This window comes from Phyllobates terribilis, unplaced genomic scaffold (assembly GCF_046119375.1).
Source record: "Phyllobates terribilis strain yellow unplaced genomic scaffold, ASM4611937v1 Scaffold_13__5_contigs__length_258822181, whole genome shotgun sequence".
NCBI lineage: Eukaryota > Metazoa > Chordata > Amphibia > Anura > Dendrobatidae > Phyllobates > Phyllobates terribilis.
In genome coordinates, this window is record NW_027362773.1 from 130,644,565 (window position 1) to 130,765,341 (window position 120,777).

The window sequence follows — 120,777 nt, forward strand, 5'->3', positions numbered from 1 at the left end:
GGAACACACTGGCCATGTAAAGGTATTGCTGGACTTCTCTTTCAAAGAGCTACATGCACATATAAATAGTTTGTGGTGTGAAATCCTGCTGACACATTCCCTTTTAAGGGAATTTTCCCACAATAGACATTTATGAACCATCCACAGAATAGGCAATCACTGGGACCCCCACAATTATTGGGCCCCCCTTGTTCCTCCTCACTGGAAAATCACAGTGAGGAGGATTTTGAATAGATCGACCGTGAAGCACGTGCGGTGATTTATGCAGTCTGTGTTTTATCCACGTTCAGGAAGTCATAGGGAAATCCACTTTAAGGCCGGGGTCACACGGATGTATATTCTCTCATCCGAGATATTCGGATTGATTATGCAAATCACACTCTGATCAGAGTGTGAGCATAGTGTGATCCGATTCTCTCCAACGAGGAGAAGATGGAGAAAAAAATGTCTCCATCTTCTCCATTGTGTCAGTCCATGGAAATCGGACTGCACTCAGATGTCATCCGAGTGCAGTCCAATGGTTTCCACGCACTCATTGACTTGTATGGCTGAGTGCGATCCAAATATTGGATCATGCAGCGATATTTTTTTTGCCCGGACCGGTTCTGTCCAAGGAAGATAATGTACATGTGCTCGGCCCCATAGCATAGCATTGGTCCGAGTGCAATCCGTTGTTTTGTCGGATTGCACACGGACTGATAATACGGTCATGTGTACTAGCCCTTGTTGTGGAAATGATGTGGACCTTTATGTGAGTGATGATCTGCAGCTTCAAAGTCTGTATGACAATGTTGAACACAGTCAACAGAAGGCTATGTCTTCAAGAACTAGCAAAGAAGTAAGCTGTTGACAGAACTTTCCTTAAATGTACAGTGGTGGCCAAAAGTATTGGCACCCCTGCAATTCTGTCAGATAATACTCAGTTTCTTCCTGAAAATGATTGCAATCACAAATTCTTTGGTATTATTATCTTCATTTAATTTGTCTTCAATGAAAAAACACAAAAAGAATTGTCCTAAAGCCAAATTGGATACAATTCCACACCAAACCTAAAAAAGGGGGTGGACAAAAGTATTGGCACTGTTTGAAAAATCATGTGATGCTTCTCTAATTCGTGTAATTAACAGCACCTGTAACTTACCTGTGGCACCTAACAGGTGTTGGCAATAACTAAATCACACTTGCAGCCAGTTAACATGGATTAAAGTTGACTCAACCTCTGTCCTGTGTCCTTGTGTGTACCACATTGAGCATGGAGAAAAGAAAGAAGACCAAACAACTGTCTGAGGACTTGAGAAATCAAATTGTGAGGAAGCATGAGCAATCTCAAGGCTACAAGTCCATCTCCAAAGACCTGAATGTTCCTGTGTCTTCCGTGCGCAGTGTCATCAAGAAGTTTAATGCCCATGGCACTGTGGCTAACCTCTCTAGATGTGGACGGAAAAGAAAAATTGACGAGAGATTTCAACGCAAGATTGTGCGGATGGTGGATAAAGAACCTCGACTAACATCCAAACAAGTTCAAGCTGCCCTGCAGTCCGAGGGTACAACAGTGTCAACCCGTGCTATCCGTTGGCGTCTGAATGAAAAGGGACTGTATGGTAGGATACCCAGGAAGACCCCACTTCTTACCCCGAGACATAAAAAAGCCAGGCTGGAGTTTGCCAAAACTTACCTGAGAAAGTCTAAAACGTTTTGGAAGAATGTTCTCTGGTCAGATGAGATAAAAGTAGAGCTTTTGGGGAAAAAGCATCAACCTAGAGTGTACAGGAAAAAAAAAGAGGCATTCAAAGAAAAGAACACGGTCCCTACAGTCAAACATGGCGGAGGTTCCCTGATGTTTTGGGGTTGCTTTGCTGCCTCTGGCACTGGACTGCTTGACCGTGTGCATGGCATTATGAAGTCTGAAGACTACCAACAAATTTTGCAGCATAATGTAGGACCCAGTGTGAGAAAGCTGGGTCTCCCTCAGAGGTCATGGGTCTTCCAGCAGGACAATGACCCAAAACACACTTCCAAAAGCACTATAAAATGGTTTGAGAGAAAGCACTGGAGACTTCTAAGGTGGCCAGCAATGAGTCCAGACCTGAATCCCATAGAACACCTGTGGAGAGATCTCAAAATGGCAGTTTGGAGAAGGCACCCTTCAAATATCAGGGACCTGGAGCAGTTTGCCAAAGAAGAATGGTCTATAATTCCAGCAGAGCATTGTAAGAAACTCATTGATGGTTACCGGAAGCGGTTATTCACAGTTATTTTGGCTAAAGGTTGTGCAACCAAGTATTAGGCTGAGGGTGCCAATACTTTTGTCCGGCCCATTTTTGGAGTTTTGTGTGAAATGATCAATGATTTGATTTTTGCTTCATTCCCTTTTGTGTTTTTTCCTTGCAAGCAAATTAAATGAAGATAATAATACCAAAGAATTTGTGATTGCAATCATTTTCAGGAAGAAACTGAGTATTATCTGACAGAATTGCAGGGGTGCCAATACTTTTGGCCACCACTGTATCATATGGCTATTGCCCTTAATTTCACAATGTGATAGTTGATTTTATGCAATTATTTTTATTGTTATATTTTTATAATAATTTCATTGACTGTCTGATGAGGCTCCTCCATGTCTAATTCACCACTCTGTAAATTTATTCTACGATCATTTCAGTTTTCATACAATACATTAAACTGTCCCATCCTGGCACAGATATCCGGATGCTCTTTCAATTAGTGAGATTTATGTGGCACTTTACCACAGTCACATTGCTTCTTCTGTCTCATGGTCCATTCCCAGGGTAGTGCAAGAGCTATCATTAGATGTATTAATATGAGATTGTTCCAAGCCCTACATTAACAAATGTTATCATTTAACACTATAATGCTACTCAAAGAATTTTCCTGTAGAGATATTTCCATTTTCTAGAATATTTGTAAAAAGTCTACAAATACATTATATTGAAAAACTATTCATACCCTGTGAATTTTTCCACATTTTTCACATCACACCCATAAACTTAAATGTATTATATTGGGCTTTTATGTGATACTAACACAAAGTAGCAAGTATTAGTGAAGGAAATGATACTTGGTTTTCTAATTATTTTAAGAATATAAATCTAAAAATTGTGACATGCATTTGTATTCAGCGCCCTGTAGCCTGATACCGCTAAATAAAATCCTGAGTGACCATTTGCCTCCAGAAGTCACATAATTAGTAAATGGAGTCCATCTGTGTGTAATTTAATCTCAGTATAACTGCAGCTGTTCTGTGAAGGCCTCAGAGGTTTGTTTGAGAACATTGGTGATCAAACAGCATCATGAAAACCAAGCAGCACACCAGACAGGTCAGGGATAAGGTTGTGAAAAAAAGTGTAAAGCAGGGTTAGGTTATAAAAAAAATAGCCCAAGCTCTGGATGTCTCATGGGGCACTGTTCAATATGTCATCCAAAAATAGAAGGAGTATGGCACACCTGTGAACCTACGAAGACATGGGTGTCCACCTAAACTGACATTCCAAGCAAGGAGAGCATTAATTATAAAAGCAGCCATGAGGCCTATGGTCACTCTGGAGGAGCTGCAGAGATCCACAGCTCAGGTGAGAAAATCTGTCCACAGGACAACTATTAGTCCTATACTCCACAAATCTGGCCTTTTTGGAAGAGTGGCAAGAAAAAAACGATTTTTGAATGCAAGCCATAAGAAGTCCCATTTGCAGTTTGCAAAAAGCCATGTAAGGGACACAGCGACCATGTGGAAGGAAGTGGTCTGGTCTGATGAAACCAAAGTAAAACTTTTTTTGATAAATGCAAAATGCTATGTGTGGCAGAAAACTAACACTGCACATCACCCTGAAAACGCCATCCCCACCGTCAAACATGGTGGTAACAGCATCATGCTGGGGGGATGATTTTCTTCAGCAGGGATAGGGAAGCTGGTCAGAGTTGATGGAAAGGTGGATGGAGCTGAATACAGGACGATCCTGGAAGAAAACCTATTAGAGACTGCAAAAGACTGGAGACTGTGGGGCAGGTTCACCCTCCATCAGGACAACGACCCCAAACATACTGCCAGAGCAACAATGGATGGGTTAGATCAAAGCATATTCATGTGTATGAATGGCCCAGTCACAGTCCAGACCTAAATCCCATTGAGAATCTGTGAGTCCATTGCTGTTCACAGACATCTCCATCCAATCTCACTGAGCGAGAGCGAGTGTGCAAAGAAGAATGGGCAAAAATTTCAGCCTCTAGATGAGGAAAGCTGGTAGAGACAGACCCCAAAGGACTGCAGCAGTAATTGCAGCAAAAGATGGTCCTACAAAGTATTGACTCAGGGGGGCTGAATACAAATGTACGTCACAATTTTCAGATTTATGTTTTTTAAATAATTAGAAAAAAACAGTATCATTTCCTTTACACTTCACAAATACTTGCTAATTTGTGTTGGTATATCACATAAAATCCTAATAAAATACAATTAAGTTTGTGACTGTAACATGAAAAAATGTGGGAAAAGTTCATGGGGTATGAATATTTTTTCAAGGCACTGTAAGTATACAGGTTCTAAGTGGAAATGAAAATGTGATTCAATGTAGAACATGCAAAATATGCTGACACCAGAAAAATGCACAAAAACAAAAATATAAAAGGAGCCACAGACGGAAATCATGCAGCAACTTACCTATTGGTCAAATAATAATAGTAATACTAATAAAATAATAATAATAACCTACAAGTAAATGACTAGAATTGTCCTCTTCTAGTTGTTACAATTCTCTGCAGCCTTTTATTAACTATATATCCCAGGAAAGCTGTGTGGCAGCCATGATCATCATCAGATGGCCTGTTTGAAGGTCCTGGGGCCTGATATGAGGTCATGTAAAAAAATCATGGCGTGCTATAATATGCAATGACTTCTTCTGTATCTAGGATAAACGTATTTTTATATCAGTGTAACTATAGATGAAGTTGCCATAAAATAACATGATGCAAAGGAGAAACCTTTGAACTCCCTTAGGCACCAGGACCCCCACCAACTATGCCCCCTATATCTGACTTCTAAATGATGAGTCTGCCTCATTATACAGGATTCTGAAGCTTTATCTTTGCATATTTATTCAGTCAGGAATCTGGGAAAGCTGGGTGACAGACTGCAGAGGCTTTCATTCCAGTGCTGCAGTCCCCTGGCATTGCATATCGAAAGACAACTCAGATTACCATAGCCGAGAATAAAAGTGATGAAGTCATTGCCAAAAAAAAAAAAAAAAAGAGGCATTGCATCTTCCAGCACATGCAGGGTTAATTTTTCTGTGCGGCCATCTGTAAACCGCATCTACCGCAAAGTCACCTCTGCCGGTGCCCTTCCTAGTCTTGTCGTGTAGGCCTTCACAGGAGACATGGGAAGGAGATGGGAACCTTGAGTTTGCACCAAAAAATGGGAAATCACCGGGGAAAATATACCAGTACGTCCTTGGGCTGTCCTGTCTTTCAAAGAGTTAATATTCTGTTCCAATGCATGTCAAGATGAGTGACAACCAACATGACTGCTGACAACATGCCTTCCTCGACATCAGCTACGATTTAGGAGGTTTGTAATAATGTAGCACATACATTACATTACATTACATAGATTCATAGTAGGACACATGTTCAGTACATGGGACACTTCCGGGACCTTATCAATTATTTTTGAGGCCTACTTTGTAAGTCAAACCAATTCTTTTTTAAAAAAAAACAAAAAAAACAAACAAACAGGAACATACTAATTATATAGGTCACATAGATTTTAATTATTATAAAACATACTGATAATAAATAGTAGTAATAGTAATAATGATAAAATAGTTTCTATGTAGATCTCCACTCGGGGTGAAACTACAAATCCCAATGCATCCACTTTTAGAGCTATTAAAGGGATCTACACATTGAGGCACAGATACATGGTCAAAATTATTCAAAAATAACAATCTATCCATTTATAGATACAAAAAATATGGAGAAAAAAATGTAACAAAGAGACGATTGTATGACAGATGAATAATAGTAAATAGGACATAAATGCATTACCTCCCGTTTCACGCACTCTGCAGCTCAGAGGATGCTCTGCAGGGACCGAGCTGGGAGTTTCCCACAATGCCCTGCTCCCTGCTGCAGGGAAGAGTGGGGGTAGAGAGGAGCTGGGACCAATCAGGATCAGTTACAGAGGGCATTTGGACTGTACCAATGCATTTTAGTGAAGGGGGGGACTCATTGCTTCTTTGTCTAAAATTAAAAAAAGAATATGCAAGTTAAGTGTTTGGTTTTACATATAGCACCCGGTTGATTAAAGCCATATTTCACGGCAGGCGAGGATGTTAACTGAAGGGTTAATTTGTCCTATTTTTGTGCACAGAATGGATGTGACCTTGTCGGATTGAAAGAGAAAGGAAAGCATGACTCAGGATTAGTGACATCGTTCTACGTCACGGTGGCCATGGTAACGGTTGCTAAGCAATGGAACTTTCCAGGCCTATGGTGTCAGCAGCATCTCTGATGTGTGGTTGCGTCAGTGTTAAATGCATGTGACGAGAGAGACGTATGCACCAGTCACAACCCTGAAAACTAAAGGATATGTGTGAGAATTAGGAGAACTAATGGGAAAAGTTCTCTCAGAGATTCAGATTGTGTCCCACCAGCCCCATCATGATGGCCGTCAGATGGACACTCGTCTGCGCTCCCCGTTCCACAAAATTCCTATTTACACACCTCGATATTGAAATTGCAACACCATGAAGTGAAAGTCGTGGAATGATGAAAATCACAGGATGGACAGACATGTTACTGATATGTAAAAATGGGAAAATGGAAACTACATTTTCAAAAGTTCTCGATTTATTCAATATTGAGTATGAGCGACATGTGCAGAAATCGCCGCACCAATAGCCTTGGCTGCTATCAGAATGTTCTGGCTTACTGAAGGTAAATCATCAAGATCCACTCCTGGCAGCTTCTTTTGTAATTGCTGACCAATGACGTCCCAGAAGTATTGGAAGGGAGACAAGTCTGGAGACGCTGTAGGCCATGGTAGCACGTTTAGGCCATGCAGGATGCTCACAGTAGCACCAACAACATACGGTCTGGTGTTGTGTTGAAAAGTGGGACATTTTGGAGAAATGGCCGTATCACTGGTTCCACGACCAAATCAATGTAATACTGAGCTGTTAGTGCACCTGTAATGAAAACTAGAGGGGTCCAGCTACAGAATATTATACAGCCCAATACCATACTCCCGGGAGTAGGACCGGTCTGGTGTTCTTTCATGAAGGCCTTTTCATGGAGTTGCCCACGTAGCCTCCAGATGAAGAGGTGGTGGTTTCATGCGTTACACCATTCCTGCCAATGCTTTGCATTGAGTATGGTGATCTGTGGCTAGTGTGCAGCTGCTTAACCATGGTGCGACGATACAGCGTAAAAACTTAATTAGCCAGACGATTAGATTTGTTAATCCAAGAGAAATACACTATTGTGTTTTATTAGAGATTGGTGGCTGTGTTTTATTAATGTTCTTCTTGCTCCTCACTTTATGTACACTAATTTTACTTGTAAAGTGTCCAGCATTCCACTAATCTCATTAGTATCTCAGGAGCCTCTCACCATTGTTGAAAAATCGTCTAGGCCCATTGTGTAAGTGTTGAAAAAAGATCCAGCTGAGCCTTCACCACAGGGAATCTCACATGTAGACCCAGGTGATGAGGTAACCTAGGAAAGATACCTCCACTATTGCACACTTAGCTTTGGGGGGGGGGGTGAGAGCAGTTCTGCCATTCAGGTGGCTGAGCCCAGAGAAGCAGACGGGATATGTGTTTTTGTAGCAGTCAGTCTTGGGACAGAGAGTCAAAGAGCATTAGAAAGACTTTACAAGGAGAATGAGAGACATCATTCAGGACAGCAGATGGATTGTATGGCATTACCCAAAGAGACACAGATTTGTATTCTAAATAATTCTAGCCTAAGGGTACCATCCCTGACTGGAAAGATACAGATCTGCTCCATTTAACCATCAGAGAGACCATGGATACATTTTGGGGAGACCAGGAGAGGATGAAGAAGTCACCTGGCCCCATGGATATGTTGTTTGGGGTTGCCAGGAGGGAACCACCGGTCACCTGCAACCCACGGAAACTCTAGGAGAGGCCAGGTTAGAACCCTCGGGTCTCCTCGCCTTGTACCTCGATGGACTGCTAGCTTCAGCTTCCCGCTACCTTCTCTCTGTGGGGGCCCGCCAGAAGTGGGGGGCCATTGGTTGAGGTAGTCGGCCCTGGAAGGCTCCAAAGTCGCAGCTGTTCTATCCCAGGTGGGCAGAGAAGGAAGGGAGAGACTGTGTAATGTTGTACCATATTGGGTATTTGCTGGGACTGTTCTGTGTGTTTATTGTCCACTTTGTGGTTCAATAAAGTATTGCCACACTGTTTTACCCTCACCCTGTGTGGTCTGAGTAGTGTTATGCCCACTTAAGACCCCGAGTCTTCACGCATGGAAAACCATTTACTAAAGCTCCTGAGAAAACATCGTTCTTGTGTTAATGTCACTTCTAACCGAGGATAGGCGATTTCTAAATTATAGTAGTCAGTGTCCCAGTCAGATGGCAACTTGCTCACCTTATGTCACGCTGTCTCTGTGTACTGGAGGTAGGGGGCCTAAGCTGACCCTAAGCTGGGGCCCTGACTAATCCCTCTACCTGGAGGTACTGTTAAAGGTACAGAGGTTCAGGCCGCCAGCGTAACCCCTACCTCCTGAGGATCCCCGCACCTAAGTAATCTAGTCCTGAGAAGGACCCCTGATCACAACAAAAGGGGACAGGTAATAATATGCCCACACTCAGTACTTAGACGAACGAGACAGTACAAGGTTAAAACCAAAACCACCTTGCATACAAAAACTACACAACTACAACAGAGGGAACACCAACGGGAAAGGAGATAAATGATAAAGCGAGGAAGGGAAAAAACACTCCAAATACACTTAGCTCTGAAACTCCAAATACCACGATCCGCTCTGTTAGTCTGCATGAAATGCTTTCACCGACACTTCCCTAATAGACCGGCAGGCATTTGAAGGAGTCCCACTACAGCAACATTGATTGCAGCTGGGCGAGGCTGGACCTTGTCTAGCACAGAGAGAGAGAGAGTTAACTCCCTCACTGCCGAAAAACACAAAGCACCAAAAACTCAGCTGCGAGAAGTCAGGCTGTGTAATCGTGACGATCTTCATGGCGACACACCCGTGACAGTACCCCCCCTTCTACGAGGGGCCTCCGGACCCTCAGGGCCAGGTTTATCCGGGTGAGTCGTGTGGAAGGCCCGAACTAATCGGTCTGCGTTAATATCCGACGCAGGAACCCACATTCTCTCCTCAGGACCATACCCCTTCCAATGAACCAGGTACTGAAGGGACCGGCGATTAAAGCGTGAATCGATGACCCTCGATACCTGGAACTCCAAGTTACCATTGACCACCACTGGAGGGGGAGGTAAAGGTGACGGTACCACCGGCGCCACATACCTCTTAAGCAATGATCTGTGGAACACGTTGTGAATTTTAAACGTAGGGGGGAGGTCAAGACGGAATGCCACCGGATTAATTATAGAACTGATCCTGTACGGCCCGATGAACCTGGGACCCAGTTTCCAGGAGGGAACCTTAAGTTTTATATTCCTGGTAGACAACCATACCCGATCGTTCACACTTAGGTCCGGACCAGACACTCTCCTCCTATCAGCCATACGTTTGTATCGGTTCCCCATAGTATTCAGATTCTTCAGCACCCCTCTCCATACTGAAGCGAGTGATGAGGAAAATCGTTCCTCCTCAGGAACCCCCGAAGAGCCCCCCCTACTGAAAGTACAAAACTGGGGGTGAAAACCATATGCCCCAAAAAACGGCGACTTACCAGTGGACTCGCTCCGCCTATTATTAAGAGCAAACTCTGCCAGAGGTAAGAAAGAAGCCCAGTCCTCCTGGTTCTCTGACACAAAACACCAGAGATATGTCTCCAAGCTCTGGTTCATACGTTCTGTCTGACCATTGGTCTGAGGATGAAAAGCCGATGAGAACGATAAATGCATCCCCCGCCGTGTACAAAACGCCTTCCAGAATTTGGACACAAACTGAGACCCCCGATCTGACACCACCTCGGAGGGTACCCCGTGAAGCCTCACAATCTCCCCAATGAACACCTGCGCAAGAGTTTTAGCATTAGGAAGAGCAGGAAGAGCGATAAAATGTGCCATCTTGCTGAACCTGTCCTCTACAACGAGTATGACCGTTTTACCCGAAGACGGAGGGAGATCCGTAATAAAGTCCATAGACAGATGAGTCCAAGGACGCTCCGGGATCTTCAAAGGTAAGAGGGCCCCAGACGGACGGGTATGTGAGGTCTTAGAGCGCGCACAAACCCCACAGAACGCGACAAAAGTTACCACCTCCTTATGTAAGTTAGGCCACCAAAACCGACACGAGAGGAGATCCACAGTTGCTTTACTCCCCGGGTGTCCTGCAAAAACTGAGTTATGGTGTGCCTCGATCACCTTTTGTCGCAACTGATCTGGAACAAACAGTCTCCCCGGAGGTCCAACAGGGGCGTCCCCCTGAGCCTCCAATACCTCCTCCTCAAGCTCAGAGCATACTGCCGAAACCACCACCCCCTCCTGAAGGATAGGAATCGGGTTGTCCGTATTCCCGGCCCCAGGGAAACTACGAGATAAGGCATCCGCCTTTACATTTTTTGACCTAGGACGATATGTAACGACAAAATTAAACCTGGTAAAAAACAATGACCACCTAGCTTGTCTGGGATTCAGACGTTTCGCGGACTCCAGATATAACAGGTTCTTGTGATCGGTGATGACGGTGACCGGATGGACTGCCCCCTCTAAAAAATGGCGCCACTCCTCAAAAGCTAACTTAATGGCCAAGAGTTCCCTATTGCCGACATCGTAATTCCTCTCAGCGGACGAAAATTTTTTAGAGAAAAAGGCGCACGGATGCCACTTACCAGGGGACGAACCTTGTGACAATACTGCTCCCACCCCTACCTCGGAAGCGTCTACCTCTACAATGAATGGCTGTGACGCATCAGGTTGAATGAGTATGGGTGCCGAGGCAAAACATTTTTTCAAGGAGGAGAATGCTTGACAAGCCTTGTCAGACCACCTAGAAAAATCCTTCCCCTTTTTAGTCATGTCTGTGAGAGGCTTAACCATGGACGAGAAATTACGAATGAACTTCCGGTAATAATTAGCAAACCCCAGGAAACGTTGTAGTGCCTTAAGATTCTCTGGCCGATCCCACTCAAGAACTGCCCGCACTTTCCCAGGGTCCATACGAAAACCGGACGCTGAAACCAGGAAGCCTAAAAACTGGAGTTCCTGTACGGCGTACACACACTTTTCCCATTTGGCATACAGTTTATTATCCCGCAAGATCTGTAACACCTGCCTAACGTGCTACTGATGAGACACCAGATCCGGCGAGTAAATTAAGATATCATCCAGATATATGACAACAAACTGTCCCACCAGGCAGCGAAAAATGTCATTAACAAAGTGTTGGAACACCGCCGGGGCATTAGTCAGACCGAATGGCATGACAAGGTTCTCATAATGCCCCTCCGGAGTGTTAAACGCCATCTTCCACTCATCCCCCTCCTTCATCCTAATCAGATTGTACGCCCCCCTGAGATCCAACTTAGAGAACCATTTGGCGCCCACGATCTGATTAAAGAGATCGGGAATAAGTGGGAGCGGATACGGATCTCGGACCGTAATCCGATTAAGTTCATGGAAATCCAGGCAAGGGCGTAGGCCTCCATCTTTCTTCTTAACAAAGAAGAACCCCGCGGCCACCGGTGAAGATGAAGGTCTAATATGCCCCTTAGCCAGACTTTCTGAAATATAATCCTTCATGGCCTGCCTCTCAGGACCAGAAAGGTTATACAACCTAGCTTTAGGTAACTTGGCCTCAGGGAGCAGTTTTACAGAACAGTCATACTCGTGATGAGGAGGTAGTTCCTGACACCCTTTCTCCGAGAATACATCCTCAAAGTCCGCCAGAAATGGAGGTAAGACCCTAGGAGTAACCGCACCGATGACCGTATTCATGCAGTTTTTATTACAGAATTTACTCCATTGGCTTATCTCTCTGGATTGCCAATTAATAACCGGGTTATGCTTAGTTAACCAAGGAAGGCCCAACACTATAGGAGTGGGAAGACCCTCCAACACGTAGCAAGACAACAGTTCTTTATGTATCGCCCCCACTTGAAGTTTTACGTTATGCACAGCTTGCAAAAAACTTCCCTGACCGAGAGGCCTGGCATCGATCGAGAATATGGGGATGGGTTTAGCCAACTCACTCAATCGCATACCTTGAACCCGGGCAAACCGAGCGTCCACCAGATTAGCCCCGGCCCCACTATCCAGAAGAACAGATATCCTCTCAGTTCTCGTACCCACCACCACCTCCGCCGGAACGAGAAACTGAGACGAACCTAGGGACGAAATACCTACTCCCAGATTGCCGTCCACCACACAACCTGGGATCAACAGTTTTCCGACGACTCTTCACACTGCAAGGAACAGGATGGACACCCCCCAATAAAATGTCCCTTTCTCCCGCAGAAGAAACACCTTCCTGTCTTATGGCGCACCACCGGTCCCCTCCCCCGAAATGATGTCCCTCCTAATTGCATAGGCTCCTCTGGACTGACCATGGGAACCACCATATGAGGGGACCTTGTAGGAGGTGGAGTCATCACAGGGGGTGGAGTTATCCCGCACCTCTCCCGAAGCCGTCTGTCAATGCGAATAGCAAGGGCCATAGCGGCTTCCAGTGACGCGGGAGAGTCATACTGTGCCAACACATCCTGTAATTTGTCGGATAAACCTTGACAAAACTGGCTCCTAAGAGCCGGGTCATTCCACTGGGTGTCAGTGGCCCACCTACGGAACTCTGAACAGAATTCCTCCGCCGGACGATCTCCCTGCTGGATCCTACGTAACTTAGATTCAGCAAGGGAGATCCGATCCGGGTCATCATATACAAGACCCAGAGCAGCAAAAAACCTATCCACTGACTGGAGAGCCGGGGAGCCCGGGGGAAGAGAGAACGCCCAAGATTGTGGGTCCCCTTGTAGGAGCGAGATGACAATTCCCACCCTTTGTTCTTCACTCCCCGATGACCGAGGCCGCAGCCGAAAGTACAACTTGCATGCCTCCCGGAAAACAAAAAACTTGTCCCGCCCCCCAGTGAACCTGTCAGGGAGAGCTACTTTAGGTTCTGGTCCGGCTTGCTCCTGAGGATACAAAACCTTGGACCTAACGTCCGCCAGCTCCATGGACAAACTCTGCAACTGCCGAGCTAGACCGGCTACTGGATCCATGGTAGCTGGAGAAAATCTAAGTGGTCGGTGAAAATGTCACGCTGTCTCTGTGTACTGGAGGTAGGGGGCCTAAGCTGACCCTAAGCTGGGGCCCTGACTAATCCCTCTACCTGGAGGTACTGTTAAAGGTACAGAGGTCCAGGCCGCCAGCGTAACCCCTACCTCCTGAGGATCCCTGCACCTAAGTAATCTAGTCCTGAGAAGGACCCCTGATCACAACAAAAGGGGACAGGTAATAATATGCCCACACTCAGTACTTAGACGAACGAGACAGTACAAGGGTAAAACCAAAACCACCTTGCATACAAAAACTACACAACTACAACAGAGGGAACACCAACAGGAAAGGAGATAAATGATAAAGCAAGGAAGGGAAAAAACACTCCAAATACACTTAGCTCTGAAACTCCAAATACCACGATCCGCTCTGTTAGTCTGCATGAAATGCTTTCACCGACACTTCCCCAACAGACCGGCAGGCATTTGAAGGAGTCCCACTACAGCAACATTGATTGCAGCTGGGCGAGGCTGGACCTTGTCTAGCACAGAGAGAGAGAGAGTTAACTCCCTCACTGCCGAAAAACACAAAGCACCAAAAACTCAGCTGCGAGAAGTCAGGCTGTGTAATCGTGACGATCTTCGTGGCGACACACCCGTGACACCTTATTAGGTTTTGCGATAACCCCAACAACCAATATGTGTTTGTAGAATAGTTAGTAGGTTGTGGTTCAGCCACCCACAGTTGGGTCTAAGGTACTATCAAACAAGGCCCTCAATACTATCAGATCATGGCAGAAAAATGCCTGCGACGCACAAGCCCTCATTAGCATTACAAATGGACAATATCATAGGAGTCAGCAGCTCATCAAATAAGGCTATGTTCACATGTCCAGTAGTGATCAGTTAAAACAGATCCAGCAGCAATCTGTTTGCAAAAAAAGTTGTGCTGACATAACTTTTTAGTCCGTTTTTAAATAACTGATCTCTGCTGGATCCGCTTTTAACATTGAAGTCTATAGAAAATTGATCCGTTAATTAGCCATCCATTTTTCTTTAATTTGTAACTGATCCGTTTTTTGCTTACTGGATCCAGGACTTGTTTCCATTGCTTCACAGTCCAGTGGCTTCATATGCTTTACATCAGAGGTCCCCAACCGCCGGTCCGCGGACCAGGACCGGGCCGTTGGGGTTTTTCAGACGGTCCGCGGGGAGAGGGGGCCCCTCCAGCCTCCAGCAGGGCCGCCATCAGGGCATGACTGCCCTGACTCCAGTATGGGGCCCGGCCGGTAGGAGCCCCCTCGGAGCCCCCCTCTTGTGCGTCTCTCTCCTCATGGGGCCCCCGGCCGCATGCTAAGCGCCGGGTCCGGGACATCTTAGCGCTGCGCTGCTGCGGCAGCACCTTCATGATTCCCCTGACTTCCGGTCATGTGACGGCGCCATCACATGGCCGGAAGTCAGGAGAACCTGGTGTCAGCGATTTGGACGAGCGCCAGGATTCTGCAGGGATCGCATGGGGGTAAGTATAACAAGTTTTATTTTTTTTTAAATACAATTAACTAGGAGTGGGGGGAATGGGAGATGCACATGGGGGGAGGGGAGAGATGAGAGATGCACATGGGGGAGGGGAGAGATGAGAGATCCACATGGGGGGGAGGGGAGAGATGAGAGATGCACATGGGGGAGGGGAGAGATGAGAGATCCACATGGGGGGGAGGGGAGAGATGAGAGATGCACATGGGGGAGGGGAGAGATGAGAGATCCACATGGGGGGGAGGGGAGAGATGAGAGATGCACATGGGGGGAGGGGAGAGATGAGAGATGCACATGGGGGGAGGGGAGAGATGCACATGGGGGAGGGGAGAGATGAGAGATGCACATGGGAGGGAGGGGAGAGATGAGAGATGCACGGCGGGGTGAGAGATGCACGGGGGGGGATGAGAGATGCACGGAGGGGGATGAGAGATGCACGGAGGGGGATGAGAGATGCACGGAGGGGGATGAGAGATGCACGGAGGGGGATGAGAGATGCACGGGGGTGAGCTGCACATGGGGGGGTGAGAGATGCACATGGGGGGGTTATGTTTACATAACTTTGTTGCCTTATGAAGGGCGGGGGGGGGCCCCAAAAATTTCTTGCACAGGGGCCCACTACAGTCTGTGTCCGCCCCTGGGATGAAGTAAATGCAGCTGAACAGCAGCTGTCAGGACAGCTGCCCTGTCCTGCTGCAGGGCGTGATGGGGCCTCAGTGATGCGGCTCCTGGCACAGCACATTATGTGGGGCTCCTGGCATAGCTCCTGGCGGGGACCTGGTCTACACTATATGATAAGTATGCACTAAACTCCAAATCCCTCCATTACCCCGCCCCCATATGACCAAAGCCCCACCCACCCCACCCCCTCCTTGCTGGGCCATGGAAAAATGATCTTGCTTCAAGCCGGTCCCTGGTGCAAAAAAGGTTGGGGACCACTGCTTTACATCATTCCTGACATTGAGCATGGTGATCGGTGGCTTGTGTGTAGTTGCTCAACCATGGAAAACCATTTAAAGGGGTATTCTCAAGTTAGTAGATTGCATTGATCAGTTAGCATGAAAATAAGTAAGTTTGTATGTAGAATCCCTACGATGTAGCGGGCTGCCTGTTCCTAGCGAAGAGACCCGCCTTAGTGCTCGGCTAGTCTGAATGAAGACCTATAACATAAAGGGAGGGGTCCCTAAAAGAACTAAGGACTGGGACAAAAATGGGACACCTCCTAAATAGTGTTGAGCGAACATGCTCGACACTGCTCGGTACTCGCCCGAGCATCACGCTACTCGGGATGTTCGGCGAGCACTGAGCATTTTCGGGTTACTCGGGCGGGAGCTCGGGTCTCCGCCCTGCATGTTTGGCGCTCTTTACAGAGCCAATGAACATGCAGGGATTGCCAGCCAGTCACTGTAATGCTGCAGCCATGTTGGTTGTGGGCATTACAATGATTGGCTGGCCGCACAGCGTCACCTCGAGTATTTAAAACCGGGCGCCGCCATCTTGGACAGTCGCTCCGGATTAGACAGTGTAGGGACAGTGCTGCTGATTTAGGGAGAGATATAAACTGCGAAATAGTTAGTGTAGGGTCTGTAAAGGCTGCCAGAACAAACAAACAGTCCTTTTCAGGACTAATATCCATCCCAGATACCAGGCAGGCAGGCTGTATAGGAGACACAGTGGTTATACCAGCAAACGCTGCATTACAGTCCTGTGTGCTCCTGTTGCTGAAATTGCTGGACTTAGCACCAGGTGTCGGGGGCCAGGAAAAATCCTTTTTTTTCATCTAAATCCTCCTTTTTTTTCCTCCTTCACACTGTACAAATACCCGTCTTATTAACCTTTTGGTGTGTCCCCCCCCCCCCCAAAAAAAAAAGCGTGTCTCTGATTTTTCAGACACAAATATAACTGTTGAAAATAGTCTGGAGTAGGCTAGAGAAACAGAAGTGTTGTTTTGCACTTCCACGGTTCAAACCTCTGTATTATCCATTTTGGGCCATTTGTATCTAAAAAAAACCAACAGTTTGAGTGTGTCGCTCACTGTTCAGCCGCAAATATCTCTATTTAAAAAAGTGTAGTATACCCCAGTAAACAATAACTGTGGTTTTGCCATCCCACGGTAAAAAATCTCTATTATTCAGCTTTTGGTATATTTTCCGTAAAGAAAAACAGTAGTGTCTCCTGACTGTTGTGACACAAAAATATATCTGTTGAAAATAGTCTTGTGTAGGCCCGACATCCCAGTGTGGTTTCGCAGTTCCACGGGTCAAATCGCTGTACTATCCAGTTTTGGGCCTTTGGTATCTAAAAAAAAAAGCAGTTTGAGTGTGTCGCTCACTGTTCAGCTGCAAATATCTCTATTTAAAAAAGTGTGGTATACCCCAGTAAACAATAACTGTGGTTTTGCCATCCCACGGTAAAAAATCTCTATTATTCAGCTTTTGGTAGTTTTTTCCTTAAAGAAAAACAGTAGTGTCTCCTGACTGTTGTGACACAAAAATATATCTGTTGAAAATAGTCTTGTGTAGGCCCAACATCCCAGTGTGGTTTCACAGTTCCACGGGTCAAATCGCTGTACTATCCAGTTTTGGTCCTTTGGTATCTAAAAAAACAGCAGTTTGAGTGTGTCGCTCACTGTTCAGCCGCAAATATCTCTATTTAAAAAAGTGTGGTATACCCCAGTAAACAATAACTGTGGTTTTGCCATCCCACGGTAAAAAATCTCTATTATTCAGCTTTTGGTAGTTTTTTCCGTAAAGAAAAACAGTAGTGTCTCCTGACTATTGTGACACAAAAATATATCTGTTGAAAATAGTCTTGTGTAGGCCCGACATCCCAGTGTGGTTTCGCAGTTCCACGGGTCAAATCGCTGTACTATCCAGTTTTGGGCCTTTGGTATCTAAAAAAAAAAGCAGTTTGAGTGTGTCGCTCACTGTTCAGCCGCAAATATCTCTATTTAAAAAAGTGTGGTATACCCCAGTAAACAATAACTGTGGTTTTGCCATCCCACGGTAAAAAATCTCTATTATTCAGCTTTTGGTAGTTTTTTCCGTAAAGAAAAACAGTAGTGTCTCCTGACTGTTGTGACACAAAAATATATCTGTTGAAAATAGTCTTGTGTAGGCCCGACATCCCAGTGTGGTTTCGCAGTTCCACGGGTCAAATCGCTGTACTATCCAGTTTTGGGCCTTTGGTATCTAAAAAAAAAGCAGTTTGAGTGTGTCGCTCACTGTTCAGCCGCAAATATCTCTATTTAAAAAAGTGTGGTATACCCCAGTAAACAATAACTGTGGTTTTGCCATCCCACGGTAAAAAATCTCTATTATTCAGCTTTTGGTAGTTTTTTCCGTAAAGAAAAACAGTAGTGTCTCCTGACTGTTGTGACACAAAAATATATCTGTTGAAAATAGTCTTGTGTAGGCCCGACATCCCAGTGTGGTTTCGCTGTTCCACGGGTCAAATCGCTGTACTATCCAGTTTTGGGCCTTTGGTATCTAAAAAAAAAAGCAGTTTGAGTGTGTCGCTTCCTGTTCAGCCGCACATATCTCTATTTAAAAAAGTGTGGTATACCCCAGTAAACAATAACTGTGGTTTTGCCATCCCACGGTAAAAAATCTCTATTATTCAGCTTTTGGTAGTTTTTTCCGTAAAGAAAAACAGTAGTGTCTCCTGACTGTTGTGACACAAAAATATATCTGTTGAAAATAGTCTTGTGTAGGCCCGACATCCCAGTGTGGTTTCGCAGTTCCACGGGTCAAATCGCTGTACTATCCAGTTTTGGGCCTTTGGTATCTAAAAAAAAGCAGTTTGAGTGTGTCGCTCACTGTTCAGCCGCAAATATCTCTATTTAAAAAAGTGTGGTATACCCCAGTAAACAATAACTGTGGTTTTGCCATCCCACGGTAAACAATCTCTATTATTCAGCTTTTGGTATTTTTTTCCGTAAAGAAAAACAGTAGTGTCTCCTGACTGTTGTGACACAAAAATATATCTGTTGAAAATAGTCTTGTGTAGGCCCGACATCCCAGTGTGGTTTCGCAGATCCACGGGTCAAATCGCTGTACTATCCAGTTTTGGGCCTTTGGTATCTAAAAAAAAAGCAGTTTGAGTGTGTCGCTCACTATTCAGCCGCAAATATCTCTAAAAAAGTGTGGTATACCCCAGTAAACAATAACTGTGGTTTTCCTCTTCCACGGTTCTAATCTACTCTATATTACCCTTTTTCCATTGATAGTGCAAGTGTAAGCTATTTTACTTCATTTACAATGGGCAAGGCGTGTGGCAAGGGACGTGGAAGTGGACATTCTGGTGATGGTTCGTGCAGAGGATGAGGCCGTGGCCAAGGTGAAAATGTGCCACAACCAACAGCCACATCTTCTCGCTCCCACTTCTTGACCGAATTACTAGGGAAGCACAGGACAACACCAGTATTGAGAACTGATGAGTGTGAACAGGTTATTAATTGGATAGCAGATAATACTTCCAGTTACCTGGGCACCACCACCTCCGGTCTGTCTTCCACACGGTCAACTCTTAGTAGCCGTGAGTCTCGACCGCATACTCCTCCTCACCCTGATGCTCCTTCCTCCCACCATGCCTAGTGTCGTCAGACAGCAAGTGATCCCACACTTGGACACTCTGAAGAGCTGTTCACTGGTCCATTTCCATATTTGGGCCCCTCGCCTGATACGCTTGAAGTGGTGGAAGAGGAGATCCCATGTTGCGATGCCCAAATATTTGAACAGCCACGGCCACAGGAAGTCGACGTTGGCAATCTGTCACAAGAGGTGGACGATGACGAGACACAATTGCCAGGAAGTGAGGAGGAGGATCGTGGTGCGCAAGTGGAAGAGGAGGAGGTGGTGGATGATCTAGTAACTGACCTAACGTGGAAGGAGGACATGCAGAGTGAGGCCAGCAGCACACAGGGGGAGGGAGGCAGAGTACCCCAACAGGCAGGAAGAAGCAGTGTGGTGGCCGCAGACAGAAGGCAGGCAACCGTTCCCCGTAACACCAACACGAGGGACGTTGCCAGTACAAGCGGTAGGTCTTCCAGAGTCTGGAATTTTTTTAAAGACTCTGCTGATAACCCCAAAAAGGCCATATGTTCCACCTGCCATGCCAGCATCATCAGGGGTGACAAAACTACCAGCCTGACCACCACCAGCATGATCAGGCACATGGCAGCAAAGCACCAGACTTTGTGGGGCGAAACCCAGGGTCCACGACCAGTGTCACCGGGTGTCACCACTGCTTCTTCCACTGTTGTGCGTGCAATAGAACCCCCTGTTGTGTGTGCAAGGCAATCCCCTGTCCATACTGCATGTAAAGATGCCCCCTCCTCTCAGTCTTCACTTGTTATGGCAGTTTCTCAAGAAACAGCATCAACGTCCACGTCCACGTCCCACCGCAGCGTTCAATTGTCCATATCCCAGACCATTGAACGAAAGCGGAAATTCGCAGCTAACGCCCCACAGGCCACAGTCCTAAATTCGCACATTTCACGACTGCTTGCGTTGGAAATGCTGCCTTTTAGGCTGGTGGAGACGGAATCCTTCCGCAATCTTATGGCGGTGGCCGTCCCTCGGTACTCGGTCCCCAGCCGACACTATTTTGCCCGGTGTGCCATCCCCGCACTACACAAGCACGTGTCCCAAAGCATCTGCCGTGCCCTCAACAACGCAGTTACTGGGAGAGTCCACCTGACAACGGACACGTGGACAAGTGCTTGTGGCCAGGGACGGTACATCTCTCTGACGGCACACTGGGTAAACATAGTGGAAGCCGGGACCCAGTCGGACCTTGGGACGGAACACATCCTCCCCACACCGAGGATTGCGGGCCCTATGTCAGTCAGAGTTGCCCCCACAGTGTACAGCTCCTGCGCATCCTCCTCCTCCTCCTCCTCATGTTCAGCCTCCATCTCAGATATCACCACATCAGTTACAAGCTGGAAGCATTGCAGTACTGCCTCCGCCAAGTGGCAACAGGCTGTGCTGAAACTCATAAGCTTAGGTGATAAACCTCACACTGCTTGTGAGTTGTGGACAGCTGTGAAAGAGCAGGCAGATCTGTGGCTGAGACCGCTGAACCTACATCCCGGCATGGTCGTGTGTGACAATGGCCGTAACCTGGTGGCGGCTCTGAGGCGAGGTGAGATCACACACGTACCATGCCTGGCTCATGTGCTTAACCTCGTGGTTCAGCGGTTTCTTAAATCGTACCCCGAGTTGCCAGATCTGCTCGTGAAAGTACGCCGCCTGTCAGCTCATTTTCGCAAGTCGGCTACAGCTTCCGCCGCCCTTGCTGTGTTGCAGCAGCGTTTGCAGCTTCCGGCATACCGACTGGTGTGTGATGTCCTCACACGTTGGAACTCTACCCTCCACATGTTGCAAAGGATTTGTGAGCAGAAGAGAGCAGTTGTGGAGTACCAGCTGCAACAAGGCCGTCGATATTCAGGTCAGACTCCACACATAAGACCTCAGGAGTGGACCTGGATGTCTGACATATGTACCATCCTGACAAACTTTGAGGAGGCCACCAAGATGGTGAGTGGCGATGACGCCATCATTAGTGTCAGCATCCCACTTGTCTGTCTTTTGCAACGCTCTCTGCAGAGAATTAAAGAGGAAGCATTGCAGCCAGAGTATGATGAGATGGATCAAGAAGCCGTAGCGGGCGATTACACACAGCCCAGCCTCATCTCATCCCAACGTGTATTGGGGGACAATGAGGGAGAGGAGGAGGAGGAGGAAGAACAGGAGCTGCTATCATGCGATGTAGACGGTAGTACCTGTACAAGTGTCATACCGTCGGTTCAGCGTGGGTGGCCTGAGGACAGGGGGGAGGAGGAAGAGGAGGAGGAGGAGGAGAGCATGGTCAGTCGTCATCTTGGTGAGGACACGGAAATCTTGCTCGTTACCAGTCTGGCACGCATGGCTGACTTTATGTTACGCTGCCTTAACCGTGACCCTCGCGTTGTCAAAATGTTGGGTGACAGTCATTACTGGTTGGTGACACTTGTAGACCCCCGCTACAAGGAGAACTTTCACTCTCTTATTCCTGAGGTGGAGAGGTCTACAAAAATGGGACAGTACCAGAAGGCCCTTGCTGCAGAACTCTTAAAAAAATTCCCATCTGAACACGCTAGCGGCAGAGGTCACAGTTCGTTGCCCAACCAAGGCGTACAGGCGAGAGAGATGCAACTCCAATCCAGCAGAGGCAGGGGAACACTGTCTACACTCTGGGACAGTTTTCTGACACCCGCCCAGCTTACAGGCCCTGAGGCACGGGGTACTCTCACAAGGAGTGGAAAGTTTCAAAAGATGGTGAGGGAGTACCTTGCCGACCGTACCAGCGTCCTCCGTGATTCCTGTGTGCCTTTTAATTATTGGGTATCCAAGCTGGACACTTGGAATGAACTCGCTCTGTACGCCTTGGAGGTCCTGGCCTACCCTGCCGCTAGCGTGTTACCGGAGCGTGTTTTTAGTGCCGCTGGGGGAATTATAACTGATAAGCGCACTCGCCTGTCAACTGACAATGCTGACAAGCTGACCCTTATCAAAATGAACAAGGGCTGGATTGGGCCAGACTTCTCATCACCACCAAATGACAGCAGAGTAACATAAAGTCAAATCCACTGTGTTATTTCGGGAGGTGTATTCACATGCACCGCTTCACACCCACACATGGGTATACGCTTCCTCGTTTCGGCTGTTTTATCTTCTTCTCCTTATCCTCAGCCTCCACCACCACTATACCACCAGGGTGCCAGCATTGCAAGTTCCTCCGTCCTTATTTTTGGCAGCTTTTGCTTGCAAGGCATAAGCAAATACTATGGGACACCCACTCCCCAATAATGGGACTTATGTTTGTAATATGCTGTACTGCATGGCTCTTGTAAGGGGCATTGCAAGTTGCTCCGTCCTAATTTTTGGCAGCTTTTGCTTGGAAAGCATAAGCAAATACCATGATACACCCATTCCCCAATAATGGGACTTATGTTTGTAATATGCTGTACTGCATGGCTCTTGTAAGGGGCATTGCAAGTTGCTCCGTCCTAATTTTTGGCAGCTTTTGCTTGGAAAGCATAAGCAAATACTATAGGGCACCCACTCCCCAATAATGGGACTTATGTTTGTAATATGCTGTACTGCATGGCTCTTGTAAGGGGCATTGCAAGTTGCTCCGTCCTAATTTTTGGCAGCTTTTGCTTGCAAGGCATAAACAAATACTATGGGACACCCACTCCCCAATAATGGGACTTATGTTTGTAATATGCTGTACTGCATGGCTCTTGTAAGGGGCATTGCAAGTTGCTCCGTCCTAAATTTTGGCAGCTTTTGCTTGGAAAGCATAAGCAAATACTATGGGAGACCCACTCCCCAATAATGGGACTTATGTTTGTAATATGCTGTACTGCATGGCTCTTGTAAGGGGCATTGCAAGTTGCTCCGTCCTAATTTTTGGCAGCTTTTGCTTGCAAGGCATAAGCAAATACTATGGGTCACCCACTCCCCAATAATGGGACTTATGTTTGTAATATGCTGTACTGCATGGCTCTTGTAAGGGGCATTGCAAGTTGCTCCGTCCTATGTTTTGGCAGCTTTTGCTTGCAAGGCATAAACAAATACTATGGGACACCCACTCCCCAATAATGGGACTTATGTTTGTAATATGCTGTACTGCATGGCTCTTGTAAGGGGCATTGCAAGTTGCTCCGTCCTAATTTTTGGCAGCTTTTGCTTGGAAAGCATAAGCAAATACTATGGGACACCCACTCCCCAATAATGGGACTTATGTTTGTAATATGCTGTACTGCATGGCTCTTGTAAGGGGCATTGCAAGTTGCTCCGTCCTAATTTTTGGCAGCTTTTGCTTGGAAAGCATAAGCAAATACTATGGGACACCCACTCCCCAATAATGGGACTTATGTTTGTAATATGCTGTACTGCATGGCTCTTGTAAGGGACATTGCAAGTTGCTCCGTCCTAATTTTTGGCAGCTTTTGCTTGCAAGGCATAAGCAAATACTATGGGACACCCACTCCCCAATAATGGGACTTATGTTTGTAATATGCTGTACTGCATGTGACGTGCCCCCTGGGCCGTGTGTACACGTGTGTGGGATACCCGGTGCCGGGTCTCTGGGGTCTGTAGTCTCCGTGGCGGTGACCCGGTCCCGTGGCTCAGGCTAGTCAAACCAGTGGCAGTCTTTCTTAGGTTTTGAGGTTAATTGTCCGACTGCGCCACCCGTGGATTGCGGTCAGGGAGTACCACCGCTGCGAGGCAGACCGCTGAGGCTGGTGTTGTGTGCGCAGCAGAGAATGGGATAACTCCCCACGGGAGGAGTATAGCCTCAGGGCAGTGAGTGTGGATGATGGGGGTGATGGTGCACGAGCGCAGCAAGAACGACTCAGAGTCTTTGCAGTGCAGTTCAGGGTCTTTACTGATGATTATAAGGTAGACCCTCCCGGGAGTACTGGCTAGCATAAGAGGCTTGGTCAGTCTGTGAGCAAGCAGGAGTTCCCCAGGCCAGGTGGAGTTGTAGGCCTCCCCATCTGTCTGCACTCTCCCTGGCTACCTTGCTGTAAGCGGGTAGAAGTAGCCCACGTCCCTGAGTGTACCGTGTAGTGCTCACCCGTATGGCTGGTGACTTGGGGCCTTCTGTTAGCCTCCGCTCCACGACGGCGGTGCTGGTCCCTTGCTTGTGACTGAGCCTCCGGGCTTCTATGGCCAGAGGACCTGAAATCCCCTGCCGGCTGGTTTCTGCTGCTGGATATATAAGTCCTCACAGCCTCGGACTCCTGTGTCCGGTTCCTATTGTCTTCTGCCAGGGCAAGCTCTGCTCAGCTTCCAGCCCCTGGTCTTTAGCTCCTAGCTCCTGCAGAGCTCCTTGCTGTTACTTTCCCTTGCTCTCACTCTGACTCTGACTGTTCTCTGTTCTCTGACTCACTCAACCCTGCCCCAGATCCAGTTTATAAGGGCAGAATTCTCCCCTCCCAGGACTGGGGCAGGAGGATGTTGCATGTTTAAGGGATCCTGACCAGGAAACCTCCCATTTGCTCTCCGACGTAATATCTCTATTACTGTGGTGACCAGACCCCTGCGGTGCCACACATGGCTCTTGTAAGGGGCATTGCAGTTCCTCATAATTTTTGGAAAGCCTTCCATTCACTGCTTAGGCCAACAGTGCACAGGAGACCCAGTTGCTATAAATGAAAAAAAAGGTTTAGTTAACGCCCTCTGACCTCCATGTCATTTCCAAGGGGCATTGGAGTGCCTCGAAATTTTTGGTAGGCATTGCACTCACTGTATGCCCTATAACTGTGTAGCCGAACCGCTCCTTTTGTTACAGAAACATATCCTACAAGACATATCTGGTTGACTGGCCTGATATTGATGTGAATGGTCCCTGTTTCTCCTGCTCTTTCTCCTTTGCCACTACCTCATCCATCATTTATCTCCTGAAGCTTTGTTTTAATGGGAGTCATAGAACTTGGATAGTAGCAGGAAAACATCCAGCAATCCTCGGAGGAGGTAGGATATGCGCCAAAACGCTGACCACCTCAGGCCTAGCCGCTACTACATACATGCGCTTGCATTACAACAAAACAAAGCAGATGCTAACTTCTATCATCCTCATCATGCTCCTCACCTTGGCACTCTCAACTCCCCTGATGGAGAAGCCAGGGCCCACCGGAGTAGTCTAATAGTTCGGTGGGCTCGGCCAATGCTGCACTAAAGCAGGCCAGGCTAAGAAAAGTGTGGGAAAGGTTACCGGGACAAATAGGGGTGGCTGGGGACCGAGTATGGACACCCGGCCACCCCCTGGAGGCTGGGGAGCAAGCGGGGACACCCGGCCACCAGGCAGCTGGGGACTGAGTATGGATACCAGGCTGCCGACACAGCCATGGCGTGGTGGCCAGATTCCGCCTCCACATGCCTAAAAGGCCCAATTTAAAGTGCAAGCAAGCAAGCAGTATGGTATTGCAGCCTGGGGGTGGGTGGGTGGCAGGCTGCATACTTGCGCTTGCATTGCAAGGAATGGGAGAGGTACAATTGAACACTGCCCTGGGACAAGGACTTGAATGGGGATAGTTGCAATTCTGCAACGACAGGTGCAAGGTGGGAGGCATCTTTGCATGTACCATGAACAGGGGTTTGGCATGCACACACTACAGCGGAATAGGCTCTCCTTCCCACTAAATGCACTGGGGAGGGCACAGGTAATGTTTTGGTATACGCGCTTAATCTTATGTATAAGGCACACCAGGACAAATAGGGGCGGCTGGGGACTGAGTATGGATACCTCGCTGCCGAAGCAGCCATGAGGTAATGGCCAGCTTCGGCCTCCTCCAAACTAAAAGGCCCCATTTCAAGTGCAAGCTAGCAGTATGGAATTGCAGTCTGGGGGTGGGTGGGTGGCAGGCTGCACACTTACACTTGCATTAAAAGAAAACATAGCAGATGCTAACTTCTGTCATCATCATCATGCTCCTCACCTTGGCACTCTCAACTCCACCGATGGAGAAGTCAGGGCCCACCGGAGGAGTCTGGTTCTCTGGTGGGCTCGTCCAATGCTGCCTAAAGCAGGCCGGGCTAAGAAAAGTGTGTGGGGGGATGTTCCAAGGAGAAATAGGGGCGGCTGGGGACCGTTTATGGACACCCGGCTGCCCCCAGGCGGCTGGGGACCGTGTGTGGACACCCGGCCGCCGGGCAGCTGGGGACTGAGTATGGATTCCAGGCCGCCAACACAGCCATGACGTGGTGGCCAGATTCCGCCTCCACATGCCTAAAGGGCCCAATTTCAAGTTCAAGCAAGCAAGCAGTATGGTATTGCAGCCTGGGGGTGGGTGGGTGGCAGGCTGCATACTTGCGCTTGTATTGCAAGGAATGGGGGAGGTACAATTGAACACTGCCCTGGGACTAGAACTTGCATGGGGATAGTTGCAAGTCTGCATCTTCTGATGCGGCAAGGATCACTTATGATGGGCACACTTTTAGACAGTGACCTGGGAGTCAGAGATGCTTCCAGGGGTCTTCCCCATGCTGTTCCCATGTCTTTTCAGCACTTTATGCATGTGTCACACAGCACATGGACAGATAAGGTTGTAAAATGTTAAAATGACATTTCCCAGTGAATGCATTTGTCATAGTTGAAAGCAATACAAAAGTGCAAAAACGCATAAAAAATGCTACTTGTGAACATAGCCGAAGGTGTGGAGGAGTATTTTTGTTTTTGGTCATTTATTTTAACATATACACAAGTCTTTTCCCTGGAAAGGATGTTCCTTAACATATTTCACAGGAAAAAAGTTTCACTTTCGTTTTTGAACGTTTTATTGTGAGCCCGTAAAAGTGGCTTAATACCTCTGACCACGTTGTTGACAGCAGTGACCTGGGGGTCAGAAATGCTTCCTGGGGCGATCCCCATGCTGTCCCCATGTCATTTGAGCACTGTCACTATCGTTTTGGGCACTTGTTAGGCTTTTAAAAGACTGCCGGGGGTGCCACCGCAAAAATGCTCGAGTCTCCCATAGACTAACATTGGGCTCGTTGCTCGGGTTGAGCACCCGAGTATCACGGCGAGCTCGGCCCGAGCTTCGAGCACCCGAGCATTTTAGTGCTCGCTCAACACTACTCCTAAACAGAAAAGTTGTTGCAGAACACAAAAAGACAAACTGACAAAAAAAGTACTAGAGGTCCCAGAAGGACCAAACGAACTGACAGAGAAAGGCACAGAAGCACCTGGCTAGAGAAACAGTCAAACACTGAAGTCCAGCACAGCCAAAAGGCAGATGGTCACGTGACCGCAAAACAAAAGATGGAAAAAACAAACAGGAGGGTTCTAACAGTACCCCCTCTTTTATGAAGATCCTCCGGATCCTCCAGGCCCAGGCCTATCTAGAAACCTCTTGTGGAAAGCTTTAACAAGCCTAGGAGCAGAGACATCATCCGTCCTTACCCAGGAGTTGTCTTCGGGACCGAAACCCTTGCAGGAGACGAGATACTGTAATCTCCCTCTATGCCATCTAGAATTCAAGATACAAGAAATTTCATATTCGCCGTCTTCCACCACAGGAGGAACTGTGACAGTGGCGTCCCTATCTGATACATCAGCCTTTTTCAACAAGGAAACATGAAACACAAGATTAATCTTCCAGGAAGTAGGGACATCCAACCTAACAGCAGACGGGTTAACAACCTGAAGCACTTTAAATGGACCCCCAAACTTAGGACCCAGTTTTTTAGAGGGAATCCTCAACCTCAGGTTCTTCAAGAACAACCAAACCATGTCACCCACAGTAAACAAAACCTCCTCCTTACGTTTCCTGTCAAAATACTTCTTGGACTTCTTGTTAGCTTCTTGAAGGTTGCAACGTACATTAGTCCAAACTCTCTCCAAATCACCAGAAAAATTCTCCTCCTCCGGCACCGCCGACCCCAATTTGGAGAACGAACCAAAAGACGGATGTCTCCCAGTGCAACAAAAAAAGGAGAACACCCAGCAGAGGAGGATGTATGATTGTTAAGAGCAAATTCTGCCAGAGTCAAAACTCAGACCACACCTCTTGATTGTCCGCCACAAAACAATGCAAAAACTGTTCAACATCCTGGTTCTTTCTTTCTGTCTGTCCATTAGACTCAGGATGATACCCAGACGAAAATGACAAATGGACTCCCAACCTGTCACAAAAAGCACGCCAAAAGCGAGCCACAAACTGAGGTCCTCTATCAGAAACAATATCCGTGGGAACGCCATGGAGCTTGACAATCTCCTTAATAAACGCCTTAGCGAGTGTCTTGGCGCAGGGCAACATAATGAATGGAACCAAATGACACATCTTACTAAAATGGTCCACGACCACCCAGATGACAGTAAAACCCTCGGACACAGGAAGATCAGTAATAAAATCCATTGTAAGATGCGTCCAAGGCGCACTAGGAACCTCCAGAGGGCAAAACAACCCCGCAGCAGGAGTATGTGAAGCCTTAGACCTAGCACATACAGTACATTGACGCACCCACTTGATGACTTCCTTCTGCCATCCAGGCCACCAAAAACTGCGACTGATAAGTCTCTTAGTCTCCGAAATTCCTGGATGACCTACCAACTGAGACTCATGACACTCCACAAACAAATCTCTCCTAAAAGCTCTAGGCACGAACAACCTCCCATGGGGATTGTTAGATGGAGCATCATCTTGAGCTTTCAGAATCCCATTCTCCAAAATGGAGTTCAATGCCATCACCACAACTCCTTTCTGTAAAATGCTCTCCTCCTCCTCGGCACCCACCGTAGGAGAGAAGCTGCGAGATAAAGCATCTGCTTTAACATTCCTAGTACCAGGGATATAGGTAACAGAAAAATGAAACCGAGAAAAAAAAAGTGCCCACCTAGCTTGACGGGCATTGAAGCGCTTGGCAGCATCCAGATAGATCAAATTCTTATGATCTGTGAAAACCTGAATAGGAAATGTAGCGCCTTCCAAAAAATGACGCCAATGTTCAAACGCGAGTTTAATAGCCAGCAACTCCCGATTTCCAACATCATAATTCAGGTCGGTTTCCGAATTTTTTTTCGAAAAGAAGGCACAAGGATGTACTCCACCCTTGTTCTCCTGAGACAAAACTGCTCCGACCCCCACCGATGAAGCATCGACCTCGACCAAAAAAGGCTTGGTCTCATCAGGCTGCATAAGGATAGGGGCAGAACTGAACCTCTCTTTGAGATACTCAAACGCTTCAATGGCCTCAGTAGTCCACTGGACCGTATTCGCACCTTTCCTGGTGAGATCAGTCAGAGGCTTAACAATTACAGAAAAATTCTTAATGAATTTCCTGTAATAATTGGCAAAACCCAAAAATCTCTGTATAGATTTCAAACCAATAGGCCTAGGCCATTCCTGCACAGCCTGAACCTTCACAGGGTCCATCTCAAAGCCCTTGCTGGAGACAATGTAGCCCAAAAACCTAATTTTCTGCACAGCGAACTCACATTTCTCCAGCTTACAAAAGAGTGAATTATCACTCAATAACTGCAAAACTTCACGTACACTCTGCCAATGGGACTCCAGATCTGGTGAATAAATAAAAATGTCATCCAAATACACAACCACATTCTTACCAATCAAAGGTCTCAGGATGTCATTAATAAGGTTCTGAAAAAATGCAGGTGCATTGGTAAGACCAAAAGGCATCACCAGATTCTCAAAATGACCCACAGGAGTGTTAAAAGCAGTTTTCCATTCATCACCCTCCTTCACTCGTAACAAATTGTATGCCCCCCGGAGATAAATTTTAGAGAACCACTTGGCCCCCACCAACTGGTTAAACAAGTCAGGAATTAACGGCAATGGGTAAGAATTGCGTACAGTAATCTTATTAATTTCACGAAAATCCAGACATGGACGTAAACCCCCGTCCTTTTTTTTTAACAAAGAAAAATCCAACTGCCACAGGCGACTTAGAAGGTCTAATGTGACCAGCAGCCAGGCTAGTCTGTATGTATTCTTCCAAGGCCTTTCTTTCAGGGATAGTCAGAATAAACAAGAGACTCTTGGGACGAGTAGCTCCCGGAACAAACTCAATGGCGCAATCATAATCCCTATAAGGAGGTAAAACTTGCGACTCCTCCTCTAAAAAAACCCTCCAAAAATCTTGAATAGGTACAGGTAATTCCCTTTTTTCCACAGAAGCAATGCGACCATTACAACATTTATCATAGCACTTCGGACTCCAAGACTTAATCACATTAGTAGACCAGTCCAGCAAAGGATTGTGCAGTTTTAACCAGGGCAATCCTAGAACGACCGGAGAAGGTAAATTATCTAATACAACCAAGTCCAAAATTTATTGGTGAACTCCATTGATAGTGAGGGGAAATGCAGCAACCTTGTCAGCAATACATTTCAAGGGAGTGTTATCAATTGCAATCACAGAAATAGGTGATGACAAAGGTTTGGATTTCAATTTAAGGTTTTCCAAAAACCCTTTATCAATCACATTAAGTGTTGAACCACAATCCACAAATACCTGAAATTCAATCAAATTTTCCTGCAGAGTAGTACTCCCAGAAAGAAATACTCCTGCAGAGCATAAACAAGCAATACGGGCGTACCTGACCTTTTTTTTTTCTTTACTTAAACAAAGCTCACAATACTTAATCAAATGGTCAGCTTTACCACAATAAAGACACAATCCCTCGGAGAACCTCCGGTCTCTTTCCTGAGATGGGAGCGGCTTCGCCCCAACCTCCATCGGTTCTCCACCGTCAGAGCAGATTTTCTGGGGACTAGGACCTGGCATTACAGGAGTCTTTAATCTCAGTCTGCTATCTACACAAACAGCTAATTGCATGGCATCCTACAGAGTCTCAGGTGCAGGGAATGCAATTAGCTAATCCTTAACCCTTTCACTCAGACCAGCAAGAAATAGACATTTCAGAGCTGGATCATTCCATTTAACTTCTGAGGCCCATCTTCTGAAGTGTGTGCAATAATTTTGAACATCACCTGACCCCTGATTCGAACGCCTGAGTTCTGCCTCAGCAGATTCGTTCAGGATCGTCATATAATAGCCCCATAGCAGAAAAAAATTCTTCTACAGACCTTAAACATGGATCATTAGGTTGGAGAGAAAAGGCCCACCCCTGTGGTTCTTTGCGCAAAAGTGACATAATAAAACCAATGCGCTGTGATTCATTCCCAGAGGACCTTGGTCTCAAATGAAAATATAACAAACAAGCATTTTTAAAGGAAAAAAAATCTTGCTCTTTACCATAAAAAACATCAGGCAGTCCTACCTTGGGTTCCACAAAATGCGCTTCAGAACAGCTACTCACGTGTTGCTGGAGATCTGCCACCTCCAGAGACAATCCCTGCAGGCGATGAGCCAAATCCTGGATGGAAACAATACTGATCCCCGAATTTCTTTCCTTTTTAGTTTTTTTTTTGGGCTGAACTTACTGTTACGATCTGCAACATGTACTAAGGAAAGATAAGGGAAAACTGTCCCTACAGTAAAACTAAGCTGAATCCCTATGATGTAGCAGGCTGCCTGTTCCTAGCGAACAGACCCGCCTTAGTCCTCGGCTAGTCTGAATGAAGACCTATAGCATAAAGGGAGGGGTCCCTAAAAGAACTAAGGACTGGGACAAAAATGGGACACCTCCTAAACAGACAAGTTGTTGCAGAACACAAAAAGACAAACTGACAAAAAAAAGTACTAGAGGTCCCAGAAGGACCAAACCAACTGACAGAGAAAGGCACAGAAGCACCTGACTAGAGAAACAGTCAAACACTGAAGTCCAGCACAGCCAAAAGGGCGAAGCTGGAATATAAAGGTAGATGGTCACGTGAACGCAAAACACAAGATGGAAAAAACAAACAGGAGGGTTCTAACATTGCAACTGACGTGCTTTTTCTACCTGCTGTCATTTTCCTACACTGAGAGCTTTTATCTTTCATAGTGTACAGCTGGTTTGTATGGTCTTCCCAGACCCTGGCCGAGTGTGCGCAGTAGCTACATTCCAGAAAAGGGTTTAGTTCCTAATATCTGAGGCACCTCTCTCCAGCTGATTCTTTCTATGCAGTAAATAGCTGCTCACCTCTCTCCACCTCACTCTCAGCTCCTGACAAGCTGTTGTTATAAATTTTGTAAAGTCACCAACGCCCAGCACTGACTTCTCCCAGAGCAGTTCTACTAATCAAGGCTCTTCCTGTCCAGAGCTGTGTGTTTGTTTGAATTCCCTGTTATCTCTATATGTAAATATAGTGGTGAAGGTGTAGACCCAGAACAAACCACTGACAGCTAAATGTGTTAAAACAGATCTTGTGCTGAGGTTTATAGTTCTATTAAAACTACAGCTGTGCTTCTCATCATAATTATCACTCAAGGAGGAAAGCCCGCCCTGCCAGAAACCAGGAAGTAAGGAGACTGCATAGCTCTAAGCTGCTCAAGTAACAACTTGAGAATACCCCTTTAATAAAGTTCCCGGCCCACAGTTCTTGTGCTAATGTCACTTCCAGGCTCAAACTTGGGGAGTAATGTAACCGAGGATAGGTGATTTGTATACAACATTCATATCAGCATTCGGTAGCCTCCCTGATCTGTGAGTTTGGGTGGTCTACTGTTTCACAGTGAGCAGCAGTTACTTCTACACATCTCAATGCCACAATAATGTTTTACAAACGTTGAATATAAAGAGCATGCAAACATTATGTCTATGCTGAACACTATTCTGCTATTTTCTTGCCCATTGCCCCCATTGATCTAGGATCCCTGCTTAAACATCCTACTATATTACTGATTGTAATCAGCAATCACAGAGAGAGGACTATTAACTACAACATCTGCATCATTTATAAATACTGTAATTTTGGTCCATACTGAGGTCCCTGGGGTACAACTCTTCCAACATGAGTCCATTTTTAGTATGAGCTAGTTGGTGGCTTGGTGATATGGCATTTCAAGGTCACTTTCATACAGTAGCAAATTGTTCTTAACAAATTTTAACTTATACATTAAGAGCATCAGATTCTCAGTACAATTTACTTTACACAAGTCTACAGGGCCAATTGATCCAAGACTGGTGATTTCTACAACAGTCATCATGAAGAGACAAAAATTGACCAGCATCTCCTAGTAGAATGAAGCATGTGTGAACAGGTGCAAGCTGTTGTGAGTTGTGACTGCTTTAAAAACAAATCAAAAAGTACAGCAGAACGCTGTGTGCGGCCAGATATAGACAAACGTTGAATATATGATATATAAACTATATTACTGCCTGTAGCGTCGGCGTCTCTGCCCCTCACCGTCATGGTCTGGGTCCGGCGTCCTCCAGCTGCCCAGCTGCCCGGGCACTGTGCTTGGGGCGCTCGCGTGCACTCCCTCCCTCTTAAAGGGGCCGCGCGTGCCGTCCTAAAGAGTCCCCGGCCAGTGGCTGGAGGACTGCCCTTATATAAAGCACCTACTCCAAAATGGAGGTGCCTGTGCAAGATTGTTGTTTGTGTGCTAACACTCCTCAGTCCTCAGGTTCCAGTGCCCGCCAGCCTGACTATCAGCCGTGTCCGCTAGCCTGTCTATCAGCCATGCCCGCCAGCCTGTCTTTCAACTGTTCCCGCCTGCCTGTATATCAGCCGTACCAGGCAGCCTGTCCATCAGCCATACCTGCCTGCTTGTCTATCTGCAGTGCCCGCCTGCCTATCGGCTGTGACCGCGTGCTTGTCTACCCGCATCACCTGCCTGTCTACCAGCCGGGCTCATCTGCTGTGTCTGTCGGCCTTGGGCCATAAGTCCCATGGGAGTCGCCTGCTCTCACGCAAGGTCGGTCCCAGAGTGGCACCTGGTTTACCTTCCCGGTCCCTCCTTGGTTCACGGAGTCGACTAAGCCGCCATGTGGCCAGGGTCGGTCCGGGTAGGCACTTAGTTACCCCCCTCTGGTCCCTCCTTGTATCACAGTACAGAGGTTCCACCACCCGAATTCGCAACAATTTGCACAGGTCACGGAATACGGTGGCTCCCAGGCTCCTTCGCTCTCAGACCTGTACCAAGAGGTCTCTCGCCAGAGATCCCAACAGGATACTATCCTGTCCTATCTGCGGACAGTCAACTCCCGCCTGGACGTGTTGTCCACCCCTACTGTGTCCGCCTCTAACCGAGCAGCACCCACTCCGGTGGCACCTCAACCCAGTGGCGCTGTGGCATCCGGCTTAGGACCCCGGCTTTCTGCGCCTCCACGTTTTGGTGGTGACCCTACCCTATGTTGGGGCTTCCTAAATCAGTGCACACTGCACTTTGAGCTCCTGGCACACCAGTTCACCTCTGACCGGGCCAAGGTGGCATTCATCATGTCTCACCTCACCGGAGAGGCATTGGCGTGGCTTAACCCTCTGTGGGAGAGAGGGGATCCTCTGGTGTCCAATCTCCAGGCCTTCCGCGCGGCTTTCCGGAAGGTGTTCGATGAGCCTCGTCGAAAATCTTCGACTGCCTCCTCTGTTCTCCGACTCCGCCAAGGGAGTCTCTCTGTGGGACAGTATGCCGTGCATTTCTGCACCCTCACATCTGAACTTGCCTGGATCAATGAGGCTCTGGTATCTACCTTTTGGGAGGCCCTTTCCGGACGGATCAAGGATGAGCTAGCCGGTTGTGACATACCTCCCTGTCTGGACGACCTGGTGTCATTAGCTACACGGATTGACATCCGTTTTCAGGTGCGTTCTAAGGAGGCGACCCGTGAGAGAAGAGCCCTGGACCTCGCACCAACCTTCCAAAGGCCAGTCTTGCAACCAGCACCCCCCTACGGTGTCTTCTCCAGAGTCTATGCTAATAGACCAAGTTAAGATGGTCAAGTCTCGACAGGAGGTCCGCCGCGCTGAGGGGAGTTGCTTCTACTGTGGCAGTACAGAGCATCTTATCCACTGATGTCCGGTGAGACCGGGAAACTCCAGTGTCTGGGACCGCTCGGAGAGGTCGTCCTAGGCAAAAGTTCTTCCACTCCGCCTTTGACTCTGTCCATTTCGATTACCTGTAGTGAGATCTGCTTCTTCGAGACTGCCTATCTGGATTCCGGAGCCACTGGGAACCTCATTCAACAGGCCATTGTGGAGTGATATCAGATTCCTACCATATGTCTGGCTGATCCGTTAGTGGTTTCCTCTGTGGATGGAAAGTTTCTCTCTGAGACCATCTTGTTTGTCACTGAGCCTGTAATTCTACAGGTGGGAATGCTACATTCGGAGAGGATCTCCTTTCACGTACTGTCCGGTCTCTCTCATCCCCTTTTGCTTGGCCTGCCTTGGTTATAGAGACATGAGCCCATCCTGAATTGGAGCTCAGGTGAGGTGATCCGTTGAGGTCAGATTGTCATAAGTCCTGTCTGGTTCTGGTTCGTCCTGCTCGACCTCCGTCTACTCCAGCTAACCTACCTGGCCTACCGGCACCCTACTGGTCATATGTGGACGTCTTTGATAAAAAGGAGGCAGAGACACTACCACCTCATAGGCCGCATGATTGCCCCATTGACCTGATACCTGGTGCTTCAACTCCTCGAGGGCGAATCTACCTCTTGTCGCTGGCTGAGACCCGTGCTATGTCTGAGTACATAGAAGAGAATCTTGCTAGGGGATTTATCCCGAAATCCACCTCTCCGGCTGGAGCAGGATTCTTCTTCGTCAAAAAGAAAGACGGCTCTCTTCGTCCATGTATCGACTATAGGGGCCTAAACCAGATTGCCATAAAAAATAAGTACCCCCTGCCTCTCATCTCGGAACTGTTTGACCGCCTAAAAGGCGCGAAGATCTTCACTAAGCTCGATCTTCGTGGGGCATACAATCTGGTCCGGATTCGCCAGGGAGACGAGTGGAAGACGGCATTCAACACTCGGGATGGTCACTACGAGTACCGCGTGATGCCCTTCGGCCTCTGTAATGCTCCAGCCGTCTTCCAGGAGTTAGTGAACGACATCTTCCAAGATCTCCTGTATTCCTGCATGGTGGTGTACTTGGACGATATCTTGGTGTTCTCCCATCATCTGCCCTCCCACCGGAGGGATGTTCGTCAGGTACTGCTGAGGCTCCGGAAGAATCGCGTGTATGCAAAGTACGAGAAATACCTCTTTGAGCAGACCTCCCTACCATTTTTGGGGTATATCATTTCTGGGATTCGCTAACTATTACCGCCTCTTCATTCCTCATTTCTCCTCCCAGACTGCTCCCATCTCTGCTCTCACCCGTAAAGGAGCAAATCCTAGGGAATTGCTTTCCGAGGCGGAAAATGCCTTTGTCTCTCTTAAACAAGCGTTCTCCTCCGCTCCAGTGCTACATCGTTCAGATTGAAATAAACAGTTCTTTCTGGAGGATGATGCCTCTTCCCCCGGGGCCGGAGCAGTGCTCACCCAGAAATCCTCGTCCGGGCAAATGGTGACATGCGGCTTCTTCTCCAAACACTTTTCTCCGTCCGAGCGCAATTACTCCATAGGAGATCGAGAATTGCTGGCGATCAAATTAGCGCTGGAGGAGTGGCGCTACTTGCTTGAGGGGGCTCTGCACTTGGTGGTCATCTACACTGACCATAAAAACCTTGCTTACTTGCAGACCGCCCAAAGACTAAATCTGTGTCAGGCCAGATGGTCTTTGTTCTTTGCTCGTTTCAGTTTCACTCTCCATTACCGCCCGGCAGACAAGAATATTAAAGCTGACGCTCTGTCCCGCTCGTTCCTGTCTACCGACCAAGAGGAGGAGCCTCTACACATTATTGACCCCCCCAGAATAATGACTGTTGCTTCTTTTGACCTGTCTCATCTACCTCCTGGTAAGACCTTAGTAGCGGCTCAGGATCGGGTCTTACTCTGGGGTCATTCGTCCAAACTGGCTGGTCATGCCGGTCAGAGGAAGACGCTTCTGCTCATTGCCCAACATTATTGGTGGCCCACTCTGCGCAAGGATGTTGCGGATTTTGTCGCGGCTTGTTCCTCCTGTGCCCGTAACACCCTAGGCACCTTCCAGCTGGTCGTCTTCTTCCTCTCCCCGTGCCTTCTGCTCCTTGGCAACACATTGCTATGGACTTCATCACTGATCTTCCGGTATCTGCCGGTTCTACCGTCATATGAGTGGTGGCTGACCGCTTCTCCAAGATGGCTCACTTCATTCCTTTGCCTGGTCTTCCGTCCGCACCTGTGCTGGCTAAGGACTTCATCCATCACATCTTTTGTCTCCACGGCTTACCCCTCCACATTGTCTCGGACAGAGGAGTTCAGTTCACTTCTCGCTTCTGGAGAGCCACGTGCAAGCTGCTGGATGTCACTTTGGACCTTTCTTCGACCTATCATCCTCAGTCCAATGGTCAGGTGGAACGTATTAATCAGATCCTTACCAGTTTTTTTCAGCACTTTGTCAACGCTCACCATAGCGATTGTGTAGAACTTCTGCCTTGGGCCGAGTTTTCTTATAACAACCATGTGAGTGAGTCCTCTGCTAAGTCTCCTTTCTTTGTGGTTTACAGTCGACACCCCCGAATTCCATTTCCCGTCTCTTCTTCAGTGGACAATCCTGCAGCGGAGTCTCTCGTCAGCGACTTTTCGGTGATTTGGGAAGACACTACATCTGCACTACTTCAGTCCTCCAAGTGGATGAAGAAGCATGCTGATAAGAGACGTCTGGATCCGCCTCTGTTTCGTCCGGGAGAAAAGATCAGGCTTTCCTCCAAATATGTCCGTCTCAAGATACCATCATACAAGTTGGGCCCGCGGTTCATCGGTCCTTTCGAGGTTTTGAACCAAATAAATCCAGTGGCGTACAAGCTGAAACTCCCGGCCTCCTTAAGGATCCCCAACTCCTTTCATGTGTCTCTCCTCAAGCATGTTGTCCTTAATCCTTTCTCTGACGATCCAGGTACCACTCCAGCTCCAGTCTCTGCTGAGTACGTCTTTGAGGTAGAGAATATTTTGGCCATCAAGAGGGTAAGAGGAAAGACTTTCTTTCTTGTGGATTGGAAGGGGTTTGGTCCTGAGGAGAGGTCTTGGGAGCCCAGGGAGAACATTCATGCCCCTCGTTTTCTAGAAAAATTTCTTGCGGGCCTAAAGAAGAGGGGGCAGTAAAGGGGGGTACTGTAGCATCGGTGTCTCTGCCTCCTGCCGGGCAGAGATGCCGGTCCCCTCACCGCCGCGGTCCCGGTCCGGCGTCCCCCGACTCCCCACCTGCATCTGCCCGGAGTGCGCGCACCGCATGCAGTTCCCCGGGCACTGTGCTTAGGGCGCACGCACGTGTGCTCCCTCCCTCTTAAAGGGGCCACACGTGCTGTCCTAAAGAGTCCCCGGCCAATGGCCGGAGGACTGCCCTTATATAAGGCACCTCCTCCAAAATGGAGGTGCCTGTGCAAGATTGTTGTTTGTGTGCTAACACTCTCCTCAGTCCTCAGGTTCCAGTGCCCGCCAGCCTGTCTTTCAGTCGTGCCCGCCTGCCTGTCTATCAGCCATTCCCTCCAGCCTGTCTATCAGCCGTACCCGCCTGCTTGTCTACCTGCATCACCTGCCTGTCTACCAGCCGTGCTCATCTGCTGTGCCTGTTGGCCTTGGCCATCAGTCCCGTGGGAGTCGCCTGTTCTCACACAAGGTCGGTCCCAGAGTGGCACCTGGTTCACCTTCCCCGTCCCTCCTTGGTTCACGGAGTCGACTAAGCCGCCGTGTGGCCAAGGTCGGTCCGGGTAGGCACTTAGTTATGCCCCTCTGGTCCCTCCTTGTATCACAGCACAGAGGTTCCACCACCCGGATCCGTAACACTGCCATCTAGAATATACTTAGAAAATGAAGTCCACATGTTGGCCAATTGGTGTATCTCCACCGGCCACAACAAGCTGACCTTTCTATGGTTGGACCCAAACCTTTTCAGCGTGCTGCTGCAATTTTTGATTTGTACTTCAGTCAAAGCAGTATTTATAAGGAGCACAAAAACTAGCACTAAAGAAAAGGCCCATATGTATGGAATTATATAGACGTTACACCCACAAGCTTAAATGTATTTTTTAGGATTTTATGTGATATACCAACACAAAATAGCAAGTGTTTGTGAAGTGTAAAGAAAATGATACAGGGTTTTCTAATTATCTTATCAATATAAATTAAAAAATTGTGACGTGCATTTGCATTCAGCCCCCCTGAGTCAATACTTTTAAGGACCACCTTTCCCTCCAATTATCCGTGTGCTGTCTGCATACAATTCATTTTTTTTACTCAGCAGCTATTAAGCTTTTACTGGACCATTTACAGTTTCCTATGCTACAGATTTGTAATGTATCCGTAAAAATTGGATGCTATAATGATGGTCCATAAGGCATGCGATTTTTTTTTCTTACACCCATCAGATTTCAGAGTGAAATCACAGTATGCTGTAATTTTTTTTCTCATGCCGAATGCAGCTGAGGAAAAATATGCAGATCTGCGCGGCCTCACTGAATAACATTGGTCTGAGTGCAGTATGATTTTTTTCTCGCATTGCGTATTTATACGCTAGTGTGAGTGAACCCTTAGGTTTCCACTACACATAGCATTTTGCATTTATCCCAAAAAGTTCTATTACTGAATTGTAAAGCGCTGCGGAATATGTTGGTGCCATCTAAATAAAGATTATTATTATTAATTTGGTCTCATTGGACCAGAGCACTTTCTTCCACATGCTAACTGTGTCCCGTACATAACTCTTTGCAAACTGCAAACGGGACTTCTTATGGCTTGCTTTGAAACATTGCTTTCAAAAATGTTTTTCTTCTTTCCATCTTCCATAAAAGCCAGACTTGTGGCGTATACGACTTAGGCCACGTTCACACATTCAGTATTTGGTCGGTATTTTACATCAGTATTTGTAAGCCAAAACCAGGAATGGGTGATAAATGCAGAAGTGGTGACGTGTTTCTATTATACTTTTCTTCTGATTGTTCCTCTCCTGGTTTTGGCTTACAAATACTGAGGTAAAATACTGACCAAATACTGAACGTGGCCTAATAGTCTATAGATTCTCCCTCTGAGCTGTGGATCTCTGCAGCTCCTTCAGAGTGATCATGGGCTTCCTGGCAGCTTCTCTAATTAGTGCTCTTCTTGCTTGGTATGTCAACTTAGGTTTACATCCGTGTCTTGGTAGGTTTGTAGTTGTTTCATACTCCTTCCTTTTTTGGATGATGGATTAAACAGTGCTGTGTTAGATGTTCAGAGCTTTGGCTATTTTTTTTATAACCTAACCCGGCTTTACTGTTCTCCACAACTTTATCCCTGACCTGTCTGATGTGTTCCTTGGTTTTCATGATGTTGTTTGATCCCTAATGTTCTCAAACAAACCTCCGAGGCCTTCACAGAACATTTGTAGTTATACTGAGAATAAATTACACACAGGTGGACTCAATTTACTAATTATGTGACTTCTGGAGGCAATTGGTTATTTAGGGGTATCAGACTACAAGGGGCTGAATACAAATGTACATCACAATTTTCTTATTTATATTTTTAAAATAATTAGAAAATTATGTATCATTTCCTTTACACTTGACAAATACTTGTTACTTTGTGTTGCTATATCACATAAAATCCCAACAAAATACATATATGTTTGTGGTTATAACGTGAAAAAATTTGGAAAATTTCACAGGGTATGAATACTTTTTCAAGGCACTGTATATGACAGCATCAGAAGGCCCCATTTACCATTAACCTGATGTGACTGATGTCCAAGGATGGATGTGCCTCTGCTGCCCGGGGGCCTAGAGAGGGAATCTGAGTGATGTAATAGAGCTGTTTTGTTGATCTTTATATTGTATAGTTATATTAAACGGAACCTGTCACCAGATTTTCCCAATATAATATAAAGCCACCATCTTTAACTGCTCTTGTCCATCAACCTGTATATAAGCCAATAACTTCCTCTGCATATCGAAAAAAAATTCCTTTTATAAGTCTCCTGCGTCATATGGGCGTCTGATGGCTGTCGCTGGTCTGGAGTCTACACCTCCATCAGCAGAATCGCCGTCCTCCTGCCATGATTGATAGGTATGACGGGTGCTACATCATCCACAGATCGCTGCAAATCTTGCGACTACTCAGACGCACTTTGCTTTGCCCTACTAAAGGAAGAGCAAAGTCTTGCCTATTAACCTGGAGCAAAGCCGGCGCATGGAGCTGTCAAGCTCAGGTCAGGAGAGCAGACAGCCAGAACGAGGTTTACGATACGATCCTCGCACGAGTTATACGGCAGTCTGTCTCTGCCCTTAATGTGTGTATAGGGTGAGTCCTGTCACTCAAGGGGAATGGTGCAGGAATAAGCTGTCGGTGACCTGCCTCTTAGGCTTGTCCTCTTAGAGTCTTGCTCCCTGGCCGGCTGTTAAATGTACGTTTTATGGTTCGGGAACCATGTATCAGCTGTCAGGTTCCCTTTAATGGAAATTAAATGCCTAATGTTCTTGATTTTGTTAGTTATCCTATTGTAAAACTATTGTCAGCCTCACCCCAGAGTGCAACAGCTCTAGCATAAAGTTGTGAAAATATTGCAGTTGTCTAAGCAAAAAAATAAGACTTTTGTCAAATATGAACTTTTAAAATTTGCATTTATGATTAAAAAAAAAATTCACAATTTATCCTTAGGCAACAGATGATCAATAATGCAGATGTTGTGTCTAGCCTAACATTGTAGGGATTTTTCCCATCCTTCTCCTATTTGAATGTCTCCTTCTGCCTGCTGATTGTGCCAGCTGGTGTGATATCCTAGACATGCTATGTGCTCTCAGCCATTATGATGTCTCCTCCTGATGGACCCTCTTTCCTCTTACACATGGGCAGGTGCACCACTGCTTTACTGCCATTTGTTGTCAGTCTGAAAAGACCAAATAATTGCAATGACATTTTTTTGGACATTGTTGTGCCATAGAGAACATAATCTTTTGTGTTCATTTAAAGTGGTTGTCTTCTTACATGGCTAAAATGGCAAAGTGTTTGTAAAAGCAAAGTACTTTGAAATTTACCGCACTTCTTATTAAAAGTCCTCTGTATTTTTAAGAACTGTTGCATAAGTTAGGAGTAGTGATGAGCGAGCATGTTCTCTTAACGCTTTCGACGAGCATGCTCGGGTGCTCGCCGAGTATCTTCAGCGTGCTCGGGTGTTATGTTTGAGTCACTCCGTGTACATGATTTGCTACTGTTTGACAGCTTTAATATATGTGAGGAATGCCTAAGAAACAAGCATTCCTCACATGTATTAAAGCTGTCAAACAATCCCAAATCATGCACATGGAGTGACTCAAACATAACACCCGAGCACGCCTGAGCACACCGAAGATACTCGGAAAACACCCGCATGCTCGTAAATCTCGAGTGATGAGCATGCTCACTCATCACTAGTTAGGAGTAGAGATGAGCGAATCCGAACTTAAAAGTTGAGAGAGAGAATATATTCCGGTTCAAAAGTTCGGGACCTAATTGTTTTCAAGGTTCAAGTTCAAGTTCAAGTTCAAGTTCTGGTTCAAGTTCAGGTAAAGTTCTGGTACCAGAGCCAAACTTTGGAATAAAGTTAGAGTAGGGTACCAGAACCCCGAACTTCCACAGGTCCGCTCATCCCTAGTTAGGAGCCTGGGCAATGAGCGCAGCACTTACAAGCTCTTTGTAAAAGAGCTTGCAAGGTCTACTAGCATTATTCTTAAGCTGGCCAGATTGCTGGATGGAGCCAGCTTCATTGCCACGTGCTCCTAGAGAGTGCACCAGTATGGCCACTGGTCTGAACTGTCAATCACAAGTAGCACGCCGCCCCCAATATGCAGGAATCTGGGGGGCAGCACGCTTCTGAAGTCAGAATGTGAGACAAACCCTTTAATTTACCTATATGCCCACTAAGCGGACTAGAGAATATTTAGATGCAGGGAACCAGTAATAATAGTCCTAAATGCCTTCTTGGCACACAATTGAAGTACAACATGAACCTCACCAGTCTGAGAATTTTCATGCCTGACCACAATTGTCTGGCTATATATAATCATCCCTTTCACCACGCGAAGCAGAAGTGCAGAGGATCAGATCAGATAAAACACCATTATCTTTAGATTTATTTTACAATACAGTACATCAAACAAAATTTTACTAATTTTCTGTAAAACATTTTTAAAATAACATTTTTGTATTGTCGATAAAGCAGCATTTTCAATGACATTTCATTGTCTGGTTCAGTACAATACTTTTCACAAAATCATAGATGACAAGTAAAGGGAACACGAAAAGTCACAGAAGTAAACAAACAAGGTGGACACAAGAACACCAATAGGATCATGAATGATGGAAGGAGGTCTCGGAAACCCAAGATTCCGAGGATTAAGTGGAATGTATTATACCTGGATTACAGCCAAAGTAATAGCATCGTCTGGACTCCCAGTGTAAAGTAAGTGCGGGCCGGGGTGTATTGGTGGTAGCCAGGTAATAGTCACTAATGATACACTACTGGTTCACAACAAAGACAACAAATATAGCAAAAAATAACACAAATATAGAAAATTCACAAAAGGAAAAAACAATGGGTGACGTTGGGTCCATTTCAGCAATGCTATAGTGCATTAAAAAGCATAAGGCTCAAACAAGTAGTGATCTGCAGAATAAGACTTTTCGGCACATAACTAGTGGTCTCTATCAAGCAGAACTGCACTAATCTATCACTACAACATACAATTCATGGTCAGCATGTGGCTTTGGTCCTTTCTAGGCCGGACTAGCTGGGGTAGGATATTAAACTATACATCTAAAATGATGAAAATGTTGTTTCTACAGCTCCAATACTGATCTATGGGTCTCCATGGTAACAGACTACAGATAAATTGTGTAGTCAGATCTTGCAGTCACACTCACTTTTATTCCCCACTACTTCCTAACTAACCAAATGTGCTCAACAGAGAAGTATCAGACAGATGGAAGGAAGCAAGAATTCAGGCTGAGACTGATCGCAGGGTTTGTAGTCTGCTACTATGTAGATGCATGGACCAGCATAGGAGCTGAAGGGCACAAAATGATAGAATAATTTTACTCCAGAATATTTGCAAAGCTGCTTTAATTATCATTTGATTTTTTTGTAAGCAATAAAAAAATATGTCTGAGATAATAGTGATGAGAGTGAATTTATGAGAAGTGAATCTATATATACTACTAATATTTTTTTTTACTTTAAAAATAGGAATCCTTTTTAACTTGTCTACTTTTAGCAGCATGATCTTATTTATTTTGAACATAATATTGTTGTTTTTTTTTACTTTGGACCCTTTTTTTGCAGGCAGGACACCCAGCATTCTGATGCAATCTTTGGAGGAACCCAGCGACAAGTGGTTGGTTTTCCTGTGGCACCCCCAAAGGGGAAATTAGGTATTACACATTATTCATTAACAGCATTGGGCTGTCCATGTAACGCATAATTATTTGGGGCACACTTTGTATTCACTTTCTTCTGGAGTATGGGTATTTAAGAAGAGAGATTGTGTTAGATGAAGTGTTGGAAGGATAGGCAAGCTTGTGACGTGCCATGATTCCTAGAAAGTTTTGTTACCTGCGAATAGTATGGTGAAACATGCCATGCTTCCTGACAGCACCTCTAGGATTATGTGACATTACATGGCTTTATCTGTATAAAAAAAAGGATACCAGGAGGTGACATCATTGTAAGTAAATAGGCACTGACCAATATATATATGCAATGGCAGGCATCTATATACCTTAGTCTACACTGCCGCCAGCACACTAATATACTGTGCTATATGATCTATTCTAGGGGACAGCACTAGGCATTGCTGACATTACGAGTATACACATGATTAGATTGCAAGCTCTGCATATATAGAACATGATTTGTCCATTCAAGCTTTGGGTTGATGACTTTAACAGCCAGGATACATTTTAAGCCTTATGGTTCTGAGAGTAGATTGTTTTCAACGGCCCATCAAAAAATTAAAGGGGTTGTCCTCTTTGGACTATGCATTTTTGTTAGGTGGGATTAAAGAGGTTGGCCACTACTTTTTTTATTGATGGTCTATCCTTGGGATGCACCATCAATATCTGATCGGTGGGGTCATGACATCCGGCACTCCTGCCAATCAGCTGCTACTGGTGAGGGCCAGAAATTCTCAGAAAACTATAGTGGCCGCAGCTGAGTCCCACAGATCGACCCCCTATTCATTTGAATAGTGGGTGGATCTGTAGTACCCGGCCATGACCACTATTGTTTTGATAGAGTTGCTGTGTTTCGGTAGGATCTGAGAACTTCTGGTCAACGCTGCAGTGTCTGGTCACTATACTAATGACGGAGCTGCTTTGACCAACCCCTTTAACACAGAGTTACTTGACATTGATTTTTCCACATAAAAAAAAAAAATTCATGTGAACCTATCCTCAGAAGGATCCAACCATTTGGACCCACAGTGATCGTCTATGGTGGAAACTGGCTGCAAGTGTTGAATTTCTCCGCAGCATCACAACAGCAAAAACGAAGCATTGCAAAGTTTCTACTGAAATCAATTGGCTGTCCTTGTAATCCATGGATGTATTAGGGCATTCTGAGCAGGAGACGTTCTCTTTTTTAATATTTTAATTTTACACCACTGATATTGAAGCCATTTCCCTTTATTGGTCATTAGTATCACATTTTGCAGGAGTACTGAAGATCAACTACTATTATGGGAGTAGCAGCTGATCTGCAGCACCCAGCAGCGGTCACTACATAGTGGATTGGAGCTCTTTATATCCAGCTGCCCCTGGAGGTGATAACAGTTAATCAGTGGGGGTGCCAGTTATTGGAACCCCACTGATCAATTGTTATCACCTCCAGCAGTAGACGGATGTATAGAGCTCCATTACACTATGTAGTGACCGCTGCCGGGTGCTGCAGATCAGCTACTACTCCAATAATAGGAGTCGATCTTTAGTACTATATAGTAGTAGATAGAGACACATTCCTAGGTAGAATTATTACTCCTAAAAGCAGAATACAATTTACACTACAGTAACTATATCCACTATAACTCCCTCTGGATACATTCAGGCTCAGCCATGCCGGCAACGGAAATTACAGCTGAGTATGATTAATTAATGATCGCTCGAAACTGTGTTGTTTTTCCTGCCTTAAATAATTATGAAAATGATAGCTATTAGCGTAATCACACTGACTGGGAAGTATTTATTTTAAATTTTAAATTGTTCATGTTTTTTCCTAATATGTTGAAAACGCTAACTACTGTATGCAAGTAGGGCTGTTCATATTGCGGAATGGTCACATTTTATGAACTTCACCTTTAATAGATGCACATATATAAGATCTTTCCATATAATGTACAGTTTAAAACAGTTTTAATAATTAATTATGGTCATCGTTAACTTGCATCGTTTACTAACATTACTACTGTAACGTACTGAAGGAAGGAGAAGTAAGGCCACCGCTATTAGGCAAGGAGGGCACAAGTAATGGGAAGGGAATAGTAATAGACTTTGCTGCCACGTTGTAAGACCTGCTGTTTAAATCTGGGTTTTGTGTTAAATGGTTTTGTTTTTGTTTTTTTTTTGTAAAGTTTGATTCCATATCACAATTTGCATAAAAAAATAGAACTCTTGCAATTTTCACACTTTCCACTCGGGCAATTTTAGACTTGTACTTCCTTTTGTTTCAGGAAATAACACATGTACGTAGCCACAATGGTCAGACCCCCAGACCCGATGGCTTCCATTTAGGGTGATCTATAGCATGTAGACCCCTCTTTATGGCCTTCTTATGCCCTAATAGGACATTTGGAAAGTGGTTGCTCATATGAGACAGTTAAGAGTTCATCCTTTTCACACTTTACATTGCCACCTATTGGAATTAATGTTCCTAAAAGTAAATATTGACTATTTAACAAACTTTGCAATATGACTTAGAATAAAAGCCAAACCAGAATCTCAAATTACAGACATGGTGTTTTGGGGTGTTGCCCCTCAATAGGGCTAAGTACGAGAACTGATTTGGCTAGGTAAGAGGCTCTGAACTGGGGTTTAAGGGGTAATGTTTCTCCTTGTGGAGAGTGACAAGCCAATCCTGGCATGTCAGAGTGAGGAGACTTATAAGCCATGCATGCTCCTCTGGGAAATTAAACATGCAAATTATGTCTTCAGAGATGAAGAGAACTAGTCCTCCTTCTCTCTGAAGAGACAATCCCAGAGGAGCATGCATGGCTTATAAGTCTCCCTACTCTGACATGCCAGGCCTGGCTTGTCACTCTACCAAAGGAGAAACGTTATCCCTTAGAATAAACTTTACATTAAAAAACATTGGGTCCTTAAGAGTTGATCTGTTCAAAAAATTCTTAAAGCCTGGTAGACCTGTTTTGGGGGGTGGGGGGCTTAACTGCAGGTGTATTACTTGTATATTTACATTGCTAAAAGATAAAGGACGCCAACCATATAGATGAATCGACAGCATTAACCTTTGATTTTGTCTAAGTAGATAAAATCTTTTAGGCTTTTTTGAGGCCACCATAAAGGACTCGCTCACATCTACAGCATAAAGACACATTTTGTGTAATTTTGTAGGTCCCATGATGTAATATTAGTAAATAATCTACAATCTGGTGCACAATCTAATTAACATACACATGGCTGTCTCTATAAGTTACATTATGTACATTTAAGTGACATCTAAAAACACTACAGCAAATAAATATTACAAATGCCAAATGGGACTACAACATATCACTCATTCCCTGCCTGAAAAGTACTGTGGTCCTGGATCCTGCCATTCCTCAAGTATCTACACACAGGGGAGGCAACTATTTTGAAAATGTAACCTATTAATTATACTGCATCTAATGAGTTCTAAAACTTTCAAATGCACTTTGTATTTGCTCATTCCTGGCTCGGACATTGTAGCCAACCCAAAATATCAAGGAGAAAAAAAAGGCTTAATGTGTCTCACCGCTCCATGAAATCTTGTGTGCGTCCTATATAGGCGAAGTGCGAAGAGCCTGCCAGCCAGTAGGTGACAAGGATCTAAGTCTTCAGATCCACAAGATCAAACAATTCAGCAGGTCTTTAAAAATATTCATTTTTCTTTATTAGAAAACATTAATAGTTACATACAAGTGAAAAACAATTGGCTGCAAAGTAGTGTGGACTTTACCTACGCGTTTCAAACAATCTTGTTCTTAATCATGGCATATACCATGATTTAAAGGGTTGTTATAATATAATTCATCCCTCGCTGCAAAACTCAATTCAACTTCACCAGGTCACCAGCAAGTCTCCACTAGGGATGAGCGGACCCGCGGACCTATGGGGTCTGGTTTGACCGAACTTTAGACCAAAGTTTAGTTTGGGTACCAGAACTGTACCTGAACTTGAACCTGAATCTGAATCCCATAGAAAACAATGGGGACCTGAACTTTGGAGCTGGAAAATCAATCTCTCTCTCTCTCCTCCCCGGAATCTCAAAGTGTAAAACGGACTTCCAGGAGAAGTCCGTGTTAGGAGTTCAGCAGACAGAACTCCTAGCTCTGAATTATTAAGCTTATTGATTGGCTTTTGACAATTGGCTCCATCCTGACACCGGGATCAGCGTTGGAGACTTGCCGGTGGAGCAGCGATGGACACTTGCCGGTGGAGCAGCGATGGACACTTGCCGGTGGAGCAGCAATAGAGACTTGCCGGTAGAGCAGTGATGGAGACTTGCCGGTAGAGCAGCGATAGAGACTTGCCAGTGGAGCTGTGATGGACACTTGCCGGTGGAGCTGGAGAAGGAGAGTACAGCTCGGATGGTTTGTTTTTTTAAAACAAAATGCAGCGAGGGACAAGTTATATTTGAAAGGGAACATTCCCTTTAAGAACAAGTTTGTTTGAAAACGCATAGGTCCAGTCCATGCCACTATGCTACTTTGCAACTGTCTGCTTGGATGTGATTCACTTGGATGTAATTTTTAATTGTTTTTAATAAAGAAGAATTATTTTTTCCAGAAGTGCTGGATTGCGTGATCTTGTGGCTCTGAAAACTAAGAATTGTAACCCACCCCTCAGGACAGGAGACAGGTTTGCGCTGCTGGTTCATTTATCTCACATAACGTCACCAATAATTCTAACATTGCAGCAAACCCTCAGCGGTAAGAAATAATGGATCACTTTTTTTCAGTCTCTAAATGTAAACAAGAATGGCTCTGTTCACAGACAGCAAACGGAGGTTTTGAAAATTGTGAAGCTAAAAACGAATATATTTTAGAGATGGTGAACTTTTAATTTTTAAACAATAATTGATTTTCCATAAGATTGGAAAATGCATTTCTAAAAAAAACAAAAAACAGTGTGCAGCAACTTGCTGGTAAATACCATTTTAAACATATATGGTTATTTAACTGGAAGTTCAGCTACAGGGAGAAAATGAAGTTATATTTTCCCTGCAGCTGCTTGCTTCCAGTCATAGGAGCGATGCAGGGGGTTGTGGGCAATCACTATTCTCTGACGGCACTACAATCACTCCCCCTGCACCTTCGCTGACGTCCTGCACTGCAGCCTGTACATGGAACAGGGAGTCGGGTAAGGAGCAGGGGGAGTGATTGCAGCGTGTCATGGTGTAGAGAATAGTGATTGCTCACAACCTCCTGCACCGCACCGATAATTGGAAGCAAGCGGCTGCAGGGAAAATATAACTTCATTTTCTCCTTTCAGACACCTGGACATATTTAAAATGGTATTTCCTTGCAGGTTAACACTATGGCTGCACATACATACTGTTTTTTTTTAAATAAAAAAACAGGTTCTCTTTTAAGGAAAGATGAAAAAAGTGGGTAAGTCACCAGAGAAGAGGTTACAAGGTGTAGCTGACAGCTGTGCTATGCTTTACAGTGGACCGTTGAATGCTGCTGTGTTCTCAGTGAGCAGCTCTTTATTATATAAGTAGGGAAGCGATAGATGTCATCATATCGTTTTTGAAAAAAATGAAGCATGGGAAATCCATCATATACCTGGAGCTGTGATTCTAGTGCAGGGCATTGCTTCCTCAGCCTATTCTGCATAGCTTCTCATACACCTTAGATACAGTTAAGGGCTCGTGCAGACGACCGTAGTTTTTGTCAGGGTGCAATCTGTCAAAACATTAGATCACACTAGGACCAATGTAGGTCAATGAAGCAGTGCACATGACCGATTTTTTTTCCATGGACCTAGTGGTCCGAGGAAAGAAATTGTTAGGGTATGTGCCCACGATGCAGAAATGAAGCAGAAAATTTCTGCAGCGTTTCTGCATGTAAAAGCGCTTGCGGATTTTACATGCCTTTTTGCAGCGTTTTTACATGCGGATTTGACTTGCGTTTTTCAAGTGCATTTGGACCTCAAATCCGCATGCAGAAACGCACAAATAATGGACATGTTGCGGATTTTTCCGCAAGGAAAATCTGCTGCGGAAAATTCCGCAGCATGAGCACAGAACATGAAGATTTTCATTGGGGATCATGGGGCACGGATTACCAAGCGTTTTGCAAGCGTTTACGCTGTGGAAAATCTGCATCAAAAACGCTTGAAAAATGCATAGTGGGCACGCAGCCTTACTTACACAATTTGAATCCAAACAGATGGCACTCGCCCATTCATGTCTATGGGTCAGTGGAAAACATCGGACCACACTTGGACAGACTGAATGGAGAAGATGGAGAAACTTTTTTTTTCTGTCCATCTCTGAGAAAGTCTGATCTCACTCTGATCTCACCCTGATCCCACCCTGATCCCACCCCGATCAGAGTGTGATTAGCTTAATCGGACCAATATTCTCAAATGGAGAATATACAGTCATCTGCACCTGCCCTCATTATTGGTGGAGCAGCTTGTTTCTCTGCCAGCTATTTCTACCAACTCCTTTATACACATGCATGCTCAGTTCTGCCGAGGGTGCATGTATTTTCAATGGAGAGAGGGGAGTAAGCTGCGGCAAGCCACCTCTGATGTCAGCTTATCTACTAAGAACTAGGGAGCTGAAATGCAACATGCCTGATTTCTGTCTCCCCTGACATCATTGGCCCCAATACAGATTAGACAGATGGCCGATCTTGGTGATAACGTTGTGTTTATCTGATTTTTCTTTCCTCTGTATAATGGCCTGGCGTATGTATGGAGGTTGGAATAAGCTATGCTTCATAGTAGTTCCAAGGTCTCATTCACATATTTTTTACATACAAGAAAAATGGACCAAGTTTCATCAGTGATTTTTATCACTCTTTCCCAGTGTCATCAGTCTCATACATGAAGAAAAAAAAAGTTTTTCCACCTCATCTAACAGTCCCTGAAGATTGGAGAGCTCTCTGATTTTTTTTCACTGACCCATAAACTTGGCATTGCCATTGATCAAAAACAGACATGTCTCCGCAATTTTGCGCAGATCACTTGGTCCGGGAAAAATCACAGCGATGTGAATGACCCCATTCAGTAATAGGGCCTGTGCACACGTTGCAGATTTGTCACTTTTTTTCTGCGCAGATTTGTCACAAAACCAGAAGGGAATCCTGATGCCAGCAAAGTGAATGAGAATCCTGAAGTCTCATGTACACGTTGCTTATTTGTGACTTGCATATTTAAATTTGCAGCATGTCAATTCTTTCAGCGTTTTTGCTGCAGATTTCACCCATACTAATGAATGGAGAAAAATCTGCACCAAAAATGCAAGTAAAAAACGCAGCAAAAAAAGCTCCAATTATAGCAGCGTTTTTCCTGCCAAGAGATGCAGAACTTTCTGCACCAAATCCTTCAGGTGTGCACATACTCTTACAGGCATAGTGCTGTCTGTGAAAAACACTGACAGTCTTGTACGCAAAAAAACGGATGTCTGAATGAGCCCTTACTAAGTGGGTAAAATTGTTAAAAGTCACATTGAAAGTTGTCTGGATTTTACCGCTGCTAAAAGACGCCATGAAGTCCCAGCCTTATACAAGGTGACAAAAAAATTAAGTTCAGCATCCCTTCTTACATGTAAGAGCGAAAAGTTCCAGTTTTATGAACCCACAAGCAAGGACAGATTTGCTACAATATATATAATATATATATATATATATATGTGTACAGAAAAAAAAATCATAATTTTCACAAAGTACTGGCCACCCGGCCAAGTATATCGATTGGAAATCATTATATATTATACACTGTAAATTAGATATATGATCAGTCATTGGACAAAAAAATAAGGGTGTTTTAGTGTGCAGGTGATTAGCTACGCAATCAGATTTTGGTAAAAAAAAAATCTTAGGCTATGTTCACATGTTGCATTTTTGCTGCGTTTTTTTTTATGCAACTTTTAAGCTGCGTTTACAGTACCAGCAAAAGCTATGAGATTTCAGAAATGTCATGCACACACATTGCTTTTTTCATCTTGACTGAATTGGAAAACTACTGCGTTTTTGAAAACTGCAGCATGTCAATTCTTTCAGCGTCTTGCAGCGTTTTTTCACCCATAGAAAGCAATGAGTAAGCGCAAAAAGGCAGCAAAAAACGCAGGTATCTGGTTTTCCTGCGTTTTTGGTGCAGAAAACTCAGGAAGTTGCATCATGTTTTTTTTTGGAGCACTAAACTTTATCTGCATGCACAAGACACAAATGCACCTGAAAAAAAAGCAGCAAAGCCTGTTTTTTGTAACCAGCTTCTTTACTGCCAAGAGAGCAGGTTTTGCCTGCAGAAAAAAAATGCATCAAAAACGCAGCATGTGAACATAGCCTTAGGCCGGTTTTACATGTCAGAGTACAGACTGTCATGTCTGGATTGTCCCAGGGTCTCCTGACCTGAACTACACAGACTCGTTGAAATTGTAAAGTTTGGGTCCAGACATTGTGATCTGATCTGTACTTGGACTGTGAATGTTGGACGAAACCGGTTTTAGGGTGGATATATATATTTTTTTTAAATACTACTGCAGTTTTTGATACAGTGGATCCAGGAGGAAGGAGAAGTAAATATTTCCTTTATATTTTCCATTACCAATACATTTTTGGCGTTGTCTAAAAAAAAATTAAAAAACCACCCTTAGGTTATGTGAACACAGAATTTTTCAAGGAGTTTTTGGAGGAGAAACTCTCCAAATTTCAAAACTCCTCAAAAAGTTTGAGTTTCTGCTCCAACAACTCACCAAAAAGGCTCTGCATGCACATAGAGTTAAAGTGCTGGGGATTATGTATCCTGAATAGACAGATATAAATCTTCCAGATATTCCGGTACTTCTAATAAATTATAATGAATTAAATCGTAATGACCTTGATTGCTCAAATAACGTTCAGACATTCAATATTACCAATAAATACAAATTCTAGAATTTAAAATGTAAAAACGGCCGTGACACCAGTGCGCCGCAGGTGCATGCAGCTGAGCAAACCCTAAAAATGCGATTTTTCTGAAACAAAACCTTCACAATCTGTTGGAGCGTGTCGTGCGTTACATTTGCCTGACGTAGATTCCTTTGAATTGTTACCATGTTGCCCATTTCGTTATGATTGTTTCATGCCTTCAAGTAAGGAAAGCTAGGTAAGTTGCTGAAAGGTTTTTGCAAGTAACCTCAACACTTTTGGACCATAAAACAGCGCTGGTAAAAGATGGTCTTCCAATGTGTAAACCCATGGCCAATAAATAGGCAGGGGCAGGAAGACCCCATGTAAGGAAATGGCAAGAAGAGCCAAACGGAGGGAGCTAGTAAAGGGGGGATTACATGATTGGCGGTCATTAATCACGCTTGGAGGGTAAAAAGCTCAGAAGAAATTCACCGATTCCTATAAAATAAACGACTTGTGCAATTCCAAAGAGTGGAGCAATGACCAAAGCTCTGCAATATGCCCCCTTCAGGAATGCAGCGGGACCCTCGCTCCTCCAGATTTTTCTAGAAATAGAAAATATGAAACACATTAGTAATTAAAGCAATTTAATTCTTTCATATTGCCGTTAACTTTTATTTATCTTTCAAGCTTGTGCCGGGAATCAGGGACTTTTTGTGGCTGTTATTTGAAAACGTTTTGTTGCCTCGTAGTGACATGTTAGGTGATTCAATGCGATGGTCGTACCTGGAGGATTTGATTATGGGGCAGACAAAAGGAGAACTTGCCCAGGGACCTAGACAACCTTTTTGCCCTTGATATACCTGATATATACAAATACTGTACATTTTGTGTTTCTCCAACTATAATAAGGTTCTGCTAGAAGAACTTATTGTGAAGTTTCAGGGCAGGTGCAGACGACCGTATTTTGGTCCCAGTGCGATCTGACAAAACTTAGGATTGCACTTGGTCCAATGTTATTCTATGGGGCCGTGCACACGTCCAATTTTTAACTTCGACAGAGTTTGTCCATGCAAAAAAATTGCAGCATGCTCAATTTGCATCCAATATTCGGATCGCACTTGGCCATGCAAGTCAATAAGTCTGTGGAAAAATTAATTGGACAGCACTCAGGTGATGTCTGAGTGTTATCCAATTTTCATGGACTGACGGGATGGAAAAGATGGAGAAAAATCTTCTCCCCATCCGAGAAAATCAGATCACACTCTGATCCTACTCTGATCCTACTCTGATCCTACTCTGATCCTACTCTGATCCTACTCTGATCCTACTCTGATCCTACTCTGATCACAGTGTGATTAGCATAATCAGACCAATTTTTTCGGATGAGAGAAAATACAGTCGTGTGACCCTAGCCTTACTGATATCTATTGCTTAAATGGGTATTCGCAAATTTGTAAGTCCTCCCTTATTATTACGATAGGGGATAATTTCCCGATCACTCATTATGAGAACCGTAGCTCTGTGTGAATGCAGTGGTGGTCAATCATGCGCGCTGCCTCTCCATTCATTCGTATGGGAGTGCCAAAGACCAGCCAAGCTCAGTGCTCAGCTTTCCTTGGCGGTCCCATTAAAAATGAATGGAGAGGTAGTGCCCAGTTCTCGGGATTGGTGGGGTTCCATAGGTCAGACTCCCAGCAATTGGAAAGTTCTCCCCTATCCCATGGATAGGGAATGGGTGTAAAACTTGAAAATACCCCTTTAAAGGGGTTGTCCGGTCTAAAATGAAAAGACTTTTGAATCCCCCCAGTGCACACACTGTGTGCTGAGAGGATTCGCCGGTGTCTGAGCCGGTAACGGCGATTTTGAATGCGATATGCATACTCTCGGGCAGAAGCCGTCTAGTTGGTACAGCCTCGTTCCATTCAAGGGTATTGAGTGAGGCCGCGCTCACTAAATGACCATGCCTACCGGACAGCCACGCCCACCGGACACTTGCATGGAGCGAGGCCGCGTCCACTAGATGACCATGCCCATGCAGCCCATCGGACACTTGCATGGAGCGAGGACACGTCCACTAGATGGCTTCTGCCTGGGAATATGTATATTGCATACATCACCGCCATTCCCAGCTCAGAAACTGGAGAATCCTCGCTCTGCACAGTGCCTGCGCTGGGGGGATTCAAAAGTCTGCAGTCACACAGAGGGACTGCAGACTTTTCGTTTTAGACCGGACAACCCCTTTAAGCCCTCATACACAGTAGATGAAACTTATCCAAACCAGCCGGTATCAACAGGACCAGCTGCCCATCTAATGTGTATGACGACCTCCCAATTGTCCCGTTATAGATGATGCTGTGGGAGAGAAGGATCGGGCAGATGGAATTTCAATGGCTGATCCTTTTGTTTTAAGGGGAGATCACGTGGGCTGAAACATTGAAAACTTTAATTAATATGGTTGAATTAATATTCTTGATTTCATTTCAAATGGGAGTTCTGCACATTCTTCATAGACAACAGGAAAAAACGATCTTGCACTTGTCAGGAATTCCTGTATTCTAGGAGCATCTCATCTATGGGTAACTTGCTCACACTTATCTGGCCATGCCGTCTTTACTCCCAGCAAGCCTCCTCCATATTTACCTGGTACAGTCTATAATTCCTGAGTATGTGTCCTCATTTACTCCCCTCTGTAATGACTGCAATCTTGTTTTTATCACTGGAAAACAGAAATATAAGAAAATGCAGCTGCAGTTACCAAAGTGACAAAAAAAGTTAAAATCAGTGTTGATATACATAAAAGAACAACAATATTGTATTTCTAGACGGAATACATTCTGATAAAATCTTACTATATGAAATATCCATATTCAGTGATTTGATTGGCAAACACTGCTACAGAACGCTCAGCCCCAATAGTGGCCAGTTCTGTTCTGATTTTATGGTCTCGGGACCAATGTTATTCAATGGGGCAGTGCTGATGACCGATTTTCCTCCGAAATCAGATGGGTGAGAGAAAAAAAATCGGATGCCGTACGGAGCCACAGTAAAACATCTGATTTTTATGGATACATTACAATTCTGTAACATAGGAAACTGTAAATGATTAATAGCTGCTGAGTAAAAACACAGTTGTATACGGATGACAAGTGAGAAAAAAAAGTGTCCAACCTTTCTGGATGAAACTCTGACCGATTTTCTTATACAATCGTGTGACCCCCTCCTTATGAAAATAGTAACGCACCCTAGATCTAGATCATACATGTCAAACTCTAATCTGGCCTGCAATACCAGATCTACTACCCCTATGTAGCGCCATTATACTGTATGGAGGACTATGTGGGGCCATTATTCTGTATGGAGGACTATGTGGGGCCATTATACTGTATGGAGGACTATGTGGGGCCCATTATACTGTATGGAGGACTATGTGGGGCCATTATACTGTATGGAGGACTATGTGGGACCATTATTCTGTATGGAGGACTATGTGGGGCCATTATACTGTATGGAGGACTATGTGGGGCCCATTATACTGTATGGAGGACTATGTGGGGCCCATTATTCTGTATGGAGGACTATGTGAGGCCATTATTCTGTATGGAGGACTATGTGGGGCCCATTATTCTGTATGGAGGACTATGTGAGGCCATTATTCTGTATGGAGGACTATGTGGGGCCCATTATTCTGTATGGAGGACTATGTGGGGCCCATTATTCTGAATGGAGGATTATGTGGGGCCCATTATTCTGTATGGAGGACTATGTGGGGCCATTATACTATATGGAGGACTATGTGGGGCCATTATACTGTATGGAGGACTATGTGGGGCCATTATACTATATGGAGGACTATGTGGGGCCCATTATACTGTATGGAGGACTATGTGGGGCCCATTATTCTGAATGGAGGATTATGTGGGGCCCATTATTCTGTATGGAGGACTATGTGGGGCCCATTATACTGTATGGAGGACTATGTGGGGCTCATTATACTGTATGGAGGACTATGTGGGGCTCTTTATTTTGTATGGAGGACTATGTAGGTCCATTATACTGTATGGAGGACTATGTGGGGCCATTATACTGTATGGAGGACTATGTGGGGCCCATTATACAGTATGGAGGACTATGTGGGGCCCATTATTCTGTATGGAGGACTATGTGGGGCCCATTATTCTGTATGGAGGACTATGTGGGACCATTATTCTGTATGGAGGACTATGTGGGACCATTATTCTGTATGGAGGACTATGTGGGCCCATTATTCTGTATGGAGGACTATGTGGGGCTCATTATACTGTATGGAGGACTATGTGGGGCTCTTTATTTTGTATGGAGGACTATGTGGGGCCATTATACTGTATGGAGGACTATGTGAGGGCCATTAGTCTGTATGGAGGATTATGTGGGGCCCATTATACTGTATGGAGGACTATGTGGGGCCCATTATACTGTATGGAGGACTATGTGGGGCCCATTATACTGTATGGAGGACTATGTGGGGCCCATTATTCTGTATGGAGGACTATGTGGGGCTCATTATTTTGTATGGAGGACTATGTAGGTCCATTATACTGTATGGAGGACTATGTGGGGCCATTATACTGTATGGAGGACTATGTGGGGCCCATTATTCTGTATGGAGGACTATGTGGGGCCCATTATACTGTATGGAGGACTATGTGGGGCCCTTTATTCTATATGGAGGACTATGTCAGGCCCATTATACTGTATACTGGTTGGCCCGCGACTTTGTCCCAGTTTTTCATTTTGGCCCTCTGTATGTTTGAGTTTGACATCCCTGATCTAGTTGTACAGTATTTTACTATAAATGGGTGCTGCAGCCCAAAAAGCTAAAGTGTCCTAAACATAATGATACATTATACATAATGTATTACGCTTTTGATGTTTTTCCTTGTATTTTCATACGCTTCTAGGTGTGAGACCTACCATCACAAGGGTTAACAGCCACCGCAGCAGTGCTCCCTGCTGCACAGCCTGCAAGGAATGACACAAAGAAGGGAGACTTCTCATCCGGCGTCTTCTGACCCAGTTTGTTCAAGTTGGCGAACAGAGGGAAATAAATAATTGAGAAGGGAACGTCCCTGTAACCCAAAGAACAGATAATGTTAGTGAGGATGTAACTGTAGGGGACAACGAGCAGCGTGCAGAAAACTAACAGAGAATGTAAAGACATTGCAGACATTAGTAACACTGCAGACATTAGTAACACTGCAGACATTAGCAACACTGCAGACATTAGCAACACTGCAGACATTAGCAACACTGCAGACATTAGCAACACTGCAGACCTTGGTAACACTGCAGACATTGGTAACACTGCAGACATTAATAACACTGCAGACATTAATAACACTGCAGACATTAATAACACTGCAGACATTAGTTACACTGCAGACATTAGTAACACTGCAGACATTGGTAACACTGCAGACATTGGTAACACTGCAGACATTAGTAACACTGCAGACATTAGCAACACTGCAGACATTAGCAACACTGCAGACATTAGCAACACTGCAGACATTAGCAACACTGCAGACCTTGGTAACACTGCAGACATTGGTAACACTGCAGACATTAATAACACTGCAGACATTAATAACACTGCAGACATTAGTTACACTGCAGACATTAATAACACTGCAGACATTAATAACACTGCAGACATTAGTAACACTGCAGACATTGGTAACACTGCAGACATTGGTAACACTGCAGACATTGGTAACACTGTAGACATTAATAACACTGCAGACATTAATAACACTGCAGACATTAATAACACTGCAGACATTGGTAACACTGCAGACATTGGTAACACTGCAGACATTAATAACACTGCAGACATTAATAACACTGCAGACATTGGTAACACTGCAGACATTAATAACACTGCAGACATTAATAACACTGCAGACATTAGTAACACTGCAGACATTAATAACACTGCAGACATTAATAACACTGCAGACATTGGTAACACTGCAGACATTAATAACACTGCAGACATTGGTAACACTGCAGACATTAATAACACTGCAGACATTAGTAACACTGCAGACATTAGTAACACTGCAGACATTAGTAACACTGCAGACATTAATAACACTGCAGACATTAATAACACTGCAGACATTGGTAACACTGCAGACATTAATAACACTGCAGACATTGGTAACACTGCAGATATTAATAACACTGCAGACATTAATAACACTGCAGACATTAATAACACTGCAGACATTAGTAACACTGCAGACATTAATAACACTGCAGACATTAATAACACTGCAGACATTGGTAACACTACAGACATTAATAACACTGCAGACATTAGTAACACTGCAGACATTAATAACACTGCAGACATTAGTGACACTGCAGACATTAGTAACACTGCAGACATTAGTGACACTGCAGACATTAGTAACACTGCAGACATTAATAACACTGCAGACATTAGTGACACTGCAGACATTAGTAACACTGCAGACATTAATAACACTGCAGACATTAGTGACACTGCAGACATTGGTAACACTGCAGACATTGGTAACACTGCAGACATTAATAACACTGCAGACATTAATAACACTGCAGACATTGGTAACACTGCAGACATTAATAACACTGCAGACATTAATAACACTGCAGACATTAGTAACACTGCAGACATTAATAACACTGCAGACATTAATAACACTGCAGACATTGGTAACACTGCAGACATTAATAACACTGCAGACATTGGTAACACTGCAGACATTAATAACACTGCAGACATTAGTAACACTGCAGACATTAGTAACACTGCAGACATTAGTAACACTGCAGACATTAATAACACTGCAGACATTAATAACACTGCAGACATTGGTAACACTGCAGACATTAATAACACTGCAGACATTGGTAACACTGCAGATATTAATAACACTGCAGACATTAATAACACTGCAGACATTAATAACACTGCAGACATTAGTAACACTGCAGACATTAATAACACTGCAGACATTAATAACACTGCAGACATTGGTAACACTACAGACATTAATAACACTGCAGACATTAGTAACACTGCAGACATTAGTAACACTGCAGACATTAGTGACACTGCAGACATTAGTAACACTGCAGACATTGGTAACACTGCAGACATTAGTAACACTGCAGACATTAATAACACTGCAGACATTAGTAACACTGCAGACATTAATAACACTGCAGACATTAGTGACACTGCAGACATTAGTAACACTGCAGACATTGGTAACACTGCAGACATTAATAACACTGCAGACATTAATAACACTGCAGACATTAGTAACACTGCAGACATTAGTAACACTGCAGACATTGGTGAGTGTTTTCCTCTGTAATATGAAGCTCTGTGGTCACACTGCATATGATACAAAGAAGAGCACCTTACTGTGTGTATAGTCAAATATACAATGTATCTGTATATATACTGAAGCTGGCTGTAGTAACCTTAGTAGAGTGGCTCCTAAGCCTTTGTACAGTCCGGCGATGCCTTTACTTTTCAGAAGTTCCCTGGAAATTGCCATGGCAGTGGGTCGCGCTGAGCTGGTCTCCACCGCTGCACTATTCAGTCCGGCCTGACCGGCCATGAGCTTTTTCTGGGCAGCTATAAAAGTAAAATGTGCAAAGAGTTAATACATATATTTCACACAGAACTTAGAAAACATCACCTATAATGGCTAGCTGTCTAAACACATTCAGCACTTGACAGACATATTGGGAATTGGGAATGATCATAATAAGGAGGCTCCAGATCTAGATATCAGCTAATGGGTGAGAACTGTCTATCTGCAAAGTGTGAAAAGCTTTGCACTCAGGAGGGGCAACACCCTAAAACATGTGTCTGCAAATTGAGACTCTAGTTTGGCTTTTATCTTGGCAAAGCTTGTTAAAGAATCAATATTGACTTTTAGGATTGCTACATCCAATAGGTGGCGCTATAGTTTGAGTCATCCCTGAAGAGAAAATTTGAATAATTAATTTACCATATTGCATGGCCTATAAGTCTCCTTACACTGTCATGTCAGGCACGTCTCTCTCCAAACATTAGTTAGACCCTATGGTTTTATACACACTGATCGTCAGCCCTCTTGTAAAAACATTGATGTGAACTATCCCATTCACTTGTATTGATTTGCGTTGCTGTCCATGTGTGATCCATTTGGCACATGGACATCATACAGATCAAAAATATGATATTACACAACATCGTATTACAGAAGCATTCCCTCCTAAAAGCACCAAGTAAAACATGATACATCAGCACATTGAGGCCCTTCAACCAGGGATGTGGAATCAGAGTAAAGGAGTCAGATTCAGTGTCCATTTTGGTGGAGTTGGAGTCGGTATAAAATGGACCGACTCCAACTCCTAAAATATATAATAAAATGGGTTCAGTAGTACAATGCAGGATCTTCTGTAAATGTTTTCATAAGAATTTATAAGTTATGAAATGTCCTATAAATGTCTGTTCTGTTCCTGATCTAAGGATCTCGGCTTCTAGTTGAGAGGATCTGTGCTGCACTTTATGAACATGCTCAGTAGTGAGGAAGCGCTGTGGAGTCGGAGTCGTGTAGTCGGAGTTGGAGTCAGAGTCGTGGAGTCAGGGAAATTGAGGAGATGGCATTGGTGGTTTGGCTTACCGACTCCACGGCCCTGCCTTCAACTAACCTTCAGGTGCCTATTCCTGGCCTTTCCAATGATAGCACAATTCTTACCCAGTCTTCCAGCATCTTGGAGCTGGATTTTTAGCATCTCCATCGGCGTAGTTACTATTACTTGACATGTTCCTGCGCCACAACCAGCAAGCATCTCCTTTATCAGCGTCAGCTTCTTCCTGCAGTGTCAAAACAGCGTAGACATTACTCATTGTATACCACATAAATAATATTTTCGGATTCTTCTGGTGTTTGATAAAATGCACCATGTTAGGTACTCAAAGAATTTGTATACTGTAACAAAAATACTTGTAGCATCTGAGTGGAAATCAATAGATGTTTCCTTCCATCCCAGAAATAATGAAAATAATGTCTACCCATAATTGTTTTGAACATTCTTACACTCTAAGAAATAATTCTTTAAAAAAATACTTTTCCACATGGTCACCTTGGAACCTATTTCTTTCCTCAAGTTGGAATGCCCCCTTTTAGATAAAATTCTTTATTATATGCCAAGAAGTACAAGGACAATCACATATTTAACTAAGCAAATTGAAAAGTGTTTTGTTATAAATATTGTTTCAATAAGGATGATCTTTTCCCCTGTTCATACTCTCCACGTTTTTCTGATCCCTTTGCCCTTTTCTTTCCAACCCCTTCCCCTCTACCTCTCCTAACTTTTCCTTCCGCATCCTTTTCCTCTTGCACTAACCCTTTTTTCTCTCTTGATTCTTCTTTGGATATAACTTCTTACTTACTTGTTTAATTGAACACGTTTTAGATCACTCTGTAATGTTTTATCACTCACTTTATTGACTATAACTATAATCCCCTCCCCAAAAATTGTTAAAAAATCCCCCAAATAAAAAAGATATTATTGAAAAAGTGGTATACTCTCATAGTAAAGGTCTCACTGGAAGATCTTGGGCTTTAAGAAAAAAATCTAAACATGGCCCCTTAATTGTGTCAGTAATGGTAAAAGTCACCTTCTACAATGCAAAACTACCATTTGGGTTGCAGCCTCTGCACCCCATGTAAATGCCCCTATCTGAAAGACTTTAAGGTAAAGTGATGGTGTCATGACTAACCATCACGACAGCTAAGGAAAGTCTAGATTAGGAAAAGTCTCCGATGTTGGGTGCCAGGTAGTGATGAGCGAGTATGTTCTGTTAACCCTTTCGGCGGGCATGCTCGGGTGCTCGCTGAGTATCTTCAGTGTGCTCGGGTGTTATGTTTTAGTCACACCATGCGCATGATTTGCGACTGTTTGACAGCTTTAATACATGTGAGGAATGCCTAAGAATCAGGCATTCCTCACATATATTAAAGCTGTCAAACAGTCGCAAATCATGTGCACTGCGTGACTCAAACATAACACCCGAGCACCACTGAAGATACTCGGAAAACACCTGAGCATGCTCGTAAATCTTGAGTAACGAGCATGCTCGCTCATCACTAGTGCCAGGGGTTCCAACATGTCAGTCTTCCTTGGCCAAGGTTGGTTAGACACAACTCTGGACGCCATTATAATCAGTGGCGTTTCTGCAGTGTTTCTCTGTTTGAAGGAAATCTCTGACTAGTGCAGAAAAGGTTCAGCCACATCACAGCATATATTGTGGGTATATCTGTTACTACAAACATGACACTAGCTTGGCTGCAGTATAGACAAAAGCTATGTGAACGTTCTTAGTCTGTTCCGCTTGGTGTAAATGCCTCTATTAGCATCCAGGAGGTATCTGTATAGGAATTAGGTCAGCATTAAATGCGGTGTGACTAAACATATTGTCAGTGTAATTTTCCGAAAACGTGCTGCCGCGGTAAGGAGCTTACGGGCTGAGTCATTGTGATACCATGTGAGCTTCTCAGCGAGGATGCGGCCAGAATCTATTCTCAGTTTGTTTAATTGATGGAATAGTTCCCACTTATCAGCTGGTTTGCAGCAGGTGGCTGCCCAATCTGCGCTGCAGTTCTAGGACCCGTACTGTCTGATTGGGCTTGTAAAGTACAAAAATCAATAAAATGTCATTTGTTTGTGAATAGCCATAACTAATTAATAGCCATGTGCCTGGAAGGTCAGATTCATTTCCTTGTACCAACAGCAATGTGTCTACATCATTTTATTTGACAGCTATAATGCCAGTCTCATATGGTTGTCATACAGACACATTATGGCTGCAATGTCTGGACCTCCCTATGTTCTACTGAACTAAACTTACATCCCCATAGGGTTTTATACTGTAATTTTTTGTAATTAAATTAAAGCAGCACTCTGAGACACTATAGTATGTAAACATTGCATATATGAAATTGGAATTGTATTGCTGATGTAGAAAATAAGTTAAAAAATTAAGATACTTAGCGCATACATTGTCCAATTCATGTGAGCCCAAAAGCCAGTGACAAGGTGTACCCCTTTGTTGGGGCCCTGACTTAACATGATACCTCTCCTGGGCTAAAAGCCTACAATTATATGGGCAGGTAGGATCAAGCTCTATTTAAAACCACCATAGGCTGATGGGTATAGTGCTCAGTCAGAAGGCGTGTACTACAAATATCAAAAGACAGGACGTTCCTAGGGTGCAGTAGGACTGTCCCGAATAGGGTCACCGTGCTGTGGTGGAATGGCTTTTATGCTACTTTTGATAAAAAACAGTGTTACTAAAAACCCTATGTTATTTAAATGCATTTTTGCTTTTTACTTATTTAGTTACAGCAGGGTTTATGTTCATTTTGTTTCTTGTAGGTTTTGTCTGATTTATGGCCATTGTGAACATGCGTTTCTGTGCTGCATGTATACCATCTTAAACAAAGCACAATTTTTGTGTTTGTACAGTCTGATATAGCACAGATTGAGTCAGAGAAGGGTTAACTCCCTGCAGAGGACTGCAGTACAGTTTACTAACGTCAGATGGCAAACTTGGTCAGATACATGCAGGTAAATCTATAAACGGGATATGAAGTGCTGCAGAAGCAGAATTTTTGATCCTTTTATATATCAGACCCCAGTGATTTTTTTTAGTCCATCTGTCTCCCCCCTCCTGCTTTGCTTTGTCGCACTCTCTACAATGAACACTTGAAAAAAAAGGCTACAGCTGCATGTAGATGGCATTTTGGCATGGCAACTGTGATGAAGGACCTGACTGTGTGTTCCTCCCTCTGCTCACTGTCCATAGTCCTACACAAAGCACATGACCTCCCCTATCTTTCTATGTGCTGCACTAATCATGCATGCTGTGCTTTTTTCCCATACACAAATATTGCACAATGCATTTCATGTAAGTGCGGGTTACCTGTGATCTCCATGTTATAGTTTTCTATAAATATATACTACACAAAAAAAAGTTAAAATGACTTTCCAGGACTTTATTGCTGATGATCAATCCTTAAGGCCCCGTCACACTTAGCGACGCTGCAAGATCCCGACAACGATACGACCTGTCAGGGATCGTTGCTGCGTCGCTATGTGGTCGCTGGTGAGCTGTCAAACAGGCAGGCTCACCAGCGATCAGGGGAGCAGCGACATCGTGGAAAGAATCTTTCCACGATGTCCAGCTCCTGGTTACCGGCCTGCTGAAGCAGGAGCAGGCTGGTAACTATGGTAAACATCGGGTTACTAGGGGCACACGCGCACCTAGTAACCCGTTGTTTATCATGGATACCACTCTGCTACAGTGAGCGGGAGGTTACCGCTCACTTTAGCAGGCTCGTAACCATGATGAACAGCGGGTTACTAAGTGCGCGTGTGCCCATAGTAACCCAATGTTTATCATGGTTACCAGCCTGATCGCTGCTCCCGCTGGTCACACACAGCGATGTGTGCTGACCAGCGGGAGGGCAATGAACAAAAAATGGTCCAGGACACTTTGCAGCGATCAGCGACCTCAAAGCAGGGGCCTGATCGTTGCAAAGTGTCACACATAGCGACATCGCTGGTGAGGTCGCTGTTGCGTCACCAAAACCGTGACTCAGCAGCAATCTCGCTAGCAATATCGCTTTAAAATAGGTAATCAATTTCTTATTAGTAGTAGTCCGACTCCCAGCACCACCAAGAATCAGCATACTGACAGTGACCGAGCTCTGTACATGGTGTAGTGGACATAAATGTGTCACAGCTGCTGAACCCCGGCACTTACAATCAACAGATCAGTTTGGGGCTATTAGATTGACAACCATGAATTTAAAATTGATGACCTACCCTAAAGATTAATCATCAATATTAAAGGAGTGTTCTCATGTTCCTATATTCAGGAATCCAAGGGGTAACATTTCTCCTTGTGGAGAGTGACATGCCAAGCCTAGCATGCCAATGAGAAGGGACTTTTAAGTCCTCTGGGCAATAAAATATGCAAATTGCCTCTTCAGAGATGAAGAGAACTAGAACTCTAGCACTATTTATTGGAATTAGCAATCATAAAAGTCAATATGGACCCTTGCCACATGACTTAGGATAAAAACCAAACCAGAATTTCAATTTGCAGACACAATGTTTCGGGGTGCCGCCCCTCATCAGTGCAAAGTGTGAGATCTGGTTTGGCTGAGTGAGAGGCGTCTGACCGGGATCCAAGGGGTAACATATCTCCTTGTAGAGATTGACATGGCAAGCATGGCATACCAATGTGAGGAGACTTTTAAGCCTTCAATGGTCTTCTGGGAAATAAAATATGCAAATTGCCTCTTCAGAAAGGAAGAGGACTATATTCAGGAACACACCTCTACTCTGCCTTGCAGGAAACTGCTTTGCACTCCTGAAGATTCATGGCTGAGCCACTGGCGTGCTGCCTATTTCTGTTTAGCAGAGGCAGCTTTGCACTGAACCATGGGAGAAGCACATTGGCTCTGTAGCTGGCCGGATCCAGCGGGTGCTCCTTGCCTAGTAAACCGGCCACTACAGAGGTGACTGGTAACCGAGGTAATTTCCTACATATTAAAAATCTTCTCCATGCTCAACATTCCTGAGAACAGAGAGAATTTGTAATAAGTATTAAATTGAAAAAGTTGCTTGATTTTTGCAATCATTTTGCAATTTTGACCATTTACAACCCCATTAAAATCCTGGAAAACCATATTAACTTTTTGTGCATAATACATCTATTCATTTTCAGAGGTCACAATCCGTACATAGGAAAAGATAAGTGAAAAAGGTTTATTCCATGTGCAAAGTGCGTAACATTTCAGCTCACACTTTGAGCCACAACGTTGTGTACTTTTGCATGGAATCAATTTTTTTCTCTTGTTTTGTTATGTACATAGTGCAACCTCTTTTTCTCCTATATATTGTTATTATCCATCAGCCAGTGGATTTGGAGGCTGCACCCACACTCTAAGGAACGGGGCTGCTTCATTTTATTTTTTTATTAATTTTCAGAACTAAATACATAATTGTACAAACAATGAGCTCAAAGTATCCCTTGCTTGTTTTTTTTGTTTTTATAGAGCCTCATCTGGAGATTAATGGTCCCCCATTTATCCATGGCACGGCACCGATCAGCTGTGATGGGCAGCAGCGCTGGCCTTATGTAGACAGTTTATGGAGCAGGACACCACATCTTCATCACACTGTTTACTGGCCGCTGCTGGGTCCTGAAGATCAGCTACGATACAACTAATCATGTGCTGTTCTGCTCCGCACACTCATTACATCACTGGAGCACTGGAGCTGATACCATCAGATCGGTGGAGGTGCTGGATGTCGCTGTCAAATTGTCACCTGCTTCTAATTGCAATGCTGGACAATTTCACAGCAAGAACTGTTTAACTACATAAATGTGGCGCCCCTGAGGGTTCAATCGCCACAGGAATGCTGCACTTCTCCAATGGAGTGTGGTGTTCCTCCTCTGAGGTAAGTCCGGTCTGATGGTAGTGACCTAGCCTTTTGCATCCAACACCACATTCCACCAGAGGGAGCTATTATGCACTGGGTGCTGCTCCCCTGGTTACAGGGAGACTGGGGAACACAAAGTGGTAGGAACCAGTTAGTGGGTGTGGGTGGAGGAACAACTAGTTAGTGACACTTCAAATTTCATATTTAATAGAATGCCATCTTTGATCTTTGTTCGGTCCGTCTTTTGTCTAGCCTTTGCTAGTCTGTCGGCTGTCTCTGTGCTGTCAAAATACTGTGTGTAATGTGACTTCCCTCCGGGAGCGCAGATCCTGTGTGGGCCTGCACCGGCATGGGACACAGCCCTCGTACCCCGATCTTTGGGACGAGAGGTAGGTTGCAGACAAGGAATGTCTCAACCCGGCCGAGGACCAGGATCAAGAAGGCCGGGAGCTTTAGAGTGTGGCTCCCTAACAAATGGGTCCCGGGGAGGATGCTGACGGAGCGGAGCACGCCATCTGTCCTCGCCTACCTGATCTATTCAGAGGGATTCCGGCTGCAAGAGGGGTACCGGCCCCCGACACCCGACCTCGTACTCTACGTCCAGGACGGGAAAGCCCGGTTAGGCCCTGAGGATCCCGCCGGGGTTGGGATGGAGAGGAATAGCCACCCGTGCCCTACACCTGATAGGAGCTCAGAGGGAGACCCGGCCTATCTACACACGCACAGATGGGAATGGGTGAAGTCTGTAGTGCAGGAACACTCTGGTGTAGGGTCGCTACCGAACACTGGACTTCCTCGGAGGTAGTCGGACCCCCGTCCCTGGTGGCCGCAGGACTCCGCAAGGAGCAGGGAGTCGCCTTCCCACTAACATCTCTGAGTGAGTAAAGCCTTGGAAGTTCACCCCTATGGCCTCCGGACTGTTCATTACGCGCCATACCACGTGAAGCGGTGCCCGCACTCCCCGCGCTACTGCTACCCCCCTTCATCCTGCCTTGCCTGCCCTGAGGCCACGCTCCGCCTGTGGGGAGCAGTGAGAACTCTAGCCGCCATGACACCGGGCCTCAGCGGACTGCTAGCGGCGCTGGTGGTCCTTCACCAGACACCACAGGTGGCGTAGTCGACAAATACCACTCAACCCTGAAAGCCCTTACATCCTTTTTAATGTGACGGCCCTGGGCACGGAATGGGTCCAGGCCACGGCTGCATCCCCCTCAACATCTGACCCGGCTCCGAGTATCCCCCATCTTCCCAGGGCAGGGCTGCGAGCGTCACATACTTGGCGTAGTCGGCAGGATACCACTCAACCCTGAAAGCCCTTACATTCTTTTTAATGTGACGGCCCTGGGCACGGAACGGGTCCAGGCCACGGCTGCATCCCCCTCAACATCTGACCCGGCTCCGAGTATCCCCCATCTTCCCAGGGCAGGGCTGCGAGCGTCACATAAACAGTTCAGTAACTTTGCAAACCTGAATGCATGTTTGTAAAGTTACTGAACTGTTTATGTAGTTAGTTAAAAAGTTATGAACTGTTTATTCAATATAAAGAATTCTTGCTGTGAAATAGTGCAGAATATTTACAGCAAACTTTTTACAGTATCATATACTGTACAGTACTGAACATAAACCGTGCTGTAACTAAATAAGTAAAAAGCAAAAGTGCATTTAAATAACATAGGGTTTTTAGTAACATTGTTTTTGATCAACAATAGCATAAAAGCCATCCCACCACGGCACAGAGACCCTCTGAGGAACGGTCCTACGGAACCCTAGGACCGTCTCGAATAGGGTCACCATGCCGTGGTGGGGTTGCCTTTATGCTATTTTTGATCAAAAACAGTCTTACTAAGAAGTGTTGCTAAGATACAGTAGCAGTTCTCCTGTGGAAGGAGATGGCAGGAGAAGTCGCAGGAGAGGACAATACGTCAAGGTCTTACCCACACAATAATGATCATAGTGATGTCTCCAAACAGGGATATCATCAGAGAAAAAAGAATAATAAACTCTAGTGTCACAGCTAATGTCTCAAGAATACTGTTCAGGAATACTACATCTAACATAAGCACAATGCACACAGCGATGTCTCAGAAGACAGGGAGTGACTTACGCTGATGTCATAGTATAAGAAACAGTGATTTCATAGCGCAGGAATAATAATCAGTAGTATTCTCTTAGTAACTGTTGGGCCCCCTTACACAATACGACCCAGTGCGATTGCAACATCCTCATTGCAATAAAGTTTTGCCACTCATAGTAAGGTAAAGGTGATATCCGTGCTGCTGATTTCATTCAGTTATACATAGTTTTTTGACACTTCCCCTTGAGAAAGCCATAAACGAAACGCGCGTTGGGGTAGTGCTGGCGGGCCCGATATCGACCCTCCCTCATCATGGGTAAGAAATATTTACCATTCCTTCTGTCTCACCCTACGTTTATGACTATTCTGCCTTTTACTTTACATGCTATGTTGAGACTGTCTATGTAGGTGCATTGCACATTCAAGTGCAGTTTATAATGTTGGAACTTATTGTTGCTCTCCATTGCTTTTTCCTCCTTATCTGACATATATATGTACTGATAGTCATTATTTTAAACATTTTGTTCCAATAAATTATGAATTTTTACTCCAAAATCCACATCAAAATCCACTTAAAATACTCTTTGAATATTCTTCCTATTGATTTACATGGGAAATACACATTGTATACAGCAAGTTTTTTTCTGACTAGGTTTTAAAACCCTTACATTGGGAAAGTAGACTTTAAATTGCATGTAAAAATGTTTCTAAGGGCTTATTCACACGTCAGCATTTGGTCAGTATTTTTCATCAGTGTTTGTATGCCAAAACCAGAAGTGGAACTTACTGTACATAAAAAAACTATAATTGAAAGATTGACTCCTGTTCTGTGTTTTGGAGACATTCCAGGTTTTGGCATACAAATACTGATCAAACATATTGACGTGTGAATAAAGCCTCAGGGATGACTTATTGCCAGACAGGAAATTAAATACCCTGAAGTTTTAATTTCTGTTTTAGAAACTTGCCTTGAAAAAACATACACGGAAAAGTCCCCCATTCCCCTTCCATGTGCTTTTGGGCAAGTTGTTGACACAAGTGCCGCTCCTCTTTAAGACAGGTGCATCGGTTGGCACTTGGACGAATGTTATTCTATGGGGCTGTGCACATGTCTGTCCGAGGAAAGAAATTGTTGCATGCCTGAGTTTGATGCGATATTTGGATCACACTCGACTATGCAAGTCAATGAGTTTGTGGAAACCATCTGAATGAGCTCAGATGTCATATGAGGGCAGCCCCATTTCAATGGACTGACACAATGAAGAAGATGGAGAATTTTGGACTGACACAATGAAGAAGATGGAGAATTTTTTTTCTCCATCTTCTCCTCATTCAAGAGAATCGGAGCACACTATGATCACACTCCAATCAAACTCTGATCAGAGTGTAATTAACATAATTGATCCAATTTTCCCAGATGACAAAAAATACGCTTGTCTGCACCTGCCCTTAGAAGAGAGTCATGCACAGGTTTTCGCCAACTAGTTGTACAGTATGCAGTTCAGACCAACCAGAAATGGAAACCATCTTTCCAAGGTCCCCTAAGAGCTTCATTGTCTGCTTCACTTTTGGGGGTTTTATTAGGCCATAATAGCTTAAAATATAATTTTCCCTTGGGTTTTCCTATTTGCTTTTGGCTTCCATTGTACATAAACAAGATCTGGGTCCTGACTTTCAATGGGACAAAAAAAAGTAGCCTGCATTATTTTTGCATCCGGTTTCATTCTGTGTTAATGGAAAAATTTGCGCTCCACCCCTCCAAAAAAATAGCACCTTTTAAACAGAATACTAATGATTTCTTTTACACTTTTACTCTTTTTTTTTTATATATTTTCGCCCTTCATCAATTGAATATGTATTTCTTCTCCAAGCAGTCGCCCCCACTTTCCCTGTATACTCTGCCTCCTCTCCATCTGTTGCTGAGTTTTTCCTCCTTATCTGCTCATCCACATTAATTATCTTTTCATTGCCGGTCTGCAAAGCTGCCAACAAATATTTTTTTGGAGAAAACACAAAAATGGCCACTCTTTTATGCAGTTTTGAGCCTGAAAAAGGTGGTAACTGAATTGGTCTGATAATGGTTGACAGATGCTGTAAAAAAAACAAAACCTGCATCACAAATGTGAACGATTAAAGAGGTCTTCTAGGTATTTAGTGCACTCCTCATAGGAATGATGAAGGGGAACTCTGCCTGTTGCTACCAATAGGAACAACAGCAAGCAATGTCAAGTAATATTTGCATTTTCGCATATAGACAAGTCAATACTCAGGGGTGTAACTATAATAGGTCAGAGTCACGGGTGTGTCAGAGGTGACAGACAGTCGCCCTGCAGTTGGTTGCAGGAGATCTCTACGTTTGGCATCACAGACATCTTCTTGACGCTGGCTGTCCCTAGGACCCAGCTGATACCTCTGGCTTACTAACTCCCTGGCCTGGGTGTATAAATACCTGGTGTGTCTAGGTGGTGTCTGCGATATTCATTACTACTTGTGAGGCTTTGGCAGGAGCAGTACTTCGTCCTCTCTGGAGCTTGAGGCCATGTGCGCATTTGTTTGGAGTCGTCTAAAGCTAAGCAATTCCCCCCTGTTTGTCTACCTTTGTTGTCTATAGAGTTTAGTGGAGATCAACTAGTGCTCATCTCCTTCCTTCCCTAGCCTTAGTCATACGCCAGGGAAAGTCAGGGCGAGGCACGCGTGCGGCGATTGGTGAAGAGCCAATATAGGGACGGTAGTTCAGATAGGGTGAAACTAGTCCAGACTATGAGGTCTACACTCCCCCCTTTCCCTAGTGTCTGGGCTCCCTTTCCCTCTTCCATCTGTGTTGTACTAAGTCTTTCCCACACCTCACGTGACAGTCAGGGGTTGTAGTTTCGCCTGGGTCCTGGAGCCTATAGGGCATAAAAGAACCCTTTGAACCATATGAGAATTTTGCCCAAAACTACACAAAAAAACCCAGGAGCAACATCCTTAATAGTAAATGCAGGCCTATGTGTATATACTGTAGACTAGAATATGTGCATTGCACTCAATGGACGTGGGTGTAGACATACACATCCATGCCATGAAAGCTTTGCAGTTTCCTTCACGCAAGATAAATTTTTGTTAAAAAAAAAGTCACAAACTTTACATTACTCACCCATCTTTGGACAGCGAGTGCCTGAAGAAATCATTAGCAGCTAGTTTAATAGCTTTTTCAGGTGTAACAAGAGTTAAATTTACAGCAGCACCTGCAGAACGAGAACAAGTATGAACTCCTGAGAGGCTGAATACCGCATAAGTTTTACCTAAAAACTGCTTAGTGTGCAATATTTAGGTTTACATAAATGCAATTCTTCTTATATGTTATAAAAAATATGCAAACATATGGCGTATCTCAGAAAACAGGATTAGTGTGCATGCTGCGGGAGTATTTGAGGTCAGGACACTGCTGAAATTTTCCATGCAATATATAATATATCCTTCAAGAAGGTGAATGCTTGTTTATACCCATGGGTATATAAAGAAATCAGAGCCTGATATAATAAGATAGGATACCTAACCATTGAGAGTCTTGCAAAATATAAATATTTCATTTCTGTACCAGAGAGCTCTTTATTTCAGACATTATAAATTACCGTACATAATTATTAATCCATGCAGTATCCAGTAGAAGCGGTCCTGCTTTATTATATACAGTGCTGTTCCTTATTACATAATAGCCTGTCTTATTGTGTACATATGCTGTCCCTTATTACATTATATCGTCCCTTATTATGTACAGGGCTATCCCTTATTACATAATATCCTGCCTTATTATGTACAGTGCTGTCCCTTATTGCATAATATCATCCCTTATTATGTATAGTGCTGTCCCTTATTACATAATACCCTGCCTTATTATGTACAGTGCTGTCCCTTATTACATAATATCTTCCCTTATTACATAATATCCTCCCCTATTATGTACAGTGCTGTGCCTTATTACATAGTATCCTCAGTCATATACTGTATATCGCCTTGTTATTAGTGTCCTGCTTTATAAAAAATATAACGGCATCCCTTATTACATGCAATGTCCTCTCTTATTATGCATTGTGCCATCACTTATTACAAAGTGACCTCTTTTATTATGCATAGCGCTATTCCTTATTGCATAACTCCATCTGCTATAGTGGCCTCCATTAGTATGTATCTTATTACATAGTGTCTTCTCTTATTATGTATATTACCTTCCTTCATTACATATTATCCTGCCTGATAATGTAGAGTCTCAGCCCTTATTACATAGTGTGCTCCCATATCACGTATAGAGTTGTCCCTTTTTATATAATTTCCTTCCTTATTATGTTTATCGCCATTCATTGTTAAATAGTGTCCTCCCTTATTATGGATAGCGCAATCCATTTTTACATAGTATCCTCTCTTATTATGTATAGCAATATGTTTTATTACATAGTATTCTCCCTTATTAAATATGATGTCTCTTATTATATCATGTCCTCAACAATATATACCGTGTCCTCCCTTATTAAATAAAGTGAATGATGCCTCTGTATGAGGTTTGTAAAGTCTGTGGTTTAGTATGTATTGTATTTTTGGTGGGGGAATAGAGAGTTAGGGTCATATGTTATATTTTAATCCAATCCCTTTTTTTCCCTAGTCACATCTGGGGGTCCACAGTTTTTGAACAGTCCATAGCCACTTATTCTGCCACTGGCAATCACATATCCTGCCCCTATTGGTGCTACTAAACCAATTCAGTCATAAATTAGTCAATTTAAAGCAAATAGAAAGCCAACTTAATGCATCTTGTTAAGCCCTGATCATGATTCCCTCACAGGCAGCCGTAGTTATTCTAATAGGATGTAACTGGAGCATAGTTAGCTAAGTTTCTAACAGTATACAACATGATAGTGTAAGTACCTCTATACATGCCAAAGTATCCCTCTGAACGGATCGTCTTAATAAGGCAGTCTGACCTGTAAATTTAATAAACAAAAAGTTTTGATGACTCATTTTGTATTGTACGTTTTAGGGTGGATTCACATGCGGAAGATTTCTTATTGAAATTTTTGCAATTAAAATTCAGTTCCATTCAGCTGAATGCAATTGTTTTAGCGGCCGATATGGAAATGCAGAAGAATGGACAGTCACAGAAATTTCAGCAGCAAAAGTACACCTCTAAAGAGTCTGCAACTAAGACAAAAACTTTAAAGGGGTTTTCCAAATACTTATTTATTTAACTTTGCTCTCACTCATTCTCATTGGGAATTCTAAATTTCTATTATTACACTTATTGATTTTTTTTTTAAACAGTTAGTCTGATCATATATGTTACACCGTAGTAATGAGTTTTAACTATTTTTTTGTGTGGGGATCCTGAAAAAAACTTTTAATGTTCTGACAGAGTTTGACTGATCCGAGAGTATTTGTATAATCAGCCCCGATTCTCTCGCATGAGAGAATCGACGACCGCGTGACCCCGGCCTTATATAGAGAGCAGCAGGGTGGGGGAGAGAGCTCTACAGAGCAGATCAAAGTGTGGAGAGGGGGAAAGCATTTATGTTTTCAGGGAAGGCAGAGAAAATAGGTTGTAGATAGAAAGGAAAGAGCCAAGGAGGCAGAGGGTTGAGAAGTGCTTTGACATACATAGAGCACTTAGGCTTCATTAGCACATGAATTGAAATAGTGGTTTTCAGTGAGGGATTGCAACAGATAGAATAAATAAAGGTGTGGATGACAATATCTTTCAGAGAGCTACATGACCATAGAAACATTTTTTTTTGGGGGGGGGGGCGGTGTTGAATTGTGCTGATGGATTCTCCTTAAAGAAGATGTTCAGTACTTTATCCCCCCCCCCCCAATGTATCCCCCTGGGCCCCCTAAGACTTCTTATAAATACTTTATGTTGCTGATAATGTGAGCAGCGCTATCACGTGACCCCGCGCTGACACCATGACAAGTGAGGCGTGACTCAGCGCTGGGGTCCCCGCGGTGGCTGCTGGGTTGTGGGCAGGGTTACCCCCCCCCCCCACATCACACCCGGCATCCTCCGCGCGCTTTCCCAATGAATGGGGAGAGGCAGAGCGCGCGGTGGATGCCGGGTGTGATGCGGGGGGGGTAACCCCACCCACAGCCTGGCATCCACCTGAAACGCGGAAGACAAAGACCCCCGGCTGCTGCCAGCACTTCTAGTGACATCAACAGATGTCAGAGCCGGCTGCAGCCGGGGGTCACGTGATGCCTGTGAGCGGCCAGTGATAGCGCCACTCACAGGCATTATCTGCAACGGAAGGTATTTACAAAAAGTCTTAGTGGCCCCGGGGGGACACATGGGGGGGGGGTATAAAGTAGTGGACAACCCCTTTAAGTCATTCTTCAGTGTCAGATATAAAAAGCAGTAAAGATGTTCGCTAGTAAATTCAACAGGAAACTTAACTATCAAATATATTTTTTCAGTATTTCATTAATCTATTATTTGAATTACTTTAATTTTTTTAAAGGTATATTTTCAGCCTTTTCTGTACACACTGCTGAGTTTCTAATTGTCACGATTGAAGTAATCTCAAATACATTGAATAATGTTGAGCCTGTGACACTGGGGTGGAACGTCCATTGTTCTGAAAACATCAGCAGCTCTTTTGTTTGCTAGGACTGTCTTGATCTTCTCAGCGGTGGCTTGTGGTCATTAGTTTGCTATAGACTGAATTTTCCAGGGGATGTTTGTTGCATAATGTATATACATTTGTCTCTACTCATCACATCAGAGTCATTCAATCAAAAATAAATTACCAACATTTGATGTTGTGATACATCCTAATACAGGCCACGTTCACATGTTCATTGTTTGGTCAGTATTTTACCTCAGTATTTGTAAGCCAAAACCAGGTGAGGAACAATCAGAGGAAAAGTATAATAGAAACACGTCACCACTTCTGTATTTATCACCCACTCCTGAGTTTGGCTTACAAATACTGAGGTAAAATACTGACCAAATACTGAACGTGTGAACGTGGCCTAAGGGATGAATGGGGTTTCTGGCGCCTTAGAAGGTCCAAATGTACATTTTCAATATAAAGAGACACCTGTATTGTAAATTTAAATAGTAGGTGAGGCTCTGTTACAGATTTCATAATGGGACTCAGTAGCATTAAGCTGACTTTCTGCCCCAAATTTCATCCACGGACATATGAATGACCCCATAGGCAATCACAGGTATGATAGCACATGTACACGAAAACCAGACATGTAATTGTGACTCGCCCCCTGGGCCGTGGAGTACCCGGAACCGGGCTTCAGTGCAATGTTGGGGGTAGTAGTGGCTACCCGATCCCGTGGCTCAGGGTGGTCAGACCAATTGTGGCAGTCTATTTATCAGTGTTTTGAATGTCCGACTACGCCACCCGTGGATTGCGGTCAGAGATAACCGCCGCTGCGAGGCAGACCACTGAGGCTGGTGTTAGTGTGCAGCACAGGGGTAGGATAACTCCCCACGGGAAGAGTGTAGCCTCAGGGCAGTGTAGGTGAATGCTGGGGGTGATAGTGCAGGCCACAATAGTAAGAGTTCAGAGTCCACTTCAAACAGTCCAGGGTCTTTATTGCAGATGTTATTACTGACCCAACGGTGGTACTGGTTAGGAATGGGCCTGGGTATCGGAGAGCATTCGGGCGAGCCCCACTGGTCAGGGTGAGTGTGTAGGCCTACCGTTCTCTCTATGCTCTTTCTGACTATCCCCCTCTTCGTGGTGTAATAGCCCACGTCCCTGAGCTGGCTGTGTACTTCTTGCCCGTATGGCTTGCAACTTGGGTTCCTTTTACCTTTGGCCTCTCTTGGCCTTGCTGGTCCCTTCTGTTGTGGCGGAGCCTCCAGGCTTCTTAGGCCAAAGGACATGAAATCCCTCGCGGATTGGTTCTCTGCTGCTGGGCTTATAACCCTGACAGCCTCGGACCCCAATGTCCGGTAGATTGGTTCTCTGCCAGGACCGGCTCTCGTCGCCTCTGTCCCTGGCTTGCAGTTTCTCCTCTGCCTCACAGACTCCTCAGCTGCTGCTGACCTGTCCCTCTTCTCTGAGAACCCTTCTGGTCACTTCAAAAGTGGGTCCTGGTTTCTCTAACCCTGCCCCAGTTCCAGCTTTTATAGGGCAGCCAGCGCCCCCTACTGGCCTGGGACAGGAGGTGCTGCATGCTAATGGTCCCTAACCAGGGACACAGACACAGCCTTTAATATTTGTGGCATCCAGGCCTGGGGTGACACATTTGTATCCAGCTTCTGTTCTAAAAATGATTGCTGATTGAGGATGGTGTGACCTGACCTGTCCATCAGCCTCCTCCAAATCAAAAACTCTGCACATGGAGAAGCTGCTTTAGATTTTATACACATTCTTGGCAGTTGGGTGAAAAATGTAAAAGCAATTGTGTCGGTTCCTATACATGCGCCCATACTTGTTGACACCCAAAATTTGTGTAAGGAGAAGGACAAATGGAAGTTTTCCACAGTTAATATAGACTGCTCAAAAAAATAAAGGGAACATTTAAACTACAGAATATAACTCCAAGTAAATCAAACTTCTGTGAAATTAAACTGTCCACTTAGGACGCAACACTGATTGACAATCAATTTCACATGCTGTTGTGCAAATGGAATAGTCAATAGATGGAAATTATTTTCAATTATCAAGACACCCTCAATAAAGGAGTGGTTCTGCAGGTGGGGACCACAGACCACATCTCAGTACCAATGCTTTCTGGCTGATGTTTTGGTCACTTTTGAATGTTGGTTGTGCTTTCACACTCGTGGTAGCATGAGACGGACTCTACAATCCACAGAAGTTGCTCAGGTAGTGCAGCTCATCCAGGATGGCACATCAATGAGAGCTGTGGCAAGAAGGTTTGCTGTGTCTGTCAGCGTAGTGTCTAGAGGCTGAAGGCGCTACCAGGAGACAGGCCAGTACACCAGGAGACGTGGAGGGGGCCGTGGGAGGGCAACAACCCAGCAGCAGGACCGCTACCTCCGCCTTTGTGCAAGGAGGAACAGGAGGAGCACTGCCAGAGCCTTGCAAAATGACCTCCAGCAGGTCACAAATGTGCATGTGTCTGCACAAACGGTTAGAAACCGACTCCATGAGGCTGGTATGAGGGCCCGACGTCCACAGATGGGGGTTGTGCTCACAGCCCAACACCGTGCAGGACGCTTGGCATTTGCCACAGAACACCAGGATTGGCAAAGTCGCCACTGGCGCCCTCTGCTCTTCACAGATGAAAGCAGGTTCACACTGAGCACATGTGACAGACGTGACAGAGTCTGGAGACGCCATGGAGAGCGATCTGCTGCCTGCAACATCCTTCAGCATGACCTGTTTGGCAGTGGGTCAGTAATGGTGTGGGGTGGCATTTCTTTGGAGGGCCGCACAGCCCTCCATGTGCTCGCCAGAGGTAGCCTGACTGCCATTAGGTACCGAGATGAGATCCTCAGACCCATATGAGACCATATGCTGGTGCGGTTGGCCCTGGGTTCCTCATAATGCAGGACAATGCCAGACCTCATGTGGCTGGATTGTGTCAGCAGTTCCTGCAAGATGAAGGCATTGAAGCTATGGACTGGCTCGCCCGTTCCCCAGACCTGAATCCGATTGAGCACATCTGGGACATCATGTCTCGCTCCATCCACCAACATCATGTTGCACCACAGACTGTCCAGGAGTTGGCGGATGCTTTAGTCCAGGTCTGGGAGGAGATCCCACAGGAGACCATCCGCAACCTCATCAGGAGCATGCCCAGGCATTGTATGGAGGTCATACAGGCACGTGGAGGTCACACACAATACTTAGCCTCATTTTGACTTGTTTTAAGGACATTACATGAAAGTTGGATCAGCCTGTAGTGTGTTTTTCCACTTTAATTTTGGGGGTGACTCCAAATCCAGGCCTCCATTGGTTAATAAATTAGATTTCCATTAATGATTTTTGTGTGATTTTGTTGTCAGCACATTCAACTTTGTACAGAACAAAGTATTCAATGAGAATATTTCATTCATTCAGATCTAGGATGTGTTATTTGAGTGTTCCCTTTATTTTTTTGAGCCGTGTATAATAGGATGTCCACAAGTCAACGCCGCCATCCACTAGCCAAAGATTGTAGGACAAGGAAAAGTAGCTAAGTAGAAAGGATTGCATCAGCAGAAACTGCATTACGAAGCACCTATTTCCTTAGGGGAAATTATTAGAGGAGACACCAGGTCAGATGACAGCTAAGGCGCAGTTAATAATTATAAAAGGCCCAAAAGGGCAGTGAAGAGGAGGAGTCGGTGCCTGAACCTGTAGCAGGACGGATGCGTGGTGCTGCGAGGTTAGCTTATGGCCGCCATATTAACTGACCAGCCCCAAGTGAAGAATCAAGTAACCAGAATCGGGGGCGAGTAACCAGAGCTGAGTAGCCAGAACCGGAGAGGAGAGACCAGAGCTAATGGATCAGAGCCGAGACAGCAGAGCCAGAGCTGTTGAAGAGGGACATTCGTGTAAGCTGTGACTTCCGGTCTAGGCGTACCGTACACAGGGGACCGGGGCCGTGCTTCAGAGGACGAAGGCGGCCAGTGTAATTGGTGCGCAAAGTGACTCATCGATAAGGAACTCGCGGCCTAACAGCGTGGTATCATAGGCCTCTGTTAGGGCCTGTATTACGGCTCATATTGCCTAGAGAGTGGTAGGGAGATAAAAGTAACGGGCAGATAGTGACAGTGATTCACCATTAGGACCAAGACATCCCTGACAATAATATTTGTAATAATAGAACAATAATGTGTGATTAGGTTTGTGTTGATATTCTATATAGCTGAATTTCAGTATTCTATTGTACAATAACTTACTGTCATGCATCTGGGTTTGAACCTTTGAGCTTGTGCTTGGTGGTCGGCTTCTCTGTCCGCCAAGCCACAGCAGATACATACCTTTTCTTGTGTTTAGTTTCTGTTAGCCTTGCTTCAGTCTTTTTAGGGTAACAGGTGTTTTCATTTACTCATGTGTCTGCCCTACTGCTGGTATTTCCTGCTGGTGATAGTCTCATTTATATGTCCAGCCATATTGCTGTAGTTTAAGCCAGTCAGTAAAAGACCAGCTAGGGTTTATCTCTCTGCTGTTTAAGTTCTTTACCCTGCACCTATCTTCTATTTCTTTTTAGGAAGTAGGCGGCATATTATCTAACAGTACATACTCCTTTATTTTGTATTTTTGGGGTTTCTTTTACTCACTCGGGGATCTCTTTCTATTTCAGCACACTTTCCCTTATGTAGTTCAACACAAGAGAAACATTCCGGCACCATGCTGCTTTTCAAACGTAAAACACTAGGAATCGCCTCAGACTGCGTGCTTTAAGACTATGACGGTGGTGCACATCCAAGTGAATTATAACTTCAACACAGAGCAGAGATAAAGGTAGCACTCACCCAGTCTTAAAAAAAGTCCTTTATTGTTGTGTGCAGGACATATCAGCGTGTGGCATCGGACTGAGGGTGTGCGGGGAGAGGAGAAAAGGACAACAGCCGTTTCGCTGCCTTCCGGCGCTTCAACGGGTCCAAGGTACCCGCACATAACAATAAAGGACGTTTTTTTAAGAAGCCTGGGTGAGTGCTATCCAGGGGCGGACTGGCCCATCGGAGGATCTCCAGCCTGGAGCCAAGGGTCCCAGACAGTGCTCCACTCATCTGTCCTGCTGCTGGCTTGGAGTCCTGTAGTGCAGCATGTAGTGTGAATGCCACACTATGGAGATGCTGCTTCTACTACTCTACCAAGTGAGGATCTCACCGCCCCAGTATGGTGCCCTCAGGGAGCTCCCACAGGGCATCACAGGCCTTAGTATGAAGCAATACTAGAAGACTTCTGGCAGACATATTTGTCTGATGGCAAAGATGTAGCAGAGCTGAAGACAGAAGACATGTTGATTACGTCGGAGCGTGGATTTTTTTTTATTAAAGATTTATAAAAAAAAATTCTCTGTGTTGTGTTTTTTTTTCTGTTTACTAGAAATTCATGGTGGCCATGTCTAGTTTGGCGTGACGCCATGAATTTCAGGCTTAGTGCCAGCTGATAATACAAAGCTGGTACTAACCCCATTATTACCCAGCGTGCCACCCCCCACCAGGGCCGCTGGAAGAACCGGGTAAAGCGCCTGGAAATGGTGCTACGATGAATGCGCCAATTCCAGGGGTGGCTGCGGGCTGCTGTTTTCAGCATGGGGGGCCCAGCATGCTTGGGCCTTACCATGCTGAGAATCCCAGCCCCCAGCTGCCTGGTTTTACCTGGCTGGCGATCAACCCACGCATTTTTTATTATTATTATTTTTTTAAATAATTAAAAATAAAACATTGGGCTTTCCTGACTTTTGATCGCCAGCCAAGATAAAGCCAGGCAGCTAGAGGTGGCAGCCCGTAGCTGTCTGCTTTATCTGCGCTGAGAATCAAACATTCTGCAGAGCGCTATGTCATTTTTTTTCATTATTTATTTATTTTCACACTTCTATATGTGTGACAGTCCCAACAGCTAATCACAGACGCTGACACAGAGAATGGGCGTCTGTGATTGGCTGCTTGAGTAACCTGAAAGCAGCCCATACATAGTACCATACTAGAATGTATGGGCTGATTGTAGATTACTTGAACAGCCAATCACGGCCGCCCATCCTCTTTGAGAGCATCTGTGATTGGCTGTTGGGTCTGTGACATAGAAGTGTGAAAAGAAATCATTTTTAAAAACATGATGTAGCGCTCTGCAGAATTTTTGATTCTCACCGCAGATAAAGCGGACAGCTACGGCCTGCCACCCCCAGCTGCCTGGCTTTACCTTGGCTGGCGATCAAAAGACAGAGAAGCCGAATATTTGTTTTAAACTTATTTAAAATATTTTTTTTAGAAAACGGCGTGTGCTCCCGCCATATGTTGATCGCCAGCCAGATAAAACAAGGCAGCTGGGGGCTGGGATTCTCAGTATGGTAAGGCCCAAGCGTTCTTGGCCCCCCACGCTGAAAATCGCAGCCCGCAGCCACCCCTGAAAATTTCCAGGCGCTTTAGCTGGCTCTTCCAGCGGCCCTGGTGGTGAGTGGCACCCTGGGTAATAATAGGGTTAGTACCAGGCCAGCTTTGTATTATCAGCTGGTACTAAGCCCGAAATTCATGGTGTCACGCCAAATTAGACATGGCCACCATGAATTTCTACTAAACAGAAAGAAAACACAGAAATTTTTCTTTAAATTAAAAATAAAACACAAAACACATTTAGGCTTTGTTCATATGCGGCGCTTTTGGCCGCGTATTTGTCAGTGGCGATTTTTTGCGCGCAAAAAATCGCTACTGCATGCCGACGTTGCGCTTTTCTCAGCGCACTTTTCCTGAGGCCATGTTAACATGTAGCCTATGGGGAAAGCGCGCCGAAAAAAACGCCAAGAATTGGCATGTCAATTCTTTTTGCGCGGCCACTATTGCAGTGAAAGCGCCCGTGCAAAAATACGTGGCAAAATGCGGCGTCTGAACGCCTTTCAGCAAAAGCCATAGCTTTTGCTGGAAGACGTTTCCAGCTTTCTTTGGCACTGCTTTTATGCGAGCGCTCTAAAGAGCCACATAAAAGCAGGAATATGCGTCTATTACGCCGCGTGGGAACATAGCCTAAGGGACTCCATCTTTAATAAAAAAAAATCCTCGCTCCGACGTAATCCATGGGTCTTCTGTCTTCAGCTCTGCTACATCTTTGCCATCAGACAAATATGTCTGCTGACAGATGAGCAGGCACAGGATGACACTGGAGCATTGTTACTGTGTAGTGCGGCACTATGTTGCTTATTTGTCATTTTATGTAGTGTAGAAGTCTTGGGAAAAGTGTGGATTGTGCTCTGGAAGTCATCAGTTATAGCTAACTATGTTATTTTCTGCAGAGATAAGTCCTGCATAGAAGATGTGATATATCGGTCTGCGACAGATAAAGAACTTGTGAGTATGTGTATTACCTATACATGCACACTGACACTAGATACAGAGCTCCTGTGTATAATATCAATGGTGATCATTGCATTACCTGTGCACTGAAACTATATACAGAGCTTCTGTGTATAATGTCACTGGTGATGACTGTATAACCTGTACACTATATACAGAGCTCCCGTGTATAATGTCACTGGTGATCACTGTATAACCTGTACACTGACCCAATATACAGAGCTTTTTTACATTTTTATTATTTTAGTATTATTTGTCACTATGTGGTGGCATTATGTTCTTTGGTCATGACATGACGATATTTGTCCCATGTATGTGGTATTATTCGGTCACTACATGGTGATAATATGTGGTCTCATAGTGTGTCAGTATTTATACCTTGTATCTGGTAGCATTTGATCACTATGTGGTGGTATTATGTGCTTTGGTCATGGTGTGGCGGTATTTGTGCCTTGTATATGGCATTATTTGGGCACTATGTGGTGGTAATATGTGATCTGGTCACGGTGTGGTAGTATTTCTGCCTTCTATCTGGTAATATTGGTCTTGGTAGAGTGGATTGTGGTTGGTCATTTGTTTTATCTGATATCAATAAGGGGAAACCTCTTTATTTCCAATAGATATTAAATACTTGGATGTTTAACCCCTCCCTGTCTTGTGACTATTACACAGCAGCAGAGATGCAGTTACAGAGGTTCACCAGAGAAAGAAAGTTGGCATTTGGTGAGATTTTCACCTCTGTATTTATAAGACAAAACCAGGAGTGGGTGAGAAATGCATAAAACATGACCTCTGATTGCTCCACTCCTGGTTTTGTCTTACAAATACTGAGGTAAAAATCTCACCAAATACTCAAAGTGCCACAATCTTCTGACAGTGCGGATTCCACCAATAAATAAGTGATCACCTTCCCAACCTGTGCATCGCTGATAACTTGTTTTCACCAATAAAAACCCTTTAATGCAAACTACAATAATTGTACATCGCAGTTCTGGTGAGCGCATAGTGATGTGCAGGAGCCGCCAATATAATGGGTATAACGGCTAACAGGTATTTGCAAATAGCTGAAGGGTGGGTGGGTGGGCCCCTGGAGTCAATTTCCCTCATGGGCGCCAGACACCCCAGTCCGGCGCTGGTGCTACCTTTATCTCTGCTCTGTGTTGAAGTTTCCCTTCTGTAGGTAATTTGTACTCTGCTCTGCCCTCCGGTTCTTTAGAAGGAATGTAAAGAGCTCGCCTTTCAGGCATCATAGGTCCAAGTTGCCATCGTCTAGTCTGTTGTTAGGGCTATCTCTTCTCACGCAGGAATCACTAGGGACTGCGGGGTCAAGATTTCTAGTCTGTACAGAAACCGGCAGGGTCAGTTCCAGTTTTACCTATTTTCCTGATAGTGTACCAACTCAATCATAACACTTCCGGTCCTTCCACCGTTTGCTTTACCCTTTATATCATGCCGCCGGAATCACTTATACTTGTGTTAATCAAATAAATATTTGTTGATGAAGTTGCCCCTGTGTCCTCATCCTCTGCGCTGTTGCATCCATGAACCTGTTTACATTTGTCCGTAAAAAATGTTTGCTATACCAATGAAGATTTCCGGATTCTGACTTGTTTTGCTCTTAGTAACTGTGTAATTTGCTCAATGATCAGGCTGGATTCTCTGCCTCGTTATCATGTTTCCTGCAAACTCAGCATCTGATGTTTGCTTTGTGCGGTTTCAGCATCATATGACTTCTCCTTCTAACATTCAAGGACACAATGGAGGTCAGTCAGCACCACATATAGGGACATTAATTCTCTCCTTCTACATTAGGATTTCTAACTGTCAGGATCAATAATCACTGAAATAGAGGATAAGTCTTGGGGAATTAATGCCCAGAAGTAGGTGCAATCATTGCATGTGAATGGTAGAAGGCCGGTGAGACTTCATAACCTTGTTAGATCATTTATAGAACAGCTGCCAGAAGTGAACGACAACTGGTAATCATGGATAGGTATAATATATATATATATATATATATATATATATCTTTAGTCAAAGAAACTAATTAATATAGTTTGTATATACTTTTTAAATGGAAGCTGTAAGGTCAGAATTCCATATCAAGGGCTAAGGGTTAAAATTATCATCCAGCTCATGTCAGTCAACAGGCCGTGGCCCAGCCAAGTGGGCGTGATCCTCATGAAAACTCTTAGTGAGGAAATTAGAACCACGCCCCTTTGACTCACAAGTTAAGGAGGAGAGGGCAATATCTCAGGAACGCAGAGGCACAGGAACAAATGAAAAAAACACATCAGATTCAGGAGAACAGCGGGCCATTCTTATCATGTAAACTATATATTTATATATAGTAATAGGTCTTTAAGGCCGCCCACTTACATGCTTGTGTACATTCTTTGGCCATTTTGTTGATTTTGCAGTCGAGTCTTAGCTAGATCAATAGGAAAAACGCAAGTGACGCCAATTAGTCCTGCGATTCCTCCATTTATTAGCTTGGCGGGCAAACTGCATACAGAAGAAACAAAAAGCAGCATGAAGTATTAGTTATTACATCTTGGTATAACACTCTCCGCAGCAATGACTATCCACACATTCCTGATATTCTCAATACACGAAGATACTAGTTTTTAAGTGCAATGTATTAGAAAATTCTTTAGCTGATGATTTCTTAAAGGGGTAAAAATATTACCCCCTTCTTCTTGCTGTAGGTAAAAATAATAAAATCAGCTGTACTCACCTTCCCCTGCTCCAGCTCCAGCTCCCGACACTGCACCTAGTCTTTGTTGACAGGCTGCAGTGCTTATGTCGTGACTAGAGTGCATGTGACCACTGCAGCCAATCACTGGGCTCAGCGGCTGTCTACATGGGCATCACTGCTGGTAATGTACATTGTAGTAGTAATGCCAGAGCTGACGGTGCTGGAGCAGGGAATGATATGTGCAGTTGTAACTGATTTAATTATTTTTAACTACAGTAAGCCAATGGGGTTAAGATTTATAAAGCTGGAAACCCCCTCTAGGGTGGCCATACATCCTCAATAACATATGTGTTCTCAATAAGTAGATGAGAATAAGCTGCTGATAACAAAGGATTGAGCATGTTGAAATTCAACATGCCTGATCCTTTTTTTCATTAACACCTGTGAATTGCCTACTATATTTAATTAGATAAAAATCTGGTTCAGCCCAAAACATAGGTATAGTTAGTATTAGGGCACAGTCAGAAGGTTGTATAAATCGGACCAAGATCGAAAGACTGGCTGACGGCCCTCCTGACCTGAACGTGACAGCTGCATAGAAATACATGAAGCTGTCACCCTCAGGTTGGGAGAGCCGCCGGCCAGTCCATGCACTATGTTCCGATCTCGGTCCATTTTATACGCCGTCTGACTGTGCCCTTAGTCTAATGTGTATGGCCACCTAAAGGGGTGTTCCGAAGTTTAAAAGTTATCTTGCATCCAAAAAATATGGGATAATTTTCCGACTGCTTGGGATTTGACCGCTATGGCCCCCACCAATCTAGAGTACCAGGGCTCTGAAGAGATCCACGGCTGAATGGAGAAGAAATCAATCATGTGTACTGCCTCTCCATTCATTCTAATGCCGGTTTCACACGTCCGTATATTTCCGGTACCGGAAAAAACGGTATCAGAGATATTCGTGTCCCATGTGTGTCACACGTGTGGCAACCGTGTGCCGCATCAGGATCACATGCCTCGGTGCCTGGGAATCAGTGTAAAGTCAGTGCTGTTCCCAAGCGCCAGGTGCTGAATTCTGCCCTCATCATGGTTCCCTGCCGACGCTGCGATCAGCACCAGCAGGGACAATGATGAGAGGAGTAGTGCCTCCTCCCGCAGTGTGAACCTGTAAAAATAAGAATAAAATAAAAAATCCATATACTCACCTGTCCTAAGTGTCCCCCGCTGTAATCCATGCGACCAATCAGCAGAGGAGCCGGGGAGAATGAGCCACTGCAGCGAGTGGGCACAGACCTGTGCTGCGCTCAGTGAGTGTCAGGACAACACTCATGAGCTCAGCGCAGCTTCGGGGCCCGCTCACTGCAAGAGTAATTCTCCCCGGCTCCTCTGCTGAGCTCAGAAGCGGTGTCCTGTCACTCACTGAGCTCAGCACAGCTTCGGAGCCCCCTCAGTGCAGGAGTCATTCTCCCCACCTCCTCTGCTGAGAGGTCGCATGGATTACAGCGGGGGACACAGGACAGGTGAGTATAAGGATTTTTTATTTTATTCTTATTTTTACAGGTGGTGACACTGCGGGAGCAGACACTATTACACTCATCATTGTCCCTGCTGGTGCTGATCACAGCGTCGGCAGGGAACCATGATGAGGGCAGTGTTCAGCACCCAGCGCTTGGGAACAGCGCTAACGGTACACTGATTCTCAAGCGCTGGTACGTGTCACACGGACCCATTGACTTGAATGGGTCCGTATGATCCTTGCGACCGGCCAAAAACAGACAAATCTGCAGCATTTCCAGATTGAAATCTTCTGCATTTCTTTGCTGTGAATTATCTGCTGTGGAAAGATCCAACTAGTTGCACCTATACGGACACTTCAAGTGTCATGTGTGCACAAGCCATGCAGCTCTCCTGTACAGGTCATAGACCATTTCTGATTATAGCATTAGGAGTCAGGACTCTGAACTATGGACCTTGAGATATTCTCTAAGAAAGGTGAATACCATTAATCCAGATTACACTGTAGGAAACTCAGCCAAAGCTGTTCAGGCATTGCAAAACTGAAGAGAGTCAAGCTGGGGTTATATATAGTCCTTTATATTGCAATACAATACCATTGGTCTATTAATTCTGAGAACCCTCTCCGGGGCACCAGCCCAGGTATGAAAATAAATAGTTACTCCATTGAGAATGCCCATTTCATGGAAGTACTGAGGACACCACGCAAGACATTCTCCGGCATGGACACAGAGAAATTTCCATCATCAGACACTGAATGCTCCTTACAAGTCTGCTCTAAGGCTACGTTCCCATCATGAGTTTTTGGTGAGTTTTTGATATTGCAGATTTTCTGCAGCCATTAAAGTAAAATAGGTTACTTGCATTTTTTCAAAAATACCCAGTGAAAAAAACTCACTAAAAGCTCATAGTGGGAACATAGCCTTAGAATATATCACTCATCACGATCACGTTATGTAATCTGATTATAACATTAAATTCTTTCCGTTCTGGTTACCTGATTTGTTTATCAGCCATTTAATAGGAACCTATCTGAGATAAAAGCTCAGGATCCGTCCTGTGGCAGCGATGGCTATGGTCTCTCGGGTCTGTCAGCACCTATAAAAGACAAAGACAAGCTGTTCATTCATATAAACCGAAGATAATCTCACTATTTCCAGCGAGCTAACCTGAAGACTTTGCTCAAGAGCCGTATGCTGGAAAATCCCTCCTTTCTCACCATATATAGAATACTTAAGACATTCTGCTCTGAAAAATAGTCTCTGAATACCAATAATGACTGTGCATGGGGCTGCCTGCAGAATTAGGCCATTTGACACTTAGTTTTTTGAGTTTTTTTTAAAAAAGGGAACTTTTTCAAGCAGAAGCCACTTTTGGAAACCCTTGCATTTTTGGGAGAGCTTTTGGAGGAGTTTTTCAAGCAGAAGCCGCTTTAGGAAACTCTGCTTTTTTGGGGGAGGTTTTGGAGGAGTTCTTCTTTTGCTGAAAAGTTTTGGAAGAGTTTTTTTTTTATAAAGCTTTTTTTTTTTTTTTTGCAGCCTTTTGATTCGACAATGCCTAGTTTGGAGCAAATTCCATCAGGATCGGTTTCAAACAAATAACATGCACTTTTTTTTTTCCCCACCAGGTGTTTTTCAAAACCTCTTAAAAAAAAAAAATGCTTAAAAAAAAATACCTTTGATGGACAAGCAAATTGGATTTCCCTTAGAAATAAATAGGAAGAGTTTTCTGAGCGTTATTAAGGAGGCTTTTGGAGCAGATTTGGTCCAATAAAAAACTCCTTAAAGGGGTATTCCCATCTCAAGATCCTATCCTAATATGTAGCAGGTGTAATAATAATAATATTAGCAAATACCTCCAATTAGAAATGTAGTATAGTTCTTCAAATAAGCTGTCGCTTACCTCATGCGCAGGGCATTGCAGTAGCTTAGGTATCAATGGTTACGACCACTAACAGATAACTAAATCACTATATGAGTGGTCGCAACCATGGATACCTAAGCTATTGCAATGCCCTGTACATAGGGTAAGCGATATAGCTAATCAGAAGAACTATACTACATTTCTAATTGTACGTATTTGCTAATATTATTATGACACCTACTACATGTTGGGATAGGATCTTGGAGATGGAGATACACCTTTAAGGCTACGTTCCCACTTTGAGTTTTTGGTGAGATTTTTTTACGCTGCGTATTTTCGAAAAAATGCAATTGACCTATTTTACTTAATGGGTGCAGAAAACCTGCAACATCAAGAACTCATCATGGGAACATAGCCTAAAGGGGTTGTGCAGAACTTGGACAACCCCTTTTTAAGTGAAGTAGTCCCCCTTGTAAAATAAAAATAACATATACTCACCTCCTGCTCCGGCGCCGTTCCGGTGATGTTGGACATTCCGCTTGTCCGAGGTTCGTCTGCAGGAAGTGAGAAAATAGCAGCCCAATACCAGTTCTCATTGGCAGCAGGCCATGTTCACATGTTCCGTATTTGGTCAGTATTTTCCATCAGTATTTGTACGCCAAAACCAGGAGTGGGTGATAAATACAGAAGTGGTGATGTGTTTCTATTATACTTTTCCTCTGATTGTTCCACTCCTGGTTTTGGCTTACAAATACTGATGTAAAATACTGAACGTGTGACTGTGGCTTTATTTGTGTGCTGTTGCTTATATACACAGCTAGAAAATCCATACATACCTAGTCCTCTTCTCCGGTAAGAAATGGACACTGTACAGTTGTATTCCCTGTGACCTAAGAGTTCAGCGGCAGTATAATAAATCTCACTCGGATTGCTACAATGTATCACTGCTGGAGTTGGCAGTTTAGCTCACAGAGCATTGGCTCAGTGTGGACTACAGGAGTTTTTGTTGTAATCTCAAGGTCGCTTACAAATGTGCGCATTTAATCTGTTTTATATCCAAGATAACAACAATTCACTTCTGACTTCAGAACACGGCGTCACAGATTTATCTCTAAGGCCACGTTCACACGTTCAGTATTTGCTCAGTATTTTACATCAGTATTTGTAAGCCAAAATCTGGAGAGGAACAATCAGAGGAAAAGTATAATAGAAACACGTCACCACTTCTGCATTTTTCACCCGCTCTTGGTTTTGGTTTACAAATACTGATGTAAAATACTGACCAAATACTGAATGTGGCCTTAAAGGGGTTGTCCTGGCTCAGGATATGGATGACCTGTCCTACTTGTACCTATCCTACATGTATAAGTCAACATCAGATTTGTGGTGTCTGCCACTCTCCACCCCCATTAATCAGCTGTTTTCAGCTTGGATGTAAATGGCTTATGGAGCTGTAGCATGATAGCGCCGTTACTATATAGTGGCCATTAATGAGAACTGCTGATAAACTCCTATAAAGTTCAATAGGAGCTAATCTGTAGTTCAGTGAGCAGAGCTGTGCTGTTCCGTCTCTATTCACTGTTTTACATCCGGCCACTGCCTAAACTGAGAAAAGCTGATTGGTGGGGGTACTGGGTGTCGGACATCCACAGTTCTGATACTGATGACCTACCCTTTGGATAGCTCATCAATATCCTAAATCTGGACAACCTCTTTAAGAGACTTGCAAACTCACTATTTTCCAACTATGCTCACTGGATTTTAACAAAGGCTCGGGGCAACTCATGCATTCCAAACAATTTATATAAATTTTCAGTTTTGCCTGGAATAACCCTTTAACATGGTTCCTTTAAATATCTTTCAAAGGCTTAGTTGTAACCAAATATTAGCAATTCTTTATCATGGGAATAGAGAGGAAACAAATAGCTTTGTGCTATAGTGAGTGTAATAAGTGATAGCATGCGCTCCTGTGATCTCTACATACATACAGTTGAAATACATACAGTGTGTTTCAGGTGTGCATTAAAATACATCCACGGGTGTGTCTCTAATTGACTCAGATGTTGCCAAAAACCCTATAAGAAGCTTCCAGACACATGACATCATCATATGAGCAGTCCAGAATTGTTTAAAGGCATAGTAATCTTAGTGTATGTAAACTTTTTACTTTGCAGTAAGCAATAAAAATGCCTTAAACATTCTCTCTCTCTCATTATTCTGGCATTTGGCAAATATTAAAAATTATGATAATCGTAATTGACCTAAAACAGGAAAGGTTTATTCTGATTTCATGTCAGATGTTGAGGAAAACATGTATGTGTGTCTTTTTATATAGTGTATGTAAACTTCTGGTTTCATGCTTTCATTAAGCCTCAGGGTACAAAAAATTATATATATATATATATACAGTACAGACCAAAAGTTTGGACACACCTTCTCATTTAAAGATTTTTCTGTATTTTCATGACTATGAAAATTGTACATTCACACTGAAGGCATCAAAACTATGAATTAACACATGTGGAGTTATATACTTAACAAAAAAGTGTGAAACAACTGAAAATATGTCTTATATTCTAGGTTCTTCAAAGTAGCCACCTTTTGCTTTGATGACTGCTTTGCACACTCTTGGCATTCTCTTGATGAGCTTCAAGAGGTAGTCACTGGAAATGGTTTTCACTTCACAGGTGTGCCCTGTCAGGTTTAATAAGTGGGATTTCTTGCCTTATAAATGGGGTTGGGACCATCAGTTGTGTTGTGCAGAAGTCTGGTGGATACACAGCTGATAGTCCTACTGAATAGACTGTTAGAATTTCTATTATGGCAAGAAAAAAGCAGCTAAGTAAAGAAAAACGAGTGGCCATCATTACTTTAAGAAATGAAGGTCAGTCAGTGCGAATAATTGGGAAAACTTTGAAAGTGTCCCCAAATGCAGTTGCAAAAACCATCAAGCACTACAAAGAAACTGGCTCACGTGAGGACCGCCCCAGGAAAGGAAGACCAAGAGTCACCTCTGCTTCTGAGGATAAGTTTATCCGTGCCACCAGCCTCAGAAATTGCAGGTTAACAGCAGCTCAGATTAGAAATCAGGTCAATGTCACACAGAGTTCTAGCAGCAGACACATCTCTTCAACAACTGTTAAGAGGAGACTTTGTGCAGCAGGCCTTCATGGTAAAATAGCTGCTAGGAAACCACTGCTAAGGACAGGCAACAAGCAGAAGAGACTTGTTTGGGCTAAAGAACACAAGGAATAGACATTAGACCAGTGGAAATCTGTGCTTTGGTCTGATGAGTCCAAATTTGAGATCTTTGGTTCCCACCACTGTGTCTTTGTGCGACGCAGAAAAGGTGAACGGATGGACTCTACATGCCTGGTTCCCACCGTGAAGCAAGGAGGAAAAGGTGTGATGGTGTGGGGGTGCTTTGCTGGTGAGACTGTTGGGGATTTATTCAAAATTGAAGGCATACTGAACCAGCATGGCTACCACAGCATCTTGCAGCGGCATGCTATTCCATCCGGTTTGCGTTTAGTTGGACCATCATTTATTTTTCAACAGGACAATGACCCCAAACACACCTCCAGGCTGTGAAAGGGCTATTTGACCAAGAAGGAGAGTGATGGGGTGCTACGCCAGATGACCTGGCCTCCACAGTCACCAGACCTGAACCCAATCGAGATGGTTTGGGGTGAGCTGGACCGCAGACTGAAGGCAAAAGTGCTAAGCATCTCTGGGAACTCCTTCAAGATTTCTGGTGACTACCTCTTGAAGCTCATCAAGAGAATGCCAACAGTGTGCAAAGCAGTCATCAAAGAAAAGGTGGCTACTTTGAAGAACCTAGAATATAAGACATATTTTCAGTTGTTTCACACTTTTTTGTTGAGTATATAATTCCACATGTGTAAATTCATAGTTTTGATGCCTTCAGTGTGAATGTACAATTTTCATAGTCATGAAAATACAGAAAAATCTTTAAATGAGAAGGTGTGTCCAAACTTTTGGTCTGTACTGTATATATGAAGCACGGTGGCTCAGTGGTTAGCACTGCAGCCTTGCAGCGCTGGGGTCCTGGGTTAAAATCCCACCAAGGACAACATCTGCAAGGAGTTTGTATGTTCTCTTCGTGTTTGCGTGGGTTTTCTTCCGGGTTCTCTGGTTTCCTCCCACACTCCAAAGACATACTGATAGGGAACGTAGATTGTGAGCCCCATGGGGACAGTGATATATATATATATATATATATATATATATATATATATATACAGTGTTCCTCTGTGAGATTGGACCTTACTCAGGGTTTTTGGTCTCATTCAGGTAACTGTATGAAAGTAACAGACACACCCAAAATGCAAATGCAAAACCTACTGACTGTGGCCGTATTTGGGGTTTAGTAGTTATACTCCCTGCACTACTCCTGTACTTCCGTGCTTACTTGGGTTGACTTTCCACCAAACCACCAGAATATCCAAGGCACTGGAAATTTATCTCAATCAAGTTCTTTACTTTTGATGGAATAAAGAACCTGATTAGAACAATTCCGGTGCCTGGGACACATCTACTGTATCTGGGGTTCATATCACATAGATCCTGCATAGAACACTGATAGAAGAGCATGGGCCCATTCTTCATCTCTGTGACAACACACGGAGGGATTCTTCTATAGAATACATTGTTAGGTTGTGTTCTCATCAGTTTTGATACTTTGATTCCATCACATTTGACCAAGAAAATAGCTCAGCATGCAGCATTATTTTTCCTGTCAAAATATTAGAGACCTCATCGGAACCCAACTTAACCTCATAATAAGTCAACGGGGTTCTTCGGGCGCTGCTGGGATTTGGCACTGTGCCATGGTCTCCATTACAATCAGACACTGCAAACCAGATGTGAACAGAGCCAAACTACAGAGAGAATGTATAACTATGTGTCCAACCATGTAATACATGGATAGACTGGATCTACCAGAGTGGGAGCCACTCGTACTTACGGTGCATGTAGATGAGCCAGCAATCCACAAATTAGCATTCGCAAGAACACTCGTTCCCAATTATCAGCCGATCAACAGATGAATGAGCAAATCAGGTGATTGATTGGATCATTTATGCCGACATATAAATCATTGTCATTGGCAGCACATTCCTCCAAAGTATGTTCTGCCAATAACATGATGTCTTATGGGGACACAACGATCGTATTAACCATTACCATCACTAATTGTTGGCCTGGGCAAACAGGACAGTTAATGAGCATTGATTGAATGGTAGAGCTGCTCTTAGGCCACGGCCCCACTATCAGTATTCGGTCAGTATTTTTTCTCTGTAGTGGGAGCCAAAACCAGGAGTGGGTGATAAATGCAGAATTGGTGACTTGTTTCTATTATACCTTTTCTCTGATTGTTCCTCACTTGGTTTTGGCTCTCACTCCTGAGAAAAAATACAGACCGGATACTGACCAAATACTGATAGTGGGGCCATGGCCTTATAATGCGGCTGAACTGAGTGTGCCTTAGTGGTTTTCCTCTCTGGATCATAAACAGGGGTTTCAAAAGGAGGAATCCTCTCTATGACATCTTAAAGAGACCCTTCACCCTGGCACGGAAAAGTTACCATATATTTGTCATGTATAGCCATCCCACTTTAAGTGCACCCTCCACTGAGACTGGCTTTCCAATCCTCCTCCAGCTTAAATGACTGCCGCAGCGGTATGGGAAGCATGGTGCTAACTCTAAATCACACCACTCCTGACGTTCCTGTGCTGTCGGGGCGTGATTTAGACTTACAACTGCTCCCTATACTAAAGTGGCTGCCACCTTGGGTGCAGGAGTACCGAGACTCTAAACTTAGGGGAGGAGGCAGCGGGAGGCGAACAGAGGGCACCAGGTAGGAGGACTATACATGAGAAGTGTATAGTCCCTTTACTGTGTCAAGGAGGAAGGTCATTTTAATCTTAGGCCTGGTTTATTGTTTAATGGTCACATGGGCCTGTGTCGGACTGGGGCGCTAAGGGCCCACCAGTAACCAACTCCAGGTCCCCACTTTTCAACTACATGCAAATGTGACATTATCCTCAATCACAAATTTACATAACAATGAACTGGGTAGATTGTTACATGAATAAGATGCTGCCTTTATCTGTATATAGTGATTCACGTATATTATGCCAAGTACTGCTCATGTAAGAGGGTGGTGGTCCACCGGAGGATTCCCCTGTTCTCCTGTGGGCCAGTCCAAGCCGGTGTGTAATTTATATTCATATCTATTACATCTTTATGTTTTTTCCCATCTTTTCTTTTTTTTCTCTTGCTTTCTTTCTCCCAGTGTTTTTATTTGTCTGCTTTATGCTGGAGTACAAAATACATTTTATTTGGAAAGTTATATTAAAAATGTGAAGTGTCTTGCTTTCGACAGAAATGTCAATGATCACAATGGAGTTAAAGAATGGCTCCAGTTTACATCTTTCCTGGTTTCCGATTACCCTGATGTGATGTGGGGGGGATATATCCCCCTTTTGCATTGATGACTTGTCTATCTGTTAGTTAATCGCTGCTCTTTGTACATTGTTTCTGCCGTTTTGAGCCTTTTTTTGTTCAGATCTTCTGTTTTCCATTACGTGTTATCCCTATTCTCTATCTGGTGGCTTCGATATGTGCTTCATGTGGATGCTGTGTTTTATCTCGGTTGGCAGCCGCAGCCATATATAATATAATGATTACTTGCTGGAACATGTTGCATAAATGCTTCATATTTCAATTCATCAGAATCGGTGTGCGGCTGCATCCAGCAGTCACAGATACGTTTCCCATTTGCTTTCATGTTGCAGGATGCTGTGCCTGCAGTTTCATTCCTAAAACAGAACAATATGGCCCAGAACAGACGGTAATCTTATTGGCCCCATCCGAGCGAGTGGGGAGGATAAAAAGGAAGGGTTCTGATTGGCTGTGAACACCCCTAAATGGGCGGAACGTGTGGTCTCAGAGAAACATTGAATAAAAGATCTGTAGAGAAGTATTGTCACTTCCTTTAAGTTGGAGTTAACTCCATCAATGCCACGGAAAAAGACTAAAAAAACGAACATCTGTAAGATAACCAGGGCGCGTAGTGCCGGATGGAGCTTGGATTCAAGAAGGGTTTCTTAACTATGTTTATTTATTACAAAATGTTATTATTTTCAGTATTATTATACTGCAGAATAGAGGTATATTAGCCAACATAAATACTATTCTGCATATTATACCTTATTTTTCTATAAAAGCTGGGGAGTTATAGGGCTCTCACCCCAATAACAGAGTGCGAGTGCTTAGCTGCTTTCTGCAGTGTCTGTGCAAACATGATGTATCCTGGAAACACCCATTGAATGAGATCTGTGTGTTACAGACTATGTGCTAGAACGGCAAGAATATGCTGCAAAATTCCTTGTATTCAGTAATGAGAATAGAAAACCAGTCAGAACATTTCTGGCCAGGGCCGGATCCAGGTAAATGCAGGCCCCTTGGGCGACAAAATCCCAGTAGATCCCACTTCACATACAATTTTTCCTTCTCGCTTTCCAAGATCTATAGCTTTTTTATTTTTTGATCGATAAGAGTTTTATGGCTGGATTTTTGCGATATGAGGTCTAGTTTTCATTCGCACTCTTTTGGGGTCCATAGGACTTTCTCTTTTTACTCCATTATTTGGGGCTGGGTGGGGGGCAAAATGACCAAAAATTAAGATTCTAAAACATTTCAATTTTTTTTTTTCAAATTAGCGTTCACCATGTGGGATAAATATTATATTTTAATAATTCGGACAGGTTTTCACATTTTTTAGATTTTAATAATTTTGTGGGAAAATAATTATTATTTAATTTTTATATATATATATATTAATATTTAATATTTTTTATTTTTACATTTTTTGCATTATTTTCTCTAGGGAACTTGAACTTGTGAATGCTTGTACTATAGACTGTAATATAATATTTTAATATATTGTGACAATGGGCTGTGCTTTATAGGTGTACAAACAAGGCGTCAAGTCTTTAGTAGACCATGCCAATATCATCTACTCCCCATTTCCAATCTCTTAAGGGCACAGTCTGACGTCTGTATAAATCGGAATGAGATCAGAACTCAGACCATGGACTGGCTTTCGGCTTTCCCGACCCGAGGGTGACAGCTGCATCGGGTCAGGAGAGCCTCAGACCAGTCTGTGTGCTACATTCCGATCTTGATCCGATTTATACCGCTGTCTGCCTAAATTCAAGTGGTCAAACTGCTGTGAGCGGAGCCAGCTTTCATCACAGCAGTTAGACTCAGGTGCCAGCTGTATAACACAGCCAGCGCCAGCGCTGCATGGAGAAGATTCAGCTTAACCTGTTCAATATATGTGTAGCACCCTGAGGATTCGGCTGCTGCAGGGGTATTGCACCTCAACCCAGAGGTGTGATATTCCACTCCCGGGTAAGGATGGAGTGTGGAACTGAGCTCGGTAGGCTGCATGCACTACACACATCCCATTTCCGAGGAGCAGACCGACGGTACTCCCACTTAGAAATGTGCAGGTACGACCGAGTCTGTTCCTGGCTGGAGTGGGAGGGGGGTGGTACATCCCAAGTAGTGTAGGGGCAGATAGGGGGAGCAGCCTGGGTAAAGTTAGGAGCTCATTGGGTGCTGGTCACCTGAGCTCACACATAGAGGGTGTATATAAGGTGGGCACCAACTAAGAACAGGGTCAGATGCAGAGAACAAGTCAGCGAGCAGAGGAGAAGGAAAGACCCAGAGTGAGAGAGGAGAGAGAGAGACCCAGAGGCACAGAAGAAAAGGACTCTAAGATCCCAAACTAAATCCCCGGTTGAAGAGTCGGCACAGGGTACCGGAACCCAAGCTGGTGGGGGTAAAAACATTCCCCAGCCAGAGACCGGAGACCGTGGGCAGCGTTTGCCACGGTCACCCACCACATCCACCCCGAAGGCACACCACATGAAGGGTCAGGGAACCCAAGGCCAAGGGTGTCCCAACAGAAGGCCCGAGGGAGCTGGACCTAGGTGGATCACTGGTGGGGACGGCCAGAGAACAGGACAGAAGGAGAGCTCAGGGCCACGCTCCGGACTTGTTTGGGGGTTGGCTGGATCCAGGACCTGGTGGACGCAGCACGGCTCGGGTGGTCACTCGAAGCTGGAGTGACCAGTACAACATCTGCAGTAAGTAAACACCCTTAACTGCACAACCCGACTCTGTCTTCACTGCCGTCTGCACTGCACCACCACAACCCCCATCCTCTGCACCTGTCCCCCCTGAGGCTATACCCCACCCGTTGGGGGTTATACCATCTCAAGCTGCACCTGCACCATCAGCCTCAGCGGACCCTGCTGCAGCGGCGGCCACAGTGACCGCATCACAACGGGTGGCGTAGTCGACACAAAAGAACTCTTAATAACATCTGTAGGACTGCCACATAACACTGAGCTTGACGCCCTGGGCACGGGCCGGGTCACAGCCGCTCGGAGACTACAACCCCCCATCTGATCCGGTGCCGGGTATTCCCCTCAAAAAGGAATATGTCCCAGGGGGCGCGTCATATGCAGTGAGCACAGGGCCGACTGGTCCACTTTCCTAGATACGCCGGGTGTATGAGCCTGCTCCATACAGTAGGTGTAGGGTGTCATACAGCCACCACCTGAGTCTAACTGCTGTGGTATTTAAGAGGGAGGAAATGGTAGGAAGTTTCCCTTCTGACACCCATTGGACCTCCACAACGTGAGATGCCATTGTCATGGTAATGTTCGTCTGTATCTGCCATGTTTGTAGACCCATGAAGCCAATTGCAGGCTTGAGACCCCCTAGTAAAGCCAATTAAAATGTAAAAAAATATATGAAAAATAAAAATTATTCCATCTCCCTTTTTCCCAGGATGTAAATAAAATCGAAAAAAAATAAATATATATATATATATATATATATATATCATATTTGGTATTGCAACGTGTGATAATAATATTTATTCCATATGTCGAACATCAAAATGAAAAAAAAAAAAAAAAATGGTAGAATCGGTATTTTTTTGATCAGGTCGCCTTCCCCCAAAAAATTGGAAAAAAAAGATCAAAATGTCGTAAAGAGCACAAAATGTTAATGATAAAAATGACAACTTGTAACGCAAAATAACAAGTATCATAAAACTCCATCCACTGAAGAATAAAAAAGTCATAGATCTTAGAAAGTGAAGGGGGAAAAAACGACTGTGAGTGATCTCAGGGGGTCTCTGTCGCCCAAGGGTCCACATAAACCTGGATCCGGCCCTGACAAGGAGAACACAAGGTAAAAATCGTCTCTTAAGATGAAGCTTTATTGTAAATCCCCCCTCCAACTTGAGGCGAATTACATTGTTTGCTGACCCCATCAATCACGAAAGTAATAAACCTTTCACTTCAAGCCAGTTAACTCTTTACCAACCACTTATTAAAAATATTGTGGACAGTGTTTTTCCACTGCACTCCCCTATTCACAGCCTTATGTTAGTAGAAATAGTTGCTATGGAAACTGACTCTCTTCTCAGCTGCTGGTACCCAAGAGCATCCTCAGAAACCGCAGGAAAGTCGATATGTGCGAAAATATAATTGGCTAAGAATAGGTTAAAGTAATGGGGAAATGATGTACATAGTAAGAACTGGGAGGACTCGTCCCCTCATTAGAGGCTGATGTATACTCCATGTATAGCACGCTGCCTCACGAGTGACATTATCAGGATTTATGGCCAATGCATAATTTAGTGTCCTATATACCATATGAATGGCAGATGTATGTGCGAACTATAAATCTCGGGATAGATGTAGAGACGTATAGAGTCACCAAGACAATAGAGGCAAGACGGCGTAGGTCGGGTATCCATCTTCTACAAAGTGTCTCTATCTCTGACACCTCAGATCCCGAGGGGAGGATATAAATATACATCCACGGTGTCACCAGTGTCTGCTCCGAGGTAATCTGCTCTGTGGTTGGAGCATTTCATCCGGGATGAGGGATATAATACACACGCGTGAGGAGACTGAAACGTCATTGCTCCTGGGGTGATAAATATGGGTCACCAACAACATAAAGGTGCCGCAGCGCCATATGTCTCCCGATAATATAATACCAGTGATTTCTAACCTAAACATACAGTATATAAGAATATGTAGGCCGTGGGAATTACATTGACTTGTGGGTAAAGAAAAAGCCTTATTCCATGTATAAAGGAATTAGAATAGAAGCAGTTCTCTAATATCTACCTTCAAATAAGTCCCATATTATGGCTCAAAAGGGACGGGCTTAAAGGGAATCTGTCAGTAGGGTCAACCCTTCTAAGCTGTCTACATGGGCACATAGGTCATAGAAAGTGGAATAAAATGATGCCTTGATATCTGTGATACAATGTTTTATTACAGAGAAATCTACATTTTTCTTAATATGTAACATAGGTGTTAAGATCTATGGGCCGGACATAGATCTCTCTGAGAATCTGTCTCCAGAGATTATTTTAAATGAAAATGTTGTGAGAGATGTAATGACTGACCGTCTGCTCTCCTGATCTACATGTCTCACACTGGTATCGCCTCTTTTCATTTAAAATAAGCTCTGGAGGCAGGTTCTCAGGGAGATCTATATCCGGCCCATAGATCTTATTAGCTCATTTACATAGTAAGAAAAAAATGGATTTCTCTAGAATAAGACTTTAGATTGCAAATATCAAGGTATCATTTTATTCAACCTCCTATGACCTGCAAGCTCACATAGATGGCTTAGAAGTGTCACATGGTCTGTCAGTATATACACTTTACCTTCTCTGAAAGGCCACAGAGGCAGCAACACCATTAATCAAGAGGCACCAATAACCAAACAACACCATGAAGACCAAGGAGATCTCCAAACAAGTCAGGGACAAAGTTGTTGAGAAGTACAAATCAGGGTTGGGTTATAAAAAATATCCCAATCTCTGATGATCCCTCGAAGCACTATCAAATCCATTATCATCAAATGGAAAGAACATGGTACCACAACAAACCTGGCAAGAGAGGGCCATCCACCAAAACACTCAGCCTGGGCAAGGAGGGCATTAATCAGAGAGGCAGCACAGAGACCAAAGGTAACCCTGAAGGAGCTGCAGAGTTGCCAAGCAGAGACTGCGTATCTGTCCATACAACCACAATAAGACATACACTCCATAGAGGAGGACTTTATGTAAGAGTGGGCAGAAAAAAAGCCTTTACTTACACACAAAAATTGTAAGGCTTGTTTTGACTTTGCCAAAAGGCATGTGGGAGACTCCCCAAATGTATGGAGGAAGGTGCCATGGTCAGATGAGACGAAAATTGAACTTTTTGTCCACTAAGGTAAACGATATGTCTGGTGCCAAACCAACACAGTTCATCACCCCAAGAACACCATTTCCACAGTGAAACATGGTGGTAGCAGCATCATGCTGTACGGATTTTTTTTTTGTCAGCAGGGACAGCGAAAATGGTCCGAATCGAGGGTAAGATGGATGGTGCGACATACTGGGATATTCTTGTGCAAAACCTGTTTCAGTCTGTCAGTGATTTGAGACTGGGACGGAGGTTCATCTTCCAACAAGACAATGACCCAAAGAATACTGCTAAAGCAACACTCGAGTGGTTTAAGGGGAAACGTGTAAATGTTTTGGAGCGGCCCAGTCCTTAATCCAATTGAGAATCTGTGGTCAGACTTGAAGATTGCTGTTCCCTAGAGGAAACCATCTAACTTGAAGGAGCTGGAGCAGTTTTGCCTTGAGGAATGGCCAAAAATCCCAGTGGCAAGATGTGGAAGGCTCATAGAGACTTATCTAAAGGACTTGCAGCTGTAATTGCCACAAAAGGAGGCTCTACAAAGTACTGACTTTAGGGGGGTGAATAGTTATGTGTACTGAAGTTTTCAGTTATTTTGTTCTATTTGTTGTTTGCTTCACAATAAAAAGAAAACCAAATGTTCACAGTTGTCGGCATGTTCTTTACATGAACGGATGCAAAATTTTTAAAAAACTGTGAAATTCCAGGTTGTGAGGTAGCAAAACACAAAAAATGGCAATGGGGGGTGAATACTTATGCAAGCCACTGTAGCATTATTATTTTGACATTCTATTGCATTGTTATTTTATTACTTTATGTACAGGGCTGTTATGTACGTTGCCATTATTTGAGTGCTGCAGGAATTATTTGGCACTGTACAATACATTATTTTTACAGTGAATTATGTTGATGGTATTGCATAATATTCTTATTAAGGTGATCTGCACCAAATGTGTTATTTTAATGAATTTGGCGCAAAATCTGCCAAAGCAAAAAGAAAAACAAAACAAAAAATATGACATTAAAAAAGCAAATGATGAATCGGGTCCTTAAAGATGGATTCACAAAAAAGTCAAGTGATCCCCTATCCATAGGATAAGGAATAACTTGTTGATCGCTTGGGGTCCGACCTCAAGGATCCCAATTTCAGGGCTCTGGCCCCCAAGAACAGGATTATGTAGCCCTGTCCTGATTGGAGGAAAGGTGTGCCATCTCGGCATCTATTCCATTCATCATCTATGGGATTGTTGAGTTCAGTGCTTGGCTATTTCCATCAGTGCCATAGACAATGAATAGAGCAGAGGCCGAGTATGCTCTGCTCTGTTCAAGGCAGGAATCCAGAGCTCTGTTCTTGAGATTCCTCAGCCTCGATTTCAAGATTACTGAGGATCCCAGAAGCCAGAGCACTAGCCCTAGCCATCAGAAAGTTATTCCCTATTCTATGGATAGAGCATAACTTGATTTTTTTAAAATAACTCTTTAATGCCTACTGGACAGCCCTACAATTATATTCTCCCCCATAGACCTACAAGTGCTATTAATATCAGGACAAGTTAATACGTTCAGTATTTGGTATTTTGCATCAGTATTTGTGAACCTAAACCAGGAGTGGGTGAAAAATACAGAAATGGTGACTTGTCTCTATTATACTTTTCCTCTGATTGTTCCTCACCTGGTTTTGGCTTAAAAATACTGATATAAAATACTGACCAAATACTGAACGTGTGAACGTGGCCTCAACATGTGTTCTGTGTAGTCACAGGGACTGCTCTGTTGGCCATCAAGAAATAACTTTAAATGCAATCTCTGTACTAAACTCTACATTTCCATATTATAACTGAGGATAGGATTTCTATAAATCCAGCATATAAGAGCTTAGGCAGATGCATGATCAAATAATCTTACGGCTGAGTTCTGGGTATAATATGTGTATTCTCAGAATAAAAAAAAACAACACACATAAGAGTCACCAGCTGCCACACAGTTATGGTTATGGTTCAAGAATATATTGTAATGTCGGGGACACTTGGATCTCTGTAGTGAGGTTAGTAATAGACTGGGATCTTGGTCGCCTAAGGCAAAGTTTGTGAACCTTTTCTTTCTCACATGCCATTTATGACAGATGGTGTTAAATCGCACAAGGATTTAGGGAATTAAAGGAAAATGTCTTAAAGGCCTCAATCAGACGTCCATTTTCACAGATATAACACGTACCCATCATAGTCTATGATGCCGTCCACACGTCAATGTTTTTTTGGAAAGTGTGTCCACAAAAAAAATCAAGGAAACATGTTTGTTTTTGATCCGAATCATGAATCTAAATCACCCATACAAGTGTACTGGTCTGTGGAAATCACTGAATATACTGTATACGGATGCCATCAGTGTACAATCTGTGTGTTGTTCATCTTTAAAATTGTAATGAGTAGAAGAAACTGTAATTTTACTTCTTTTATTCTTTTGACATATAAAATCATTGTTGAAACACTGATGGTAATAACTGACATGCTGACCATACTCTGATGAAAATCTGATCCAAAGCACTGATGAAAATTGGAAAGATTTTGGCACATACGAAAAAAAAAGACATCAGAACACGGAAAGGCAGTTGTCCAACCCCTATTTAATGCAACCAGTGTGCTGATTGAAATAAAAAAAATACCTCCTGGACCGGTGCTGTTCCTCCACTCTGAGCATTGTGTCCCTCAGCGATCAAGTGATATTATTTATGTTACAAGAACAATGCGGCCCATCAGTGTCCAGTGATATGGGAATACAAAATGTGTTGTCACCTATGGTAGACAACCTCTTTAAATATTTTACTTATCGTTTCAGGTAACCTTTAAGTATAGGCTGTTATATGTGGGTACAGTATGTGAGGATAAATACTATATTTGGCCATTAAATTACTTTTATATGCAGAATTTTTCACCAGTTTTCCCAACTGCAGGCTCTATCACTAATTTTCAGTTCACGCTGAGCTACTGGGGAGAGACTAGTTGATATGATGTCTCCAGTGCACAGTAGACAGTGAGAAATGGATAATCTGCCTTCTTTCTCTGTAGCACACAGACACAAGCAGCAGGGGCATGTGTTATGACTGTGCCAACACACACAGGTAATGTATAAACCAGGAGATATGCAACACCTGCACAGAACAGGTCCCTGTTCAGACTAGAACAGTCCCTAATCTAACCCTGATTTGTCCTGTTGTCTGACCCTGAGTGTCCGAAACTACACCCTCTCTCTATAGATAAAGTGCAACACAAAAGCAAATATAACTATAAAATGAAATACACATCAATCAGAGGATGAGGCACAAGCCTATGAACATGTTCACACAGGAAAGATGGAGGAATATAAAAAGAACCAAAAAACAAACGGAATTAGTGAAAACCTACCAGAGCCTAAACGTAAAAGAAAGGAAATGGTGCTGGGGAGGAAGACTCACAAACAAACCACAGGAAATGCAACAGAGATTAAGCAGGCAAGATAATCCCTAGCTGAAGAGCTGTAACTCCAAACACCCATCTATATTGAAGTATAGCCAGCAAAGAAGGCAGGTGCAAGGTGAGTATAAATGGCCCCTCCCAAGATATGATAGGACAGAACCAAAGGATGAAGTGTGAGACACCAGAATAGAAGCAAACCAAGGAAAGGAAAGCAAAGACAAGAGAACCATCAGCAGTTGGACAGAGACCGAACAGGCTGTGGCTCAGCAGAGAGGGAAACTGACCACTAATCAAGAGGTCTCCGGATTGAGTGACGAAACAGAGCCATGACAGCAAGGAAGACATTACAGAACAGTACTGAGCTGTGTGACTGTGATTCCAACACTGGAGTGGAGTAAATTTGCTGGAAGCTGCAGCACGATCTGCCTAGTCTCTCACAACGCTGAGTGCACCTAACTCTTCTTCCCCCTCCCCTCTCTATATGGTATAACCTGAAACTTCACTGTGCTGGCAGTCCAACTTGCTATTTCCAAGACAAATTTAAGCAGCTTTTTTTTCAGAGTGTTTGGTGAGTTCAGGAAACAGGGGTGAGGGGGAGAAGTGGTTCATAAGTGGAGAAAGAAGCAGATTTCTCTGATATACTACACATTTTCTTTTACTCATCTGTATTATTGGTTTATTGAAGTTTTTGGAAAAACAGTGACCAAGTCAGATGGATATTACATCACTGTTGGCTCTAGGATATAATAGGGTTTACAGCTGTCACTAGTTGGCAGCCACATATAGGGCACCCAAGAGCTAGTGTTTGGGGAATACTGTTCTAACAAAGCACATAGTGCTTTATGTATAGTATTCTGATTTAAAAGCCATGTGTAATTACTGCATGTGGAAATATCATCATGAAGGACCCTGAGACCAGATGGAAAAATGGACATTTTTAAGACATCTGCAAGGTGTTTTTAGTGTCAGTTCTAGTGGTTGTTAGGGCTGAAAGGGGCTGTCCAGGAATTTTTTTTTGCTATGTGCTTAAAAACTAACAGGCAGGTAGGAGGTAGGGGAGAGGGGAAAGGTTGGAGCTGATCATGCTGGCAGTATAGATGGATCCGTTGCTGTAATTAGAAACCAGTGGGTGCCGTACCTGCTGGTGATTGCAGCTGACAAAGGAAAAATGAGGGTAGCTTCCGGCACAACCAACTGGATAAAAACTGTAAGTTTATTAAATCAAATTAAAGGTCCATAAAAGTTAAAAACGTTTATGTGCCGGAAACTACCCTTGTTTTTTCCTGTAACAGGCAGGTAGTTGCTAACAGGAGCACCTACTTGCCTGTTTTATTCTTCTTCCAAGCTGCTCTATTGACGGGACATGACTGCCGATGTCATGCTGATTGAAAACCGGCTCCCTGCAGTTGGGCAGTGGGGAGCCGATTGTCAATCAGCATGACATCATCAGTCACGCCCCGTCAATAGAGCAGAATGGAAAAGAAGCTGCTGCTCTGTAAGCGATACGTCAACAGAAGCTTCTGAATCGCCGGCAAGAGTCCTCTGTACCGGCAGAGATCAGCACCAGGCACAACAGGCAGGTAATTGGTGGTTTGGCGCATTGTAAAAAAAAGTCCTGGATAATCCCTTTCATATATTGTGAATGATGCATGGCAGAAGTGCCATCTGATACATATGCACAAAGAGGTTTGAAAAGCCCTGGGTGGGTGGCAGGACCCGACAAGCCAGTTCCGCAGCTTCTTCTGCCAACGTGCACTCTCTCTTGGAACGGTAACATTATCTTGCATACGCTCAACTATTACATTGTTAAACTGTGTTGCAGCCAAACATTATTCACAATTTTTATAATTTCTGTCACCTTACAGATGAAGCATTTCACGTGATAAACGAAAGAGAACATTGGGGAAGGTTTATCAATGTGTAGCAAAAAAAGTGGCACAAGAGGGTGCTGAAATATGTGGCATCAGCCATATTAATGATATAGTTGCACCATGAAATCTTATGTGATTAATAAAAGTAGAATTTGGTGTCATATTTGGGGTAATGATAGGACAGGCCAGGCTCACACCTTATGGCAAATTATATGGAGCTGCAATACTGCACGCACAGAAGTCTATGGAGCCATACTGTACCTATGTCCTCCGACCTATGCAAATGACTCACCAGTAACCAACTCCAGGGCCCCACTCTACGTGCAAATGTGATATTATCCTCAATCACAAATGTATATAACAATGAACTGGGTAGATTGTTACATGAATAAGATGCGGCCTTTGTCTGTACATAGTGATTCAAGTATATTGTGCCAAATACTGCTCATATAAGAGGGTGGTGGCCCACCGGAGGATTCTCCTGTTCTCCTGTGGGCTAGTCCAAGCCTGACACCAGATAGCTCCATACACTTCCCTCTGCCATGAGCATTACTCCTTTTATTCTCAAACCTCTTCACATTTTCAAAAAGGACGTATCAAGGACATTGTTACAATCATCAATTTTTTACATGGCACCAAATCATGCCCCAGTATTGAGTATTCATACATCTGCTTTACTGTGGCAGGTTATAGTTTTTGTGAAATGATGGCCTGTGCATAGTAACACTGTCAGATCACGTAGGGTCATGATCACATTTCTAAAGATTGTGTAAAATAAATGTTCAGTTTATCTTTTCTTGTTTAATCATTGATCAGAATTCCTAATATTTTTGTACAATCTGGTACTAGCTGTAGGCATGGGAGAGGAGCACACCTTGTGCTAATGGTAATGTAACATTGAGCAATATCTCACGTTTCCCTCCTTGTACTTCATTATTGTAGCAGCTCAGGTGCATACTCTATAATCTCGTGTGGTTTATCTAGAGCTTAATAGCAGGTATAATCTGAACATTCAGACTTCCAGCTCAAGGAAAGCCCCTAAACACGAAGATAATTGGTGGGACATGTTGAAAATTATTTAGCAATTTTGTGATCCAACAAAACATCAGATCACACTCGGACCAATGTTATTCTATGGGGCCGCGTACATGTTGGTTTTTTCCCTCATACAGACTCTGGCAGCATGCTCGATTTGCATCCAATATTCAGTCATGCAAGTCAATAAGTCCATGGAAAAATATCAGACTGCACTTGGATGACATCTGAGTGCAGCCAGATTTTCACGAACTGACAGGATGGAGAAGATGGAGAATGAGAATTTTTTTTCCCATCTTCTCTTCATTCAAGAAAATTGGATCACACTGTGATCACACTCTGATCAATCTCTGATTTGGATTAGCATAATCAGATTGATTATCTCTGAGAGAAAATATGGTCGTGTGACCCTAACCTTAACCGTATCAGATAGGTGGGGGGGTTCTATGCTCAGCGATCTGATATCAATGTCCTAAAATTACATTGAAAAATGTGTTTTTTTTTGTTTTTTTTTTAAGAATGATCTTCTCAAAGAAGAGGGCCAGAATGATATCAGATAATGGTACTATAAATTTGTCAGAGGAATTCTGGTCTGGATAAAAGGGTGATCTCATAAATGTGGTCTTTTAGAAAATATTTATAGTAATAATAACCTTCACTGTTAGGCCGGTTTCACACGTCCTGATATTTCCGGTACCGGAGATATCCGTGTCCGTGTGCACCTGTGCGGCATACGTGTGCCACCCGTGTGCCGCATCAGTGTGACACGTACCGGCACCTGGGAATCAGTGTACAGTTAGCGCTGTTCCCAAGTGCCAGATGCTGAACACTGCCCTCATCATTGTCCCCTGCCTTCGCTGCGATCAGCACCAGCAAGGACAATGATAAGAGTAGTATTCTGCTGCCGCAGTGTCCAACTGTAAAAATAAGAAAATAAAAAAGTCCATATACTCACCTGTCCTAAGTGTCCCCCACTGTAATCCATGCGACCGCTCACGCTGAGGAGCCGGAGAGAATGACTCCTGCAGTGAGCGGGCCCCGGAGCTGCGCTCAGCGAGCAGTGCCCTGTCCCTCGTTGAGCACAGCTCCGGGGATCACACAGACACACGGTCCGAGGAAACACACTGACATGTGCACAGAGACATTTATTTGAATGGATCTATGTGTGTCAGTGTCTCCGGTACGTGTGGAAACTGTCACCATGCGTACCGGAAATACTAAGGTGTGAAAGAGGCCTTACATAGTTACATAGATTGATAAAACACCTGAGTCCGTCAAGTTCAACCTTCCCCTGCTGTAGTTCTTAGTGCAGAAAAACCTCTGAGACAACATCCAAAAATGTTTATTTTTTTTTTCTTTTTAGGGTGATTTGCTCGTGCCCAGTGTGATATTATATAATAATATACTCGCAGAGGGGGTCTTTTATAAAGTTCTTACTGTACGAGGACTCAAAGTGACTTCAATTCTTGGAGCTGACGAGCATCAGACAGATTTTAGTCTCTGATCTTTTCTTTCTCAAGCTGTCAGAATGGCTTTAAGGACAGGTGTATCTCTTAGAACCTTTTAATCATTATGAGGCATCAAGCTTTACCAGTCTTATAACGTACCTGGCATGAAAAAGTTATCCTTCATCTTATCCCACAGCGGTGTCTGTGATCTCTGTAAGGCTGGATTCAGACATCCATCATTCATGGTCCGAGTACAGACAGAGATGGCCACGGCTCTCCGGATCCAAACTGAAAAGCCTCATATACTGTTTGCCTAAAAGGCTCTTGAGTTGGGTCAGGAGACTGGCGGCCGGTCCGGACATCACTCTCCATACTCAGACCATGAGTGTTGAATGGTTGCAACTGACTTTAGACTCAATACCACTATCTTCTTCCAACCTCCAACATCTCACCCAACTCTTCACCTCCTTAATAATAAATATTTCCAAAAAATCAAAAATGTCTTTCACTGGTGAAAAAAACATCCTGCTTCCAAGAGCTTACAATATCCTCTAATATTTGGACAATTAGTGTCTTGATTCTCACATCCAGAAGAAAAAAATTGCCATTTCAATCCTGCTTTCCTTTTTGATACTGAATTTGTCAACAGGTTTTTGCTACCCTATCTGAGAGCAGCATGATGTTGGGGCAGAGATCCCGATCCCAGTGATGTATCACTTACTGGGTTGCTTGCTGCAGTTTTGATAAAACCAACGTTTTGTTTGCTGCAGATCTAGCAGTTCTCTGAATGCTGAGCTGTGTATAACTCCACCCACACCACTGAGTAGCAGCTTCCTGTGTACACTGTGCATAGGCAGAAAACTGCCAATCAGTGGTGAGGGCGGGGTTATACAGAGCTCATGAATACGGAGAACTACATGGCAGCAGGTTTACTAGTCTTCTAGTGATAATCTTCTGCTGACAAAACAATGATTTTATCAAAACTACAGTCATGGCCAAAAGTTTTTTTAGAATGACACCAAAATTATATTTTCACATGATCTGCTGGCCTCTGGTTTTTATTAGTGTTTGTCTGATGTTTATATCACATACAGAAATATAATTGCAATCATATTATGAGTACCAATAGGTTATATTGACAGTTAGAATGAGTTAATGCAGCAAGTCAATATTTGCAGTGTTGCCCCTTCTTCTTCAAGACCTCTGTAATTCTCCCTGGCATGCTCTCAATCAACTTTTGGACCAAATCCTGACTGATAGCAGTCCATTCTTGCATAATCAATGCTTGCATTTTGCCAGAATTTGTTGGTTTTTGTTTGTCCACCCGTCTCTTGATGATTGACCACAAGTTCTCAATGGGATTAAGATCTGGGGAGTTTCCAGGCCATGGACCCAAAATCTCTATGTTTTGTTCCATGAGCCATTTAGTTATCACCTTTGCTTTATGGCAAGGTGCCCCATCATGCTGGAAAAGGCATTGTTGGGCGCCAAACTGCTCTTGGACGGTTGGGAGAAGTTGCTCTTGGAGGACATTCTGGTACCATTCTTTATTCATGGCTGTGTTTTTAGGCAAGACTGTGAGTGAGCCGATTCCCTTGGCTGAGAAGCAACCCCACACATGAATGGTTTCAGGATGCTTTACAGTTGGCATGAGACAAGACTGGTGGTAGCGCTCACCTCTTCTTCTCCGAATAAGCTGTTTTCCAGATGTCCCAAACAATAGAACAGGGGATTCATCAGAGAAAATGACTTTGCCACAGGCCTCAGCAGTCCACTCCCTGTACCTTTTGCAGAATATCAGTCGGTCCCTGATGTTTTTTCTGGAGAGAAGTGGCTTCTTTGCTGCCCTCCTTGAAACCAGCCCTTGCTCAAAGAGTCTCAGCCTCACAGTGCGTGCAGAAGCACTCACACCAGCCTGCTGCCATTCCTGAGCAAGCTCGGCACTGCTGGTAGTCCGATCCCGCAGCTGAAACAGTTTTAAGATACGGTCCTGGCGCTTGCTGGTCTTTCTTGGGCGCCCTGGAGCCTTTTTGACAACAATGGAAGCTCTCTCCTTGAAGTTCTTGATGATGCAATAGATTGTTGACTGAGGTGCAATCTTTGTAGCTGCGATACTCTTCCCTGTTAGGCCATTTTTGTGCAGTGCAATGATGGCTGTACGTGTTTCTTTAGAGATAACCATGGTTAACTGAAGAGAAACAATGATACCAAGAACCAGCCTCCTTTTAAAGTGTCCAGTGATGTCATTCTTACTTAATCATGACTGATTGATCGCCAGCCCTGTCCTCATCAACACCCACACCTGTGTTAATGGATCAATCACTAAAACGATGTTAGCTGCTCCTTTTAAGGCAGGACTGCAATGATGTTGAAATGTGTTTTGAGGGTTAAAGTTCATTTTCTGGGCAAATATTGACTTTGCAAGTACAGTAATTGCTTTTAAGCTGATCACTCTTTGACATTCAGGAGTATATGCAAATTGCCATTACAAAAAATAAAGCAGTAAACTTTGGAAAAATTACTATTTGTCTCATTCTCAATACTTTTGGCCATGACTGTACAGCAAGAAGCCTAGTAAGTGATACATGGCTGGAATCAGTCTCTCTGTCCCTATGAAGTGTGACAGCGGTTGGACAGCGGCACACATTTGTCATTTTGGCTCTACTACCTAAAATATGACCCAGTTAAAATTTAACTTTTATGTTTAAAAATTGAAGCTTCTCACAAATTATATTAGTCTGGGAATAAAGAAAGTTTTATTTAAACAAGGAGATTATCGGCAAGGTAATCCCTAAATCATTGCTGTCAGCGACTTAAAGGGACAGATTCTGCTGAGTGTTTCTGCCTCTGCCCCAATAGATTATTCCGACGTATCTGCTGGCAAAGGATGAGATTTTTGTAATCGTTTATTATTCTGCATTGTGTCATGTACAAAGCGCTGAACACTTCTCTATATGATTGACCCCAAATAACACTGGCGGTTACTCAATAAGCATTGAGGGTATATGAGACGTTTTACATTTCTAGAACTTCCTATGTCTTATAAAATGGCCAACGTGACCAAAATTGTCACATCCTCCATACACATCTGGCCCAAGTAGCAAAGATTGAGAGCATTTTCCCACTATATATATATGACACTGGATATGCCATAAATGTCTGATAGGTGGGGGTTCTGCATCTTAGACTTCAACATATTGGGAAAATATAAATCCCCCAACCCCCATTCTACCTGTCAAGAAAACATAGACTCCATTTTTTTCCATTAATCTCATAGACATTAATTACATGATCTGTAATATATACACCATATATAGCTTCATCTCCGGTAAACCATTCTCTGCACAGATGGTTATTCATAACGGTTAGCAAAATATACATATATCAGATTTCTCTCCTCCCAGGAGGGAAAACACCATCTGTACAGGTTCCATGTAATCTGTAATAAACCTATAAGCATCAGCCTATCTGTACCATGATAGATGTCCAAAATCTAATTATAAGAGAAAAAACTAAACAGCGCCCGCCCTTACTTTATAATACCCATCCATTATATTATGAAGATTCTTATTATTCTACAGAATTTAGAGTTTCTGATCAGTACAGAGAGCAAACGCAACACAACACGGCTGCAAATCACATGTATAGATAAGAGTCTGGATGTTCTCAGTCACCAGATGTTGCATTTAGCTGGAAAAGACTCAAAAGTGAAGAAATCCCAATCATGCGGCTTTTAGATCACGTCCTATCTATGGGGTATTTTTTTTTACACATGACTTGGCTTTTTCATCCAAATTTCTTTTTTAAAAAATGCTGACGGAACAAACCCAATATTCTTTTTTTTTGTTTCCTAAAAAACACAGCACAACCAGGTTTATTTTTTTTTTCTTTTTGGGTCAGATGTTACCTGTGCATTGACAACTTCCATGTATTAGCAATGGATCCACCGTAGCGGGAATTATGCATGATGTATCTGTAAAATCGAATGCTGTACTGTGTAGGGGGATAAAAAATCAGATAGCATTTGTCCGATCTATACACTTGTGTGACCGAGTCCTTAGTATAAGACTTTGCTCAGAAGGTCGGATGGGCGCATTATGTGATACATTATACATGCAGAATTGCATTATGAGTCGTCTCGAGCCAATATCATTAGATCGTTCTAGTTTTCCATGCCGCCCTTTATTGAACGCGTCTTTACATTAATTATCAGCATATTATGGAGAATCATTCTGCTCCCTATTCACAAGCTGACATTATTTTGGAGCTGCGTTGCCTTCTGTCTCATCCAATATTGCTCCGAGTGTCCTACAGATAAAGCATAGGCTATTAAAACTCATGCTGACGTGCTATTGTGACTATGCATATCAATCCTCTACCCATGATAAAAAAATATGCCCAATGTAGAATGGAAAGAAACAGAAGGGCACCTTGACAAAGCAAAGTACTATCAAGGGCACTGAAATCAGATCTGAGAAGCATTACCCAAATCATGGTGGAGCACACATAGTTCGTATGGATTTATTAAAGGTTGGCATTGTAAATAGTAACCCAATGTTCCCATTAAGTAAAAGTTCTCTATAAATACCCAGGAGTGACCTACGGGAACGATGGCTCCATTCATCTAGTGTGAGAATTGCAGAATTAATCTTTATGGTTTGGGACTAAGGACAGATGTTAAATGGGCGGTCGGGTTCCTTCGTGTTAACTAGTGCAAGATCAAGGATGGGTGGCCAAGGTTCTTCACGTTAACAGGCTATAAAGTCAAGTGCTGGATAAAATGAATGATAGGCTGGCAGGCGACATATTCTGATCTGGGCTACGAAGAGTAACTATAGGAGTAGTATACAGATGCCAAACTGCAATTAGACAACCAAAAGTTCTAATTCTCCGCAGATCCGAAGCGTTGCTGGGATGGTTCGGGATGATGTGCACCAGGGTTACGGTAATAGGTATGGCACAGATGGAACGAGCCGGCAAATATTCAGCCACACATTGCTTTAGCAGATGACCGTGACGAGGGTTTATGGGATTTAAATAATGCTCATGAATAAGTAACATTGCTGCAGCAGAAGGTTTTGCAGATCATGAGCCTGCACTGAATATAGACGCCCGCAGCACCATGACTGTAGCTTCCTGTGACATCTTACCTGCTGTGTGACACCGCTGGCGAAGAGGTCCTTGTCACTGAGATGTAGCAGGAATCCACTCCCTGATGTAGAGGAGGCCAGAGATGTGTAGAAGGGGAGACTGAAGGAGGGTGAAGAGGAGGAGGAGGAGAGATACAGAGAGGAGGGGGAAGAGAGGGAGATGAGAGTGAGGAAAAGAACCCTGCCCCTATAGGAGAGCTAGAGAGGAGGAGGAGGTGTGACACCGAAGAGAGGAGCAGGGGCACCACTCATCGATTGGAGACCAGACCAGAAATATTAAAAAAAAAATAAATAAAAAAAAATACACAAAAAAAAATAATCCTGATCTTTTATGGGATGCAGAAGAAAGAGCGATGGAGGAGATCTAGAAAGGAAGTGCTCTATACTGTGTGCAATATAGAAACTGAGCCCCACCGGGTGTGCACAGCACAAGGGGGAAGTGTTCAATAATTCGCGGAAGTCAGCAGTTCAAATTAATTTTTACACAGTGAAAATCTGCAGCCTCAGACAATCTGTCACTTGTTCTTATCGGCTGAGCTGGAAAAGTGATATTTGACCCAATAAAAATAAATACCAGGGTTACAAATCCCGATGCAGGATAGTGGCACCCTCTACTGATACCGCAGGGAGGTGCAACTTCAACAGATTGATGATACAAGAAGAGTAGATCAGGGTCACCAACCAACCCGAAATTCCTGGACAGTCCATAAAAACGGAGCACTTTTTCCACCGTATGCAAAAAAAAAGTTTTGTACCTGAAAAAAAAAATAAAATAAAGTTGCAACCCCGGAGTGGATCCAACAACAGCAATTTACAACTACGTACAGAGTGGAGATATTTCTGGAGTTTTTCTTTGATTCTTCGAGTTGAGAATATTTTTAGTTTGAAAATGTAAAGTTAATTCATTTCAGAAATTCTTTTTATTGATTTCTGGTGTGCAGAGAATAATATATCAGAAAATGGAGCTGATTTTAGATAACTGAGAAGAGATGCAAGTGCCAGTCAGATCTAATTTAACTTTCACTCGTCCTGATATTTCCGATACTGGAAAAAACAGTACCGGAGATATCCGTGTCGGTGTTCACCTGGGTGGCAACCGTGTGCCGCCCTTGTGCCCATCAGTATCACACGTTCCCAAGTGCCGGGTGCTGAAAGTATCTCTCATCATTGTCCCCTGACTGCGCTGATATCAGCGCGAGCAAGGCACAATGTTGAGAATAGTATTTTGCCCCTGCTACCTCCAACAAGTGTAAAAATAAGAATAAAATAAAAAACACATTATACCCACATTTAAACCTAATTCTCTGTAGCCATTGTCCCCTGTAAAGAAACCAAAAATAAAATAGAACAATATCCCTCACCTGTCCGAGGATTAAATAATCCAGTGTCCCATGCCGTAATCCATCTGTGCGACATTTCTCCATCAGCATCTGCGGTGGCTTGAGGCGAACGCACACGCTGAGGAACAGAGGAGAATGTCTCGCTGCAGCAATCAGGCCCCTAACCTGCGCTGAGCTCAGTGAGTTCAGGGGCCCGCTCGCTGCATTAAATCATTCTCCTCTGCTCCTCAGCGTGTGGTCGTCTCAAGCCACCGATCACGCTGATGAAGAAATGTCAGATGGATTACTGCGTGGGATACTCGATTATTTAATCTTCTGACAGGTTAGGGATATTGTTCTTTTTTATTTTTGGTTTGTTTACAGGGGACAATGGCTCCAGGGAATTAGGTTTAAAGGTGGGTATGATGTGTTTTTTATTTTATTCTTATTTTTACACTTGTTGGAGACAGCGGGAGGTGAATACTATTGTCAACATTGTCCCCTGCTCCCGCTGATCTCAGCGCAAGCAGAGGACAATGATAAGAGCAGCCTTCAGCACCCAGTGCTTGGGAACAGCGCTAACTGTACACTGATTCCCAGGCGCCGGTACGTGTCACACTGATGTCATCAGTGTGCATGTGTGTGGGACATTTTGCGTTCCGTGCTGCGTGCAAAAAACAGACATGTCAGAATTTTTTGCCCACAGACATACGGTCCACAGACTCATTCATTTGAATGGGTCTGTGTGTGTATGTGTTTCAAGTACGTGTGAAAACTGGCACCACATGAACCGGAGACACTGACATGTGAAAGAGATCTTAGACAGTGTGTATAGACTACAGACAGGATATTAGCATGCATACCCCACTAACAAACTGTGTAAATAATACTAAATAAGAATAATTGAAAATACAAATACTAAATAAAATTAAAAATAATAAAAATAGTGCTACACAGCACCAAAGTGCTTTCAAACAAGCAACAGTAAGGCGCCCCCTAGTTGTTGGTGGGGTGCAGCTAAGGAGGCAGTTTTCATAGATTAGCAGAATAGATTCTTTTGACTGGCTGTTACTGCTGACATATGTTCTGATAGGGCTTCTTGTAACCTGTATTTTTACCAGTAGCAGCGAATCAACCCCATATCATTTACAGGTTTTTATAAAGTTTATAAATCATATTCTCCTGTCATTCAGCCTTAAATATATTTAATAAGTATAGATGTACCTTGATCAACAGCTTCCCCCACACACACAGTATGATGTCCCCACACACAGTATGATGTCCCTACTCACGCAGTATGATGTCCCCACAGCCTCGAACTCGCAATATGATGTTCCTACAACCCCATACACACAGTATGATGTCCCCAAAGCCCCAAACTCACAGAATGATGTCCCAACAGCTCTACACACACAGAATCATATCCCCATAGCCCCACACATGCATAAAGATTAGTGATGAGCGAGTGTGCGTGTTTAACCCTTTAAACGAGCACGCTCGGGTACTCGCCGAATAGTTTCGGCGTGCTCGGCATTTCAGTAACAGCTGCCGCGGCTGCATGTGTCACATCTGTTAAACAGCTGTGAAAAATGCAGGGATAGCCTGTTTGACAAGCTATCCCTGCATGTGTCACAGCTGTCTAACAGATGTAACACATGCAGCCAAAACGGCTGTTAATGAAATGCTGAGCACGCCGAAACTGCTCGGTGAGTACCCGAGCGTGCTCGTTTAAAGGGTTAAACGAGCATGCTCACTCATCACTAATAATGATGCCCTACACATGCAATATGATGTCCCCACAGACTCACACATGCACAGTGATGACCCCACAGCTTCCCCACACAAGTGATAGGTCCCCACATCCCCATACACAATATTATGGCACACCGCATTTCCCCCACACAGGTACTGATTGATAATTGAAAACAAAACCGACTCACCTCATCCCGTTCCCTCCGATAAGTTACTCTGCTTTCCACACTGCGTACTGAATATGGCGTTATTCGAACTTGCTGAGCGATTCACATGCACAAGCTTAATGATGTTCATTATTGTATTCTCCGATATCTGCGTTCTGAGAATGTATATACTGGTGAAATTGAGACGCCGAGTGGTGAGCGGCCGCCTGGTGCAATATTCCACTGCATCTAGCCCTTTGGCTGTCCCGATTTGCGTGCCATACAGAAACAACCAAGGGTTAGATATTGCCCATGGGCCGCACTTTGAACAGGTCTGACTTATTCTATACTTATTTTAATGTTAGTATTCAGGAGCAAAAAGAAGGAAAATTTGAGAGATATTTGTAGTCTGAACTTCCATAACAGATGGTGAGGCCCAAACATCATCTTAGCCTGTCTGGTGAGGCCCCCGAAGAAGAAGTTTATACAGTTCCCAGATAATGCTATCATACAGGACTCACATAGTTGCACCCAAAAGTTTCTATAAAATATATTGTAGTTACCAAATATTAAAGGCTGGGTTCAAATAGCATTCGTCACTATGTTCAGTGGCTCCATTTTGGCTTACGTCCGACTCCCTGCAAAATGGGATTCAGGGCTTATTCGCCAACGGGGCCATTGACTATAGTGATGTAGACGGAGTCACAGTGCGCTCTGTCGTGCATCATTTTCAGCCATATACGCCTACGGGAGGCGGGCAGCAAGACTTAGACTACGATGTGAGGACACAAACACAGCATCATAGCTTGTTGCATACAGTGCTGATCAGCCGCAGAGTACACATGACAATGAACTTACATTCTCTTGTACATGGTGGGGAATGGTAGATGCTTGATCATTGCTTACCTGTTATAGAAATGGCCTGGCATTCCTACAGATGTTACTTGAACACGTACCGCAAATCTTAACATTGTTCCAGATCATGGTAATGGTATTCCCTAGTTGCAGTAGGTAAGTATATGGTAGAAGAAAGACGCTAAATTGGCGCTGTCACTCCAACAGAAGATAGCGGGTACAGGAAAAGATGCTATTTTATTTGTACAGTGTCTAAAAAGCTTACGCGTTTCGGGGATCTTCTACCTTCATAAGACCAAAAACGAGGCATGCTCCATTTTAGCATTCTACAATATATTTATTCTTGTTCCATAAACCATCCGTAACTCCACCAGGAGACGGCAGGTATTAGCAGTCACTACTGTTACTGTAACAAGGTGATATACGCTTTCAAAAAACATTAAAAAGGTGAGCACTCCATTGTTGTGTACCGCTGCTGCACGTCTGTATGACTGAAAGCTGGGGGCTCACCGGAGGAATACAGTTCATTTCTTCACGGTAGCCGCACTGTCAATAAGGAGGCCGAACAGCACGAAAATACTATTTATCTGCAGATTAACCCCATATCTGCATGTTAATAGCGTTTGGAAACATGACCGGTTCCCTTTTAACCCACATTGTATTACAGTCTTGTTCATGTAGAGCAATCTTGTCATAGTTTGATCATTGACTGTGGCATAGGGACGCTGTCAGTGACAGCTCAGCCGCCCTAAGGGATCTGGGCTGAGGGTTTTGTGAGTGACAGTCCAGTCATCCAATCTGATCCTGGGGTGTGCTGGGCTGTCAGCATTTTGATTGGCAGTACGGTTGCTCAATCTGGTTTGGCCTGCAGGCGTTTCCCCAGGTGCCCCATCCTCAAATGATTTGCAAGATATTTAGCTGGCTCGCTGTGAGCAGCAGATTGTCAGTTGTAGCTTTGTTTAGTTAGGTGTGTGAGCTTGCTCTGTGTCTGACTTCTTATCTTGTTGATGACCTCAGATTTGTTGTGACTATTTGTGTGGATTATCCCTTCTGCTTTTGATGGTATCTGACCCCGGACTTGGCCGCTGA

The 120,777-nt window shown here is 44.0% G+C and overlaps 1 protein-coding gene and 1 long non-coding RNA gene across 3 annotated transcripts; both read right to left on the minus strand.

Moving 5' to 3' along the window:
* Positions 1 to 1,671: 1,671 nt before the first annotated feature.
* On the minus strand, positions 1,672 to 32,691 carry LOC141174051 (uncharacterized). The gene is made up of 3 exons (XR_012252760.1): positions 32,546 to 32,691; positions 6,061 to 6,255; positions 1,672 to 1,757 (listed from the first exon to the last, which is right to left on the minus strand). It is a non-coding gene; the product is annotated as an uncharacterized lncRNA (long non-coding RNA).
* Positions 32,692 to 46,619: 13,928 nt separating this feature from the next.
* SLC25A22 (solute carrier family 25 member 22) lies at positions 46,620 to 116,079 on the minus strand. 2 transcript variants are annotated; one of them, XM_073658673.1, is made up of 10 exons: positions 115,617 to 115,956; positions 89,474 to 89,574; positions 86,643 to 86,768; positions 75,212 to 75,267; positions 73,446 to 73,536; positions 62,475 to 62,593; positions 61,207 to 61,363; positions 58,642 to 58,796; positions 56,332 to 56,407; positions 46,620 to 54,293 (listed from the first exon to the last, which is right to left on the minus strand). In XM_073658673.1, exons 2-10 carry the CDS (start codon positions 89,491 to 89,493, stop codon positions 54,140 to 54,142), a joined length of 954 nt encoding a protein of 317 aa, XP_073514774.1. In that variant the 5' UTR covers positions 89,494 to 89,574; positions 115,617 to 115,956; the 3' UTR covers positions 46,620 to 54,139. The 2 variants fall into 2 exon arrangements, with proteins under 2 accessions (XP_073514774.1, XP_073514773.1); XM_073658672.1 differs by lacking the exons at positions 46,620 to 54,293; positions 56,332 to 56,407; positions 58,642 to 58,796; ... (4 more) ...; positions 86,643 to 86,768; positions 89,474 to 89,574 and adding an exon at positions 110,188 to 114,774 and having other exon boundaries at positions 115,617 to 116,079.
* Between the last annotated feature and the right edge of the window lie 4,698 nt (positions 116,080 to 120,777).

What these genes read in the sequence shown, in the direction of transcription:
- SLC25A22 (XM_073658672.1), bottom strand. Translation starts at nt 112,648, where the DNA reads ATGGTTATCTCTAAAGAAACACGTACAGCCATCATTGCACTGCACAAA.